The following is a 139,134-nucleotide window of genomic DNA, read 5'->3' as shown; positions in this document are numbered from 1 at the left end:
TTTTTAAATACTGTATACAATTTCCATGCTATTTATATGTAGCCTAATGACAACACAAAGATGCTAATGCTTTTAAATAGCGGTAAACAAGTGGTATGAGGGTTGGACAGGGTTAGCCATGTTAGCAGGGTGTATAATTAAAAATTGTAGCTGTGATAGAATCAGGAAGTTACATGTGTCCATATTTCTAGGTCTATATTTAGAACGCTACTACGCCACACTCCTTCTGTTCTTCTGGGAATCAGCTGGACCCAGGTGCTAAATTATTAATGTTCTTCATTCAGCAAGTTCCCCATCATCTTGCTTCTTCTCCTGATTGTTCCGGTGGGCTTACTAACCTCCTGTCATGAATGGGCTTGACTGGAACACCAGGGTATATAATAGCCCCTTGGCAACCACGTAACGATCGTCCATGTTTTGTCTTTGATCTCAGCCATGCAGACCGTCATGTTCCCATATGAAATTTCTCCATGCAGTGCACCGGGTAGATAAGGTGGGTGCATTCATGTTGCCATGGTTGTTTGACGTTTGCTAACAAAACAGTCCCAAATCTATGTGGCTGATTTCATGCACCTCTTCGGGAGACGAAGCCCAGGATCCTTTGGCCAACGGTGGTCAAGGGCTAATTACGAGCATCAAGAATGATTAAAGGTCTATAGAACATGAGCGATGAGGGAAGACTGAAAGAACTGGGCTTGTTTAGGTTAGAAAAGAGAAGACATAGAGGGGACAGGATAGCAGTTTTCGAGTACCTCAAAGAGCGTTACAAGGAGGAGGGAGAAAAATTGTTTTCCTTGGCCTCTGAAGATAGGAGAAGGAGTCATGGGCTTAAACTGCAGCAAGGGAAATTTAGGTTGGACATTAGGAAAAACTTCCTCATTGTCAGGGTGGTTAAGCACTGGAGTAAATTGCCTGGGGAGGTTGTAGAATCTCCATCGCTGGAGATATTTAAGAGCAGGTTAGACAGTCACCTGTCGGGGATGGTCTAGATGGTGCTTGGTCCTGCTGAGAGGGCAGAGGATTGGACTCAATGACTCTGGATGTCCCTTCCTGTCCTAGTGTTCTATCATGCTATGTGGCAAGTCTCTTTGGAGTGGCTTGGATGGAGGGACCGATCCTGGGTCTACTTTTCAGTTCATTTGGATGCTGACCTCACAAGCCTACAAAATGGGCTTTACTTGGGTATTGGTGTGGCCTCTTGATGGGGATAGAAGTCAGGATCCCCGAGGGTGGTTTCTGGTTCTACCTGTGATTTTCTGGGGGACCTTGGGCAAGTTGTGCTAATCGCTCAGTGCCTTGATTTCCCCATCTGTAAAATGGAAGGAAAAAATACCACCTGCCTTCTGGGAGTGCTCTGAGATGCTTGGTGAATCCCAGGATAAGAATACCAGTTCTCTACTTACAAGGCTGCTGCTTTTCTCACTGAACTTCCTAGTTCTGCAAGATATCAGTGGGGTTCCACCAGCTGCTTTAATGGGCAGAGCTTAGAGAACACAGCACCTTTCTGCTAAGGGGTGGAGAACGCCATCCTGGCTGCTGTTCTGGAGTTCCTCCATTATTCTGGCAGCCTTCCCACCACCCCACAGAATAAACCCCGGGGTGCTCCAAACCAGGTGGCTCTGCGGAAGCTCCAGACCAGCTACTTCATGGTTCTGTTGGAGCTCCATGACCAGGGACTTCCCTCACGGTAGCTGGACTGTGCAGTTTTTGAGGAGCCCTGAAAAAGAGGGGAACCGAGGCAATAGTGCTCCAGGCTGGGGAGAGCTAATGTTCCTGCCTCTGGCCCATCTTCTCCATCTCTCCCAGCGACCACAGCGGCTTTGAGCAAATCATTTAACCTCACTGCTCCATCCCTGAGAATGGGGACAACAGCACTGACCTCTCCAACAGGGGGTGCTGGGACGGGCCGTTATTAACCTTTATTCCACGCATGCTGGTAGTGGCTCAAATGGTATTTGCCTATGAGGCTCTGGAGGGGCAGAACAGGCGTATTCATAGTGGCACTGGGGGGAGCCCAGCCCAAGTCGGGGGGCGCTGGAGGTTGCTATTTCATGTCACAGTGGCTCAGTTAAGAGTTAAGCCCAGGTCTCCCGAGGGCCCATCCAGAACCTTAGCATGGTCCCATAAAGTTTGTTTCCAGCCAACAGTCCTGGCTCTCAGTGTTCTGTGCTGTTATTGAGCTGTAATTTACCAACACATCTTCTAAGAGCCCAGCAACCTCTTAGAAGTGTGGAAAACACATTAGACTAGCTGGAGAATTGGATAAAGTCGCTTCAGTCATGCTCTGCCACTGACTTGCTGGGTGACCTTGGGTGAGTCACTGCCTCTCTTTGTCTCACAGGTTCCCCAGCCATGAACTAGGGTTCAGGACGTTGACCTCCTTTGTAAAGAGCTCGGAGATCCACTGATGATAAGAGCTGGGGATTGTGATTAGAGGCTGGGACTTCCAAAGGGAAAAGTCAGGTGCCTAACTCATCTGGAAGCCAGAGCTGGGTGCCTAACTCCTTTAGGTCCCTTTGCAAGTGCCAGCTAGGGTTTTCGGTGTGGCATGTACCTTACCATGTTCCCTAATGGAGCCAAACCTTCAGAGATCCCAGCATAGGTCACAGCTGCCTTCCAGAACCCTGTTGCAACTGGGCTAATGGGTGTAACTAGATGACCTGGCTCAGTGCTAATTGCTGTGGCAGTGCAGTGAGAGCTAGCCGGAGCGGGAGACAGGATGGTAATCTTGACTTTGGGAGAGCCCCAAGGAGAGTGAGTGGAGGTGCTCTCCTGGGGATTGTGTAACGTGCTCCAGATCCAGGCTGGACCTGCGGTTCTCCTTGCCCGGCACAGGAGCTTGCTACTAAGGACTTGAGGGTTATGCAGCTTTAATGTAGATGATCTTGGAGTCATGAGCAAGGCAGCGTGTCTGAGTGTCCCAGGCCAACTCATGTAGCCCGTAACATAAACTCTCCCTGCCCAGCATCTGTGCAGCCATTCCATTCCAACGTTCGGCTCCAGCTCGGGGCGCGTGTGTTCTTTTTAATTCGTACCCCGAGGGGCCTTTGCCCTGTGCCCCCAGTGGGTTGGCCTCAGCAAGGCCGGGAAGGGGAAAGCAGAGCTGTTGGAAGCAGAAGACGAAAGCGGCCCAGAGGGGACGCGGGGATGCGATGGAAGGAGCTGCATTCAGGTCTTGTGCCCAGCGGCTTCTGAAGGCACCCGGTGCCTCTTCCGATGGCGGCTTTTCAGCCCTGCGGCCAGGGAGGGGGAATGGACTCATCACCTGCTACACGAACAGCAGGAGAGGAGATCCAGACCGTACGCCACCCTGGAGTGAGCTGATTTGTGCTGTAGTTGGACCCAGCAAGATTAAAGTGGGTCCTTAATTTCTGGAAGCCCATCAAACTCCTCCTCACTATTTTCCTTCTCTCCACCTCCCTCTTCCGACTCCATCCTTGTGCCCCCTAATGCTGACAAGTATGTACTGCAGCTGCTCCTGCAGCCTGGTCCGCCGCGGTGGCTGCGTCTGATTTTTCCATAGAGCTCCCAGGCTGGAGATCCTGCCATGTGCACAGTTCCCGGCAGGGAAACTAGAGGCTCCAAACATAATGGAGGACCAGCAGCTGTGTTGGAGTTAGGCAAAAAATACAACGAATTCACTGGCTTGTAAAATGGAGTGGGCCAAAACGGTGTTGGCCTCTGGAGGGCTCTTTCTTTCCACTGGCTTCTCTGAAATTCAGTGGCATAGCTGCAGGGAAGGAGGCATTAGCTGGCCAGCTTAGGCAGACAGGCACGCAGAATAACCTCAGATATAGCCACATGGCAATGAAAGCCCCCGAACCATGCAAAACACCCAGCCGGCTGTGACGTGCCTGGCCTGCCCGGTGCCACCTCTGCGCTGGGGGGTGCAGTGGGGCTATTCAGGAAGTGATTGGGAAAGTGGTGATGCTGGAAAAGCCGAGACTGATGCTGTATTCCCGACTCAGGCAAACCTCGCCCGGGTCACAAGACTGGGGACCTTTGTCTTCACTTGCTCTCTCTGTCTTCCCCCTCTCCAAAATAATGAAATGCAGTAAATGACATTAACGAGCCATTCTGGCCGTAGATTTCAATGCGCAGCTGTCAGCCAGCGCTCAGGTTCTCCCATGGGCGCTGTCTCGGCTGTGTGGCACACAGAGAGTGTTTTCTGTCCATGGGGAAGCGGGTGGAAGCTGCCTTAGGAACATGAAGTAGCTCCTCTCCCTCCTAGCTCTGTTCCCTCCCAGCAAGGAGACTCTACCCGTGTCTCCAGCTCCCCCAGCCCAGACATCTCTTCCTCCTCAGCTGGCATCGGTTGGCAAAGCTGCCTTAATGTGGCCCGGCTGAGGTGTGGAGCCCTGGGGAAGGGATGACCGTGCTTGTCATCCTCTGGGGAGTCGGGCTAAAGAAACGGTTCCCGCAGGAGGAAGGATTCCACCCGAGAGGTTCCGGTGCTTGGACTGGGTCTATCATTGTTGGTTCCAGTGCCGAAGGGCTGGAGGCCAGGGCCAGGGAGTTGGCACCATTCCTCTCCTCACCGTCCCTGGGAGCCTTCCTGGGTTGTTACTGATTTGGGCCACCTGCCCTTTTGTTGCTGAAGGATAACTACTTGCCTCAGAAGCAGACAGTCAGGGAGTGGTTGAGCTATTCTTCCAGATAAGCCATCTTCTGCGTGAATCGTGTGTGTCTGTCCTTTGGGTTGGGGCTTTGTCATAGAGCCTGTGTTTGGGCTGGGGCAGGCTGGGGCTTGGCCAGTGGGCTCATGGGATGAGCTGGGGTCTGCATGAGAAAGGGGACATGCACTTAAACTGTAAGCAGTTGGGGGCCGAGACCGTCTCTCTCTGTTCTGCGCCTGTACAGCACCTTGCACGGTGGGGGCCTCGATCCCTGGGACCCATAAGTGCTCCTGCAATGCAAACAGCCTCTTCTCATCGACGAGGCGAGAAAGAACAAGAGGAGCAGGGTTCTGCTTTGAAGGGAAGGCAGGAAGAGGAGGAGAAAAAGGTGAAAGAACTCCAGAGAAAGCAGGAAGGAAACAGCCTGGTGTGGAGATCTCGAAAGCTGAAGACTGGTGGAGTGGGAGAAGAAGGGAATGTTAAAATGGAAGGGGAAGAAAAGAGAGATAGGTCAGAAGAACCCCACCTGGCCTGCGGTTCAGCCGGTGAGTGTTATTTATCCCGCCGCTTTATTTTATTGAATTTCCCCAGCAGGGACCTGCTTCTCCATAAACTGGGGGAAAAAGGGCAGGCTGGTTGGGCCCAGCTGCCGCCAGGAGGGTTTACTTAGCTCTGATTGCTTCATGCACTCTCTGTGGGATGGGCTTTCAACAAACTCGCCTGCCATGAGTGGCAGGTAATTTTGGTGTGTGAAAGTTTTGAGCCCAGCTTTGGAAATAATTAAAACCAGAAGCTAAATAATCCTCATCTTACTGTAGCACCTGCCGCCTGACGATCGCAGAGTGCGTGGTGGCCACTGCTGGCTGAAACCAATGGAAGGACACCCCCGCTCCCGGATCCCGAGGGGCCTCGAATGAGGGCTGCCAGGCCAGAGCGTGTCGTTCAGCTGTAGCCCTCTACGGTAGCCTTCCACTGCAAGGCCATCTTACCTCTAGGCCCTGGGAGTTCTGCCCGACCACGGATCGCAGGACTCAGTCCCAGCGATGGGGATTTAAAGCTGTGGTTGGGGCTGGTGCACCAGCAGCTTGCCTGGAGGGAGATCCACTCTCCTTCTCATCCAGCCACCCAGAGGCAATTCCTTAGAGAATCATTCACAGCTGCCTGAAGACACCCAGAGAGGTGTGGAATCTGCAAGGGTATAAGATTTCACGTGTAGCAACTTCCTACTTTAATAGCCCATCAGGGGCCCGTACCTCCTCCCTCCTGGGGCCTCAGTAGAGTATGCGATTTGATTTATGGCCTGTGGCCGCAGCAAGGAAACCAAGGCAGCACTCGTCAGCAAAAGCAGGGAGGAGAAAGGAAGCAGCGAAGGTCTCTGCATTGAAAACAACACTAATAACGTCAGCCGCACCTTGAGGCCCCAAGCGTGGCTTCGAAAGGGGATGGGTTGGCCGAGGGATGTGAGGTCTTAGGGACCAAGGGAGCCCGACAGCCCAGGGGAGAGCTGCCTGGAGCAAGTTGTGACCGGCGGGACGGTTGCTAGGACCAGTAAAGAGATTGGTGGTGATGGGGCTGGGGAAGAGAGGGTATTGGCCGTAGCTGCGGAGCAGGGCTTTCCTCGAGCTCCTCCATCTGTTGCATTCACCTGCTGTCTGTCGTCTTCAGCCGTGAGCAGCAGGGACGGGCGCCCAGAGCAATGGAGCTGGCTTCTAGGTGCTACTGGAATGTTCTTTCAATGCACCTCCCACCCTCGCGCCGGTTAAGCCCGGCCTGAGGTTGTGAAATGATATTGCTGGAGCCGTCTTGTTTGAGTTTGATTGTGCGTGTGTGCTCGGTAGTTAATGAACGACTGTTTTTAACTGCACATGGCTGGCCTCAGGTTTATCCCTCCCGGCTGCAGGGGATGTCATGCAGTTGGACAATTATGGGTGTGACCAGCCTGTAATGTGACCTCAAAACCAGCCAGTCCAGAGGGTTTGAAGCTGGGTGTGGCTGTCCCCAGAGGGAGCACGCCAGCAATGTGCTTTGGCAGACTCACACACAGACTGAATTATCCAGAGGCAGCAGTAGGGGAGCTGGGAATGGAAATGTAGCACCAGCTGACCCAGCTTGCCAGCCCCAGGGATAGAACCTGTGAGCACAGGGTCTAAAGCCCTGCACTTGACCACATGAGCTAAAGGCCAGCTGGATCTCAGCTGAGGCTGTAGAGCAGAGACTTTACTCACCCCAGATGAGGTCTCAGTGCCTCTGGGTACTACAGAAAGGCGTATCAGACCACTGGGAAGGACCTGACTTCTGGATTAAAGGTCAAGAAAATGTGGCGAGACGAATATAATCCTGCTAAGACGCTGCCATTCGTTCCCGAGGACATTAAGGCTCGTGGCAAATCTTGTTTAAGTCTCGCAGTGCTCATTGGAGGCCTCTTGTGGTGAGCCCATGTTATGAGGTGGTGTCCTCCTGGGCATTGTGTACTGCCCCTTCACATGAGCGGAGACCCTGCCATGTTGTGTGAGATTAGCAGCTGCATGTTACACTCTGCTCTCCCCGCTTCCTGGAGGCTTTATAGCTGTTCATTCTTGGCTGCTGTCCTTAACTTGACACTGGAGTCACCTAGGCAGACAAGTACCAGAGAGGGAGCTGTGTTAGTCTGTAGCTTCGAGAACAAGAAGAAGTCCTGTGGCACCTTAGAGACTAACAGATATTTTGGAGCGTGAGCTTTCGTGGGCAAAGACCTGCTTCATCAGATGCATGAGTGGGGGGTGCATCTGATGAAGCGGGTCTTTGCCCACAAAAGCTTATGCTCCAAAATATCTGTTAGTCTATAAGGTGCCACAGGACTTCTTGTTGTCCTTTAGGCCGGCAGACACAGTGAGCTTTGGTCAGAGAGAAGAAAACCAGGTCAGATTCACCCACAGTTATGCCCGGGGAAGGGACTTGCCCAAGGTTAGACAGCCTGGCAGTGGTTGAACTGAAAATTATATCCTGAAATCTCAGCTACCTAACCCCTGGACTACGCTGCCATTCATGCTCACACACCCGGAACAATGTGGGAGTGATGCTGATAAATTCCCTTCTCCACGGCAGATCTAAGCGGCACAGCAGTCCTGTAGCACCTGCAAGACTAACAATTTTATTTATTAGGTAACGAACTTTCGTGGGTTATTAGGGTCTTTATGTGGGGTCGGCAGCATGTCCGACCTATGGGCGTCCTTGGGCACCTGCCTGGCTGGTACCACTGCTGCAGGCACCCGCAGGCTCTCGTTACCAGGCTCACAGGAGGAAAATGCCCTCTTGTATCTCTCTAATGGGTTTTCGACAGCTCCTGATTGAAGCATGCCCAATTTAGTGCTTGCCATAAGTAACTTTTTACATATCCCTGGGGAATCATTTAACTTATGAATCCTTCCTAAATCTACAATTTCAATTAAAAGTCAATGGTTTTTCTTTTTTTTTTTTTGCTCTTCCTCGGGAGATCTTCCATGAATGAAATGTACCAGCAGGCCACATCAATCCCCCTCGTTACGCTGTCGGAGGCATCAAATCCATGGCTGCATGGCCATTTGGAGCCTGATTACCTGGTTCACTAGGGCTGTCTTGGGCCACTCTGGTGGGGCAGGGCTGGCCTAAAACCAATGGCCCTGACCCTGGGAGGATCCCCTTGTGCTGGGGAACCCTCCGATGGCATAGAGGCTCTCAGGCCACTCGCCTCCCAGGCAGTGGTGCAAGGAAGGTCCTGGCTGGTCTTTGGCTGTTGGTAGCTGGGGTAGAATACAGCAGCCTTTGGGCTGCTCTAACTTACATCCAGGGAGCAGCTAGGCACTCAGGGGGTTCATTGGCAGGGAAGCAGAGCAGTGGCATGTCATCAGCTGAGCACCTTCCCAGCAGCACCTGTGCTGAGTGCTTTTGGCTGGAGACTCCAGGCCTAGCTGTCCCTGCTCCACAAGGCCAGCGTTGTGTCTCTCCAGATACTCACAGGCCTGGATGGGGAAGTGCCTGGGGTGAGCCATAAAGCCAAGGCTTTTCCCTCGCCTTGGCTGCGAAGGATCCTGTGGTGCCGTGGCCCCAGGATGGAGGTGATCAGGCCATTTTCCTGCCCAAATCCACAGAGAGGTTGAACTTCTCTCGTCCGGCAACATCTGTGGTCCAGTTCTCTGGATGCCCACTTAGCGTGGGTGTGGCCGACTTTCCTGCAGTCCCAGAAAGTTTGTTTGCAGGCACCAGCCCTGGCTCTCAGTGTTCTGTGCTGTTATTTACTTGTAATTTACCCCTAAATGTCTTTAAGAGCCCAGTAAGCAGTGGAAGTGCTGGTAATGTGCTGGACTATATTGACCTCCCATGGTCAGGCAAATTCTCTCATCCGGAACTGGTCAGGTCCTGAGGTTGCCGGACTAGAGAGGTTCAACCCGAACTTGCTCAGAACAATGTGTCTCTCTCTGAAACAGGGGTGGGCAAATACAGCCTGTGGGCTGCTTGAAGCCTGCAGACCTTTTACTCGATCTGTTGAGCTCCCAAAACAGGAGCGGAGTCAGGGATTTACCCGGCTCTGTGCACACTGTAGCTCAGCGGCTCCCGGATGCAGTGGAATGTCCCCTCCGAATAAGGACCTCCAGGATGGGTACCCAAGCCACCCGCCTCTTCCCACAGCAGATGAATAACACCCTACCAAGCCCCAACTCTGCCCTCTCGACAGCTGCAGACCACTGCCCCAAGGTGCTTTATCCATACAGTGTATTTGCTCCATCCCTTATATCTGGGGGGCAGTCTCCAGCCAGGGTAAAAGCGGGGTGCTTCCAAATCAGCTTTCCCCCTCCCATTGCTGCCACCGTAGGCCTTCTTGCTCTAACCTCCCTCTGCCCCTGTGTGCAGTGACTCACGCAGAAAGGCTGTGGGTTAGCTCCCAGAGCTAGCTGCATTGGGGTGACCAACGTCCGCCCGGCACGCCTGCAGCTGGCTTTGTGGTTTGGGGTCTGCCTCTGTAGGCAGGGCCAGGCAGCAGGCTGTCTGCCGTGGCAGATTAACCACGGGGCTATCTCCAACCCCAGGCCCAGTCACCCGCTTCCTGAATACAACGGTGCTTTGCTTGTGCCACACAGGAGCACAGAGTGGAAACTGCAGCCCAAGGTGTGTTGGAGGGCCGAATACCACACGCTTCTCTCAGGAGGAGAGCTGAGCTGAGAGCCAGGTGTGTCCCTCTGTTCTGCGGCGAGGGAAGCAGAACCCTCCTGCTTGACCTCCACTTGTCCGCGATAAGTCCAACCGGAACGTGCGGCTGGGGTGAGAACTCAACACGCCGCAGACAGCTGGGGTTAAAAATTAACAGGTTCTTGGATAAAGGCTGAGCAGATGCAGGCCACTTACAGCTCAGTCTGAGCCACCTCCTGGTCTGAGTGCCACCTGTGTAAGGCAGGGAGGGGTAACTGCGTATACAGGGGTGGAGCAGTGATCAGAGCTGGGGTCAGAGCTTTTATGAATAGTCACTATGTGTTCAGGGCAGTGGCTGGATTCATCGCTGGGTTACCCCAGGTCTGTGTTTGGGGTCAGTGGAATCACCCGCACGTGAAACCAGAGAGATGCAGCGGTGAAACCAGCCCCAGGCATCCACATTCTGATCTCTGCCACCCTGGTGTGACTCCGGAGTGACTCCATCAGCACAGTGGAGAGTGCGGCGTGACTCCAAAAACCACGTTGCTGGTTCATCACGAGTCCAGCTTTGCAAAGTGTAAGTGTTGGCTCTGATGGGGCTCCAGCAGGTTACACCTGGAGTTACTGCTGTCTTCAAATCAGAAGGTCATTTCTACAAGCATCATCCCTTTGCAGACATAGGGTAACTTCCAAGCACCTACCTTGGTTTAGCAAGAGCTGAGCACGCTGATTTCCCCACTGCCTATCCCAATGGGATTTTTTTAAAGGGAACTAACCTCTTACCTGTGTTAAACAGGTGAAGAAAACAGCCTCATGGAATCATGGTTTGCGACTCAGAAATGATGCTGTTCAGCTGCTGTGTGGGGGTTTTTTGCCTCCATGCCTAAGCGGGGACATTTTGAGGGATTTGGTCATTTCCTGGGTTTTCTTGAGAGCACGAAATGTGCATTTTCCTCTCATTCTTGGGTCTCTTGGCTTTTCTCCCCAAAGGTGGTGGAGACAGTAGCTGAACCAGTCAACGGTAAGCCAGATGCTCTAGGGGGCATGAAATGAACAGGCAATCCCTGAGGGATCTATCCATCGTTGTCCATCCCCAGCTTCTGAGAGAGGCGAGGGACACCCAGAGCACATGATTTGACCATCCTGGCTCGGCCACTGATCCTCTGTGAACTTCTCTCTTTTTGAACCCAGTTATAATTTTGGCCTCCAGGAAATCCCTTGGCCACGAATTCCACAGGTGGACTGGGGTTTTGAGGGAGTGCTTCCTTGTGTTTATTGTTCCTTCCTTGTTTATTAACAAGACCTGCCACTTGTTAATTTCATCGGGCGACACTGGTTCCTGTGTTACGTGAAGATGTCAATAACGTTTCCTTTTTCACTTTCTCCACACCAGTCATGATTTGGTAGACCCCTATCATACCCCTCTTCTTTGTCTCTTTTCCACGCTGAAAAGTCCCAATCTCATAAACTTTTCTTGGTCTTTTTAATCTTTAAACTACAGGGAAGCTGTCCCTGACCCCTAAGCATTTTTGTTGCCCTTCTCTGGACCTTTTCCAAAGCTAATTAATTATTTTTTTGAGACGGGGTGACCAGAACTGCAGGCAGTATTCAATGTTTGAGCATACTGTAGATTTGCACAGAGGCATTATGATATTTACCATCTTATCATCCATCCATTTCTTTATGGTTCCTACCATTCCGTCTTGTTTTTTCACTGCCACTGCACACTGAATGGATATTTTCAGAAAACTGTCCACAATGACTCCCAGATCTTTCTGAAGTGGTGACAGCTAATGCAGATCCCATCATTTTGTGTATGTAACTGGGATTATGTTTTCCAGTGTGCATCACATTGCATTTAACACTGACTATCGTCTGTTATTTCGTGGTCAGAAACCCAGTTTGGCGAGATCCTGTTGTTATGCTTTACAATCTGCTTTCAACTATCTTTCTCAAATAATTTTGTATCATCTGCAATTTTTGCCACCTCTTTACCCGTTTCTCTCAGTTCATTTATAAATATGTTGAACAGCAATGGTCCCAGTACAGAGTCCTGGGAAAGACCACTCCATTCTCTCCATCCTGAAAACTGACCATTTATTCCTACCTTTTCTCCCCTGTCTTTTAGCCAGTTACTGCTAAACTCATGACTGCTAATTTTCTTTGGGGAGGGACCATGTCAAAGCCTGTGTGAAAATCCAGGTACACTATATTCACTGGATCAGCCTTGTCTGTCTACTTCCTGACCCCTGAAAGAATTCTAGTAGATTGGTGAGGCGTGATTTCTCTTCACAATATCCATATTGACTGAAGTTAGCCTAAGTGGCCTGTAATTGCCAGGATGGGCTTGGGAGCCTTTCTAATACTTTGGTGTCACATTAAGTACCCTCAACTATGTCTATATTACTGGCTACGTCAGCAAAACTTACATTGTTCTGGGGGATGAATAGTCCTCTCCTCTGAGCAACATATGATACACCTGCATAAGTGCTCATGTGCCCAGCAGTGTGTTGCTGGGAGAGCTTCTCTCACTGACGTTTTTCTGCCCCTTGCTGAGGCCCTTTTTGTACATTAGTCCTGCTGCAGCATTGTACGTATAGACATAGTCCCGGTCATGCGTGGAAGCTGATTTAAGTGTTAGGTTAATACCACAGTTAGTAGTTCTATAATTTCACGTTTGAGTTCCTTCAGAACTGTTGGGTGATGCTGGCTGCTCCTGGGGACTGGTTACTGTTTAATTTATCAGTATGCTCCCAGACCACCTCTAATACTGCCTCAATCAGGGACGGTCCCTCAGATGTGTCACCTGGCAGGCAGGTGTGGGAATCTCCACCACACCTTCTGCAGTGAACAGCGAATTTCTACTTGCAACGACTTTGTTTCGTTTCTCCACAATGGCATTTTCTTCCTCGAGTGCTCCCTTCGCACCAGGCACCCAGTGGCCGCACGCTGAGGTTCCCTGAGCTACTTCTTGCTGTTAGTGTTTGTGTCTTTGCTAGTTGCTCTTCACATTCATGTTTTGACCTTCCTCATTATACTTTTACACTTGACTTGCCGGCGTTTTTGCTCCTTTCTCTTTTCCTCAACAAGATTAACTTTCAGGTTTTCTAGGGTGTTTTTTTTGGCCTCTAACTGCTTCTTTTACTTTTTTTTTAGCCATGGTGCCACTTTCCCAGTCCTCTTACTGGGGTTTCTAATTTGAGGTATGCATTTAATTTGTGCCTCTGTTATGCTGTTTTTTAAAAAGTTCCTGTGCTGCTTCCAGGCCTTGTACTTTTGGGACAGTACCATGAGATTTCCATGTAATTGGCATCATTTTTGGGCAGTCCAATCACACGATCCTGTATCCACAGGGGAGCAGTTGCCACAGGAGAGAGCACCAGATTTTGCGTGGGAGCTGATCTGGTAGGTAATCTCTGAGCATGTCTGCTAAATCATGGCCAGGGTTGTCAGGTGTCCGGTTACGGACCAGAAGGCCCAGTGAGAAAGGGATACTCACAGCTCTGAGCAGCACTGCTGACTGCATAGTTAAAAGTCCAGTTAGTGGGGCAGTAGTCTCAGGCAGGCTCCCTGCCTTCCTTGCCTCGGAGTGGCTCCTGGGAGCACCCAGCATCTTCCTCTCACTCCTAGGCAGAGACATGGCCACCAGGGCTCTGTGTGCTGCCCCCGCCCCAAGGGCCGGCTCACCAGCTCCCATTGGCTGGGAAGGATAGCCAATGGGAGTGGAGGACCTCTGGATCGGGGCATCACGCAGAGCTGCCTGGCTGCGCCTCTGCCTAGGAGCTGGGGAAGATGCTGTCTACTTCCAGGAGCCACTTGAGGAAAGCACCACCTGGAGCTTGTGTCGCTGACCACTTCCTGCATCCCAACTCCCTCCTGCAGCCATGCACCCTACCCTGCATCCACACTCTCCCCCAGAACCACACGCCCTCCCGCGCCCCAGCCACCTGCCCTGAGCCCACTCCCGGGAACCAGCGCCTGTGCGCCTCACCTCTTCCTGTACTTCACCCCCTTGTCTCTGTCCTGCCCCCAAACTCCCTCCCAGAGCCCCCATCCCCTCCTCAGTCCCAGCTCCAGAGCCAACACTCCCAGCCTGAGCCCCCCCCAGAATCCCCCCCCACACATCTGAGCCCCTTATTTCTAGCCCCACCTCAGCTCTTCATCCCCAGCCAAGGGCCCACACCCCTCCCACATCCTGTCCCCCAGTCCAGAGCTTCCTCCTGTACCCCCTAGCCCCAGGCCAGAACCACACCAGCCCCCCTGCCCAGCTTGGTGAAAGTGAGAGGGTGGGGGAGAGTCAGCAGTGGAAGAAGTGGGGAAGGAGTGAGTAGGGGCGAGGCTGCAGGGCAGTGGTGGGGCCTCAGGAAGGGCAGGGATGGGACCCTGGGAATGGCAGATCAGAGGGTCAGTCAATGGGACCTCAGCTAATGGGCAGCCTGGACATTCAGAAATTTGGCAATCCTAACCTGGGCCTTGCTTGATGTAAGAGCTGAAAGCCTTGTCCTCTCCTGGCTTGTTGAATTGTCCTGGAGGAGGCGGGAAGGTGGATGCTGGGACGTCCAGAGGGAGACAGGCCATGCGCATGAGGAGCACAGGTGAGCGGAGGGCCCAAGTGACTTCAGGCCTCACTTTGCAGCCAAAACTGGGCCGCAGGTGACTAAGGAAGGTTGAGGTTGCACATTAGGAAGAACTTCCAAACGGTCAGGCTGGTTAAGCACTGGAATAAATTGCCTGGGGAGGTTGTGGAATCTCCATCACTGGAGATACTGAAGAACAAGTTAGGTTAACATCTACCAGGGATGGTCTAGATGGTGCTTGGTCCTGTCGTGAGGGCAGGGGGCTGGACTTGACCTTGCGATGTCCCTGCCTGTCCTAGTGTTCCATGATGTCTCTCCCTGCGTCCTTTCATGGCTCTCACTTTGTGCCACCAGTTTCGCCTCTGTAAAACAGAGCTCACAGCAGCCCTTCCCTCCCTCCCTCGCAGGCTGTGTTGAGGGCACTTAGGCCCCATGCTTGTGAAAGTCGCACGGGTGCCCCAAGCAGAGATGTCTGTGACCAGTGCCATACCGCACCGGTTTAGCAGCTGGATTGTACTGCACTAGGTTGTGCTGGCAGCGGTATCCGTCCACTGTCTGTGTAACTCAATGGGCCATCTCTGCTCTAATGCATTGCTCATTCAGCTCAGGAGTTGGCTTTAACCACTGGCTTCGTGCGGGTGCGGCAAGCTGCTTACGCCTAGCTCCCAAAGCAGCCTGGGTTACCTTTTCAAGCGCAGGCGAGTGAGTTTGGAGCAGGGTTGACAAAGTGCCTGAAGATGCAGATAGGTGCACGGTGAGATTTTAAGAACGGGTCCAATCTCCCTTGTGATTTCCAAGTCTCGTCTGCAGACGGGCCTTCGGCTCCTACATCACTTAGGCCTTTGTGAAAATGTTATCCCAAACATTTCAGAATGCCTCCCAGTGGAGGGCAGTAGTGGAGTTTCAACCTGACTTTCCTCACCGCTGTTCCTGCTGGCCCAGCCACCTGCACGTTGCAGCTTCAGAGGCTACAGTTCCTAGCCTGGCAACTTATGTCATCGAGGTCGACTTTTCAAAGCACCTAGCACTGGCCTAGCTCTGCACCCGCTGAATGCAGGGGTGAAGCTCTCATTGACTTTGCTAGGAGCGGAATGAAGCCAGCCCTGTGTTCCCACAGCTCTTGGAATTAACCATTCGTGTACCAAACCCAAACAGACTACCCATATTGTTTTCATCGTCAACTCCCCTCAACCCACCCCCAACATCCACCTTCTTTTTGCAGGTTTGTCAGACCTGAGACTGAGTAAAGCTGGTCAGGACATGATTCCCCTTCCCACTAAAAAACCCCACATTCTCCCCCAACAAGCCAATGAAAACAGTTTTTCATTTTTCCTCAATGTTTTTCTTTAGAACATTTTGGGTTTTCACCCAAAAGCCAAAACCTAAACCCAGAGGTACATCTTTGTTGTTACAATTTTCAGCAACACAAAGCTAAACCATTCCTGCCAGAAATCTTCCTTTCTTTTTCTTCTCTTTTCTTTTTTTTTTTTAAAGTGGAAATTGTTTGGTTTTTAGTGGATGACTGGTTGGGGTTGGGGGGGTATTAGATTTATTTTCAGTGGAAAAATATTGTCAGAACAGTAGACGTTGTGTATAAATTTTCCATTTTGATGTAAAATCTATTAAAATTGGGTTCTGAGAAGTATTTCAACAGGGTATAACTTTCAGGCATTCACAGCAGGGATTTAATCCCTCAGAGGTGTTTTTAATAAGCCTTGCCTAAAAATGAAACATCTTATTTTGTCTTTGTTTAGCCAGAGCCTTCGAAATGTGCAATGGGCCAGGTAGACGGACGCCAACGCTCCCTGAGAATCAAGGAGAACTGGGTGCAGCATTCCCTCTGATTTTTTTTTCCATCATGGGTGGAATAAATTTTGTGATGTGCACAGACGTGCACCACAAATAGAAGCACAGCCTGCCGGCTGTAGGTGCTCTACTAATCAGCTAGTCAGCACCTGAACCTCTCCCTGGTGGCCGCCCAAGCACTCAGCTTCTAGGGAACACTGGTTGGGTGCCTTGTTTTCTAAAGTTGTACCTTTGAAAATCTCCCCTATATTTCATAGCTCCATGCAGTGTAAGGGGCAAGTGGCTTCTTTAGATCTAATCCGACTTCCTAGGGCTGATATTTTTACCCAGTCACCATATTGACCCCCGTAACTTGTGTGAAACTAATGCATGTCATCCTCAGGAGACGAAAGGCGCCCTAGGACATAAGAACATAAGAACATAAGAATGGCCATACTGGGTCAGACCAAAGGTCCATCGAGCCCAGCATCCCATCTGCCGACGGTGGCCAATGCCAGGTGCCCCAGAGAAGGAGAACAGAAGACAATGATCAAGTGATTTATCTCCTGCCATCCATCTCCTGCCCTTGTTATGAAGGCTGGGGCACCATACTTTATCCCTGGCTAATAGCCATTTATGGACCTAACCTGCAAAAATTTATCAAGCTCTTTTTTAAACCCTAATAGAGTCCTGGCCTTCACAGCCTCCTCGGGCAAGGAGTTCCACAGGTTGACTGTGCGCTGTGTGAAGAAAAATTTCCCTAGGCAGAGAAGAGCGTAAACAGAGGCACCACCAATGCCCGAGGCTGCTGCCATGGTAGGCCATTGATTAGGTGAGGTGTTCCCAGAGGAGCCCAGAAGGGGAGCCACACCCCGAGCTGCACAGGAAGGCAACAGAACTCCCAAGATTCCTCCACTGGGACTGGGGGAGAATTCCTGCCAGACAGCACATCTGGCAATTAGCCAGATCCTGAGTCTATGAGCAAGACCCACCAGCCAGGCATCTGGAAAGGATTCTCTGTACCACTTCAGATCATTAGTCCACCCCATCCAATGTCCTGTCTCCAGCTGTGGCTAATCCCTGATGCTTCAGGGGAAAACAAGCCCCGCTCCCTGCCTGCTCCCTCCCTGCCGCAGTACGTCTACCCAGGTGTGCAATGGAGCAATCGGTAGCCTGGTAGCAGTCAGGGATCAGGGCCGTGGTGCTGTAGGTGTGGGTCATGGACACGGTCTGTATAAATAATCCATTGGAATGAATAAGAAGTTATGTAGATTTCAGTGCTGTGGCTATCAAAGAAGTGAGGTGAAGAGGAGGGTGGACATAGAAATTGCTTGTCAGCCTTCCCTCTGTCAGACATGGCTCCTGTCAGGCTAGAGGGGATGCCCACCTGCATTCCATCTGTGGGCAGAATAAATTTTGTTGTTTGCACCGAGGCATATGTCATGTGCACCACCATAGAAACACAGGCTGCCAGCGGTGGGTGCTCTGCTAACCTGCTGGGTGGTACCTGAATCACTCCTGGGTGGCTGCCCAGGTTCTCAGCATACAGGGAATCCTGTTGTTCCCTCTTGAAAAGGGCCCGGGAAGTGTCGTGAACCCCATTCTAAAGCTGTTACTCACATTGAATGAAATGGGTGGATCAGAGTAGTTTGCTTGGGCTCATGGGGACCAGCTGGAGGAACATGCACTAGTCAGTGTGAGCATGTGGGCGGAACTGAGTCCTGAGGCCAAGTGGGAGATGATATCACAAGACCAGGAAATATCACCTTCTTGTTTTCCTTCATATACCTGCTGGGAGGGCTCAGGAAAAGGTTCACATCTGACCACCAGCTCCACTGACCTGAGCCCCAAATGATATCGGACATATTGATTGAGGGCACCCTGTGCTTACCGTCTGCCCTCCGATCGGCTGACACGGCATTGGGTGACTGAAAAGAGTTTTCCACTATTGCTCTCCTAGCTGGTCAATAGCTTCTGGCACCAGCACATATTGACCAGCGACAGATTTGCTGAGAGGAGGTCATAAGGCCTTTTGACCTGAAATATGAAGGAGGGTAACAGGGAACGGAGACACATTAGCTTATGTTACCCAGAGCTTTCAGGCCCCAGGCTTTGCAGGCCTCAGCAATGCAAACACAAAAGAAAATGTGCGAAGCAAAAGCGAATAACAATGAGTTATTGAGTTGAGACACCAGCTCCATGTGGTGTCATGGAGAGAAACGGGCCCTAGTCTGAGTCATTTATAAGCTGAGACCTAGTTTGATGACTGCCGCCTGGCTATCTTGTTCGGCACGTCTGAGCACAGTAGCTGCACTGGGCCAGATCTTGGTCTTCTTGAAATGGATGGAGGTTGTACCATGTAAGGCATAGATCCTGCAAGTGGAGCTGCCTGGGGGGAGTTTGCTCATTAGCAGAAACCCGTTGGAAATCAACAGGGGGCTGGGCACCGTCCCTCACAGGCTCTGGGCTTGCAGGAGATGCTTAGCAGACATGATTTTTTTTTTAAAGTGAACATGAAGGCCTGTAAGAAGTGAGGGAAAAAGCCCAACTCACGCCGGGTGCCTGGTTTAATAGCACCAGCCTGTCTTTGCAGAGCGCGTTGCAAGTGCTATATACGTGCTTCGTATTATTACATTATCCTATTATTAATTAATTATTATTTGAGACAGCTACCACTATTTGCCCTGGAGTTGTGTTACGAACACGAGGTCACGTGATGTTGTGAGCTAAACCCAAACTTTGTCAGGTGGTAAACAGTCTGAGACCAGGGAGACCAAAATACATTATTAAAGAATGTAATAACACGTCCCCCAGCCAGCACGGTGGGGTGTGTGAGGACAAAGGGCTGCATCAGGGGGTTGCAAAAAACAACCTCCCAAAGGGACCTGCAGCTTAATTATATTTTGATGGCCCATTTCTGAATGTTCGTCTTTAACGTGCTCCAGGACTGAAGCCACAGGCTCATGCTCTGAGACAATTTCTGAATGAGGTGCTGTAATCTTCACTCCTGATCAGCTACCCAAGTAATATATCTCTATCTATATCTCCAAGGTATGGAATAAAAGACAACACAGGACGAGGCCGGATTCCGTGGAGGGCTGATGTCAGCTGCTAGTAAGGACCAGAGACGGGTATGAACAATTCCAGCTTCTTGGCATGTCCCAGAAAGCTACACTCTGCGTCCAGGCAATCTCCCTGGGTGGAAAAAAGTCACAGCCCCCCACCCACCCCCCGCTGCCCTTCTCACACCCCCGTGTTAGAATAAGAATAAAAAGGCCCTTCCAAGTTCCGCAGGAGGGGCAGGAGGGGCCTGGGGGAGCATTTACATCTCTAAGGAGCCGCTGGGGAGAGCTTCATTCATTGAGAGAGGCTGCACGCTGCCGGCAGGCCAGGTGCTGGGGCTGCGCGGTGGCCCGGCGGAGGCAGCCTGGCTCGCAGTTACGCCCCACTTCACCGAGGCCCCGCAGGGGGCCGGCCGGGCGAAGTTTGGCCCCAGCCTCGGGGGCTTGTGTTTCAAGGGGCAGGGCGGGTCGTGGCGGAAGAGCCGCTCCCCGGCCTGCGGGGTCCCCCGGTGTGGTGGGGGGGGGGCGCTGAGCCCAGCAGCGAGTTAAACCAGCGCCCAGCCCGAGCGCTCGCCCCCCAAAGCGGCTGGGGAGGCGGCTCCGGGCGCCGGCGGCCGGGGAGGAGCCGCCTGCGAGCCGCATGCAAACGAGCAGGGCCGAGGGAGCGAGGCGGGGATGGCAGAGCAGGCGGCAGTGGGCAGCCGGCGAGGCGCGGCGCGGAGGCGCGGTCCGGTCCGGGTTTTGCCGGCAGCCCCCGGGCAGCGGCGGCGGCGGCGGCGGCAGCCCTGTGCGATGTGGTGCGGCTGGCGCTGGACTTCCCGGGCGAGGAGGGATGTAGAGGTGGGTTCGCGGGGACGGAGACGCTGCCTCGGAGGAGGGACCCCCCCCGGCCCCCCCGTGTGTAGCCCCTGCCCCTGGTGCGCCCCCTCCCCCCTGCGTGCGACCCTTTGATCCGGGCGCTGCAGCCTCCCCGCCCGGCTGATCTGCCCCCCCCCGCGGGAGGGGAGGGACCCGGGCCCCCCCCCCGCCTTGCAGAGAGACAGTTTTTTGGCAGGTGTGATTTTTTTTTTTGCACGCTCTGGATTTGGCTCTTTAATCCGGCCGGCGACAGCTCGCGCGCACACACGCGCACACACACACACACACGCGCGCACACACGCACTGCCCGGAGTGGTGGTGCTGCTGCTGCTGGTGGTGGTGGCGGCGGCGGCGGCGGCTGCAGCTCCCATCCCTCCTCCTCCTCTTCCTCCTCCCCCCCCGCCCCAGCCGCTGCTGCTCCGGCTCCGGATCGCTCGTCCTCCGGTAGGTGCCCGGCGGGAGTGGCCCGGCGGGCGGGCAGGCGGGCGCGCTCAATATGCAGATACATGCACGGGCGGCGGCGGCGGAGTTGGGGGAAAAGTCTCGGGAAAAAGTTTGCCCGGCGATTCCCCCTTCCGTTCAGGTGCGGAGCGGTGGCCCGTGGGAGACGGGGCGGGGGGTGGCGGTGGGGGGGGGGGGGAAGCAGAACAGCGCCCCCCCCCCCCGCCGCCGCCGGGACCGGACGGAGCGGGGCGGCGGGGGCTGGTCTCAGCTCGCTGGGTGTAGACAAAAAGAGGGGGTGGGTGGCCGGGGGAATCCTCCTCGGAAATGACCCGGGAGTTCGCCCCAGCCCGGCTGGCACCAGGGGTCCCTGGAGGAGAGGCAGAGACGCCCCCCGGAGAAGTGGGTTGTGTGTGGGCGGGGGGGGGTTATGCACCCGCTGCACTTTCCTTTTACCCCCCCTCCCCGCCCCGATCCTCCCAGGCCGGGCAAGGGTGCGGGGTGGGGCCGGCCCCCCGCAGCGCGGTGGCGAGGTGCCGGCTGCCCGCGGGGGTCCCTCCCGCCGCCCCCGGAGCCCGGTGCGCCCCAGCCGCGGGGCGGGGGCCTGGGGACGGGGCGCTCGGCAAGGAGCAAAGTTTTGTTTGCCCGATCGCACCCCCGCCCCTCCCGGCACACGGGGCCGGCCCGGTGGCCGGACGCCGCGTTCTTGAGCCGGAGCCGGAGCCCGCCCCCGCCCGAGCTCATCGCTGGGCTGTTTCCCGGGTTACAATGGTGCCCACGAGCGGCTCGGGCGAGCCGCGGCTTCCAGGCGCCCGCGAGCGCCGCTGCAGCCCGGGGGCTGCGCGCAGGTCCCAGCCCTGCTGCCGGGCAGCCCCGCCCCGCCCCGCCCCGCCCCGCCGAGCCGGGCGCTGCTGGGGGCAGCGGGGCGCTCATTTGCTGCGTTGAGCAGCGCCGGCCGAGCGGCCTCCCCTGGGCTGAGCACTTCCAGCCGCTGGGGGGTGTTCGCCTTCCCCTTCCCCTTCCCCTTCCTGCGGCTCAGCGGCCCGGCTCGGAGCCGCGCTCCGGCGTCCTCTGCATTCCCCGGGGCGCGCAGCCGGGTTAGTTCCGTCCCGCGGATTGCAGCCGCGCGGCGGAGTTAGCAAAGGCAGAGCCGCCGGCAGCCGCCTTCCCCAGCTGCAGTCGGTGCAGGGGGGCCGCGGAGCCGCCAGCGACTGTTTGCAGCCCGAGGGGTGTTTTGCGGCTGAGGCTCCGCTCCCCCTGCTGCAGCTGAGGTCCGGGCCCGGAACGGAGGCGAGGAATACAAGAGGCTTGCAATGCACAGCGTGTTATTTATCTCATAGGCAGCCAGGCGCAGGGCGGGAGCTGTAAAGCAGGGGTCTGCTTTGCCAATGATTTGCTGTAGTGTTGATTCACAAATAAGCGGCGGTGGCGCCTTCCAGCCCAAGGCATTGACTGGGTAAGGAGCTTTCCCGGGTAAGACCCACTTCCTCAGCTTTTCACAAGCGTGTGACGCTCCAGAGGAACAGGGCTACCCCGGGGTACTGTTAATTGTTACACGCCACACACAGTCTTAGCTTGCCTCATTAGGTCCTGCTGTACCCCCCGATTCCCGTCCCCTTGCGGCCAGTTGTTTGGTGTGAGTTGTTCCATGCTTTGCCCAAATGAGGGATTAAAAAGGAAGGGCTGTTAGTTCTGGGCCCTAAACATAAACAAAGCTGTCCCCATAGACGGCGGTAACAGGTCACGTGTGTGCGGAGCTCTGTGTGACCCTGATCCGGTGATCTTTGCTCCTGTGAGTAGACTCCTTGGAGCGGACGGGATGACCGGCCTGATTTCAGGACTGCTTGAGGGCGTCCAGGGTCCCCCATGTGCTCTCAGAGGTCGGCTACTGCCGGGATACTGTGATGGTTGAAGAAGCCGTGTGAGTAAGCTGCTGAATTAGAATGCAGGGCACTTTTCTGGTCACCACGCTGTGTGAAAGACACGTGTGCAAGGGTTAGGGGCTGGGTTTTGCAGCCCAGAGGAACTGGAGCGGGGAGGTTGTGGTTTTGATGCCTTTAGGAGCAGACTCTGGCTGATGTGCCGGTGTGAGTGGTTCTTTCGTAGTTCCATTGCTTGTCTTTTCCATGCTGCTTGGGCCCTTTATTCTGCCACAGGGACTTTCCCCCAACTTCACTTTCGGTCACTCCCTTTTTTTCCAAAAAAGTTCTTAAATTGCAGGAAGAAACACACAAACTTCCAGCCACAGGTGCAGCGCCTGCTCCTGCAAGGCCATCCTGAGTGTCCATGCTGGTGCCTGCAGACCGCAGAAGAGGTAGAGCTCCCTCCCCCTGATTTGCCTGTCCAAGTACGGCGTGTATTATTAATGCAGGCATTGCACCCAGGAGTGAGAATTTGGCCTGCAAGCAACTTCTGTAAGTAATTGTGTGGGGTCCAACTTAAACTCACCGTAGCCAGGAAATTCAGAGCTCAGGCTGCAACTTCATTGTTAACTCCACCCCCTGTTTATCCTTTCTGTGTGCTGGAGAATTCCCCAAATGCTGGGTGGTCTTCTATGGGGTACCTAGGCACAGGGAGGACTTTGATGGACAAAGGTCCCCGCGTGAACATGCTGGCTTTCACTTTGTGCTACTGTAACTATTTTTTTCCTCCCCTTTTTGTTTATTTGTGTGAGGTTTTTAGAGATGTTCCAGCAGTTAAATAGCTCTGCTTTAATGTGCGCTTTGAAAGAAACCTCAGCCATTGAAATTGAAGGCCAAATAGGAAGGATTGTGCCTTTAAGAGGCGTTGATTAATGGAAAAGCAGACCTGGGCTTTTCCTCTAGAGTTTCAAGTGCCCTTTAGTTAGACATCGAAAAGAGCCTGCCCCTTTGCTTCCTTTTTTCAGTCCTTTCCTAAAAGATCATGTATGGTGTCACCCGGGGAGGAAAAAACCAACCAACAGGCATTTAGACCTTGGTGAGAACTCTCAGCGCAATGTCAAAGGCAAATCTTTCGTGGGCAGGAAAACTGTATGTGTCATTCTCTGAGGCTTCTGCCCCCATTGGCGAGGCAGAGAGGGATGGGCTTTGCTCCCTGTGCTGCCGAGTGTAAATATATTGCCTGGTTTTAGTAGTGTTGGGAGCTGTTGGTAACGTTTACTGGGTTCTCCTGCCATGAGAATGAGTTCGTTTTGTCACTTACATGCATGCTGGTGTCTCTGTGTGTGCCTAGGAGTGCACTGCATTGGCCTAGACCCAGGGATCTGACTTCCAGAGCCTGGGGGGGGTGGGGGGTGTTAATCCATCCGAGCGTGATAATAAAGGTAAACTAACAAAAGAACCGCCTATAGCTTTCCGCTGACGAGGGCTGACTTCGCTCAGCATGTTTTGAAGTTCTAGTGGATGGTCTTCATCTGCACATTAAAGCTGACAAAGTAGCGTATGAGGAAATGACAGTTTAAACGCTGGGCGGATGAAATCAACATAGTAAATGTTGAGAATGATTTGAAAGTTTTTTTTTCTGATTCTATGAATGAAAGGGTGTGAATGAACTCTCTCTGGGAAGTTTTGTTTACCGCTGGCAAATACAAAGTGCACATTGCAAAAGGCAATTTATTACGCGGGCTTAGAGGGAGAGTAAAAGAAGATATTGTGTGTGCCTGCATTGGGCTAAACAGGGACATTGGAGGCACGCAGAGGTTATTGACGCGGGAGGGATGGAGATATGGCCTTGGGGCAGACGGGTTGTGTGTGATAAGTGTGTATTGGGTGTGCAAGGGCTTTGTGCAACATGAAGTATTTTGATCGGATGCACGGACACCTCAGTCACCGGTTATCCCCTCTCTGGTGGGAAAATGGAAAAGCTTTCTGTCAAGTTGAAATTGACACAGGCTTAGTGGCAGAGACTTGAGTAGCAAAGGGACTCCACTTCAGCACTGGCAGACACTGGGCGCAGTCGTGCCAGCTTACGCTGGCGCAGAGTTGGGCCGACATTGCCTATGAAATAACGCAGGGCTGTGTTACGCTCTGGGGGGGGGGGGCACCGAAGGCCGAGGCTGATACAATCTGCAGCGTGAGCCCTGCAGCCAAAAGTGCCTGTGTGACATTAGCTGGCCGAGGGCATATTTGGAGGTGCTTCTTTCCAAAAACTCTGCTTCTTCCCCCTGCCGAAAGGTGCAGCTGACCTGAGCCGTGTGAGAGGGGGATGATGGTGTCAAGGACCCCCCCAGCGCACCTCACCAAGAGCTCTGTCAGAGGACCAAACTGCCTTCTTCCCGAAGCAGGGTAAAAGTTGCCTTTGATGAAGTGTTTCCCTCCCTGCAGACCCAGTTGTGTCTCCTCCATCGGTTTGGGGAAGCAGCTCACCTGCCTGGTCAGGGACTGGGGTATGAACTGCCTCTCCCCCTCCCCTGCCAGCAGTGAGGCAGAGGGGACTCCTGGCATCTCCTGACTCGGTCTTCCCAGAGCTCTCTCTGGGCCCTGTGTTTGGACCCCATGTGCCACGCTTGGTTACTCAGCGCACTCTGGTTTTCGGGTGGTTTCCCCTTGGAGCTTTGCCAGTAGCACTTCAGGCCAGACCCTCAGCAGGTGTCAATTGGCATCGTCCCACCTCATGGAGGACGACGATCGACAGCTGAGGAGGGTCTGGCCCTTTGGCCCAGTCCGCTGGAAAAGGTTGGGAGCACAGGGCAAGGTAAATCACAAAGGAGAGGGCTGGGGCTTTTTGGGGCATGGGAGACTGATTGACTCTGAGTGGAGAGCGGGGACATCTGGGGCCCTTCGCCTCCGACGTGCAGGTTGGAAGCTGGTCCTGGGGCAGCAGTGACTGGAACCCTGGGGTGACATGAGTTGCTCACATTCTCAGCCGAGTTCTCGCCAAGCAGGAGCCTGCCTTTGCAAGCCGAGTTGGTCATTTTATTGCAAAACGCCAAACAGATCACTGGCCTGATCCTGTCCTCAGTTACACCTGTGTCGTGCCATTGCCGTCAGCAGCGTGGGTCACTCCAGAGTCACCCCACAGCAGGGCAAGTTCTGCCGATAGTTGGCTTCTTTCCCATGTGCTTTCTCCAAGGCCAAACCCTGCAGAGGAGGGCTGAGTTTGGCCATGGAGGAATGAAGGAACTAGGGATTTCCTGTGTGAAATTAAAAGCTCTGAGCCAAATTCACTGTGGGTGTAAACAGGCAGACCTGGGTGGCTTTACAGAAATGTGGTGGTTTACACCAGCCAAGGATTTGGTCTCCGCACCCTCTTTACTCCAGCCTGACTCTGCTCATTTCAGTGCAGTTCTTCCTGATTTACACCAGTGTACAGGAGAGCAGAATCGGGCCCATTGTACCTGGAAGGGCCCATCTGGAGCTTCAAAACTGGCCTGGGCGAAGCCCCTATGAGCGGTGGTGTTGGTTATGCTGCTTGGGCCTGATTCTGTTCTCATGCCAGTGCATCCAGGCTCAGGCCCGACCTCTGCCTTGGCCGCCGGGTGTTCGGGGGCAGCAGGTGGGTGTACGTGGCGGCCCCCACTCTGGCCAGGGCTCTGGCCGCCTGAAGCCATTCTTGGAGGTGTAAAAAGGCTGTAATCTAGGCACTGTCTGGATGGATGGAGGATCCCCTGCCAGCTGGGTGCCCTGTGGGCCTGAGCTGGAAAGGTAGCAGATGGTGCAGGTGTGAGTGAAACCCTGTGGGGAAGGGTGCTACGTTACTGTATCTCTGTCTGCTACTGGCTCCAGGTCCCTTCACCTGCATGCCCTGGGTTTGCAGACCCTGTGGGCGGTGCGAGTGCCATGGCGTCACCATTTACACCCATCCTGCATTTGGCCTCCTGGCTTTCCCAAGGGATGCCCACCAACATGCCCTCTATTCTTCCTTCTGTCCATGGGCGGAATAAATTTTGTTCCATGCACCGAGGCATGTGCTGCTGTGCACCACCCATAGAAATGCAGGCTGCCAGCAGGGGGCGCTCTGCTCATCAGCTGGGTGGCTGCCCAAGGGCTCAGCTTACAGGGAACACTGGTCCCTGACTTTGGGGCCAGATCCTCCAGCGAGCCATAAATCAGGCATTATTCCAGCTCACCTTCCCACCCCTGTGAAGATCTGTCCCAGCCCCATTGGAGAGATGTTTCCTCCTGAGATGGGATACTTCAGGTGCTGGGATCCATAGCGTGTGCTGGCCAAGCCTGTCAGGGCGACAGCCACTTTCAGGATGAGAAGACATGAAAGAAAACACGCCCAGCCACTAAGATGTCTGTCTTGGGGCCAGTTCCCGGCTCACCCCTCAGCAGCCTGGCCAGGTGCTGGCCCGGATCCCGCTCCATCTGGGACCCAGCAGCAGGCGCCTCCCTTGGAGCGCTGCTACCTTTGCTAGTCAAGTGATTCCCTGCTCGGAAAATTTGGGATTTCCTGCTGGAGGGATGGTGCGGCTTTCCACACTTTGTCTGGCGGCCACTCCATCGCGCGCTTTGATGGCCACGTTCAGGCTCACAATGAGATGGCTGGAGCCAGACCCCCCACCCCACTCTTTGGGAGGCTGGTTTCGCTCCCCACCCTCTCCACGGATAGTAAATTTGTTTTTGCAGACCCCGGGTACAGGACCGACCCTTGATTAAGTGTAGTAATAGTTAAACTTTCAGCTCATAGCTTAAACTCACCAGACCACGAAAAGCCTCCGTTTACTCATGCTCTGTTGCCCAACAAGAATACACCACTGACGTCCCCTTCGCCTCAACTTCAACTTCCAAGGGAGAGGGGGGCAGTTCTGGTGCTTCTCTGCACCCCCGGGGACCACGGATTGGGGGTGACCCCAACTTTTCCTGCCGGCTCCATCTCCAGCTCTTGGGAATCGAGGGGGAGATGGAATTCTCCTTTGGCCAAGGGAGGGTGTTCCGCTTCCCCCTCTCCCTAGCACTTTGAATCTTTTCTTTCCTTAATGGAAGCCCAAGTTGTAGCCGGTTGCAGCTGGGGAGAGGCTGATCTTTGCCTCTCTGCGATGAGGCCGCCTGCCTCTTGAAACCTGCCAGAGCCCCGTCCTTCCATGTGGAAGAGGATGGCCACTGGTTAAGCCCATGATCCTCTGGGGCCTTACTTGGGCTCACAATCCCATCGTGCTTGGAGCCGCGCAGAAGGAGGGACGATCCCTGCTGTGAACGGTTCACGAGCTGTGTAGGTGAGGCAAGGTGTGGGGGGCACAAGTTGTGACCTGCCAGAAGGGAGACAAATGGCCTCTTGGGTCAGCTTTCCGGCCGGTGGGAGTTGTGGTGAGTGGGGAGGGTGAGGGCTGTGGGAGCAGGCCTACGGGAGGGGTGGCGGATGAGGCTGCAGCAGAGGGGCTGGGAGGGCAGAAGTAAGGGGCAGTCGGGTAAACAGCCAATCGGCACGAAGGGGGAATAAGCAGCCCCCTGCCCCCAATCCCCGAGCCGGTATTCAGCCAGAGAGGGGAGAGCTTTGGCCCTGAGTCCGAGCTGCCTGGGGAAGGGGCAGGTTCCAGGGACGTCTGTGGCTGTGTGGGGGTGAGCATGGCCTGTGGCGGGTCTCACACTCGTGGGACGGGCGTATCCATGGGGTGCTCCAGCTGCAGGGGCTCCGGGCCGGCGGGGCTCGCTCCCTCAGTGCTGCGGCAAAAGGAAGGGGAAGGTTCTTCACCCCTCTCCTGCTCCTCTGCCCATGATGCAGGGGGCTTCCCCTCCTGCCCGCCCAGGATCGGTGTTACCTGGGTGGGACCTGGAGAGCCAGTGGCATCTTCCCTGCAGACATGGGGAGCCAGGGCAGGGTGGCCCATGCAGGAAAGAGCTGCTCTCATTGGCCTGATCAGGAGGCCATCTGGGAAGCCCATCACAGTCCCTTGTGGCCTTAGTGTCTCCAGCTTCTGAGGGGGGTCTCTCAGAGGCCCAGGACTCCAGCTCCAGAGCAGGGTCATGGAGTGATGGGGGAGCCCAGCAGTCTTGGACTGGGGAGCACATTTCATTGACTTTGAGGGGGTGGCAGAGGATGAGCTCAGGATTCATTCGTGGTGGCGTGGGGCTAAGCCTGGTTCAGTTAATGGGGTGGGGAAGCAGCCAGAATTCCCTGCTTCAGGGGGAGCGCAGACGGGCTGTGGGTGTGTCGGGTAGTGCCAGAACCGGTGGGTTGGTGGCCAGAGGAGGCGTCAATCCTGCAGGCGTGGGGTCAGGCTTTGTGTCTGCGCTTGTCCTCCTCAGCCGGGCTGGCGGGATTCACCTACCGACGGGTATGTGGTGAGGGGGCTTCCGAGCCCGCTTCCCTGCTGTGGCGCACACATCCCCGCAGTTCAAGGCTGTAACTTGTCCAAGCAGCCGAACGAAGCCCGGGGGACAGTCGGGGGCGGTGTGGCCTCCACACGGCGGTAGGTGAAACTTTGAGGGCTGGAACGTGCCCCAGGCTGTTTCTGGACCGAAACAGGCCGGATTCTGAGCGCCTGGACACCAGCTTTCCCCCATTGCCTGAAATGGAGTTACTCCTGGGCTGTGCTGGTGTAAGTCCGGTCAGAATCGGGCTTGACATGTCAAAGTGGTTCCCCCAGCCAATGTGTGCATGAGAATGAATCTGATTCCCTTGGTGGCCTGTGGCGTCCTCTCTTCTCGGTGACACTGTCTTCTCCTTTTGTCCGTCATTTGATCAGTGATCTCTCTCACGTGGCTCCCTGGCCTGTCTCTGACGCCTCCCAGGGCTCTCCTTTTGGGCTTCGCCTTCTTTGGGAAGCATAACCCCTTCGGGCTCGTGCCTATGGAGGCTTTCACGCGTTGGAAAGGGACGGTGCAAGAGAGCCCTGCACCTGTCTCATTGAGTCCATCTTCGACCTGCCCATGTGGAACATAAAACATTTTTTTCCCCCTGGTTTCCAGCCCTGCAGCTTCCCCTGGGATCTGAAAGTCACGCTGGCTTCTCCCTTTCCTGTGTAGCATCATTCAGCATCGTAAGCTGCTTCTTTTACAGGCCACATCCTGTCTGTCCTCACACCTGGGCGACCTTCGTGCCTTCAAAGGGCGGGGCCTATGCAGTGCTCTGAAAGGCACAGCTGCCAGTATGGGTATCGTTTGGCTGGCAAACTCGTTGTTGTTGGAGTCGGTGCATGAGACCGTCTATGTGTGTGTCAGTGAGAAGATTTCCGATGAGATTCGCGAGTCAACAGCCCCACGATGCCATTTGTGTAGTCACCAGATGTCCCACTGTCCTGGGAACAGGTGGAACCGGGGTGTTACTACTGATGTAGCCAGGTTGTGAGGCTCTGGGAGTTCATAATGTCCATTCCACCTCTTCCTCGGTGGATGGTGCTACTCTGGGGCATTGCATCTTCCTGTCAGAGGCCATACAAGTTAGAGCCGGAGAAGAGCCTAGCCCACTGAATCTCTATCTCGGCAAGAGTGAGCGCCAGCTCTGCTGACAGAGGATGTGGCGGGTAATAAACATCCCCAGCACCTGATGGTGAGACATGGAGCTTTCCACTTCGACATGGTGATTCAGGTCCATCTGAGGGCTTTGATTTGCTCTCCCGTGCCCGTTTTCCGGTGTGTTACTTCACTGAGCCCTGATTTACTGAACTCGGAGAACAGATCCCAGGCCTGAAAATCGTTTCTGGGCCGCCCCTGGTTAGTAGTTGAGGTTACAACTGGAAACCTAGATTTGAATTGCCAAGATACCCCTGTAGGGGCCCTGGAGACCCTGGTGATGTTATGCCACAGCCATGGATAAAGTTGTGCTCAGAGGTGTAAATTCACAGTAACTCCATTGAGTGCAATATGCTTCATCATCATCATCAATAACTGAGGGCTCAGCGCCCATTGGTGTCCGATGCCTCTCTCACTATTTCCTTCCAGCAATATGTTTGCTTCAGGTTTATGCCGGTGTCCCTGGGAGAGGAATCAGGCCCAGTGACTTTCAGACCCATTCGGGCCTTGGAGAACCTTACATGGAACCGCTGCAGCTAATGGGTTGCACACACATGCAACAGGATTGGCTGGGCCCCAGAGTGCTGAGAACTTGCTGCACCTTCCACGGGCTTTGGGCCTCCCTCGACTTCGCTTTCTTCATGTGCAGCTGTTGAAGTCCTGTCGTAGTGTGACGTTCAGATGGCCCCCTCATGCGCTACCCATGGGGGGCCCTCAGGACATGGGATCATGGCTGCCTGGAGTTGGAACGTGGGCTTGGAAATCTTGTCTGGCTTCAGCAGGTCCCATTCTAGTTCTGCATGATGTTCAGTTACTTCTTGGACTTCCCCTTTAATTTGGGGGTCTCATTCTTAGACCTTTCCACTGGTTCTCCACCCCTCTGCGCCCCACCCTCCCGGCTTTGCTTCTGCACATCCCTGGCTTTTCTGGGTCTCCTTCAGCCCTGATTGTCCATCTCATGTCTCCACTCCAGCTGCTGATACTGCCACCGGAGGTTTCGCCTTGGAGCCCTTTTTGCATTCCTCTGTTCTTGAACCTGTCAGTCACCTCCAGCACAAAAGCAGTGGGCGCCTCTGTCTTCCCCCCGCCAACGTCCGTTCGTCTTCCCTGCCAGACGGTTGCATCTCCAGCGCCCTTTTGCTAGCTGTACGCTGGGCTTTTTCCAGAGTGCGGCTGGTTCCGCTGCTCTCCTGCTGTTCTTGGGCTGACTTCCCTGCGCTACCACTCGGTGCGGGTGTGAGCTGAAATGCTTCCGTGAGGGTTTGCTCTTGGCTCTCTCTGTGTGGGCTTCTGTAATTTGTTAGTCGGCGCGGTCTTGCGTCTGTCGTTGTGCCTTGCAGGAGCGTCAGGGCTGGTTCTTGCTGCCTGGTGGCTCTGATCGTAGACGGGGGTGCTCGTGTCGTCTGTAACTCCCAGGGTGCCTTCGTTTGCGAGGGTTTCTGAGTTGTAAGGCATCGGCGGTCACTGGTGCAAATAAGGGACCATATGTAATGGTGCAGATCAGTGCAGCTCTTATGTCCGCTGAGGCACTGGCCCCGTATATTCAAACTTAGGACTGTATTGGACACGTTGCTGCACCCGGCTGCTGCATTTCTGCCCCTGGCTCATATGGAGCAGCTGGGTCCTCTTGGCTCACCTCCCGAGCTAGGTCAGCTCCTGGAGGAGAGCTCTGCAAGGCAAGTCCACGCTGGTGCTGCCGGAGGTGGTGCTGAGCTTGCAGGGTCGTGCGGGGAGGATGGCTACCCCGGTGCTGCCTTTTGAGTTGAAACTGAAACCCGAGGGCCTGATCCTGAAGGCCGTTAATAGGCTGGTGGTGCTGCTGGAGTTGCAGGAGGGGCCATGAGGTCACTTGACCTCCCTTCCTGGACCCCCGGGACTTGTGTTTGGCTGGAGGAGCCACCGCTTGCCTGGCGGGTTGAGTGAGGGCTTGTCTAGGCCGCTGGCGCTCTGGTGGCAGTGCCGTGCCCATGTGGCTAGCCCGACAGAGCCGCCGGCAGAGACGCCAGTGATGCTGACGAGAGGAATCGGTTTAGTTCCGTGGTGGCCAACCGGTTCTGAAGCAGGAGCCGCTTGGGAACTAGCCACGTTGTTCTGAAAATATGTGCCTTGTTCAAGCCAGTTAGCCTCACTCAGCCAGCCACACATGGCCAAGGGCTAGTGGGGGACGTGCCGGGTTTGGTTAACCTCCCTCCCCCGCTGACATCAGCTGCTCCAGATAAAAGACTCTCTGGTGTAGCTGGGTCTGCTGTAGGGCTTTGCCAGGTAGCGCGGGGTGATTTTTTCACACACCTAGTGACTTACGCCCGTTCCCTATGGCAGCCAACTCTGTCGCATGGAAAAAGCGGCAGAGCCTGGCTGCTCGCCAGCGCTCCCTCGAACTGTTTCCATCTGGGGCTGAATAAATTTTGTTCTGTGCGCCAAGGCAGGTGTGGTTGCGCACCACCATTGAAGTGCACTGCTGGCACTAAGCGGCTCTGCTAATCAGCTGGGCAGCATCTGAATCTCTACTGGGCGGCAGCCCGAGCACTCGGTTCAGAGAGAACCTGGCTGCTAACCCCCGGCCTGCTGGGGAGCCGGTTGGGGTTTCCCAGGTGAGAGCCAGAAGCAGGCGGTACCCGCAGTTCTCACCACAGCCAGCAGAGGTGGACGGTTCACATGGCGCTTTGCAGCTCTGGCTCCATCTCCCTGCAGTGGGAGGCTCCTCCCTTGCTCTCTGAGCCAGCCATGGTGGCATTCAGTGCCCATCTTCCGCCCTACCGGTGTCATGCAGGCTGCTATGAGCCCTTGTGGGGAATGATGCAGCTAGAGGAGGGAACTGGATTTTCTACTGGGATCACACCTGAAGCCCTGGTCTGCATATCTCTGAAAGCTCTTAGAACACATCTTTGATCCCCCAAGTAACAAACCCACCTTTGCAGGGTGAGCAAAACCTTTGCAGGAGCTGAATACGAAAGGGTCCAGGCAGGTGCTACTAACTGGGCAGAGTTAAGGTTGTTTGGTCATCCTTGCCCATTTCATTTCCCCCCGACTTTGGGTGGGCTGAGTTCCTTGCAATTTTTTTGTTGTTCTGAGAATGAATACATTTACAGACTCCGTATGCGCCAGCTCTCCAGCGACGCAGTCAGATTTGATGGACAGCGTGGTAGCCTGCATAGCTGAGTCGTGCTAGAGACAGAAGGGGGAAATGTGGTTTTAAAAAGTTGATAGGTGTATCAAACTTATATTTGGGGGTGGAGGGGATGACAGCTACTGGCAGGTCAGCATCTGCTGCCACTCGTCAGCACCCTAGCTCCGGGAGGAGGCGAGCTCTGTACAGAAGATAGAAATCCCCCGGAGCCTTTGGTTCCCCCCTAGATTTTAAAGCTCTTTGCAAGCCCTGCAGCAGCCACAGCATGGCTGACTCGTCCCTGGTCACACAGTGAGCTGACAGCAAGGGGGCTGTAGCCCCACTGATTTTCAGGCTGTCCTCTGCTTGATTTCAAAGGGGGCTGTGGTTAAAAGCTGCCCTGTGGTGGCCCAGAGCCAGGAGGAAGTCCAGCCCCAGCCAGTGGGCCATGCCACCTCCCCAGCACCCAGCAAGCGCCATCCTCAGCCGGTGGGCTTCAGTGTCCTCTGTTGACCTAGGTGACAATTGGCTGGTTTGAGGGAGATGAGGACAGGGTGGCCAAGGGCCCTGTTTTGACAGGGACATCCGGTTGCAAAGGGAACCCAGCAGTGTCCAGTCAGATCTAGGGACCAGGCACCCAGTGTCCAGTTGCTGTGGGTGGCGGGAGAGGTCAAGTCGTCATCCGCGCCAGCCCCTCTGTAGCTGGGGCGCCTCCTAGCTGGGGATGGGGGGATGGGGGGGCGGGGGGAGAGGCAGGGCTGGGAGGTTTGCCACTGTGCTGCAGTGCTGGGGTTTGAACTCTTACCAGGTTGGCTGCTCTAGTTGAAGCTCTGCCCCCCTGGCCGGTCGGTGCATTTCCCCGGGGGAGGCCTGTCCCACACTCAGCCCTCAGGGGACACGGAACCGCTGGGCAGCTCAGGGCAGCGGGAAGCAAATCCCACCATCTGTGCTGTCTCCTCCCGCCGGAGGGCTGCCGTCCCCTTCTTCCGCTCACCGGGCACGGCACGGCACAGCATGGCACGGCACGGCGCAGGCCAGGGCAGCTCCTGCGCAGCCTGCCCACAGCACTCCTCCTCCACGCAGGGCAGGGGAAAGCTCTGCGTGTTCGCCGCTGGCACCTGAATTTAGGTCCACCCCCGTGTGGCTCTTACCAGCCCTTGGCTCTTCGTTCCTGGAGACCTCTGACCCAGGCTGTGAATGGCTGGAGGCTGCTGACTCTGGGTGGCAGTTGAGGTGGTTGCCCTCTGCTTTACCTTCTTCGTCTTGCTAATCTGGGGACCAGGAGGTATGCAAAGGATTCCAAACATGGGCTCATTGTCCGGCTCTTTACCAAGCGCAAGAAGAATTTTCTGGGACCATTATTCAATAAGGCTATTTATACTCCCGGCTGTGTGTGCACGCCGCAGTGTAGGATAAGATCACATGCTGGGTTTGCTTTTCAAAGCAGGGGTGCAGCTTCAGCCGTTGGGCCTGTTGCATGCAGAATTTGCTTGCACAACTCCTGGGTTATTTGTGTGCCCAGTTGCAGGAAATGCCTGTGCAAATCACCCACAGAGCATGCTTCATCTTTAACAGCCGGGCCCATTCTCTCCGTGCGTGTGCGCTAGATGCAGCCTTGAACTCTGCGTTGAGCTCAGGACTTCATTGCTCAAAGGCCACGGTCTGCACAGGGTTTGGGCACGTCCACGAGGGAGATAGCTGACGCAGAGAGCTTTTCCCCTGCACCCTGCAACCAGCCTTCCCTGTAAGCTGAGCACTTGGGCGGGCGCCCAACGGAGATTCAGCTGCTGCCCAGCTGATTTGCAGGGTGTCCCCAGCTGCCAGCAGGTGTTTCTGTAGGTGGAGTATTCTGCCCCTAGATGGAAAAAATTAGAGGGAGCCCTGCTTGTGATCCTGACTCCCAACATAGACGCCACTGGTGGGGCTGGACCTTGTAGCTGGGGGGCAGGAAAGGGTGCGAACGCCACATCCCCTTCTGAGTTGGCCCAATGATGGCACTCCCTTGTGGTCTCCAGAGGCACTGTGCCTGCTTCAGCATAGCCCTGAGCTGCCCCACCTCCCCCGCCAGGGGTCCGGGCCCCACATCTCCATCCAACCCCCCAGGATGTGCCTTTAGCTGGGGACCTGCCCCGGGGAGGCGCGACTTGCAAAGTGCTGCCTTTATCCTAGGCAGTTTGCACATTGCAGCAGGGCCATGGGTTTGCTGTGCATCCCTTGCTCGAGGGCATAAGTCTCTTGTGATGTGGGCATCAGAGGAGAAATCCGAGACCTTATTCCAGACAGGATCCTCCGGTGAGGGCTCAGAAACAGTCCCGGCCCCAAAGAGGCATTGTCACCACAGGCCCTGGTCAATTGCAGCATGAAATTCTCTGCTCGCTTGGGTTCCTCTCTGGCTTCCCCAAAGATGATTGCCTGCCCTGACTCTGCTATCACCACCCCCTCACTGCACTGTACTTCCTCTGGGCCCCTCCTCCCCAGGCAATTAGTGCTCACAAGGAAACCGAGTCTTTGATTTCCAAGCCGGCCCTTTAGCTCACCCTCCATCCCATAGTTACCGACCTTGTCGATGACTCTCTTGTGCGATGTGCTATCACAAAGCTTTCCGATGTCCATGGCTTCCTTCATCAGTGCTCTCTGTCGCGGCTTGGAAAACTTCACTCCCGTCCGTGAGATGTCCTTGCTCTTTTATGAAACTGCTAATTAAATTACCACTCCTCCACGGGGCACTTTCTGGTGCTGATCGGGGAAAGATGTGGGGGATAGTGCACGTGCGCGGGCGTGGCGAAGATTGTGGACACTGCAGCAGGAAATCCAGGTGGGGGACTGATTTGGTAGAGGTACAGTGTATCTTGCAAAATAAAGGACCACTGCTGGCTGCTCAGAGCCTTGTTAGAGCCCTGGTGGAGAACAAGGTGCTGGCTGGGCAACATGCCACAGGCAGGGGGTGGCTGCCAGGGAGAGGGTACCAGGGATGACTCCAGGCACGGCAGAGCAGAGGGGTAAGGAAGGGGCAGAGGGAAGTGAGGTCAGTTCTCGGTACAAAGGGGGGTGTTTGGCTCCGGGGGAAGTGAGTGGCACTGCTGTCATTGACTTAGGAGAGGCCAGGTATGTGCTTGAACACTGCTGGCTGGGGTGCTGCCCCTCCAGATTTACACCGCCAGAGCCGACTGCAGGATCCCCACACCTGGGAGATGAGGCAGGGCCGGGTCGCTGGGCTGAGCCACATCCCTACAAGGCGAAGGGACCCGCAAGGGCTCGGGGCCTGACGCTGCCTGTAGCTAATCACTGCCTGTGTTGCGGGGGGTGCTGCTCCTGGCCCGTGAGGCTGAGGTACTGAGGTGGGGTGTGGGGGCTGGCTGCCAGCCCCCCAGCTCACGTCATTGGCCAGCACCCTTGGCCGCCCCCCTTGGGGAGCTCTGCGCCACCTCCCAAGCTGCGAGGCTGTTCCGAGCGGGTGCGGGGGAGAACAGGCTGCTGCCTGGCCTGGTTTTCCACAGGCTGGCGTGCCAGCTCCGGGCGCCCGGGGCGCTGGCTGGGCGTCCGCGCCCCCCTTTGACACTGGTCTCTGCTCCGGCGGTGGATAAAACCGAGTGCTCCCGGAGCCTCCCGCATCCCCCTCCGCCGGCTCGCTGCTCGCCAGGGGCTGGGGCTTGGGGGAGATCCGTGCTCATTTCTCCGCTCTCGCCCCCTGAGCGTCCTGCCTGCTTTCCTTGCTCCCCTCCTGCCTGGCTGGGCCCGGAGGAGCCCCGGAGCCCCAGAGGGAGCAGGGGGTTAGCGTGAGCATTGTTGCCCGCTGCCACCATTTTGTTTGGCTGGGGGAGCGCTGTGGCAGTGAGGCGTGTAGCGTTAGCGCCTTAATGAATCCGGACAGCTTGCAAATTCCAGCCTGCCGTGCCGGCCAGCGGGTCCGTCGAAGCGCGAGCTGTCTCGCCTGGCATGGCGGCTCGGATCCTTGCAGGGATGCTGACAGAATGATTTAGTTTGCATAGTCTAGAAAAGAAGGCAGGCCGGGGAAGTCCCTGCAGCTCTGTGCAACAGGCTGGAGGGCTGGGAGGGACACTGGAGTGAGCAGAATGCTCCAGACTGGACGGTTGCTTTTTGGGGTGCACAGGGCTGTGGCGGAGGTCTAGAGGGGTGGTTAGCAAGGACAGAATGGTAGGGGGCTAATTCCCAGACCACGTCCCCTGTGGCATCAGCAATGTGGACGGACGGGCTGCAATGCTGGGAGATCTCTGAAGGAAGGAGGCCAGGCCAGCCGTGCACCCGCGAGGTGTACGACTGGGCCCTTCTTAGTGTCCTAGAGCTCAAGGCCACCAGGTCAGACAGTTGGAGCTCCTGGCTACCAGCAACGCGGTGGAGGGGACTGATGAAGTGAGATAAACCCAGACAGGACTGGCAAGGGACCCGGACCCATGCCACAGAGGAGAAGGTGGAAGCCTCCAGGGTCCCCATGTGCAGCAATCAGTCAGACCTGGATTTGGGAGGAAGCAGCTGAGAGAGGGAGAGGGAGAGAGGCCACTTGTAGCCTGGCCCATCCTACCTAGTGCTGCATCTTCAGCTGTGTTGCTTGAGAGGAAGGAGACCAGAAAAGCCCCACCATGGGGGAAGGAAACCTTTCCTGACCCCTGCAGCCGGCTGAAGCCCTGAAGCACGAGTTTTAAGCACATCAGACCCCCACCCGCACCCCCATACAATCCCAGTCAGACATTTATCCAACTCTCTTTTAAAGACAATTAAGTTGTTTGTCACCATAAGGCCAGAACCTCGCTCCACTGGTGGTTGGACATTTTCCCGTTTCCAGTCTGACATTGATCACGGCCAGTTTATACCACTTCTGCTTGTGCCGCCCTTGTCTGTCCATAACTCTTTTTAGCCCTTCGTGCATTTTCTAGAGCAGTCAGAGCCTCGCAGCCCTTGTTTTGTGAGAGGAAACCAGCCACGCTCTTAAGACAGGTGCTCCACTCCCCTGATCACTCCCAGAGATCTTCTCTGCACCTGCACCCATCTGAGTTCACCTTGTCTGACCATGAGTGCCCAGCACTGCACTCCAAAGGTCTCCTCTCCAGTGCCCTGTGCTATGGCATTCATGCTTCCCTAGCCCTGCTGAGAGTGCCTTGCCCTGTGGGACAGTGAAATAGTGCCATTTTACAGATGGGAAAACTGAGTCATGGAAAGTCGTGTGCCCAGAGGCATCACTGTGAGTGGCTGCATTGGGAGCAGCACTTCAATGCTAGATGCTCCCTTCTCGGGAACCTTCCTGGCTGCGCTGGTCGGAGTTAGAAGTGGGCACCAATGGCATGTCAGTGAGAGGGCTGGAGGCCCTTCCTCTTTGAAGGATGCTGCTGTGGGAGAGAGACCAGCACATCCACAGGCCCCAGGGCAGGAGGAGGCCTATGCATAGACCGTAGGATGGGGGAGCGTGGGGAGGGGAGCGCACCGACCCTAGGATGGGGCTGGGAGAGACGTGTACAAGCATCCCAGCCCTGAGATGTGCTACGGGGCAGGGATATGGACTGGGGGCTGCTCCTGAGCCCAGGGCAGGTGGAGGGTCCGAGGCCCCCCACAGCAGCCCGGGCTCTCTGGGTGGGGCTCTTACCGCAGCTGGCTCTGGCTGCTGGGTCGTCTGGGGCAGGACTGTGGGGGGTGGAGAGGAGGAGCAGGGGGCGGGGCTCCCGCAGGTGTCCCCCCTTTGAAAACCGGAGCCAACTGCCCACCGTGTGAGGGGGCCCGATCCTGGAGGGTGCTCAGAGCCCACGTGCCGGATTGGGCCCCGCGGGTGAATTTAGCAGGGCGGGGGAGGAAAGAGCAGGTCTAGCTCAGTGGCAGGGTGCTCCTGGGAGGCAGGAGACCCCTGGGTTGAGTCTCTCAGCCGATGGCAGCCTGGGGAGAAGGGTTTGAGCTGGGGGCTCTGTGCTGAGGGCTGGGGGCTCTGGGCTGTTTGGAGGTGAGTCGCTGAAGCTGTTGTGTGCTGGGTGCATAATTAAAGCCTCATCAGAGACGGGGGTGCGGGTGGAGGGGGAGCCAAGGAGCTGAAGGAGAGCGCGGGAGTGCAGGCGGAGTGTGGGGGAACTGTGCTGAGCCCAAGGAACGGGGGCGCGGGCAGGTGCAGCGCCGGGCGGTTTGAAAGCGGACCAGGCGTCGCCGCGGCGAACGCAGCCCAGGGAGCCGCTATGCGTTGCTGGGGGCCTGGCGGGGGTTCGGCCCCGGGGCTGCTGGCTGTAGCACGCCCTGCATTTTTCCGAGCGCTCAGAGGAGCAGCAGAAACGCAGCCGTGTGCTAATTCGCCCAAGTGCCCGTTAAGAAGCAAATGATTTATTGGCCTCTTCCGTGAAACGCTGGAGCCTCATGGCTGGGCTTCAGGGCGGGAAATACGGCTGTTCCTCCCTCCCTCACGCCCAGGTCCCCAGGTATTCTCCAGCTCCACTCGTGCAGCATGGAGATCGTTGTTCCTTTCAGCCAGCTCCTTTAATAAGCGCTCTTTAGCCATCTGGATGTTTCACCGTGAAAATGAAGCCAGCGACGCCAACACCTCTGCCTTTGCGCAGAGGTTGGATGTGTTCCGGGGACTTATTCTTCTGCTCCGGCTGAACATTTCAGGGCCGATGCTGTGGGGTGCAGAGCCCTATTGCCTCCGCCTGTCCTCTGTGGGAATTGAGGGCTCAGGCTTCCTTCCAGCTCCAGCCCCGGGCAGGATGGGGCCTTTTTGTTTGTGAAGGAGTTGGGGGATTAGGGAAAAGATGAGCAAACAGGACCTCAGGTAAAGATTAAGACACAGTAGCAAAGTTTTTCACGCTGCTGCCCTGGGAAGATTAAATCGGGCTGAACTGGCACAGCCGGGCTCACCACGTGGTGGGGGCTGTGGGAGGAGCAGGACGGAGGACAGAGGGAGGTGGGCTGAGGGTCACGGACGGAGGCAAAGCAAGGAGCGAGATGGATTTGGGGCCAGCTGGGCCCTGTGCACCAGGCAGTGGCTGCGTCTGATCCTGGCCTCCCCACGCAGCCATGCCCGAGCTGCCGTAATGCTCCCGGGAGGCGTGGAAAACGTCAGCTGGGCATTCTGGGAATGTCCCCAGGCCAGAGGCCAAGTAGCAGGCAGTAACCGGAGCAGGCCTGAATCTCAATGGTCCCTGCCAGGCCGAGGCCACTGCTTTCAGACACGTCTGATGCATGGCCAGGGGAGCTGTCTGGGAGGGGTCCTGCTACTGCACCGGCCTGTGGCCCCAGCCTCGCGAGGGCAAGCGGGGCAGTGCCAGAGTTCCCTGGAAGCTGAGCCCTGGGGTGGCCACTCAGGGGAGGTTCAGGGCCTGCCCAGCTGGTTAGCAGATTGCCCCCAGCTGGGTTTTGTGCAGCTATGGGTGGTGCACATTCGCATGTGCCTCTGTGCACATAAAATTATTCTGCACATGGATGGAAAAAGATTAACGGGACCATTGGTGGGTGCTCAGATTGGAACCCAGCCAGGAGAACCTAGGAGCTGGGACTGCTGATTTGATGGGTGGCACAGTTCCTGCTGGGTCTGCACCAAACCATGCCCCTGGCTTCTTGTGCGGTGTGGCTGCTGCCCTGCTGGGCATGCCATGTTTCTGGCAGGACCTACAGCTCTGACCCTGACGGCCTGTGCTCCTAAAAGCCCCCTGGGTCCCCGTTCTAAGCAGAGAGGCGTTAGCTGTCGTCCTGGCCCAATTCCAAGCTAGAGCGTCCGAGGGTGCTTGTCTCTGTGCTCCTGTCCGTTTCAGTTGGATTCGGGATCCTACACCTTTTCCCCAACTGGGGCAATAGTTTTGCTGTTGGCTGTTGAAGAGAGTGGCCATGTTCCACCCCAGAGATGGCAACATTTCCATTCTGGGTCACTAGTTTGGAGGCCCAGTTACAGACCAGACTCAGAACGTCTTGGGCTCTGCGGCGCTACTCCCGACCTGCTCTGACTGACTCTAATGGAACATCTGCCTTTGTCTTCAGCAAGAGCAGATCTGAGCGGTTACACTTGTCACTTCCAGGGGCATCTTCCGCCCACGCTGGGCCTGCCGCCTGCCCTGCCAGTCCGTGGGGTCCCATTTTCCTGTTTCCAAAGAGGCTTTTCTTTTTCCCCTCTTGCTGAGAAAAAGACCCGCACAAACAGCAAAGGGAGCCAGCCGATCGCGCGACTGTACTGGGGCGAGAGTGTGGCCGGGGACGGGGGGAAGAACCAGCCCCAAAGTGGTGTCAAGTGCACAAAACAAACGGGCAGTGGGGTTTTAAAATGGAAGCCGTTCAGCTGCTGTCTCTTCACCAGCACCAGCACTGAAGCCTTAGTAATTGCGACTGGCCTAATCCGCCAAATCACTGGCGCTCAGCTGTAAGTCCAGGGCCCAGCAGCTAATCTGAAAGGACGTTTAACTCAGCAGAGAATGCTGGAAAACACTCGGAGGAAATGCGCGCACTGGGCAACGCAGACGCAAACCCTGCTGCTCCTGCGGGGGGACGGACCCCGCAATGTAATATTTGGTCTTTTCCATTTTGAGCTCCTCTGATCCTCTACCCACAAACCCAGCCCAAGATTCCCCACGGAGCAGAGATCTTGACGGATTAGCGGGGGACCTGAAATTTCAGCTGCGCTTTGAATATTCATCAGCTCAAACCTCTGCGCCTTTCCGGCTGGATCTCTGCTCCTGGGCTGCCCTGGGGTCCTCCTCCCCCCAGCGTCGACGTGCAAGTCGCGATTCAGGGACGGCGGTGTGCGCTGAAACGAACTGAGCGAGTTCTCCTCGGCACGGCGCGGCGATGCAAACATCTTAGCGCTCGTTTATTATTGAAAGGCTGCAGCCGTGTTGCAGGAGCTGCTGGGAAAGGGAAGAGACGGGCTCCAGGAGAGGCCTCTGGGGAAAGTTTGGCACTGCCCGGCGTAGCCAGGGCAGCACTGTGAGGCAGGGGGGCCTGATCTGCTGGATTCGCTCCCTTGGCTTGCCCAGGGCTTTGGCATGGCTGTGGTTGGATGGGGCAGGACCCGTTCACCCCTGGGAAGCAGTGAGGTGACATTACAAGAGCTGCCAGGATCGTGGCACAAAGACGGATGCTCTCCTAGGCCTGACTCCTCTCCCGTTCCGGTGTGGATCAAGAGGAATGCCTACCCCAGTGCGCGGAGAAGCCAGGTCAGGCTTGTCTGTATTTGCAAGGCCGCACAAAGTGAGGGCATAGCAGGTTCATGTAGCAGTCTGAGGAGCAGTGGCCTCTGTAAGCTGAGCACTTGGGCAGCCGCCCAGGAGAGATTCAGGATTCAGCGGAGCACCCACAGCTGGCAGCAGGTGGTGCCCACCCGCACAGGCCTTGGCACGCATAACAAAATTTATTCTGCTGTTGGATGGAAAAAATTAGTGGGAGCTCTGCTTAGGACTCCTGGTAGGGCAGCAGCCTGAGGGCTAGACCCTGTGTTGGTGGAAATCAGCAGTGAATTTACATCAGCCTGGGAGCTGGGCTCAGCGTGGAAGAGGAGATGAGGGGAGCCACGCAGGGTGGGGTAATACTACATAGTGGTGTGGGCAGCGGGTCGGCAGCTCCCTGGGAAGCCAGTGACATGGAAGAAGTGGGGTTTGTGCTGCAGTGTAAAAGGCCTGTGCAGAGGCCAAGCCAGGGCCGGCTGCCCCTCAGTTCTTCCCCTGGCGGTAGTAACCCCAGGGAAGCAGTGGACTGGCTCCAGGCGCGCAGCAGTGCAAGTGGGAAGAGATGCAGAGAAGTGGGTGGGGGTCTTGCAATATTTGCACTCCAGAACTCCCGCCCCCCACGCTGAACCCTGGGCTAGTGACGATGGGGAGCCCCCCAGCTGCGCCAGCCCCCCGCTGGAGCAGGAAGTACACCCCAGCAGCTGTGCAGTCCCAGTCTGTGCGCCGGCCTGGGTGGAAATCGGGAGGGCCTTGACACCGGATCCGATCGTGACAGATTATCTCGGGGACTGGCGTGCGTGGAGTAGGGGTGGAACCCGGCATGGGCTGGGCCTGTCCTTGCGGGGAGCAAGGAGGATTTCTCCCCAAAGTGGGCAGCTGGAGGAGAACTCAGTAGTTTCACCATTCTGGATAAATCCGAGGGCTGTGTGTGAGATCAGTGAATCGGCAAGAGGGGAGACTTAGAAGCGGGCGGGATGGGGCGGGGAAGATGCCAGAGCCCAGCTGGCTCGAGCCGGGGAGATAGAGTCTTCTCTGTGTCTGGAATAGGATGGGCTCAGGCTTTCTGAAAGGAAAGCTGACCGGTTCCTTGGGACAGAGCCCAGCCAGTGGAGGTCGGAGCCACCACGAAGAGGTGGCAGTGACGAGAGAGGGGATCTCAGGGTGACAGGTACCAGAGGGGTGGCCATGTCAGTCTGTATCTTCAGAAACAAGAAGTCCTGAGGCACCTCATAGACGATGAGAAATTTTGGAGCATGAGCTTTCGTGGGCAAAGTCCCACTTCAGCAGATGCATCTGGTGGAGCAGGTCTTTGCCCCCGAAAGCTCATGCTCCAACATTTCTGTTCTTCTATAAGGTGCCACAGGACTTCTTGTTGATCTCAGGGTGGTTTACTGCAGTAACCTCTTCCCTCCTCCTTCTCCTCCCTTGTGGGGGTCCAGCAGGGGCCAGAGCCCCACGCTCGCTGCCGGCCGGTCTGATGGGACCCAGCTGAACAGTGAGCACTGCAGCCGGTGTTAAGGGCTGGCGGTCCCTTGCTTGCATTCCTGTTGGGGCAGAGACTCGGCTTCCCTCTCAGGAGAACAGCACTCGCCTCTCCATGCGAGACCATCCCCCCCTGCGGAGCGGGGGCGTCAGGCTCGGGGGGAAGGCGGCTGCAGGCCCAGTCTGCAGTTCAGCCACTTCTGTGGAGACTGGAAGTGGGGTGGGGTGGGGCGGGGAGGAGGCCTGGAGGCGGTGCCCAAGGCTTGGGTGGGCTTTCAAGGTAAGGTCTGAGGAGCAGGACCTGCTGGGTCCAGGGATTCAGCGGGTTAGTGCCTTTCCCGGTCAGACTGCTGCTTCTAGCCCAGCTCCCATCCGTGATGAGCAAGAGACGTTGTCCGCTGGAGAGGGTGCCGTGTATGAGACGTGGGACCAGGAGCTCACGACCTCAAAGTGGCACCAGCGGGCTCCCTTCTAGGCCCCCTCAGCGGAGAAGCCAATAACTGAGCGGGCGAAGGAGGGTGAGGCGCGTCGGGATTGGAGGTGTTCGCGGTGGCAGAGAAGGGGCCTGTGGCGAGGATGTAGGGACAGGGGAGGGGTCCGGAGAGCTGGGGGCTTGGGTGGAGGAGAGGGAGGCCAGCGTGGAGAGGCAGGGGAGTCATCGGTAGCAGTGGGAGAAGAAATCTAGCGGGAAGCTGCTGAAGATGCTGGGGCCCGGACCCAGAGCGCTTGGGAGCGTGGGGTGAGCTGGCAGCTCGGGACCGGCGGGCGCAACGGGGAGCACAACGGGGAGCAGGTGGGGCTGGAGCAGACGCAGCCGTCCTGGCTGTCCAGGAGAGCCAATCCCGGGAGTTCCCTGTTCTCCTGGTTCTGGCTCTAGACGATTCCCACTGCGCCAGGCCCGGCCGCGCGTTCCACGATTGGTCAGTAACGCCGCCAAAGCCTCCGGATTGGCTAATCGCTCGGCTGGGTGAATAAGGAGACCGCGCCATGTTTTAAAACCACCGGCCACAAAGAGCTGCAGGACGCCCCGGAGGGAGCGACTCGTGAGCTCCGTCTGCACGCCGCTGCCGTCAGGCGGGCGCACCTGAGCACAGAGGGGAGCCCTCTGTCTGTTTCACACTGGGCTCGGCAGAGAAGCAGGGCCCGGTCTCCCCCAGTGCAGCAGCTGGGGGCTGCAGCTAGAATGAGGTGTCCGTTGCTCACAGGGAGGCTAATTAACCATTGTTGGATGTGTTTCCAACAGCTCTGCTCAGGGATTACCGCAGGACAGGTCTCCAGCCTGGATGACCACAATCCTCCCTTTTGGCCTGGGGTTCGAAGAACCTGTGGGAGCAGAGCAGGTCACAGAGTAGCCAGGAAGCCTGGCCTGGTCCCTGGGGAAGGAGAGCGTCAGGAGGAAAGGAGATACATACCTCTTAGGACTGGAAGGGACCTTGGGAGGTCATCTAGGCCAGTCCCCTGCCCTCTTGGCAGGGCCAAGCACCATCCCTGCCATCTATTTGCCCCAATCCCTAACTGGCCTCCTCAAGGATTGAGCTCACAACCCTGGGTTTTAGCAGGCCAATGCTCAAACCACTGAGCTCTCGGCCAGTGAGGGCCATGCTGAAGGCCCGTGGCCACGGTGTGTTGCGAGTGACACCCGGGACGTCTCAGCCGACGGCTGGCTGCTGCTCTGACAAGTCGTCTCATCGGGAAGGCTGGGCTTCCTCGCAGTGTTCACGTTACAGCTGATCTGGCAATCAGAAGACATTAGCTTTCACATGGGGCCCGCGGAGACTGTCGCGCTGGACAAAACCCGCCGTTGCTGACTCGGGGTAGGGCCCTTTTTGCAGAGTTGTGCTGCCCGGCAGGACTCGTGCCTGCATGGGGCTGTGTGAGGGAGCGATGGAGCAAAGTTTGTGTAATGGGCTGATTCGCATTTCCCCCCCGCACGCCCCCCGAAGAGACATCACACCGACCGGCAGCTAAATGCCAGTGTGCCGCTCTGCCCAGACGCTGGTGAGCTCACCGGTGGCATCCTGCTCCTGTCGGGCTCCCCTCGCAAACCCCGTCGGCCTGGCAGGGAACGTACATCCCAAGGGCTGAAAATCTCTCCCGCAGCGGCTGGGGGGCCATAGAGGCGGTTCTCAGCATGAGCAAACGCTTCCAATGTGTGCACCTGCCTGGTGCTGCTCGTGCAAATAAGTGACATGCTTGCACTTGCACTGTGCAGTCGTGGGATGCGCTGGAGCATGGCCAGTAGGGCGAGGCCGGCTGGATCACTCCTTCACAGGGTTCCTTTGCTTCCCCATAACTCACCCCGCCTTCCTTGCTGGGGTGTGCGGACGGGTGTGGCTCAGCGAACGGCAGAGCGGCGTGGTTTCGCGGCGAGCGCGCAGCAGCGCGAGCCTGGAATGGTCCCACCCTAGTATTAGGCACGTGACGTCACCCCCCCACCTCAGTTTCCCCATTGCTGAGTTGGGGGCTAAAAAATTACTGCCCGTTGCCTGGGGGCTGTGTGAGAACAAAGGCGTTTCTGGCTGTACGGCACTTGGCAACGGAACAGAACTAGTGCCAGAGGCTGGAGATGGGGCTTAGACCTGATCTGTAGCAATGATGGTCTTATTCCTCTCAGGAAGGCTTCTCTGGTGTGCTTCTACAGGACGCTCAAGGGAGACCTTTTTTCCCTGCCCAGTCATCTCCCCTCTGAGCTGCGTTGTTCCTTCTTCAAGGCCTTCTGCAGTTGGCACGTTCTCTGCAGGTCTTGAGGAGCAGGATAACCCAGGCCTGTGACCCGGTTAGGCCCCGTGTGGGGTTCGTGCATGCCATCGCAGACACCTGCGGGACGCACAACTGGGGTGCGTTTCCAAGAGGCGCCTCCTGGGATCCGGGCTGGGTCCGACTCCGGTTAATACTTTTAACACGGAGACCTGATTTGTGTAACACGTGGGTGTGAATGTCCGTTGCCTTGCACGCTGGGCTGGCCTTTACACCACCGCAAAATCATTGTGGTTGCTTCCAGATGATGCCACCGTGCTGGGTGCTCCCACCTCACCAGAGGCGGTCCCTGTGCCGGGGACTTTTCAGTCCAAATAGACCAGACAGACCAAGGGTGGAGGGGCAGCAGGTCAGAGCCCAGGTCTCCTGATGCCTACCCCGGTGCCTTACCCCTGGGCCATCCCGCCACGCTTCGCTTATGAGCACTTTGCACTGGAAGAACAGATGACCCGGGTGCTACGCGGGTAAGACCCAGGCCCTGTGGTTTGTGTGCGAGGGCCTGGCTGGATTTGTAACCACCGTGACCATGAGCCTCACTTGGAGAAGGAATCTCGTGCTAACGCAATGTTTCTTTCCCAATCAGCCACTTGTGCAGCCCAGTGCAGGGAGCCAAGCTGCTGGCCCCTTGGGAATCCGCGTGCTTAGGAAAACAGGCGCATTGGGGCAGCGTGGTGCAGTGGTTAGTGCGGTACGGTTGGGAAGCCGGCATTCGGGAGGCTTCTCCCTGAACCGCTGCTGGCCCCTCCCAAGATTTCATCCTCCCTGCCCCTCCCAGGAAGACCCTGACCTGTGCCGTGTACTGCACAGCAGGGCAGGGAGACTCAGCTCGTGCGGCTGGTTCTGGGGAGGAGGTTACAGCAGTGTGTGGTTCTCAGTTTCACAGGCACAGGAGGGTCTGGGGGCCCGAGTTCTTCCCCCGGCAAGGCAGGTCCTGGGGGGGTTCCCTTAGGTCAGCACCAGCGCAAAGCTGCAGCTTTAGTGGCGGTTGGTGACGAAACAGCTTGGAGTTGCTTTGGGTCTGGGATGGGCGCATGGCCCCTGTGCTGCGGCATTTCGGCTGCCGGCCCTGCAGAGGAGGGCGGTGCGGGTGTGGCTCCGCGTAGCTGCCTCGAGAGCTGAACGAAGGCTTGGACATGTTCCTGCTGGCGCGGGGATTGCTCGTTCGGTAGGGGGCCCAACTCGGCTGGACGGAGCCCTTGAAATAGAGACCGGGAAGGGCTCGGCACAATACCAGCAGCACCTTTTAGCTGGGGGTTTCTGTAATGCCGCCCCCTGCAGGTGGTGCGGAATTGCCCCGCAGGGGGCTTTTTGCTGCGGTCGGGAGTCAGGCCCTGTGTGCTGTGCTGCCAGCTGTGGGGCCCTGGGTCCTTGGCCTCTGGGTCAGGTCTCCCTGTGCTTCAGGGTCTCACTACTTCAGGTATTTTCAAGTGACCAGTCAAGGAAAGGAAACAGACGTGTGGGCCCTTCTATTGGCTGCTTACCATGTCCAGCAGGGGCCTGGGACCCCTGGAAGGACTCAGGGACCCAGTGAGTGGCCCTCCTGGCTGTTGCTGGCGAGCGCCTTCTCCTCGAGAAGCAGCTCGAGAGCTTTCTCTGCACTCCTACGATGGAGCTGAGCTGCACCGAGAGCTTTTCTCCCAGCTGCGTGCTCGGCCTCTGAGTCAAACAGACGTCCCGGAAAAGAAACAGAAAGAGATCACTGGTGTGTCTGAGAACCCCTGTGCTGTTCAGTGGGTCGGTTTCCACCGCCTTCATCTACATTGGGGAGCTCTCCAGTGGTCCGTAAAGAGCTCAGGTGAGAGGACACAAAGGAGCCGGGTTGCCAGGGCAGGCGGCAGCGTTTAGGAAGAAAACATTCTTTCAGCCTTTCTGGGGATGAAAAGTCTGAGCCTGTTTTCTGTGCTTTGCTGGTCACCTTTAACCCCCTAAATCCCACAGGCCAAATCTGCGCTCGGGACCATCTGTCACGCCGCCTCTCATGACAGGCTCTGGGAGCGGAGCAGCTGAAGCTGCCTCCTGCCCCAGGGGATACGTGAAAGAGGCCACAGGCAGGGTCTTTTCTGGCCACCGGGCCGTTCTCGCCCTCCGCGTCCATTGTATTAAACCTTCCTCTTCCTTCCGGGCGAGCCTGATCTTTCCCATGCCGAGGTTCATTCTGGGGGCCCCACTGCTTCTGCCTTTGTTGTTTGTCCAGAGTGCATGGCCCAGGGGAGGACGGGAGGTTTGCTGGTGCCGTTCCAACAACATCACAACGCCGCCCCCTCTTAGTGTAACTCGGTTGAGTGAAGGCAGGCCAGGTGCAAAGTTTCTGCCTATGGCTCCTCCCCTCAGCAGAGTCCAGGCAGGGGTGGTCAGTAGGACGTGCTTCACTCCAGATCCCCGCCTGGCCCGCCCTGGCCTGGAGGGAGCAGCACTGGGGTAATTCCTGCTCTGGGGCTTGCATGGTCATTGTCTGAGACAAACAGTGAGGAGGGCAAATGGGGGCCACAGTTTTTGGGAGTGTTGTCCTTGTCCAGCGGAATCCAGACATTTACCCACCAGCCTGACTTCTCAAGGGCCCGAGTCAGCCCTGAGGCCAAGCAATGCTCCTGCTAACTTTTTCCATCCACGGGTGGAATAAATTTTGTTCTCTGCACCCAGGCATGTGCGGATATGCACCACCCATAGTAACACACGCTGCCGGCGGTGGGTGCTTTGCCAATCAGCTGGCCAGCACCTAAATCTCACCTGCGTCGCTGCCCACACGCTCCGCCTACAGGGAACCCCGACGGCAGTCAGTCAGCACCGACACAGGACACAGTCACCACCAGTTGTGGGCCGGCCTGTGTGAAACTCTGCTGTTTGTAAAGCACACCAGCTGCTAGGCTTTATCACGTGGTAGGGTCTTGGCTGGGTCGCTCCCTCTGTGCAGCAGAGCTTGCGGGATGTTGACCGATGGGTGTGTACGGGTGAATGTAATAATCACCAAAATCAACAAGCAACGTCTTTGCCCACGAAAGCTCATGCTCCAAAATAGCTGTTAGTCTCCGAGGTGCCACAGGACTTCTCGCGGGTGTTTGCGAGTACAGGCTAACACGGCTGCTCCGCTGGTAATAATCACCGCTGAGGCTGGTGGCCGCAAACATTAAGGGATTCGCAGCAGCCCATGATCGTGTGCAGAGTGCTGCAAAGTTTTCAAAAGCAACTGGTGGTTTTAGGTGCCTCAGTTTCGGGGTGCCCCACCTGAGGCCACCTAAGGGAGCTAATTCCCAGCCCTGGCTCTCAGCGTGTCAAGTCCATTGAAGCTCTCTGAGGTAGAGTGCGTAAAAAGGGAGGAGTCCAGAGTCATTGAATCTCTTGACCACTGCATTTGGGCTGTGCAGGTGGGATTCAGTCCGGCCAGAATTTTTCCAACATAAACCAACTGGGCAAACCTTGGAGGTGCTGCTGAATGGGTAGAGCTGGGAGCTGGGACTTACCAGTTCTGTTCTCAGCTCTGCTTCTGATTCATGGCTGGATCGTGGGCCAAGTCACCATGTCACTCCTTGCCTCAGTTTCTCTGTCTGCAAAATGGGAACAATAACAGCTGCCTCTGGGAGGCCTGCGAGTTTGATGTGATAAAACACCGAGCCGCTTGGGTGAGAGGTGCTGTGAACACCCCACGTGTTCAGAAGGGGATTTTTTTTGTCTGTGCCTCTGCATGAAATTCACGATTGCAGCTGACCCAACTTGGACTGTGTTTGGAGATGCTGAGGCCAGAGGCTGCATAATATAGGCCATCTACAGCTCCGAGGGGGAGATGCTGGTATTATTGGCTAGGCATGGCCCCATTTGTTTTCATTGTGGATTCCCTGAATGGCAGCCAGCGAGGATTAGTGACGTTATCCAGGGCCCTTGTTCCCAGCGCTGTTGCCTGCACTTGTTTGTTCGTACCACACATTTGAGGAGCCTTGATTTAGCTTGCCAGGTCTTCGGGCAGGGCCGGGCTCTCACTGGGAGCGTGTGTAACGCGGGTCCTGTCTCGGGACTCTGGGTGTTACTAACGCACAGACTGGAAATAACGAGCCCAGGTTACTGAGAGCACCTGAGGCTGCGTCTGTTCCAGCCACTCTTCGCTGGAGGTATCTTACTGTTTGGGATGGAGCATCCTGGGAGTTTGCCATCCATATGAAGGGGAGAGTCGTTGATTCAATGTTACCTCCTAGCCACTGCCCCGACCACACCTCCTGGGCTATTCCTGCCAGGGAGCGCTGCTGCTTGTCTGCACTTACCAGTAGGATGCTCCAGGGATCGAGCTCTCGGGTTGATTTAGCGGGTCTAATAGGGACATGCTAAATCAACTGCTGATCACGCTCCCGTTGACCTGGTATTCCATGGGTTTGCAAGGAGTAAGGGACGTAATGGGAAAGTTTCTTCCATTGACTCCCCGACCTTGCCGTCAGTCAGACTGTGTTACCTCGACCTCTGCTACACTATTCCCCAAGCTGGACTTGCGTAACTTTGTATGACTTTGTCCCCCTAGTGGAGACCTGGCCGTAGATCGCTGCTCCGCTTCACCCCAGAGCTGGTTGCATGTCTGTGCTGGGGCGGAGGGAATCTGAAATTGCTCCCAGTGGGAGGAGTTGCATGACAGTAGAATATTATGGGTGGTGTAAATCAAGGAGATTCCATCAGCTGGGGAGTTGGTCCCGTCTATTGGTTTTCAGTCCGCGACAGCTTGAATCATTTGGCCAGTGGTGGAAATGCCTCGCTCCAGCTGCGTCTCCGTTCTACTTGGCCACATATGTCGGGAAGAAGACAGCTCTTGCCCGTCTCCTGCTCAAGGTAGTGGTACATGTGTCCCAGAGGGCCAGGCTGCGGGGCCAGGCCCCAGGCAGGGGCTTTCACCTAGTGAGCAGCTGCTTCGGAAGGAGGGTAATTTTCCAGCCACTGATCTCCTGCATTAGAGGCTCCCCCGCTGCTCTTTGTTCCTCTAGCTCGTGGCGTGGGGAAAGGGCCCAGGGAGCCTGTTAGCCCTATGCCCCAATGGGAGGAGACTGTTTCCCCTGCCCGTTCAGGAAGCCGTGGTTATATGCACAGCCAGACCCCTCTTTGGCGAGGCACTGGCTTGAGTTGGGCCCTGCCCAGGCCGCCTCGCCCAGACGCATGAGCCTTGACGTTACATCCGGCCACCTGACCTGCTTGTCCTTTCATCCTACAGGGCAGCAGCTGAGGCTGTCGGTGGTGTCGATAAGGGAGGGCGGTGGAGTTGCCCTCCTCCCCCCCGGTGTCTATCAGGAACTTTCCCCTTCCCCGGAACCCGGCCAGCTGACAGGTGCAGACCAACAGCTGCGTGTTGGTAGGCAGGCCTGGAGTCACCCCACTGCTAGCCCATCTGCAGCGTGCTCAGTGTGCCGGAGCTGGCCTGCGGCTGGCCCGGCCTTGGAGCGGGGTACAGATTGTCTCTCGCCTGGGCGATGCAGAGCCGGAGTGGGCCAGCTGCCGAGCCGGCCCCTGGGTTGCTTTGCTCTGCTCTCCAGGCCAGCAGAGCTGGTTGCTCGCCCCCGATACGCCCACTGGAGTGAGCGTCGGTCTGGCGTTGTTGGTCTGAGCTGGAAGGAGGCTGATCCAAGCAGGTGCTGACCCTTCAAGGGCAGCCTTGTCCTGGGTAGCTAGGATCCAGCTCCACCAATTGGCTTCCTTCAAACCCTGGGTGCCCAGCTCTGCCATGGCCTTGTGCGAGCTTTTCCTCGAGCGTGCGGAGCCGAGAGGCTGCTACCGGTGGTTAAGAGGCAGGTGGCACTGCCGGGACCAGTGTTCCCTGTAAGCTGAGAGCTTGGGCGTCCGTCCAGGAGAGATGCGGATGACACCCGGCTCATTAGAGCTCCCCCAGCCACCCACACCCAGCAGCTTGTGTTTCTATTGGTGGTGCGCGGCCGCACCTGCCCCGTGCACATAACAAAATTTAATCTGCCCACAGATGGAAAAACTTAGCGGGACCAAATGAAGGGCCTGATCTGCCACTTCCTTTACGCTGGCATTCACCCAGCGTTACTCCACTGCTTCCAGGAGAGCCACTGCTGATTTGCACTCCTCCAAGCAGGGACTCTGGCCCCGTGCATTTGGAAACAGTTCCTGCCCAGGTTTAAAACCAAGAGAGGTGCTTTTCCCCACTTGACACTGATGGTTCCTAGTCAGTGTCCCCACGAGGCACCATGGGCCTGGGGGAAGGTGGGAGAGAGGGCCTGGCAAGGTGGGTGGGTCTAATGGAAAGGGGGCGGGGCTTGGGCAGTCAGCCCTGCCCTCCCTGCTCCCCTGCCACGCTCCCTATGAGCTGCCCTGGGTGGCACACGGCACTCGATGGTATTCCAAAGGGGCTGGGAGCTTTGCTCTTGGAAATTCAGGGCAGGTTTCTAGTCCTGCATTTCACTGAGCGGCGTAAACAGGTCAGCACGCCGCCCTGCTCTGGGTTACAAGCAAAGCTGTCGGACTGCTAAAAAGGAGAGCCCCTTCCTATAACGGGGTTTGAAACATGTTTGGCAAATCTCTGCATCACTGTTCAGAAATCAAGAGCCAGGCCCCGCGAAGTCAAGACACTGCAAGAATAAAACGTGTTGAGTTCTTGTTATCGGACCTTCGGGAGTCTCCTGTTCAAGCTTTTCCCTGCAACAGCAAACTTGGTTTGTGAAAGGGAAGCTGTGATTTGGCTGTAACCCCCTGACTCCAGGAGCAGGGACTTTAACGAGACTCGGGTAGTGAGTGCCACATTCTGCCTTCAGTCCCACCTGTGCACTCTGGGGCCACTCCCCGGAAAGCAATGCCGACGCACGAGTGTTCCTGGAGATCAGGCCACAGAGGCCTCTCCAAGCCTGGTGGATGCCCCGGGCTATCGGGGGTTGAGGAGGGGACATGGGCCCCCCAAGCAGTGGTGCTGTGCCTGCACACCAGCTTTGCGCTCTCGGCCAGAGCAGCCCACAGTAGCCCGGCCTTTCAATGGGCTGAGTTGAGGGTTGATCCTGCTTCAATTTCCTGACCTCCTAAGGTCCCCTCCAGCCCTAGAGGTCTGTGATTCTATGGCTGGGCCAGACAGCCACAGGGAGCTCTGTGTGCAGGGCTTGGGCACATCACTTTGCTGCTTGTGTTTCACTCAGGGCCTAGGCTCCCTGACCATGTCCCTGCAGGACCTGCCTGGACCTGTTAGATGATACAGCAGATTTTTTCTCCACTGCTCTTGCCAAGTGTTGGCTCCAAGTGCCAGCCAGGGTAATCAGCATGTTCACAGGATCAGTCCCCATCTGCTCTCAACCTGGTCCTGATCCTGCCTTGCGGCCCCTGCACCTGCATCATTCTCAGTGCAGGATTGGTGCCGTCACAAGAAACTCCAGCCCTGAGTCCTTCTGCCCCTGCTGCATTGCCCCTGTCAGCTGTCCTATTTCCCTGCCTGGGCAGAGGCATTGTACAGGGGGATGGACAGATGCTTCCAAGCCGTGTGCTGCCATATCCCAATTCTCCAGCCCCACTCACAGGGTGAATCATTTATGAGGCAAAAATGAAACCAATTAAGGACAAACTTTGAAGCATCTTCTTGAAGGGCCCGGTGGCAGCAGTGGAATTAAAGAGATCCTGACAAGTTGTTCTGGTCCGGATTTTGACCTGCTATAAATATCTGTCTGTCGATTTGATCAGAAGTGTGCCCTGGATTCTAATAACAAAGACAATCAGCTGCTCTGTTGCCCAGAGAAAAACTCCATGTAAATTTGGGTTTTAGAGGAGAGGGAAAACTGAGGTTCTGACCACAAACAGTCAAACAAACAGACAAACAAACAAAAACCAACAACCACATTTAGCCCCATTCTGGCCAAATTCCAGTATTTGTAAATTATCTTTCGCCTTCTTAAATTCCACCTGCAACTTCAAGTGTACGCAGTATTCTTTAACAGCCCACAAAAACAAATGCTCAACATTTGAGAACTTTATATAAACAACTGCAGTGTTCCGCACCAGAGCTAGCTGCTTTTTGGTGCAAGGTGAAGCATAACTAGCTGGCTAAAGTGCTTTGGGAGGCACCAGGCTGCTTGTGCTACGTAAGAACATAAGGAGGGCCACGCTGGTCAGATCACTGGCCACCTAGCCCAGTGTCCTGTCTTCTGACAGTGGCCAATGCCAGGTGACCCAGCCGGAGTGAACAGAACAGGGAATATACTGATCCAGCCCCTGATACCCACTCCCAGCTTCTGACAATTAGTGACTATGGACTTCCAAAGCAGGCAGCGGCATTATATCTACTGTCTTATTATCTGTCCCCTTCCTCATGGTTCCTAACGTTCTGCGGCTGCACGTTGAGTGGATGTTTTCGTAGAACTAGCCACAATGACTCCCAAGGTCCCGCTCTCGAACGGTAGGAGCCAACTGAGACCCCATCATTTTGTGTGTGTATTTGGGATCATGTTTTCCAGTGTGGATTTATTTCCATTTGTCACCATTGAATTTTGTTGCCCGGTGGCCCACTTTTGGGAGAGCTCTTTTGTAACTCTTCACTGTCTGCGTTGGACTTAACTATCTCGAGTAATTTTGTATTGTCTGTAGATTTTGCTGCCTCACTGTTTATTCCCTTTTCCAGATCATTTATGAATGTGTCGCGTAGGACTGGTTCCAGTGCAGACCCGTAGGGATCACCACAATTTCCTCTTCCCATTCTGCAAGCTGAGCTGTTATTTGTGCCCTTTGTTTTCTGTCTTTTTACCTGATCCAAGAGAGGGCCTTCTCTTTTACCACATAACCAATCTCCCCTCTAATCTTTTCCATCCCTGAGCTGACTTATTTTATCCCTGTGTGGAATAAATTTTGTTACGTGCACCAAGGCATGTACAGATGTGCACCACCAGGAGAAGCACAAACATAACTGCAGGTACTGTGCTAATCAGCTGGGCGGCATTGGAATCACTCCTGAGCAGCTGCACAAGCGCTCAGTTTATGGGGAACGCTGCCCATGACCGCTTACTTTTCTCAAGAGCCTTTGGTGATAGACTTTTCAAAGGATTAGTGAATACCAAGTACCTGGTATTCACTGGATCCCCCTTGTCCACATGATTACTGACCCCTTGAAGAATTCTAATAGACTGGTAAGGTGTGATTTCCTTTCACATAAACTGAGTTGACTCTGTGTCTGACAATGCTGTTCTTTACTATGTTTTTAGCCCATTACTTGGTATTGACGTGACATTTGCCTGTAATTGTCAGGATTGCCCATGGAGCCTTTTGTAAAAGTTGGCATCACATTAGTCGGCCATCTGGTACAGAGGCTGATTAAAAGGACAGGTTACTTACCCCAGTTTGGCAATTTCACGTCTGAGTTCCTTTAGAACTGGTGGGTGAATACCATCTGGTCCAGGTGACTTATTACGGTTTAATGTATGAATTAGTTTCAAATGACAGCTCATCTGGGATGGTTCCTCAGATCTGTCACCTCACAAGAATGGCTAAGGTCTAGGAATCCCCCGTACATCATCTGTAGAGGAGACCTGCACAAAATATTCATCTAGCAATGGCCTTCACTTTCTTACATGCACCTTTAGCAGCTCCGCTGTCCAGCAGCCCCCCCGACTGCCTGGCAGGCTTTCTGCTTCTCATGAACTTACAATTTTTTTTTGTATTAGTTTTTGAGTCTTTTGCTTATTGGTCTTCAATTTTTTCTTGTTTTTGGCTGCCTACTTATATTTGACTTATCCGAGTTTATGCTTGTTTCTGTTGTCCTCAGTAGGATTTGACTTCCTGTTTTTAAAGGGTGCCTTTCTGCCTCTCGCCTCTGTTTTTACATTGCTGGTTCGCCACAGAGGCACATTTTTGGTCCTCTTTCAAGGTTTTCAAACGTGGGTAGATATTTAATTCGAGCCTCTGCTGTGGTGGTTTAGGAAAGTTTCCATGCAGCTTGCCTGCATTTCACTTTTGTGATGATACCTGTTTCATTTCCGTTTAACTGCTTTGTGCATGGTTCATCTTTCTGAGACTTCTGTGGGTTTGTTTGGTTTTTTGGTATAGTCGCTCGCCCCTCCTCCCTGCCCCTGGCTGTTAAATGTAATTATGTTTGGCTCAGTGCTAGCATTCTCTCAATTGTTTTCCATCCACGTGTGGAATAAATGTTATGTGCACCAAGGCTTGTGCAGACGTGCACCCCCAGTTCCAGCTCTGGGTGCTCTGCCAATGAGCTGGGTTGCACGTCCCTCTCTCCTGGGCGGCCGCCCCAGTGCTCGGCTTACAGGGAGCCCTGGTCACGATTACTGAGAATCAGACATCACTAATAGATATAACCATGGTTTTGACTGGACTCGCCGAACAGCCTCCTGGCTGGCCCACTTCCCACTAGCATTGCTGCTTCTGGAGCTGTGAAGTATGTTGTGTCCGGAGATGTATCAGCGAGAGAGCCGCGTTAGTCTGTACCTTCAAAACAACAAGAAGTCCTGTGGCACCTTAGAGGCTAACAGATATTTTGGAGCATAAGCTCTCGTGGGCAAAGACCCGCTTCATCAGATGCATGAGTGGGGGGCGGGGTTCAGAGGAGGATTTAAAGAGGGGGGTCGCAGTAAAGGGGAGGGCCAGAGCTGACAAGGTCTATTCTGTCGGGCTGGAAATGGCCCATCATCCACAGTTAATGCGCAGAAGTGAATATCAAGAGAGGAGAAAACACAAGTCAGTGCTGTCGGCGGGGGCGGGGGCGGGGGGGGATGTGGCCCATTGGCAGATGCTAACGTGGAGGTGTGACCATCAAGAGCGGAGAAACTGCTTTTGTAAGGGGCCAGCCGCTCCCAGTCTCTGTTCAGTCCTTGGCTGATGGAGTCAAATTTGCAAATGAATTGCAGCTCAGACGTTTCTCTTTCTGTTCTATTTTTGAATTTTTTGTTGTTGTGGGACTGCTGCTTTTAAATCTGTTACTGAGTGTCCAGGGAGATTGAAGTGTTCTCCTCCAGGTTTGTGTATGTCCTGAGACGCTCTTAGGGTCTCCCGTAGTATCGCGTTGGGGGACTGCAGATCTCTCTGGGTGGCGTTGGGACGGTGCCGGGTACCCTTTGCTCGGCCCTGGGCAGGTTACCTGGGTGCTCACAGCCAACCCCTCTAGAAGGGCGGGAGTCTTCTACTGCTGGATCTGCTCTTGGTGGTCTCCGCAGAAGGACCTCTCTGCCTAGCGTAGCATCTGTGGAACAGCTGTGCTCCTGGGCTGGGGCAGAACCAAGGGCCATGGTTCTGCATTGGGCACAGGGGACAGGATTTGCTCAGTAGTGTTTGAGAGGCAGCAGCTTGATTTTAGACAGCAGGGCCCAGTTCTCCTGGAGCAGTGGGGGCCCATTAGTGCAGAGAAGGTGCTCTCGGTAGAGACTGGTCAGAGTGAGAGGAGAAGGTGACCCACCGAGCCCAGCCCCATTGTCACCCTCTGCACACCCCAGAGGCTGCTGGGGATATGAAAGCAGCACAGGAAGAAAAGTTGGGGGAAGCTGTGAACCGAAGACCTGGGGTCCAGCTTCTCAGTTACCCCATGGCACCTCCTTGCCTTCAGCTGCCTCGGGCTTGTTTAGCTGCAAGGGGAATTCAGGTCTTGGCAGCCCGGCTTGGAGGAGATTTCGAAATGCATTAAAATGCTTCTGCTGAAGTTTTGCCCCTGGAAAGTCAGTGCTGCAGTGGTTCGTTCACGCCTGGAACTCACACGCAGCTTAATGATTTTAAAATGAGATTCTCAGGGCACCTGCCCCTCCCATAAGAAATTCTGATTTGGGTTAGAGACAGCCGCTGAGCGACGGCTCTGAGGGTTCAGGGTCCAGCCCTACATGCTGCTTTCCCTAATGCTTCCTCAGTCCCACCTGTGATGCCCAGCGTCCCTCGACCCTACCTTGGGCATCCTTGTCCAGCTGGTACTTACGTGCTGTCGGCCGCAGGGACAAGCCAATGGGGATAGCTCAGAGAGGGGTTTAGTCCTGTTGTAAAATGCCCACTTGAACTTGCTCTGCATCCACACCAAGCCCCCTTCAGCTGTGACTAATGCACAATCTCAAAAGGCAAGGCCTTGCCTGGCAACGTTCCCGCCACGCCTCCCCTCCCTGCAGCGCTTGGGACGGCACAGGAGACTTCCCCTGCCTCTTGGTTGGGTCTTTCGTCCGTGGATCTGGCTGGGTGTTTGAGCGGGGTGTTTATTTCAGCTGCCGCCTCTTGGGAGCGGTGATTGCCCCTGTCCGGAAGGAGACTGCAGCTCTGCAGTACTGTAACCCCCGTGGGCGCAGACGTGCCACGTTGATTTCCCTGGCTCGACATTTAATGATTGTTTTTAGGGCTATAATTTCAGGGTCAATTAAACTCTCCTCGGTATTATTTCTTAGACGCGCTGGGAAGCACCCGTCATACGTAGGTGTCATGTTTTCTAGCCCTGACTCTGGGCTGTCTTCTGTCTGTCTTCCTCTGTCGCCTCTCTGAGTGCAGGCGTGTCAGCCAGGCCAAGACGTTCCTGCTAGGAAACCCGCAATTGGAGAGTGGCTTTGCTTCTAGGCCAGCGCTCACCCTGAATATAGATCTGAGCGTGCTGCAGTCGTTCAGGGAGCCGCTCAGCAATGGTCTGTTCTTCTCTCCAGGGTGTCAGAAACGCCGCATTTGGCAAGGTCAGCTGCAGCGTCTGGACTTCACCATCTTTCCACAAACAGCCTCGAATGTGGGAAATGGGCCAGGCTTGTGTTTCTCTGTTGCTTGTTGCTATTTTCAAGGACTCATGACCGGCAGGGTCCCTCCTCCTGGTATTGTGCTACTCCCAAGTTTAGTCCGCAGACCCATCTCTCTTCCCAGTTATTGTTCAAATCGTGCAGCGCATTGGAAAGTAGCATGGTTGGAAAAGCTGGTCCTTCATACGGCAGCTGTTGGGAGCCTCCTGTTCTTTGCCTGGATAAATATCCCCCTTTGGGGCAGCGGTGTGCTGAAACGGTGGGTTTCTGTTTTAGTGTCAAATCGCTAAGGTTACATGTGGGTTGCTGGTCCACAACTCCTCGTCTCAATCGGCTAGGTGAAACGCCCTGCCTGGAGCTGAGAATTAAACCCAAGGGTTGTGCTGATCTGTCCGGAGCCAGGAGGAAAACCCAGGAGTCTCCCTGCTGACTACACTGCTAGAGCAGACTCTCCATTGCCAAGAATTCTGACTTCCAGTGCTGCCCCCACTCCCCGCTCTAACCACTAGACATCACTTTCTTCCTTGGGCACTGGTGCAGCACGCTTCGTGAACTCTGGCACTAATGTTTTCTGTGGAATGCGAAGGGGCGTGCTGGGGAAATTCTGCCCGAAGACTGGCTCTTCTGGGGGTGCAATAGGAGGGTACAAGAGCTTTCCTCTCGGCCTGTGAGAAAACAACTGCCTCAGCATAGTCACCAGCCTCCCCTTTGCTTGTGTGTCCTGTTGTGATCTGCTGCGCGCGTAGCAGCTGCTCGTCTCTAATATCCCAGCTGAATGGCGTAACCCCTCCTTCGGCACCTGGTCTAGTGCGGTGGAGGAGCCTGACAATACAGTGAATGCAGGGGAGCTGATTCTCTCCTTTACGTTGGTGTAAACATTCCATTGACTTAGCAGATGTGCTTCTGATTTACACCAACAGGTGCATGAGACAAATCGGCTCTGCCCTGGCCTGATTCTCCTGCCTGGCGTAAACCAGGCCCCCTCCCTCAGCGACACTGACTCAGACAATCTGTCCACTAAACCTGTTAGTTTATCCTCTTTTATCCCACTCTGATATTATCATCTCCTGCCTAAGCTTTTGCTTGGGCCCCAAATGATTTCCAGTGTTGGAATGCTTTGAACCGGCTCTGGGATGGTTAGAGTTTCACCCTTGCTCTGTTCATCTGCTCTGAGCTGGGTGCGTTGTCGGTCTCGCAATGGCCCTAAATAAAAGGCAAGGAATAAAACAGTGGGTTGGTTTTATTTTTGTTCTTTTTTTAGCATCCTCCAACCTGATGCGAATCCTGGCTGGAGCACAGAATCCCAGGTGGTGGGTGCTGGGCCGAGACAAACCTCCCAACTGGGATGTGTTTTGAGGTTTGTCCCTCGCTGCGTGAAAACAGCTAAGCCAGGGCTGATTTGTGCAAAGGTCGGAATTGATGTCCTCTTTTTATCTTCCCGTGTGTTCCAGGCAAAAAATCCAAGGGTACCACTAATCCCTTGTAGTAGCTGAGGTGAAAACCACTCTGGTAATCCACTGAGAATGACCAGCATTTGGACGATGACATTGGCAGAGCGCTGGTGCTTGGGTTGGAGGAATGGCTGGTTTTTGCAAGGGGCTAGGTATGCAGCCGATCTGACCAGCCAGTGCGTCTTCTTGTGAAAACCCTGATTTGGCCCCCTTTAAAAGAAGAAAGTTCATTTTAAGCACAGTCGAAGGTGATGGTTTCTTTGGCGCTGTTATGATCCGCCATGTACAATAAATCCCTTTTAGTTTGCGGATTACCGACCTGCTAGACCGTAACGGCACTGTCAGGCCCGCCTGTGTTGTGTGGGTCTTTATTTTATTTTCTCAGAAATTTCTGAAGGACGTTTTTCTCGTGCTCTGTGTGTGTGTGTGTGTGTGTGTGTACAGCTGCTGATATGGATATTTCAGTAGCTCAGCTGCTTTCTCGTTTTTTGTCCTTGTTCCCCCTCTGAAAATACCCAAAGGCACGAGCCTCTGTTAGGAAGTCAGAGCCTGAAAATGTCTCCGTTTAAAATAATTAGCCAGGTGTTGAATCACCGGACTCCTAATTTTTAAAATTTGCTAGGAATGAAAAAGCACGGCCATTTAAAATACATGTGGGAAGTTTAGGGGGTCTTTTATAAATGCAGTGGTCGCTGCTTTCCTGCCAGGCAAAGCCCGGGTAAGTCTGGAGAGAGGGGGATTTAGCCCAGCTGCTACAACTGTATGCAGTGTTCTGCCAGAACACATTGTTATGGTTGAGTTACAAACCCCTGAAAAACAGGATTTCTAAAGAAAGAGCTGATACAACTCCCCACCGCGGCCACGCAAGCCATCCCGCCGCCGCATTATTTTCTGCTGGCGAGTGACACGCTGACAGTTCCAGCGCACCCACCCTCCTCCCCGCCCAGTTCCCATCAGAGGGGTGGGTTTCGGAGTTCAGCGCAAGCCCATCCTTAAAGGGGACCTGACTCTCCTGCTTCACTAGAGGAGCGAAAGCTGGTCAGTTAATCAGTGGCTTCCGATGCCTTGTGTCCCAAACTCAGACCTTCCCCTACCCGCTGCGGCCATGGCCTGCCTTCCTAGAGAGCAGGTGAGCTTTGCAGCCTGACCTGAAAGCCACCGAGTCCCAGCTGCACGTCCCAGAGCTGAACGAGCCCTCTGCTCCTGGCAGCTGCCATGGTCTCGGCGAAGGAGGCATCTGTTCCAGCTAGCCAGGGCCGATGCCAGGTAGGGCTTTAGAGAGAAAACCATCTCACTCTGTGCCAACGAATGTGTCCCACTGGGTTCAGAAGCCCTGCACCATTCCTCGTAGACACGAGTGGTAGTTAAAAGGCATCTGAAAGACCTTATATTTGCTGAGACCTGAGTTCTGGTCTTCAGGTTTCCCTTCCTGGACCCTGTGCTGGTGGAGAGGCCTTGCCAGAGCGAGGAGCTGCTGCCTGATGCTATCTATTTCTTTTCTCTTAAACCCTTGTGCTCCATGGGCAGCATAGGTCTTCTACAAGTCTCCTCCACTTCACTCTGTCTTGGGACAAAACTTCCCAGGAGCACCCCATTTGTTGTCCTTCAATCTCAGCAGGTCTCCACACTGTCCAAGGTCTTCCTCCTTTGTGTTTTCCTTGCAGGTTCCACGTGAGAGCCTGACAGACTAGGCTGGACAATGGTTTTCTGAGAGTGTGGCCTGGCCATCCCCACTTTTTCCCTTGATTTGGATGTCAAGTGGTTCTTGTCCTGCTCTGTTCCCAAGCTCCTTGTTTGTGGCCAAGTCTTGCCATTGGATGTGAAGGATGTACCTCCGGCATCTGTTTATGAACGTCCATAGCTTGTGATCTGAAGACTTGTTAGTCCACTGGGTTTCACATCCATACAGGAGCTAACTTGTCATACTTGTGTTGAAGAGCCGCAGTTTCGTATTCTCAGATCTTTAAAATTTGCTAGAAATGAAGAAGAACGGTTATTTGTGATCACAGAATCACAGGGCTGGAAGGGACCTCAGGAGGTCATCTAGTCCAGCCCCCTGCTTCAAGCAGGATCAACCCCCATTAAGTCATCCCAGCCAGGACCTTGTCCAGCTGGGACTTAAAAACCTCCAGGGATGGAGAATCCACCACCTCTGTAGGCAACACATTCCACTGCTTCACCACCCTCCTGGTGAAGTAGTTTTTCCTAATATCTAACCTAAACCTCTCCCTCTTCAACTTCAGACCGTTGCTCCTTGTTCTGCCGTCTGACACCATTTAGGTGAACAGTCTTGAATGCAGCCGTTGCTTTCCCTGTTCTGGCATTAATATCATTGTCTGTTCCTCCATCTCTGCCCATAATACTCCCCGGGCAGGTGAACGGCTCCACATCTTCCAGGTCATCCCATCTTGCCTGACGCAAGGTGCAAAATGGACCCAGCAGCTGTACTGGTGTGATCCCTCCGTGACCCAAGCAGGGAGTCCCAGTTCAGGCCCCTGGGACGTTCCAGTGGGGAATAGAAACCTGATGATGGAGCTGGGTGGTTTATTTGATGCTGCTTTGTTTGTGACCTGGCATGTCCTGCTTCTCCAAACCCCAAAGGAGCCATTTCTGAGCTTGCAGGCCCAAGCTTGGTTCAGCCCATACTCCCAACCCAGCTCTGTCTAAGCTTCCCCAGGCTGTCACTGTGCTGGCAGGCTGCTGTGTTGCCATCAAGCTGTGCCCTGACGATGCCTGGTCCTGTCTTCTGCACCCACAGCGACAACCCTCTCTAACTTCCCCAGACAGGGCTCAGCAAGGCCCCTTCACTCCTCCAGCCAAGATGCCTGTGTGTCTCCACAGTGCCTCTTGTCTGAGGTGGGAGCTTGTGCTGATCTCCTGCGGAGAGGTATGGGAACCGAAGGGCCCTTCCCACCCAGTCGCAAGGAGGTTACTGGTGCAGGTGCTGGTACCTCTCAGCAAACCCCTGGGCAGACCTGGCGCCTGCCTGGCCAGGGTGGGTTTGAAGGTGAGCTGGGTGCACGTTCATGGTGTGCTTGTTGCTGTTGTGCCTGTGATCGCTGGGTGCTCTCCAGACCCATGAGACTGATCAGACCCGGTCCCCCCCCACAAGTTCAGTCTAAGGGCGGATGGACAGACAGAGAGAAGCCAGGGTTGGGGCGCGGCAGAAGGGGCCACGTGTACACGCCAACAAGAGGCTCTGGAGGCGGCTTGGGCAGAGGTGGGGCAGGGGAGGGACTCAGGTGAGGCGGAGGCACCTTTGGGGTGGGCGTGAGCAGGAGGGGGAGGGCCTTCTCCACCCTCTGCCAGCATCCCAGGGGCCTGCACGTCAGGTGGCATTGTTCTGAGCCGTCCTTCCACGAGGAGCTGCTTCCGGCTCAGGCTGAGGAGTTGAAGCCGAGTATGGGGCATGCAAGAGGAGGTCTGGTCTGCCAGGCTTGCCACCTGCTGGCTCCTTCCTTACTGTCCGGGGGTGGCGGGGCTGAGGCAGCCGCAAACTCTCCGGCCATGGCCCCTTGACAAAGGAGGACATGGGGGCGTCCTTCCTCTCTGTTCATTATCTCTCTCCTTCCACTCTTTCCTCTCCCCGACTCGGTTCCTTTTCTCCGCCTGCGGCTTTTCTCTCCCTTTCCTGTGCTAGCCCAGCGCTGGGCTGGGTGGCCACACCCTCCCCATGCTGGCCTGTCTCTCACTGGCCTCGGTCACAAAGCAGCGGCCTGAAGTGGCTGGCGGGGAGGGAGCGGGGCAGGACTGGTGGGCCCAGGAATGGGGCCAGTGATGGTTCAGTCCTACCTCGGGTGAGGAGGGATCTGACTCCGGTTCCGGTCAAGGGGAGCTGGCGGCTCCCTCCCTCCCCGCCTCCCTCGGCGGATGGGTTATTGGGAACTCACTCTGCGGGGCTGCAGCTCCTAGGATGGAGTGAGGCATTGCGGCAAGGCGGTGCTGGCGCTTCTACTCCGACAGGATGGCACTTCTTCTCCCCCAGGCCCTGAGCAACCCGAGCAGCCGGCCGGAAATGCAGAATGCGGGCACGTTTCGCTCCTGTGCGTCTGCCGCCCACGAGTTCTCCTTCCTTCGTGCTCTGTGCTGCATCCGCTAAGCCCGGCTCTGCGGCAGGCCTAGGAGATTAAAGAGTCCCGGCTGGCCAAGTCCTGTGTCCCACCCATGTCTCCATCGCTGGCTTCCGCCGAAGCAGCTCCAGGGGGATTCCGGTGGAGGACTTGCCACCGTGGTCAGGCAGTGCAGGAAGTGCTTGCACCTGTCTCCCGCTGCAGATGAATGCGTCCGGCGCAGCCTTGTCTGCAATGCTCTGCATTCCAGCCGGGCCGGGCTGCCCATTGCTCTGCCGACGAGCTCACCCCGTCATGGCCTGCTGGGTAGTTGTGCCCCCCATTTGCCTGTGTGGCGACTGCTCCCTGGTCAAGGAGGAAGAGGGACGTGGGAGAAGGGGAAATAACCAGCATTTCATCTAGAAAGGGAGCCCAGCGCCAGGCTGAGCATGGCAGGGCCTTTGTATGTCGAATGCCGGGGGGCTTGGTAGGCATGGCTGGGGGAGGGCTGCAGCGGGTCCACCTGGGCTTAATTAAACCACTACTATTTTGGGTGTGGACAAGGCCTACGGGTTTATGTCTCCACAGGAGAGTCATCCCCGCTTTACCGCAGATTGCGTATTGGAACCAAGTCCGTTAAACTGGTGCAAACCTCTAGCTGGAAGCTTGTGTTTCAGAATACGCCAGCTTTGTTTCAGTTAATTAGGGATCAGGTTCAGAGGAACGGAAGTGAGCAGCTCTTCAACCCAAGCCAGAGTGTCCACACGGGCTCTGCGCTGGTTCAGCTACACCGGCTTAAAAACCCTACTGGTTTAGTTAAACCAGCGCAGACCTCTGTATGCTCTTACTTGCGTAGGAGTGGCTTATTTCCATTTAGCTTAAACCTGTTCTGAAGTAACCTGAAGCTAAATGGCCGTAAGCCACTGTTAAGCCAAAGTTCAGAGGGAGTTTGGGCTAGTTTAGTGACGCTGGTTTAATTAAACCAGTTTAAATTCATAGCTAAAGTTAAACTGCTGCAATTCTCCAAGCAGATGAGCCCTGAGAACCCCTCCTGGGTCGTTCCCCCATGTTAGTTGGGTTTACTACGACTCCTCGTACAAGAATGGTGATTTCTGTGACAGTGGCTCAGGGAGTTCCAGTGTGCTGTACGTTCACAGAGAACAAAGCAGACCCCGCCCTGTAGAGCTCACACTCTAAGCAGAGAAGACAGGCATACAGTGGGAGGAAAGGCAAGCTGGTTATCCCCATTTTACAGATGGGAAGCTGAGGCATAGAGAGGCTAAGGACACATCTACTCAGGGGCTGCAGTTTAATTTCCAACTTGGGTAGCTTGAGGCAGCACACTAAAACTAGAAGTGTACCACAGTGGTGTGACAGATGAGCTGTGCTGAGTACGATCCCATGTAAGCCCTAGCTCCTCCCATCACTCACACTGCATGGCTTCCCATCTGCTTTTAGCAGGCTAACTGGATCAGAACTAGCCCAGGTAGGGCTGCCCCTTTTGGTTCTGGTGTGGACATACAAGTCTTATCTCTGTGAATGTGGGGGAGTCCTGCCATTGCTAGATTTCACCCTAAGGCTTCGTCCACGTGATGCACGAGGCATGTGAGTCCCACCTCATTTAGATGTTCTGGCACTATCACCACAGTCTGGCTACCCCACCTGTGTCTCCATGGGGTCTAGGAAGGTCTGTATTCGAGGACGCTAGCCCACTTCCGCACTCAGGCAACCGCAGGCCAGCCCAGCTGACAGCTAGTTTGAGGACGTCTGCTCTAGCTGACCATCACATCTTTTGCTCTGAGGGCAGACGTAGCCTGACGCCTGGTCAGTGTCGCATGGTGAGGTTGAGATAAGCTGTCTTGCTCCCACCTTGCTGGGGAAGTGTCTGTGCTAAAATTAGTCTCCCATCAATGTACGTGCTTCTGTGCTGAATTATAACATCATCTCTCCAAGTGGTACAGAGTCGTGGAGGATGTAATTAGGTCAACGCAGGACCTACGCCGCATTACTTACATCGGCTATCCCTGGCTTGCTGGAGCTGCTCCACACAGACCACGCTGTCAGTACCAATGCTCCTGGCCAGGATGCAAGCAAGTTGATGTAATTTACTCATGTCCTCCTGGCCCACATGTGCAGCTCAGAGTCACACGGGAGGTCTTCAGCAGAGCCAGGAGTTGAACCGGACTCTTCTGAGTGGTTGGTTAGGGCTGTAACTGCAAGTCCTTTCTACCCAATGAGCTGATGAGGTTTGTGTGCCAGTGACTTTCATAGCTTGGCTTCTTGGCCGGGAAAACCACTGATTAAAAGAGGACGAAACAAGTGTGGAACCAAAGGAGAAAACTATGTTTGTGTTTTTCACAGTTCTTCTGTAATTTAAGACCCTTACGATGCTCATAAGCAGTTTTTTTAAAAGCGTGTTGGTTCGTCTTTAAGGTTGTACAAATCAGGGACTGGAAGGGAATGCGGATTGATGTGTAGATACATTCAGATGGTGCTGTGTGCGAGGGCTGATCTTGGGGGCTGCATCTAATCAGGGCTTGGGTAGGTCGCTGGGCCAGTTAACTCTCTAGGAGGGAGGCAGGAGGGGGTGCACTCTGACTGCATTGTCCTCCTGTCCTTGCCCCATCAGTGAAACAGGCAGCTCTGGACTTTACGGTCAGCCAGTGCAGTGTCCTCTGGAAATCAGCCGGATCAGAGGCATGCCGGTTTATTTTAAGCGCTGTCTTTGGTCTTGGCCGCTGCTGCAAGGACATTAAGGGAGGCCGCGTGTTGCGTTGCAGGTAGGGGGATCTGTGATGAAGGGATGGGCTGGCCCAACTTGCCACGTTGAGCAAGTCAAGCAGAGGAATTAGTGCTGTAGCATGGGCTGGCAAAGGCATCCAAGTAGGAGTCCTGGTGATGTAGGCATCCTACGCTAAGAGTGCTGTGCTCGTGTTCTTGGCTCAGTCATGGAACTGGAGTGTCTTCCACGTTCTAGAGCTGATATCAATGTCATCTGAAATTCTAGCACAGCGGCTTGTGGGCCAAATCCTCTCGTCAGCTCCACACTTGATGTGAGTGGAGCTTCCTTAGCTATCAGGAGGAGAGATCACCTCTGTCCTTCGTCATCACATCTGCTTATTTGACTGACAAATGGTCCAAATGACTGCATTCTTCTTGTATCTGAAACTAAAACTCCCGTTGACTTCAGAGGTGGGCCCAAGCTAAGTTTGTACTGCTCTCAAGCCCAGTAGAACTGGTGAAGCTATGATAGAGCCAGGTGGATTTTCTTCTGCCTTGGGCAGTATCAGGCAAATCAGGAGGTAATTTCTGGTAGAAGTGAGAAGAATGCAACCAGATATGCAGATCCCAGGTGGACTCGGTCAGTCAGGAGAACGATTGTATGACTTTTTGATAGGGCACAAAACAATAAAATATTAGCAAAACATTTCAAGGTGGTTTGCATTTTGTAGGCATGGAAAACAACTAATTTTCCCACAAGTATTTTGCAAAATGTTCAGCAAGGAAAACATTGTCAAAATGATCATAATTATCCTTACCGTACCAAAAATGCACCCATAAAAAGTCACAAAAACATCCTGAAAATTTTCCAAAAAGTCAACAGCTCTTCATGGCATTTTTTTTCAGAAGGCCATTTGCTGCCCCCTCCCCCAACATTTTTTTGCTGCCCAAATTTTAACTGTCTTTCCCTTTGAGTGGTGGAATTTAGTCTCCTCAGCTCCTACCAGAATTGGGGCTCACCATTGTCCTTTGAAACCTGTTCTCAGATGCAGAACAGACCAGCACTCTGGAGGGAGTTGACAGGTAGCAGATGCCATCTTCCTTGGTGAGTCGCTCGTTGCTCATTTTAGTTGGTCACCTCCTGCCCCGCTGCATCCATGCGTGGGGATATGCCTACCTCCGGCAGGCTGGGGAACAAAAGAATTGTCAGTCAAGGCTCGGTGCGGAACTTCCTACCTTACCGTTTCCTTCTCCTTAGTCTTTGTTTCTTCCTCTTGGAAAACTGTGGAGTCCATGACTTAGCTCTTCCTGGTTTTCCTCCCTCCTTCCCCCAGTTAAAGGAGATAAAAAGGAAAGGAAGGATGTAAGTGTGATGAACTGGACAATTCAGAACTCCCGGAGTGGACCCCAGTTGCGTTCTGAGTATACACTTAGGGCCAGGAAGATCTTGCTGCTGCTTTCCCAGTGGTGGTCTCCACTCATGGAGTCTGTTCCAACACTTCCCAGCTCTCTCAAAATCCAGGCTTGAAAGAGGTGTGTCCATTTCCTTCTGGACCCCTTCAGAGCAATGCTGTGCCCCCTGCTTTGCAGTAGAAAGGGCATTGGGAATCTCTCTTTCCAGGGGTTTCCAGGTGCTTTTTCCAAGCCAGCCTTGTCAGCAGGATGCTCTGCCTGGGCCCTGGGCCCATTCGTCTGGGAATATCTTTTCTCCCCCCATGGACCTTGCAACCCCGTCCCCGTCTTTGGTAGGTGGTGGATGTCTGATTAGGGACATGGTGGGCCTCTCTCCTGTGTGCAGCCCCAATCACTGCCCTGAGCAAACTAGAGCTGTTATCGCCTGTGTTTTGGCGAGGCCGTGCTTGGAGTTACCTCTTTTCCTTGGGCCTCTCTCCGCAATTCCTGGCTGTGAAATAGCTCTAAGCTAATCTGGGGGACCTGCTTGTACCACGGTAGTTTTGAGATGTGCAGGGAGGTTCTAGCCTTGGGGCCAGGGGAGGGCATCCATTATAGGATTTTTCTGTAGGACACATCTTTCTGCCCGGTCCCCTTGTTTGTTCCCAAGCAGCAGGTTTGGTTGGTAGGTGCCTGAATTCTCACAGCAGATGCCCCATGAGATGTAAGCAGATGGTTCAGGCTGAGCTTTCCAGAGGATGTCCTTGTCTCTCCTCCTCCTCCCTCTCTCAGCTGGTGCACGATGGGGGGTTCCTGCCCATGGAGGCAAGGTCAGATAGATGTGGATGCCAGGTGCCAAGGCAGACCTCTGCTCCCTAAAGGGTTGCCGTGGTAGTTTCTCGTGCCCTCCCTTAGTCATTACTTGACCACGTTGGCTATACACATTTCATTTTCGAATCTTCGCCTATAAATCAGTCCCTCACTCCTCCAGTCCCCTCTGGTGCTTTTCTCTGAATTACCTGCAGCTTCCTGGTACTGCATCACCCAGACCTGAACGCAGGCTCCCGGATGAGTCATAACGAGCTGGATTGTTCCCTGTCTCCTCTTCGCTGTGTGAGATGAGGGCTGTGCAGCCCCACGTTGAGCGACCTCTCCTCTGGTTTGGTTGCTGCCATGTCTCACTGCGTGCTCTAGCAGGCTGTTCCCTTGGGAGCAAGGTGGGATCGTTCCCTAGAGTATATTCCTGGGCGCTTTTTTCCAGGGTGCTCTCATGTTGCATCACAGTGCCTAGTGAGCTAGTCGAATTACATCTCTGTCTAGAAGTGTGTGAGGTGAACTCCTCACAGGCGTGACTGGGCCTGGCAGGAAGGTCAGGAAATAGGAAGCCAGCTTCCAAGGCCAAACTCTTCTGAAGAGGTGGAGAGAATGTTTTCTCAAGACCTGGCATCATGGGATCTACGCGCTTGTCTTTCAAGGTGAGTGGATGGGTGGTTTCTACGCCATCTGCTTGCCCAGAATGGGGACAAGGCTTGAAGTGGAGGTGGATTTCCTTACTCTTGTGGGTTAATCTTCCTTCTATTTCCCAACTGGATGACAAATAAGAAGGGCAACAGTAGCTGGACCTGCCTTGAATAGCAGTTTTTTCATTACCAGATGCAGAGTTTAGAGCCTCAAGGGACCATTAAGTCTTCTACAAATTGAACCTCTCTGATCCGGAACACTTTCGTCCAGCAACATCCATAATCCGGCGTGATGTCAGTTAGCTGGATGACCACTTAATGTGGGTGTGAGCAAGTTTCCTGTGGTCCCATAAAGTTTGTTTACGGCCACCACTCCTGGCGCTCAGTGTTCTGTGCTGTTGTTTAGCTGTAATGTACCCTGAATGTCTTCTAAGAGCCCTCTTCTCAGGATGGCTTCCCTTCCTCTGATGCTCGTAATTATCTCAGGCAAGACACTTAACATCCCCCCTTCTCCTCAGCCCCCTCCTTCAGCCCTAAGTGCTTGATTTGTCAGTTTTTATTGCAACTTTTTGGAGTGCTGTACTTACAGATGTCAGTCTGTACTAGAAATGCTATTGATCTGAAGAAGTGGGTCTGTCCCACAAAAGCTCATCACCAAATTAAATCTTTTTGTTAGTCTTTAAAGTGCTACATTTCTGCTGTCTTGCAGAAAGCAGTGGAAGGGTCAGTAATGCTGCTAGACAATTGACCTCCTGTGGTCCCTCAGATTCTCTGGTCTGGCACCCGTCAGGTCCCGCAGGTGCCAGATTAGAGAGGTTCAGCCAGTAGTCTGGCTTCCTGCATGCCACGGGCCCTGAACTTTCACCCAGGGACCCTTGTATTGAGCTGAATACCTTGTGTTTAGCTAAACCGTACCTTCTGGAAAGGCAGCCAGTCTGGATCTGACGACATCAGAAGAGGAAGAATTCACCCCTCCCCCGGTAGTTTGTTCCAGTGGTTAATCAGAGTCAGCGCTTGTGCTTTATTTTTAGTTTGAATTTGTCTGGCTTCATCTTCTAGCCATTAGTTCGTCCCCTGCCAGGCTAAAGAGCCCTTTAGTGCCCAGTATTTTCTCTCCGTGAAGATACTTGTGCACTCTCATCTGGTCAGCTCTCCATCTTCTCTTTGATAACTTGGGAAGATTGGGCCTTTTCAGTCTAGCATTTTCTCCAGCCTTCAGATAATTTCTGTGGGGCTTTCCTGCAGCCCTCTCCAATTTTCAACCTCCTTTGCAGAATGTGGGCACCTTAGCTGTGTGCATTGTTCTAGCTGCAGTGGCAGCAGCGCCGTAAACAGAAGTCCAGTCACCTCCTGACTCCTGCTGTGTTCAGTCTGCCCAGGATTGCGTGAGCTAGTTTTGCCACAGCGTGGCACGGAGAGCTCTTATGGCGTTTGCTTGTCCACTCTGACCCCTAAATGGTCTCAGTCCTTGCTTTTCAGGATCCCCCGGTCCCCCTTTCTGTAGCTGTGACGGAGATGCAGAACTGCATTTGGCTGTATTAAAATTCACTTTGTTTCCGTGGGCTCCACTTCCCGTGTGTTCCATGTTGTTCTGAATAGCTGAGTCTCTCCTCGTCACCGCTTTGCTTTCTGCAAGTCTCCATGTTGTGCGTCACTTGTCAGCCATGGTTTTATATTTACTGCCCAGTTCCGTAGCAGTAAATCTAAAACTAGAACCAAACTCTGCAGAGCCCCACTAGAAACACCGCCGTTTCCCGAGGATTCCCCGTTGAGGACTACTCTTTCAGATGTGTCACTTAATCAGAGCTGAACTCATCTAACCTATGCTTTATTGATATTACGCAATGCTAATTGTTCAGTCCGAATGTCAGGCGGCACAACATCAAATGCCGCACAAACCCTGCAACTCACTTTTCTTTGGCACACGAAGAATGAAATCAGGTTTGTTTGACGAGACCCATGTCCCATAACCCGTGTTGGCAGACATTAATTATACACCTGTCTGTCAGTTCTCTCTTAATTGAATCCTGAGGCAGCTTGGCCGCTATTTTGTCTTGGTTCGAGATCTCCCTGGCCTATTGGTAAGCGAGCGGTGGTGTTGTAGAGGGGAGGGTGGAGAAGGAGAAGAACGTTCTCGTTAGAGGGATGTGTTTCATGACCTAGAAGAACTGATCGATGCCTGGTATGTGAATTTGGGAATGCACCGAGTCTCATTCAGCACTTCAGGGAGAGTTGTAAGTTCATATCTGACCGCAGAGCGTCCCCTCATGTGGCTAGTCTTTAGATGAATGTGGATAACCAGCACCACCGTGACCCTGAGACCACTGGCTGAAAGTGCCCCGCCTGTGTAAGTAAAGGGAATAACTGCCTGTTAGTAGCGTCTAGAGTTGTACACGCTAAGGAGGAGTAGTTCTGTGCCTCTGCCCAGATCCTAGCCGACAGCACAATTTCCCATTCCCGGCATCACAATAGGTTGCTGTTGAAACTGATGTCATGGTTGTGATGTCTCCTCTCTCTCTCTGCATCATCTCCGTGGTTTGTACCTGCTGGGACATGGCGGTTGGTGTTCCCTCACTGTGAACGTCTGGGGACGGGGTGTTCTTGGGGGAGAGTTCTCCTGTCCCCTCTCATTCTCTCACAGCCAGAATTTGTTGACTCTCAGGCCAGGATGTAGAGACTCACTTCTTCCTCAGCCTTCTCCCTGAGCTTCTGGTTGACCCGTTACCTTCATCAGATGGTGATGAGGGCCTTCTGAGCACTTAAACCTGTGATTCCCATTGGTACTAGAGTGGGGCTGAGAATTCTAGCTGAGCCTGGCGCTCCGTGGGGCTATGTGCTGTAGACACAACAGCCGAGAGACCACACCTGCCCCCCAAAGGCTCTGTCGTCTAAATAGACAAGGGGAGAACTCCAAGGTGACGTGACTCACTCTAAATCGTACAGGTGGCCAGTGGTAATAGACTCCAGGGCAGCTGAATGCTAGGCAAATGCCCAATTTGCTGGCTAGCGTTGCCTTTCTAGTCAGCTGTGTCTTGTATTCTTAGTAGCAGCGTATTATCGTTTAGACAGGGCTGTAGGTTTGCACAACACCGTATGTTCCTTGATGAGACCCTGTCCCAAGGATCCAAACGGTGAGAGAACACTAGACAGGAGGCAGGGCGGTGGGTCAGGACAAGTGCACGGGCACTGTGGACGTGGAGAGCGAGGCAGGAGAGATCACGTGGAGAGATGAGTTTGAAGGCCGAAGTTCTTTCTCGGAGCGCAGTCGGGTTGTTGTATTGTTTCAGTATCGTCCCATGCGGCTGGGCTCCGAAACCCACAACTGGTCTCCCTGTGCTTACTTCTCAGTAAGCTAGTAGGGCATTCGGACTCCAGGAGTACGCCGTGTGTGGCAGAGATCCTTCATTCATGCAGATGTCCTGAAGCAAGGAGAGAAAAGACCTGGTGGAGCCCGGAGCAAATAGTCTTCATGTTCTTTTTATTAGTTCCCACACAACTTTTTTTCATACGCTTTGTCACTGCAGTGATTTTGAGTTGCTTTAGGGGCTGGAGATCCAGGGCAAGTCATGTTTCCAGGTGCTTGTTTCTAAGGCAGGAACTCAGGAATGTACCTAACTAGGAATTACATTGATTGCAATGGGACTAATTGTGCTTAAAGTCAGGTATGTGCGTAAGTGCGATTCTGAATCTGGGTCTTAGTTTTTAATTCCTACAGCTTCCGTTGACCTCAGTAGGCTCCACTCTGGCACCCGGACGATGGAACTGTGGAAACAGCCAGTCTGGTAGATAAGAGACTGAATGGCCAAATGAGTCGGGCTTACAGCTGTTGGACCAGGGGTTTTGCTTCAGTCATGGTGACCTGCTGCTGCAGGACTTGGCTTGTGTTTATTCCCTGTTTAAATCTGTGTCCTGCTGGCAGGCAGGCAGGCAGCATGGTATGCCCTTGGAGCTCAGATGTCTGAATCAGGCATTGGGGGGCCATATGGATGTCGTGTATGGCCGTGTGTCCCATGGAAGGAGGGCCTTCTGGTTGTCTGGCTCATCTGCATTGGGTCTGAGGGGTGTCTGGGAGCGCCTCAGCATTTTCCTTTGGCCTAGGGATGGCGTTTAGACAGGCCCTAACGGTCTGTTTTCCTGTGGGGGTGTGTATATGATATCCCGCTGGCTGGCAGCAGGAGGTTGGCCATTTTCTAGAGGCTGCTCCCCAGGCAGAACTTGAGGATCAGAACAGCTGGGTTTTATTTGTGTGTGGGATGATGAGAATGAGCTGTTGTTCCCACAAACCCCAGCTCTGTCACCTTCAGGAGTGTTAGACGTGCGAGGCGTCATGGGTTTGGTGTTCGACCAGGGCTCTGCCATGGTCACGACTCAGATCTGAGCATGTCCCCGCCGAGAGCCTCATTCCCTGCAGCCTGGCCGAACTCGGCTGCGCGTTTGATTTAGGTTTCTTGGGGGGTGTTGAATTCTTTCTCCAGCTGCAGACGGCGTGGACCTTCGTGGAAATGACCGATCGGCGAGGTGCTGGCTCTGCATTGCTGATGGCATGGAGGGCTTTTTCTGTGTGCTGTGCTCGCAGGCGGTGTTTTGTTTTGGGCTGGGTGTGTTCCTGGCACGAGAAGTGATGGATGCTCTCTTTCGTTTCCAGTGGCAGCATTTCAGATTCCTTGCTCCAGGGCAGAAGCTGCGTGAACTCTGATTCTGGAACAGCTCTGGAACCTTGGCAACTAAAGGCCACCGGGCTGCTCAGATGACAAGTGGCGGGACGTGCAGGGAAAGCTCAGGAGAACAGCTTCGTGTCGCCTGCCTGCTCTCGCTCGCGGGAAGCGGGGCAGCCGGGCTGACAGCCCACCGAGCGTGGAGGGAGAGTTTCATTGTCTGAGTCTTTTGCAGACACAATGCGCATTGGGCTCGCTGCTCTTCTGTGCAGCAAGAGCCAGGTTGCTGGGTTGATGGGGAGCGTGGGGGGTCTCCAAGACCCGGTTTCCAGGGCTCGTATCAAGAGCGAAATGCTTCAGTTGAGCCCAAGGTGGCTGATTTGTCATTTTCCTTTGTGAGTCCTTCAGAGACCCTCTGAGAGCCCCCCCTCCCTTCCAGTGCAAAGGCTCCCACATTACACCAGGCTGTAAAGGGCAGGCCAGGCTTTCTCCAGAGCCCTTCCCAGGGACTGCTGAGCTGGCCAGGGGCGGTGAGGCTGAGCAAGGCAAAGTGCCTCACCCACGCTACCTGCTTCTAGCCCACCTCAGCCTGGAGACAAAGAACCGAACCCTGTCACACTCGAGCCCCTGGAAGGGCAAGGTGTGACCTGCTGGCGGAGCCCTCGCCTCCCTCAGGCTGCTGCTTCTCTCGGGGGGGTGAAGCAGGAGACTTGGGCTTGGCCGAGCCAGCTCGCTAGCTGGCTCTGTTGGCTGGTGTCCTTCCTGGGGCAGAGTCCCAGCCCCACGGGCTCACTCAGTGGGACGTGCGCAGGGGGTTCAGGCCTTGGGTCAAAGGTGGGATGTGCAGGCGTGGTGGTCAGAGAACGGTCTTTATGTCCCAGCCCTGTCTGGATCAGGTTTGCAGAGGTCCCCTGGCAAAGAGGCGGCACCCACTGCCTCCAGGGACTGCTTTTGAGTGTTCCCTGTTCTCTCCTGAAGAACCAAGCCCAAATAAACACAGTATGGGCCAAAACTCACAGCCGCGGGCTAGTGCAGCCATTCATAAGCCACACCGATAGCCCCAGTGAGGCAGGGGGTGACCTGCACCCTCCTGAGAGAAGGTAGGGCTACCCAGCCTATCGCTGGACATCTGTCGGTAGCCCCCATCGTGGAACCCCTCCAGGCTGTCATCACGCGGCTGCTGCTCGTCCGAATGATTCCTTCCACAGGGGCTGGTTCAGCCTGGGGTGGGTCCGGCCCCTGGAGCGCCAGTTGGCTGCTTTTGGTGTTGTGGTGGTCAGAGACGGGATTGGCACGTGAGGATAAGTCTCAAAGGGGTAGCGGAGTTAGCCGGTGCCTTCAAAAAGGAGGAGTCGTCCTGTGGCCCCTCCAAGACAAACAGTTATTTGGGCCTAGGCTTTCGTGGGCAGGACCCGCTGACAAAGCGGGGTTTTGCCCATGAAAGTTCATGCCCAAATAAACCCGTTTGTGTCCAAGGTGCCGCAGAACTGACTGAGATCATCTTGCGCCCACTGCTGCCCACCTGGTTCTGTTGAGATGTCTTCTGTAATTCTAGTGGGTTGAGCACTAAAGGGCATTATCACTGGTGTGCGGCTAGAATAGCTGTTCCCATGGCAGCTTGCCAGCCCCCTTTAGCCCCTTCTCCTGCCAGCAGCAGGGGCAGCCGTTTGGCCTTCATCGTCGTCGTACGGCTTCGGTTCTGGCTCCCAAGATCTCGTCGTTTGATAGCTCCTTCCGAGCTTATTAGATCTGGGTAATAAGGCTTCTGCCCTGCCCACACGCCTCTGATCCTAACCTAGCATCATCAGGCAGGTCGCAGTAGACATCCGATCCTAAACATGAATCTCTGGACTCCGCCAGCCTTTTCCTTCCTCGCATGCTCTTTGCTTTCTGCGCGGGCGGTTTGGCCAGCCTGTTTGATGAGCCATCGCACGGGCTTGGCCCAAGGTGCTTGAACTAATATTTCAGAGAATTGCAGAAATGAGCCTTTTGTGAATTGTCGGCCGCTCTCCGGTACTAACTCATCCGGAAGCCTGTGGTGAGCAAACTGATTTACAATGGGGTATTACGTTGTGAAGAAAATTGAGCGCTAGTCTGCTAATAAGAGGTAATCTTTCCTATTACAGAGAGACAGCCCCTGCTTCTGTGAGCATGGATCGACTGGGACCTTGTGTGTTGTTTATCTCAAAATATTTCCAGACTGACGCATCTGCGGCAACCTTTTTTTTTTTTTATCTTCCAAAGGCTTCTCTCTGGCCAATCAATCTTGCTGCAAACCGGTTATCAGTGATTCCCCCCAGCCCTCCTACTCCCCGCAAAAATTTGGCTTTAATAAGTCCATCGGTGAGCTGTTCAGAGTCCCATGTCCTAGCTTAAACACCCAGGTGTGTAATGCCACCATCAGGTTCTCACCTCCCAGCTGCTTTCTTGGAACAAAAATGGGCCTTCCCCAGTGAACTTGCTCATAGATCCCAGTGTATTAAACTGGGCTGAATGTCTTTCTGCACCAGACTGATGTCCTGTTTGGAATGGCATGTCCTGTCGATAGCCTCCGGGCCTGCCACAGATAGCAGCTGGGAGGGTCTGGCCCTCTCCGTTTTCTCTGCAGTACTTTTGGCTTATAGGAAAGTTTGAAAGCTCAGCTAGGATCTCCTTCAGCCTCTGCCATTTCCCCTCCTTTGTTCTCTCTTTGCTAGAAGCGCACAAGGTTCTCCGATGCTGGCTGTCAGAGGAAAAGGGAGGGCTAGGAAGGGGCTGCTTATTCTTTTCCTGGTCCCATCGCATGGCTTGGATGATGGTTCCCAAAGGCGATAGCTGGGTTGCCTGGTGGAGGTCGGTATCAGCTCAGCCCTGTGGCTGACTGTGCTAGGTCTCAGTCCATTTTCCCATGGACCGGTGTCCAAATTTTGCGTAAGTCACCACAGAACTGTAGACCTGAAGGCCATTAGACTGTCTAGTCTGATCTGTGGATCATTGGCAACCGTCTCTGCGGTGTGACCGAGGGCCGGGGGCTGGGGAGGGGCAGACTGTAGGACGCAGCTGCTCGAGAAGGGGCCCATCAGGGCAGGGGCGAGATGGGTAGAGGAGGCGCTTGGGTGGGAGAAGATGCTGCCATTGCTGCTTTTGTCCTGACTGATCTTTCACTGCCAGTCCAGCCACCCCAGCTACCACCAAATTCCCATGCAAAATATTTGAATGAGAGGAGGCGGCGGGGCGGGGCGGGGGAATGGCTGTCCTTGTTTGAGTGCAGCGTGCTGGGTTTATTTGCCCATCCCCGAGTTACAGGCGTTCTTTTTACAACAGCCTGCAAGAGCCCCCTCCCCGAGCAAAGGCAAACATTAGGAAGGCAGATCTAGAGAAGTGGTTATTCCCCTCTATTTGGCACTGGTGAGGCCACATCTGGAATATTGTGACCAGTTCTGGGCCCCCCCAGTATAAAAAGGATGTGAATGTGCTGGAGCAGGCTCAGCGGAGGACAACAAAAATGATTAAGGGGCTGGAGCACAAGGCCCATGAGGAGACGCTGAGGGATTTGGGCTTGTTTAGTTTGCAGAAGAGAAGACTGAGGGGTGATTTAATAGCAGCCTTCAACTTCCTGAAGGGGAGCGCTAAAGAGGAGGGTGAGAAACTGCTCTCAGTGGTGTCAGATGGCAGAACAAGGAGCAATGGTCTGAAGTTACAGAGGGAAAGGAGTAGGCTGGATATTAGGAAAAACTACTTCCCCAGGAGGGTGGTGAAGCACTGGAATGCGTTGGCTGTAGAGGTGGTGGACTCTCCATCTCTAGAGGTTTTTAAGTCCCGGCTTCCCAAGGTCCTGGCTGGGATGACTCAGTGGGGGTTGATCCTGCTTTGGCCAGGGGGCTGGACTAGACCTCCTGAGGTCCCTTCCAGCCCTCGGATTCTATGATTCTAAGGCAGTGCCCTCCAGCACGGGTGGGAGAGAAATGAAATGCCACCCACCCCTGAAAGCCAGGCCCTGGTGCTTGAATGGCAGATGCTGCCGCTTATTGTCTGTGAAACCAGCCTGTACACACAGACCTGTTCAATCCTATTTGGAAGGAGGAGGGTGCCTGAGAAAACCCAAGCTGTTGCCTCCCCGAGTCCCAATCCGGTAGGTTTTAGTTACAGTCGCTTTAGGGTCTGGGCAGCAAGCACAGCAGTTCTGGCAGCCGTGGCCGCGGGGATGCAGATAAGTCACCCAATGACAGCATCAGGAGCTGTGAGCCTGCCAGGCTGCTGGCACCTGCGGGCTTGCAGGCTGCACGCAGGTGGTGGGCAGCATCTTGATTCGCTTGGCGGAAGGGGCACGACCTGCCCTCCCCTCCACTTCATGGCCCATGGCCCTGCAGGGAGGGTAGGAGACAAGCAGTTAGTGGCTGCAGGGCAAGCGGAGCCTTTGCATATTCAGATGGGCATGTTGAGTTATCTTATCTCCGTAAGCAGCCGGGACCTGGACATTCCACGCGGCCATGGAGATAAGTGTATTTCCAACAGGCGCTTGGGTCATCTGACATTTGCACATGTCCTTATTTCCATAGCGACCGCCCATAAAATAAACAGGCAGCAACTTTCAGTGCCGGGTGGTGGGACACAGGGGGTCCCTGGGGTTGCCGCGGCAACTGGCAGTTGCTCCAGAGCCAGGTCCCCCAGGGCTGCATCCGGCATGGCATGGCACTGGGGCTCTGCTGCCCTTGTGGTCCATCTGCTCAGCTCCCGTCTGGGCAGTCCCGGTTCTGGGTGAGGTGCCGGCCATATAAGACCCCAATGGAAGAAGGTTGGGATTGCTTGGCCTGTGGATGTTTTCTCCAAGGAGGTTGGCAGCCTCTGGGCAGGGCGCATGTTTGTGGCTGTTGGTGGTAGGGTTTGGTTTCATCCCTAGATGGTAGCATTGATGGTTGTGCCTTCCTGTGCTTTTCACGCAAAGCCCTGAACCCCTCCGCCCCCATGAAAGCTTGAGTGAGTTTTGCCGTTGGCTCGTGTGGGACCTACATGATGTATGGGAAATGTCTTTTCTTGGGTTTGTTATTAGCAGATAAACCTCTGGGTTGGAAAGCACAACGGAGTATTTACTGGCCTCTGAGTAACGCCTGGATTCACAGATACAGCAGCAGAGGTGATACGATAAATCCATGTGTCACGGATAATAGACATGGTTACCAGATATTCCCCCTCCCCCACCCATCCATTCTGGGGGAGCCTAGGCCCTTGGCTTGCTCACTTTCTCATTCCCACATGCCTACCCCCCGCTACTCACCCAGCCTGTGCTTTTAGCTGAGTGGCTATTGATTTTCCTTGCTGCTGTGGATGCCGTCCATGTCTGCGTTACGTCCTGACTCCACTGTGGCAGTGCTGTTTACTCTGGGCAACTCCTGGAGCCTGCTCGGACACTTCAGGTGGAGAACGCTGGAGAGCTTCTTGGTGGAGAAGGGCCTGGGAGGAGGTTGCTGCTGCTGGTCAGGCGCCAGGATGGCCTCCCATCTGCTCCCAGATGCAGTTCAACACGTGGCATCTGATTTCCCAAGCCTTTCAGCACTCAGGACCTGGCTTCCTGAGAGACCACATGTGTCCCTGGACACTGTGGTAGAGGCTGTGCTGAAGCCCTCAGAAGAGCATTCTGTCTGTAAAACTCCCTCCCCTGGGAGGTCTGTCAGACCTTAGCCTGGTTAGCCTTCAGAGGCATGGTACACAGCTCATCTATTTTACCACAACCTAGTCCAGTGAAATCAAGCGTCTGTGGTCTCCTTCTTTACCTGAAACATGCACAATGATTTGTTTTATCTTAACCAGTGAGCTGCCAAGTTTCAAGGCAACGGACGTTGTGTGATAGAATAAGAAACAATAAACCACTGCTAATGTAATCACTTCACATGGGAGAATCATCACTGTCTCTTGCGATAGGTCACTCTGCACGTAACTGCTCTTTAAGAAGACCAGCCCATGGACTCTGGGCATGAGTAATAGGAGCTCCAGGGACCCAAGGGTAGGAGACCCTCTTGAACGGTGATGAAATTCTTGTCCAGCTAATGGCAGTGATGATTTGCCAGAAATCTACAATGTGCTAGTGGTAGCACAGAGATCAACAGAGCCCACCCTGAAGGCTTTACGGCAAAGGAGGCAGCTTACAGTCTAGAAGCCAATTCACTATGCTGCTGGCAAACCTGAAGATTGAAAACCATCAGAAGAAATTATATCCTTGGCTCGACTTGTGGGAATTGTTAACGTTACCTTTATGTGTTAAATGGACACAAGGTCTGTCTTGAAATTCCAAATGTTCATCCGCCCATTTGGCTGAGACGGAGCCAGGATGGTCACAAAAAATGGACCAACAGGGAGAGGGAACCAGCATTGATTGCCTGGCTCAGAATGGTTAGACGTACTTTATCATTGCTATCTTTGCAATTCGGAATGCTCCTGTAGAGCATAGAGGATGCTGGCGAAATGCACACACCATTCAGGGCTTTCCTCAACAGTGTGCATGAAGAGACGTTTTGCTGTCATACCTTTAGAATTGGCAGTTGCATGCTTCTCTGGATCTGTCTTGCTTCCAGATTGGGGTTGGAGGGAGAGGGATGGAACTGGCCAGGACAAGGGGCAAACCTGTTGGGGAGCAATCAATGTCTTTCCCTGCTTGGAATCCTATGTTGAGATGTAATCCAGTTAAATCAAAGAATAAGAAACAGTCTCAGGAGTTCTACAAAATCCAGGTCCCTCTTGGTCTTCAGGTCAGCGCAGTAACAGACCCAGAAGAGTTGGGTTCGTGCAGTTTGCTGCATTCCTCAGAAATTCTCCTCACTGAGACCGATGGGTATTTGCAAGTAGAGGTCAGAGCTAAGTTTTGTTTCGCCTTCTTCGCCTGGCAAAGTGGGAGAGGAGCATTGTGGGTCCAGCTTTTATTTTTCCCATGTGAGTTGGATGGTGGAGCTGAGCCGTGATCTGCAAAGCTGCGAACAGCCACTTTGAAACTTCCTCGCCAAGAGCCAGTCTTCCCTTGGGCGTGAAAGTGCAGCTTCCTTTGAAGCAGACATGGGTGGCACACTGGGGTAATGGGGTACACTGGTGACGAGATTTTGCTTACAGCCTTTATGACGGGTTCAGCCCCTTCTTTTGAGGCCTTGACTTAACAGCGCTGTCTTCGAACTGATTCGCCCTTTCGTAGGCGAGCGGGTCTGGGAAGTGAATTTCCAGTTTAGGTTACAAACTGAACATCCCAGCACCTCCCTTAGCTTTGCGGTATAGTGGGCGTGTGTTCCTAAGCCTTTTGGATATATCCTTTCAACAGCAATGCCGTCTCTGAGCTGGATAAAACCCGTTCAGGCTGAAATGTGCTCTCCTGTTATCTTGTGCTGGGCCCGTATGCTGCAGCATGTCTCCTTGAGGAAGGCACATTTATACTCACAGCACAGGGTCTCCATAGGCTTTTGGATTCACCTGAACAGCTCATCCCTCCAGTGCAAAGCCCTCAGTGGACTAGGGCTTCATGAATGCAGGGACCATGTCTGTGCAACACACCAAGATTCCTGCAGGTGCATGGGGACATCACAGTGGACGGAGGACAGTGTGATTGTCATGGGTGGGAGATTGGCAAAAATTTCTAAGGGTCCTTCTTGGCAGTAGAGCTACCTACACCCTTTGCAAAGGCTTGTTTCCACCCAATGGAAGAAGCTAAAATCACCTACCTGACCTGCACAATTTTCCCTTCCCTCATATGAACCCCCTGCGTGTCCCACAGGAATGCACCTAGCCAGTGCAAGGACAAGAAACCAGATCGTCCTAGGAGAGCAGTGATTCTTAGAATTGCTGTATTTTATGCCCTAGGCCCTAGCACATTACAGATGCTTTGCTGGGAAGATAGGTAGATAAACTGTGGCAGATTGCTGTGCTTTCAGAAGTGATGGACAGACAGAAATCCTGCAGCGTACACAATTATGGATGTTTAGTTCCTCATTTTGGAGACTGAAAAGGTATCTGTTTTCCTTTGGCGTTCTGCTCATTCCCGTAAAGTATCAAACAATGCAAAGGCACAGAGCAGCCGCTAATCGGTGCACAATGGGCCCCAGTTTCTCTGAAAGCATCTAAAAAGCAGAACTTTTATATTCTTTTTTTCTCCCTCTTGATCATTGGGAGCCTCTCAGTGTCAACTGCTTTTGGGAGGCTTTTATTGCAGGGCTGAGAGAACAGAGGCTGCGGGAGGAGACTGGGTTATTTAAAATTAAAGGGAAGTGGAAATTATTTAAAAGACAAGAGTTTTTACAGCTGAAAAAGTCTTGTTACTTCCCAGTTTTGCTGGGCCCCGGACAGTGAAATAACACACAGGGGCAATGGAAATTACAACGTGTCACCTTTACGTGTTTTGCAAAGAGCTCGGCATTCTCCGTCCTGCTCTTACGAATAAACGATTTCTACAATCAGCAAGATCTCAGCCTCTCATTTGACATCTTGACTTTTGTTCTGAGGCTTTTTGGGGGGGAGAGAGAGGAGACAAGCAGGGTGCGTTAGGGCTGTGTTGTGCCTAGTTATTTTCTGTACTGATGCACCAGACAGTTTGGGAATCTTAGATCAAAAAACATGAATCACTGTGGTTTGAGCTAAAGGAATGGTAACCGACTCATTGAACTTACATAAGATGGGCTTTAGTGGGTCAGACCAGATGTCTGTCTAGTCCCATATCCCGTCCTCCAGCAGTGCCCAAAGCCAAGCATCCCAGAACAGATAAACTTTCAACAGTTCAGATATTGGCATAGCAAGGACACTTATTCAGTTTGCAAATTATACCAAGCTGGGAGGGGCTGCAGCTGCTTTGGAGGGTAGAGTCAGAATTCAAAATGATCTGGACAAACTAGAGAAATGGTTTGAGGTAAGTAGAATGAAGTTTAACCAGGACAAATGCAAAGTACTCCACTTAGGAAGGAAAAGTGAGCTTCGTATGTACAGAATAGGAAGTGACTGTCTAGGATGGAGTACTGCAGAAAAGGGTCTAGGGGTCATGGTAGACCACAAGCTAATTGTAAGTCAGTAGTGTGACGCTGTTGCAAAAAAAGCCAACATGATTCTGGGCTGCATTAACAGGAGTGTTCTGAGCAAGACACAAGAAGTCATTCTTCCGCTCTACTCTGCGCTGATTAGGCCTCAGTTGGAGTATTGTGTCCAGTTCTGGGCACTGCATTTCAAGAAAGATGTGGAGAAATTGGAGAAGGTCCAGAGAAGAGCAACAAGAATGATTAAATATTTAGAGCGGTGAGGGAAGACTGAAAGAACTGGACTTGTTTAGTTTAGAAAAGAGAAGACAGAGGGGACATGATAGTGGTTTACAAGGATCTAAAAGCATGTTACAAGGAAGAGGGAGAAAAATTGTTCTTCTTGGCCTCTGAGATTAGGACAAGGAGCAATGGGCTTAAACTGCGGCAAGGGAGGTTTAGGTTGGACATTAGGAAAAACTTCCTCACTGTCAGGGTGGTTAAGCACTGGAAAAAATTGCCTTGGGAGGTTGTGCAATCTCCATCGCTGGAGATATGTAAGAGCAGGTTAGATAGACATCTATCGAGGACGGTCTAGATGGTGCTTGGTTCTGCTGGGAGGGCAGGGGACTGGATCTGATGACCTCTTGAGGTGCCTTCCAGTTCTAGGCTTCTATGAGTCTGTGATTCTTAGTGATCAATCTTTTACGTGGCTCAGCGAGTAGAGGGGGAGAAGGAAGCCCACTGTGCTAACACAGGTTCCATCCCAACCAAAAAATCCAAGGCAGCAATTCCATAACTAGACGGGGCAGGGAGGAGCAGCACTGGTTTGGATTTTGCGTGTACTTCATGGTGTTTAAGGGCCGGGGCCTTGACCTAGCAATCAGGCTTCCTGAGCTCTCCTGCAAGCCCTGGTACTGTGGAAGTAAGTAATCTCCCAGCTCTCTGCCGCATTCACCCTGCAGATAGACTGGTACTTGCTCCTCTTTGTAACATGCTTTGAGATCTGCAGCTCCTAACTGCTGCCGGAAGGGTTCTGTTCAGAGTCGGTCTGCGGCGGATATGCCACAGGGAGCTGTCTTCAAAGAATGCTGAAGCTCGGCTTTGGTGCCGGGACAGGGGCGTAATGACTGGTATCTGGGGCGAGATCCAGGAGGATTCTCTTTGCTAAGGATGCCTTGTCCTACCTGTGCGGCTTTCTCTAAAGAGCTGCAGCAGGCCGGTGCCTCCAGGCCACTGCCCAGAGTGGGGCTGAACGCATCAGACAGGCCCTGTGACGGGAAACGCACAGGAGGTACTGGCAGCTTTCCTCCTGGCTCCTGCCGTCTGGACCACTGGGCTGTCAACGGGCTCCTGATTACCGCTTGGACCCTCGGCTTCCGTCCCGCATTTCCAACTCCGCCCCTCATCTCAGGCTTCAGTGCTTGAACACGGCCTCTGGCTACAAATGCTGCCTTTGCCTCCCAGGCCTTGGCTCTGTCCCTGCTCCGGTCCTGGTACTGGGGCCCTGACCCGAGTCCTGGACTCCGGTTTCTGCTCTTGTGCTCTCACTCTGGTTTTGACCCTGGACCTAGGTTCCTAGAAGCCAGCCCCAGCCCTGACCACTCGGCCTGACTTCCCCAGGCCCTTTCAGGACGCTGGAAAAGGAGAGCGCTCTGGGATGGAAGCGCTGTGATGTGGGGTGTTCCAGCAGTGCCTGCCTTGGCCTTGGCCTGTAGAGTCAAGCGTGTGCCCGGACAAAGGGCCCTGGAAGGTGACAGCGCTCCTTTCGATCCTGGAGATCTGGGTGAGGCAGGTGGCGTGAGCGCCCTTGTGCAGATCCCGGCAGCGCAGGCAGGGTCAGCGTCTAACCCGTCACGTGGGAGGCCTGTGGGAAAGTCGGGACGAGACCACAGGTCAGCCACGTGCCCTGCCTCCTGCGATGGGGAGCAAGCCACGGCCTAGGTGACACTGACGGCTGACTTCCCTCAGCCCTGCCCCTTCCGGGGACTGGGAGCTGCACCCCCACCTTGCCCTGGGGCCGGTGGTGGCCGTCGGCCCTGCTGGCCTTCACCTCAGGGCAGGCTGAAGCCGCACAGTCGAGGCAGCTCCGTGGTGGGTTTCCAGCGCCCGGAGCTTGTGAGCGCTGGGTTCAGAGTGCCGGCCTGGCCCGCTGTTATGAGGCATTCCAGTCTGGGGTGCTTGGAGCCTGGGCTGGCCTGGACCAGCCTGACCCCTGAGTAAGCAAGAGGGGACTGGCCACACAGCGGGCGGCCTCAGCCGTGGTGAGCCACTGCAAGATTCCCATTGACTGCACGGCTGCTGCCCCTCCAGGATTTCCTCTCCAGAAGCCAGCTTGTCTGTGGGCTGGATGTGAGCTGGCGCCGAGCAGCTGCGCCTTGCCCTCTGCGCCCCCCTCTCTCCGAGCACCTTCCCGCCTTCTCCAAGGAAAGTCTTCCCTGGAGTCCCGAGCTGCATTGCCAGAAGAATGCGCCTCCGGAGCCACCTCCATCCCGAGCACAAACCCCTCGACTCTACTTCTCTGCTGGAGCTGAGCCAGGTGAGAACGTGCCAGAAAAGGGAGCAGATCTGTGGCACCTCCCATGCCACCTGGCCCTGGTCGTCTTCTTCCTGGCTCTGAAGAGGTTGGCCATGTACTGGGAGCCAGGGACATGACCATGGAGCAACGTCCTCCCGTGTGCTTTGCAGCTAGCCTGGGCATGGTGGGGAGCGTAGGGTCACCCCCAAGCAGCAGGGGACGGTGCCCGTCCTTCATGCCTCACGACTGAGGTGGCTCCTCCTGCTTCTGCAGGGTCCCTGCTTCGCAGCAGAGGCTGGGGAGACTCCTGGATCCCAGCAGGGAGCAGCAGCTGAGGCTGGACGGTGCAATGCTGGGGTTGTCTGCACGGGAGCAGGGCGGAAGGCGTGCGGTGGGATGGCTGAGAAGAAGACACTGGCTGGAATCCCACCGCGTGCGGCGGGGGGCTGGGACGGGTGCGTGCGCTGTGCTGAGACGCACTGCCAAGGAGGGGAGCAGGCTGGAGATGTCCCTTGGCGCCCGGCACTGGGGATCCCACCCACTTTTAGGGACACAGCAACTGAGAGCTCATGAAGCAGCTTCTCCCACTGCCTGCTAGAGCCACAGCAGCCGTTCCGGGCACCTGGCAGAGCCCTGGCACGACCCCAGCCCACTGATCTGCGGAGGAACTCGTTACAGCCGCGTTACCAGGGCATGGACAGAAGGACAGAAGGCAGGGGCGGGGCAGGGGCGGGTTAAGAAGGGACAAAGGGCAGCAGGATGGTGGGGCGGGTATTAAAGAGAGTCGTGTGGGGGCAGCATCTGGGGTTCGGAGGCTAGTGGCATGGTAAAGCGCAGGAGATTGCAGGGGGTGATGGTGGGGGCATCAGAGCAGTCGTGGGGCAGTGGGTGGGGGTACTGCAGCAGTCGTGGGTGGGGGTACTGCAGCATTCATGGGGGTGGGGAGCCTTGGAGCAGTCGGCAGGTGGGGGCATTGGAGAAGTCGGGGGTGGCGGGCGTGGGGCGTCGGAGCAGTTGGGGGGCGGCAGGCGGGGGCGTCACAGCAGTCTGGGGGTGGGGTCGTCGCAGCAGTCGGGGATGGTGGGCGGGGGGCTTTGCAGCAGTTGGGGGGTGGCGGGTGGGGGCGTCGCAGCAGTCGGGGGGCGGCGGGCGGGGGCATCGCATCAGTCGGGGATGGCAGGCGGGGGGCGTCGCAGCAGTCGAGGGGGCGTCTCAGCAGGCGGGGGGCGGCGGGCGGGGGCGGCGCAGCAGTCGAGGGGGCGGGGGGCGGCGGGCGGGGGCGGCGCAGCAGTCGAGGGGGCGTCGCAGCAGTCGGGGGGCAGCGGGCGGGGGCGTCGCAGCAGATCTGGGCAATGGCGGACAAGGGCGCTCGGAGCAGTTGCGGGTTGGGGGCTTTGGAGCCCTGCAGGAGCTGAGCTGGGCTTGGCTGGCCAAACGCGCTGTGAGGCTTGTGGCTGAGCTGGTGGGGAGGGAGAGGCGCTGCAGAGCGGCTCGCTGGGGAGCCTGCAGGACCTGGCCGAGCGCCGTCCGTGGCACAGAGCCCCAGCTGCGGCTGCCCAGGCTGTGGTTCCTGTGGTGACATTTCCTGGCTCCTTCGGGGCTGGGACCGTGAACTCACAGCTCCTGCTCTGTCCCTGCGGGTGCCCAGGGCGCGGCTGTGCTGTGCTGTGCCTGGGGGAAGATGGGCAGCCACAGCGCCCCCAGGAAGTGCTCCCTGTTCAGCCTGCAGAGCCGCCTCGCATGGGTGCAGGGCTCCAGGAAGGGGGGCTCAGCTCACATCGCCTGGCCTCAAACTCACTCACCTTTGCCTTCCCTGGGCTTCCTTCCTTCAGCCTGCTGCTCGCTGCTGGCCCTGGGCCTGGCCCCAGGCTCTGGGCTTGCCAGCAGCGCGCCCAAAGGTCTCAATAACTTACCAGACATTTAACCCCTTGCTGCAGGTACACGACACCGTGGCGAGGTTGACACCGAACTGTGTTTCCTGATCAGCCACGCTTCATGTTCATGACGTGCATGTTGGGTGGCTGTAGGGGTGCCTGGGGCTGTGTGTGCTGGGTGGTGGTGGTGGCTGTAGGGGTGCCCGGGGCTGTGTGTGCTGGGTGGCGGTGGTGGTTGTAGAGTAGCCTGGGGCTGTGTGTGCTGGGTGGTGGTGGTGGTTGTAGAGTAGCGTGGGGCTGTGTGTGCTGGGTGGTGGTGGTGGCTGTAGAGTAGCCTGGGGCTGTGTGTGCTGGGTGGCGGTGGTGGCTGTAGGGGTGCCCGGGGCTGTGTGTGCTGGGTGGCGGTGGTGGTTGTAGAGTAGCCTGGGGCTGTGTGTGCTGGGTGGCGGTGGTGGTTGTAGAGTAGCCTGGGGCTGTGTGTGCTGGGTGGTGGTGGTGGCTGTAGGGGTGCCCGGGGCTGTGTGTGCTGGGTGGTGGTGACTGTAATGTAGCATGGGGCTGTGTGTGCTGGGTGGTGGTGGTGGCTGTAATGTAGCACGGGGCTGTGTGTGCTGGGTGGTGGTGACTGTAATGTAGCATGGGGCTGTGTGTGCTGGGTGGCGGTGGTGGCTGTAGGAGTGCCCGGGGCTGTGTGTGCTGGGTGGCGGTGGTGGCTGTAATGTAGCATGGGGCTGTGTGTGCTGGGTGGTGGTGGTGGCTGTAATGTAGCTCGGGGCTGTGTGTGCTGGGTGGCGGTGGTGGCTGTAGGGGTGCCCGGGGCTGTGTGTGCTGGGTGGCGGTGGTGGTTGTAGGGGTGCCTGGGGCTGTGTGTGCTGGGTGGTGGTGGTTGTAGGGTTGCCTGGGGCTGTGTGTGCTGGGTGGTGGTGGCTGTAGGGGTGACCGGGGCTGTGTGTGCTGGGTGGCGGTGGTGGCTGTAATGTAGCATGGGGCTGTGTGTGCTGGGTGGTGGTGGTGGCTGTAATGTAGCACGGGGCTGTGTGTGCTGGGTGGTGGTGGTGGCCGTAGGGGTGCCCGGGGCTGTGTGTGCTGGGTGGCGGTGGTGGCTGTAATGTAGCATGGGGCTGTGTGTGCTGGGTGGTGGTGGTGGCTGTAATGTAGCACGGGGCTGTGTGTGCTGGGTGGCAGTGGTGGCTGTAGGGGTGCCTGGGGCTGTGTGTGCTGGGTGGTGGTGGTGGCTGTAATGTAGCACGGGGCTGTGTGTGCTGGGTGGCCGTGGTGGCTGTAGGGGTGCCCAGGGCTGTGTGTGCTGGGTGGCGGTGGTGGCTGTAATGTAGCACGGGGCTGTGTGTGCTGGGTGGCGGTGGTGGTTGTAGGGGTGCCTGGGGCTGTGTGTGCTGGGTGGTGGTGGTTGTAGGGTTGCCTGGGGCTGTGCGTGCTGGGTGGTGGTGGTGGCTGTAGGGGTGACCGGGGCTGTGTGTGCTGGGTGGCGGTGGTGGCTGTAATGTAGCATGGGGCTGTGTGTGCTGGGTGGTGGTGGTGGCTGTAATGTAGCACGGGGCTGTGTGTGCTGGGTGGTGGTGGTGGCTGTAGGGGTGCCCGGGGCTGTGTGTGCTGGGTGGTGGTGGTGGCTGTAATGTAGCACGGGGCTGTGTGTGCTGGGTGGCTGTGGTGGTTGTAGGGGTGCCTGGGGCTGTGTGTGCTGGGTGGCGGTGGTGGCTGTAATGTAGCACGGGGCTGTGTGTGCTGGGTGGTGGTGGTTTTAGGGTTGCCTGGGGCTGTGTGTGCTGGCTGGTGGTGGTGGCTGTAGGGGTGCCCGGGGCTGTGTGTGCTGGGTGGTGGTGGCTGTAATGTAGCATGGGGCTGTGTGCACTGGGTGGTGGTGGTGGCTGTAGGGTTGCCTGGGGCTGTGTGTGCTGGCTGGTGGTGGCTGTAATGTAGCATGGGGCTGTGTGTGCTGAGTGGTGGTGGTGGCTGTAGGGTTGCCCGGGGCTGTGTGTGCTGGGTGGTGGTGGTGGCTGTAGGGTTGCCCGGGGCTGTGTGTGCTGGGTGGTGGTGGTGGTTGTAGGGGTGCCTGGGGCTGTGTGTGCTGGGTGGCGGTGGTGGCTGTAATGTAGCACGGGGCTGTGTGTGCTGGGTGGCGGTGGTGGTTGTAGGGGTGCCTGGGGCTGTGTGTGCTGGGTGGCGGTGGTGGCTGTAATGTAGCACGGGGCTGTGTGTGCTGGGTGGTGGTGGCTGTAATGTAGCATGGGGCTGTGTGCGCTGGGTGGTGGTGGTGGCTGTAGGGTTGCCTGGGGCTGTGTGTGCTGGCTGGTGGTGGCTGTAATGTAGCATGGGGCTGTGTGTGCTGGGTGGTGGTGGTGGCTGTAGGGGTGCCTGGGGCTGTGTGTGCTGGGTGGTGGTGGTGGCTGTAGGGTTGCCCGGGGCTGTGTGTGCTGGGTGGTGGTGGTGGCTGTAGGGGTGCCTGGGGCTGTGTGTGCTGGGTGGTGGTGGTGGCTGTAATGTAGCACGGGGCTGTGTGTGCTGGGTGGCGGTGGTGGTTGTAGGGGTGCCTGGGGATGTGTGTGCTGGGTGGCGGTGGTGGCTGTAATGTAGCACGGGGCTGTGTGTGCTGGGTGGTGGTGGCTGTAATGTAGCATGGGGCTGTGTGCGCTGGGTGGTGGTGGTGGCTGTAGGGTTGCCTGGGGCTGTGTGTGCTGGCTGGTGGTGGCTGTAATGTAGCATGGGGCTGTGTGTGCTGGGTGGTGGTGGTGGCTGTAGGGGTGCCTGGGGCTGTGTGTGCTGGGTGGTGGTGGTGGCTGTAGGGTTGCCCGGGGCTGTGTGTGCTGGGTGGTGGTGGTGGCTGTAGGAGTGCCCGGGGCTGTGTGTGCTGGGTGGTGGTGGCTGTAATGTAGCAAGGGGCTGTGTGTGCTGGCTGGTGGTGGCTGTAGGGTTGCCTGGGGCTGTGTGTGCTGGCTGGTGGTGGCTGTAGGGGTGCCCGGGGCTGTGTGTGCTGGGTGGTGGTGGCTGTAATGTAGCATGGGGCTGTGTGCACTGGGTGGTGGTGGTGGCTGTAGGGGTGCCCGGGGCTGTGTGTGCTGGCTGGTGGTGGCTGTATGGTTGCCTGGGGCTGTGTGTGCTGGCTGGTGGTGGCTGTAATGTAGCATGGGGCTGTGTGTGCTGGGTGGTGGTGGTGGCTGTAGGGGTGCCTCGGGCTGTGTGTGCTGGGTGGTGGTGGTGGCTGTAGGGTTGCCCGGGGCTGTGTGTGCTGGGTGGTGGTGGCTGTAATGTAGCAAGGGGCTGTGTGTGCTGGCTGGTGGTGGCTGTAGGGTTGCCTGGGGCTGTGTGTGCTGGCTGGTGGTGGCTGTAGGGGTGCCCGGGGCTGTGTGTGCTGGGTGGCAGTGGTGGCTGTAATGTAGTGTGGGGCTGTGTGTTCTGGGTGGCGGTGGTGGTTGTAGGGGTGCCTGGGGCTGTGTGTGCTGGGTGGTGGTGGTTGTAGGGTTGCCTGGGGCTGTGCGTGCTGGGTGGTGGTGGTGGCTGTAGGGGTGACCGGGGCTGTGTGTGCTGGGTGGCGGTGGTGGCTGTAATGTAGCATGGGGCTGTGTGTGCTGGGTGGTGGTGGTGGCTGTAATGTAGCACGGGGCTGTGTGTGCTGGGTGGCCGTGGTGGCTGTAGGGGTGCCTGGGGCTGTGTGTGCTGGGTGGTGGTGGTGGCTGTAATGTAGCACGGGGCTGTGTGTGCTGGGTGGCTGTGGTGGTTGTAGGGGTGCCTGGGGCTGTGTGTGCTGGGTGGCGGTGGTGGCTGTAATGTAGCACGGGGCTGTGTGTGCTGGGTGGTGGTGGTTGTAGGGTTGCCTGGGGCTGTGTGTGCTGGCTGGTGGTGGTGGCTGTAGGGGTGCCCGGGGCTGTGTGTGCTGGGTGGTGGTGGCTGTAATGTAGCATGGGGCTGTGTGCACTGGGTGGTGGTGGTGGCTGTAGGGTTGCCTGGGGCTGTGTGTGCTGGCTGGTGGTGGCTGTAATGTAGCATGGGGCTGTGTGTGCTGGGTGGTGGTGGTGGCTGTAGGGGTGCCTGGGGCTGTGTGTGCTGGGTGGTGGTGGTTGTAGGGTTGCCTGGGGCTGTGTGTGCTGGCTGGTGGTGGTGGCTGTAGGGGTGCCCGGGGCTGTGTGTGCTGCGTGGTGGTGGCTGTAATGTAGCATGGGGCTGTGTGTGCTGGGTGGTGGTGGTGGCTGTAGGGGTGCCTGGGGCTGTGTGTGCTGGCTGGTGGTGGCTGTAGGGGTGCCCGGGGCTGTGTGTGCTGGGTGGTGGTGGCTGTAATGTAGCAAGGGGCTGTGTGTGCTGGCTGGTGGTGGCTGTAGGGGTGCCTGGGGCTGTGTGTGCTGGCTGGTGGTGGCTGTAGGGGTGCCCGGGGCTGTGTGTGCTGGGTGGCGGTGTTGGCTGTAATGTAGCGTGGGGCTGTGTGTGCTGGGTGGCGGTGGTGGCTGTAATGTAGCGTGGGGCTGTGTGTGCTGGGTGGCGGTGGCTGTAATGTAGCAAGGGGCTGTGTGTGCTGGCTGGTGGTGGCTGTAGGGGTGCCCGGGGCTGTGTGTGCTGTGTGGTGGTGGCTGTAATGTAGCGTGGGGCTGTGTGTGCTGGGTGGCGGTGGCTGTAGGGTTGCCTGGGGCTGTGTGTGCTGGCTGGTGGTGGCTGTAGGGGTGACCGGGGCTGTGTGTGCTGGGTGGTGGTGGCTGTAATGTAGCAAGGGGCTGTGTGTGCTGGCTGGTGGTGGCTGTAGGGTTGCCTGGGGCTGTGTGTGCTGGCTGGTGGTGGCTGTAGGGGTGCCCGGGGCTGTGCGTGCTGGGTGGCGGTGGTGGCTGTAATGTAGCGTGGGGCTGTGTGTGCTGGGTGGCCGTGGTGGCTGTAGGGGTGCCTGGGGCTGTGTGTGCTGGGTGGTGGCTGTAATGTAGCAAGGGGCTGTGTGTGCTGGCTGGTGGTGGCTGTAGGGTTGCCTCGGGCTGTGTGTGCTGGCTGGTGGTGGCTGTAGGGGTGCCCGGGGCTGTGTGTGCTGGGTGGTGGTGGTGGCTGTAATGTAGCACGGGGCTGTGTGTGCTGGGTGGCCGTGGTGGCTGTAGGGGTGCCTGGGGCTGTGTGTGCTGGGTGGTGGTGGTGGCTGTAATGTAGCACGGGGCTGTGTGTGCTGGGTGGCTGTGGTGGTTGTAGGGGTGCCTGGGGCTGTGTGTGCTGGCTGGTGGTGGCTGTAGGGGTGCCCGGGGCTGTGTGTGCTGGATGGTGGTGGCTGTAATGTAGCAAGGGGCTGTGTGTGCTGGCTGGTGGTGGCTGTAGGGGTGCCTGGGGCTGTGTGTGCTGGCTGGTGGTGGCTGTAGGAGTGCCCGGGGCTGTGTGTGCTGGGTGGCGGTGGTGGCTGTAATGTAGCGTGGGGCTGTGTGTGCTGGGTGGCGGTGGCTGTAATGTAGCAAGGGGCTGTGTGTGCTGGCTGGTGGTGGCTGTAGGGGTGCCCGGGGCTGTGTGTGCTGGGTGGTGTTGGCTGTAATGTAGCGTGGGGCTGTGTGTGCTGGGTGGCGGTGGCTGTAGGGGTGCCTGGGGCTGTGTGTGCTGGGTGGTGGTGGCTTTAGGGTTGCCCGGGGCTGTGTGTGTTGGGTGGTGGTGGCTGTAATGTAGCAAGGGGCTGTGTGTGCTGGCTGGTGGTGGCTGTAGGGTTGCCTGGGGCTGTGTGTGCTGGCTGGTGGTGGCTGTAGGGGTGCCCGGGGCTGTGTGTGCTGGGTGGTGGTGGTGGCTGTAGGGGTGCCCGGGGCTGTGTGTGCTGGCTGGTGGTGGCTGTAATGTAGCGTGGGGCTGTGTGTGCTGGCTGGTGGTGGCTGTAGGGGTGCCCGGGGCTGTGTGTGCTGGGTGGCGGTGGTGGCTGTAATGTAGCGTGGGGCTGTGTGTGCTGGGTGGCGGTGGTGGCTGTAATGTAGCGCGGGGCTGTGTGTGCTGGGTGGCGGTGGCTGTAATGTAGCAAGGGGCTGTGTGTGCTGGGTGGCGGTGGCTGTAGGGGTGCCTGGGGCTGTGTGTGCTGGGTGGTGGTGGCTGTAGGGGTGACCGGGGCTGTGTGTGCTGGGTGGCGGTGGTGGCTGTAATGTAGCGTGGGGCTGTGTGTGCTGGGTGGCGGTGGTGGCTGTAGGGGTGCCTGGGGCTGTGTGTGCTGGGTGGCGGTGGCTGTAGGGGTGCCTGGGGCTGTGTGTGCTGGGTGGCGGTGGTGGCTGTAGGGGTGCCTGGGGCTGTGTGTGCTGGCTGGTGGTGGCTGTAGGAGTGCCCGGGGCTGTGTGTGCTGGGTGGCGGTGGTGGCTGTAATGTAGCGTGGGGCTGTGTGTGCTGGGTGGCGGTGGTGGCTGTAGGGGTGCCCGGGGCTGTTTGTGCTGGCTGGTGGTGGCTGTAGGGGTGCCCGGGGCTGTGTGTGCTGGGTGGTGGTGGTGGCTGTAATGTAGCGTGGGGCTGTGTGTGCTGGGTGGCGGTGGCTGTAGGGTAGCTGGGTGACATGGACTGGCTTGTTTTGAAGTTCCCGGCCAGGTCTGCTGCGCCCCAGCCTGGCTCTGACGGGGTTGTTTCCGACGCGTCCCTGGGATCTGCCCTCGGCCGTCGCTGTTGCTGGGGATTGTGCGCTTTGGCCGGCTGGGTGGTGGGGACGTTTGCCGTGGCAGGGCACTCTCTGGTGTCAGAGGGGAGCAGAGAGGACGGGGAGCAGGGACTGGAACAACAGCACCGAAACCTTTGGGCTAACCCAGGGTCCTCAGCAGCTGCCTCTGCCTGCCCTTTGCGAAAGGCTCCTAGGCTAATCGGGCCCACCTGGGGCCCCCTGGCCTCGGCGTGCAGGCCCCTGTATGACTGGGTACGTCCCATGGCACTTCATGCTCTGGCTGAAGCGAAGCACCTTCTGCCAGAAGCCCAGCTGCCCCCGGTGCCCTGGTGGGACTTGTGGGGCTGGCGGCCGGCGGTGCATGTCCCCGTCGGGGCAGATTCTTTGTTCGCGCAGGTCCGTCGTTGCGAAGGGAGCAGTAGTGTCGTTAACGCCCCCAGCGAGGGGGCGCCGGGGTGTGCGAGAGGCTGCGGTCGCCAGCAAAGGGCAGTGAGCACAGGAGACCCACCGATGAGCTCGGGGGGTTGCCAGGCCTCAGCAAGGGGGGCAGAGCACTGAGGCACACAGGCCCTGGGGCACCTGGCATTGGCCACCGTCGGCAGATGGGATGCTGGGCTTGATGGACCTTTGGTCTGACCCAGTATGGCCATTCTTATGTTCTTATGACTAGTAGAAAGTAGCTGTGTGGCTGATGCTACATTAATCATTCTGTGTAGCTCAAGTATTGTTTTATACTATGGCTGCTTTCACTTGAGCGAGGCTAATTTGAGTTAAAATTTGAGTTAACGCCCCACCGCCACCCTGGCCTGGGCCTCGCTGATCCCAGCACCTGTGGGGAATCCAGGGAGCTCCACCCTCCTGGTTCTCTGTTGCGTTATCGGGGCTACCGGCTGGAAAACAAGGGGTAGGCTGGACAGCCCTCAGCCCCTCCTGCAGCCCACGGTCCCTCTCCTGCCTGGTGTCCGAGCCCTGCCCCACAAGTGCGCCTTCACCCCTCCCCAGCTCTCCTCCCTCTGGCCAGGGCCCCCATTGGTGCTGTGCTTCAGCTGGCCAGAGGAGCCATGGCTGAGGCCCCTTCGCCTGCCAGGCATGCTCCTCAGTTTGGCTGCCGGCTTTCTCCTCCTGTGGTCGGCCAGCCAGCCAGCGCCTCCGAGGCTGCTGCTGCTTCCCATCACGTTGCGCCCAGCCACCATTGATTTTACTCTGCTCTTTGTTTTCCTCCCTCTCTACCTCGCCTCCGAGTAGCCTGCCTGACTGTCTGTGTGTCCGTCCTTCCCTCCCCTCCCCTTCCCATTCTGGAATAGTCGCTGCCGGGAGAGGGTTGGGTTGGGTTTGTTTTTGAGCCCTCGGCACTTCGCTCCCCAGGAAGAAGGGAGGGCGCGGATTGCCGGTGGCGTAGCTGTTCCTGGAGAGCCCCTCCCACCCCCGGGGCTGGTTTTGGGGCTGCGGGAGCAGAGGGGCCAGGGCATCGGCCGTGTGGGAGATGCAGCCACGTGGGAGAACGAGGTGGGGGAGCTGTAATCATGAAGGCTGTGGGCAACAGGGTCATCGTCACCGACGACCTCAGGGGAAGTCAGCTCATGGAAAGGCCTCCGAGATAGAGGCGTCTAGTCCTACTCGGCTCTGGCAGCTGCAGCACCGTGGAGCTGGCCAGGACGAGCCTGGATGCTCTGGTCAGGGACGATAACATCTGCCCCGGCACAGAGCACAGGGAGGAGCTCAGTGACGGACGAGAAATGCCTCCCAGCCTGCCCTGATGCCCTGCAGCTGGCCTGTGCATCCTCTCCCCTCCCACTGTGTTCGGTGGGCAAGAGGGACTTTTTGTGCTTGCTCCCGTGTGGGACTTGTTCTTGCTCTTGCCTGTAGGCAGCCAGCTCTCCTTCCCCTGGGGTTTCCTTGGTCTCGATCGCTGCGGGGCCTTGTGTCGTCTGAGCCCAGCAAGAAAGCAGCTAGCAAAGGCGTTGCCTAACAGGCACAGGTGCATTACCCATCACCCGAGAGCAGGACGGGTCAGCTGAAACCAGCTTGGGAGATAGGAACGGGCCCTCTCTGATCTCACAACCGCTCAGAGGCCGGTAAGACCCCCTCCAAATTAGCCATCCTTCCTAAAACCATTTCTGATGAGCACCTACCGCAGTCCCCTACCTTCACGCTTTGTAAGGACCATGCCTCATCCAGAGGCGCTCTGGTACTGTCCTGGGACTGTCCTCAGGGTTACACTAGTGAAACTCCAGGAGCTTGCATGGCGTTACTTCTCATTCACACCAGCATTACTGAGATGAGAACAATACCTCACTGCTGTTAGCCGTAGCCAGAAGTTTTCAACCTGTGGCGCAGGGCCCAGGGAGGGGGCGGTGGTTCTGCAGACTGTGTCTAAGGCTTCCGAAGGGCACAGCCCCTCCACTGAATGTGTTTTAGGGGCCTGCAAATGGAAAAAAAAAAAGGTTGAAAACTACAGTTATAGCCTGTGGGCCATTCCCAGTGCCCCCGAGAGAGGCTCTGCCATTGTCAACAGCTGACCTGTGGGTAGCTGGGCAGAGACACACCAGCCGGATAAGCATAGGAGCAGTTTGGGTGCGGGGCGGGGGAGTGGTTTTGAAGGTGTTGACATGATTTGGTAATGAGTTTTAGTCAATATTGATCAGCTGTGAGCTGTATTCAGTGACCTAGAGATGCAAGGTTCCATATCCCATAATCAGCTCTTCCCCACGGGCATCGAGTTCATTCTCTGAATGTGTAATGTGCCCCCCTGATTGGCCTGAACCGCAGAGAACGCGCGCTCGCTAGTTTCACACGGGCGTGTGCCCTTTCCGTGATGAATGGTGCGACCCTGACGCTGGCTAGCAAACACAACACCGAGGCACAACTCAGAGGAAGTGTCAGGAACACCGAAAGGTGCCCCAGCAAAGTTGTTTGCAACTTAAGCTTCTGGAGATTGCAAATGAGCCGGGTATGTGAGCAGAGCAGGAAAACCAGGCCTGACTCGGGGCTCTGCCACTGTCCATGCAGGCAGCAGGTCTGTGGCTCCCGAAACGTGGACGCAAGAAAGACATCTTGGGCTTTCCTTTTCCTGTAAGCCGGCTGAGAGCCTGCAGCCCCAAACTGAGCTTAGGGACAAGTTTGTGTAACCAAAGGTCCCAGCTGCGCAGAGTTATTAAGACTCCTGTCCCGATGTTAGCCTCGAGTCCGAGCCAACTTGCAAGCTGGCTAATTACATTCCAGCTCCAGGTCCCAGTGCAGATGGGGGGCGCTCACATCTGGGGCTGAACTGTTGCGCAGGGTTGCAACACCTGCGGTTTTCCACCCCAGAGGTGGCTGCCTATGCAGAAGAAGCTGCTTAATTGGAGCAGCCTGCTGGACAGCCTGTTATCCCAATTATGGAGCTGTCCTAATTATCCAATGCCATCCCGCGTCTATGCTCAGCAGGGGGTGTAGCCACCAAGCTTCTAAGAGCTTGGAAGCGCCTAAGCTCTAGGCCTGTTCCTGGGGAGCTCAGGAGCCCAGCAGGGACTGGGTGTGCTGGGGGAGTGATCCCTTTCATATTCAGTCCGAGCATCTGCCTCCCAAATCATCAGCTGTGCTACCAGCCAGCCCTGCTCCCTGGGAGGAGGTCAGCTCCCTCCGCTGGAGCAGTCCTGACTGCCCATGTCAGAACTGGCACCTGCAGGTCGAACTGCTGTAATCCGGCACTCTTGGGACCTGACCGGTGCTGGCTGAGCGAATTTGCCGGCCGATGGATGGTCAGTATTGGCCAGCCCTTTCCCAACACTTGACCTGCTCGCTGGGCTCTTCGAAGACATTTAAGGTAAATGAGAACTAAATACCAGCACAGCACACTGCGAGCCAGGGCTGGTGGCTGCAAACAAACTCCATGGGACTGCAGGAAACTTGGCCGCACCCATGACAAGTGGTCGTCCGGCCAAGTAGAATCCTGCCGGCTTACGGATGCTGCTGGAGAGAGTTCCGGCTCAGAGCGTTTCGACCTGTGCTGTGTGCAGACGCATCCCGAATTGCACACAGCTTGTAGCAACTGAATGTGCTGAGCCAAGGGAGGTCCGTCGCAGGTCTTGGATGCTCCCAAGCAGGGCGAGTTGTGAAGCAGAGTCAGGGGAACGGGGCAGAGAGGCTGGCCTGGGTTCTGTGGCAACCTCCAGTAGCCCAGGGGCCAGGGGAAAGCCTTGGGGCTAGGGCTGATCTGTACACCTGCAAATCAGCAGAGATGGGCTTTGGACCTGCAAGTATCCACCCCCGGGCTTGCCGAGTGGGGTGTCATCTTTGCATGGTGGGGCTGCATGTAGCCCTTGGCAGGGAGTCACCGAGGCTGCGGGCGGGAGCAGCTCCATTAGAGAGGTGCCTCTTCTGGCCTGTGCTGGATGTTTCTGTCCCCGGCCCTCCCGCCATCTCTCTCTCTCTCTCTCTCTCTCTCTGTCTCTGTGTGTGAGAGAGAGAGAGAGAGAGAGACCACTGGCTCCCACTAGCCCTATTGCACAGATGCCTGGGTGAATGGGAGGTTGTAACTCAGGCGCACTGAAGAGAGGGAGGAGGGAGCCGTATCCTGTACCCAGCTGACCTGGGATGTCTCCCTCTCCTCCAGCGTGGGGTCTGCAGAGGCTGCCACAGTGCCCAGCCCCTGCTGGTCTCCCTGCCTGTGCAGCACAACCTCCCCGTTCGGCTGCATTCAAGGTCTGCCTCAGCCCTTCGCCGGCTCAGCTGATTGGGGCCCTGATAATGTCGAGCCGGGGTGAGAGTTGCAGACTGGGTGTTAGCCGCTGGACACATAGGTGTGCAAAACAAGTGCGACTGCCACACCAAGGGGGTGGGGGAGGGAGGGGCAGCAGGAAAATCAGTGGCAGGAGGGTGTGAGATAAGGAGGCTGCCTGGCTTTATCTCACATCCTCTTGCTAGATGGTTTTCCTGCTTGGCTCCCCCGCCGGCCCCTGGCATGCCGGTTGCAGGCGTTTTTGAACATAAAGGTGTGACGAAACACACACTCACACACCCCACCGCGGAGGGCTGCTGGAAAGGGGCTTGCTCAGGCCCTGGCGGTGGCGGTTCCAGCTTTGCACGCGGCTTCGGTGACAGATGGGTGTATGATGCCCTATTTCATCCCTTTCACCTGCTCTCGCTGCCCTTTAGGATGCTGCTGACTTTGGCCTTGCGATTTCCAGGGGGGCTACACCCTTTCAGCTGGGTTGGCCCCATCGTTGCTGCAGCAGTGCTAATATCCCACCTCTGAGCCATGTTTCAAGCCCCCCTCTTTCCACCTAGCCAGGATCCTCCTCCCATTTACCAGCATGGGTCAAGAGGGCTGCCTGCAACGCCCCGACCCCTCTCCGTGACCTCCAGGTGGACAGGCGCTGCAGGAGGGCAATGCTGTGAGAGGGGCCCTCTTCCCTCTCCTCCATTAGAGGCTCCCGGCCCCTCTGTCTCTGCCAGGAGGAGATACAGCTTTTGCAGTAGAGCTGGTCCTGCGCTGCCTGTGCGGCTGTCTGCTGGCAGAGACGTCCTGCAAGGTGGGATGGCTGGGAGAGCCTGTGTTGTAGCAGGCCTGGGGAGAGAGCTGGACGCTGGCTGGGGCAGGCCGTGCAGTCGGCTTGAGTAAGAGGCTCACTGCAGAACACCTAGGAGCGAGGGAGGAATGCCGGGTGGACGAGCGGCGGGCACCGTGCCCAGGAGATAACGCAGCTGTCGCTCTTGGCATGGGCAGCGATCGCGGGTTGTTGACTTAAGGCAGAGGCGACGTTACAACAGGAGGCCAAAGGAGCTGGGCTAGGGGGGTCTCGCCCAGGCTTGGAGTGGGCAGAAGCCTTGTCAGAGCAGCTTGTTGTGCCCCGGGGACCCCCCAGAGGCGGGGGACAAGCGGGTCCCGCGAGGCTGGTGTGGGTAAAGTGCTGGCGGTGGGTGGCCCAGTGGTCGAGACCCCTGAGAAGGGCTGGGGCCAACCTCCCACTCAGGCCGCAGTGGCTTTGTGGCCCCGAAGCCTGTTGGCCGGCCACAGGCATTTCCCAGCTCACGCCAACTCCTCTGGCTGCGCGTGGGTGACCGTGGCAGTACGGAACCTGCCTGCTGCCCGGGGGGGCCTGGCCCATATTTGCTCCCTGTAGAACGGGTCCGGGGTCTGAGCAGCTCCTCCTGCTCCCCTGCGGCCAGGCACCCGGCAGGCCAGGCCTTGGACTCGCGCCTGCTGCAGTACTGCAGTGCCGGGCGCGGCCCGGGGACCATCCCTCAGGAAATGTCTCTCAGCGGGGAGGGGAGCGGCACCAGAGCCTGCTGGCACGGCCTGGGGGGATGCAGCTGGTGGCTGCGGGGCGAGGCCGACAGGCGAGGTCAGAGCGAGGCCCCATGCGGCCACAGGAAGCCTCTCCCCTGGGCCAGGCTGTCTCCAAACCCGTTCGCTGGAGGGCTGACAGCACAGCCCAGGCCCAGCCTCAGCCGTGCAGGACGGAGAGGGAAGTTACGCGGCGCTTGTCCGTCTCCCTGGGCGGCGCTCAGGCAGGGACGGAGGGCGTGACAGGTGGCAGGCTGGATGCACCGACTGACCCGCTGTGCCGCCGCCCTAGCTGGGTGAGAGGATGGAAGACGCAGCCACGTAAACGGGGAAAACCAGTACGGTTGCTGGGGCCTTTTTCTCTTCTCACGCCACCTGTAGCCTAGGACAACGCTGCTGGGCCTGGCCCTGGCTCTGAGCCAGCATCCTCCAGCCCAGCATGCCGAGAAATCTTTGTGCTGGGCGTGTGGCTAGGCAAAGGGGTGCTTGGGCAAGATGTCCTGGTGTCCAGCTGAGGCTCAGTGCTGTGGATGGCTGCTGGGGGTGCGGGAGGGTACCAGAGTCCAGGGTGTCTAGGGCCCGGGCCATCGGCCCCAGGATCGGGGCAGCACAAAGGTGACGTGAAGCTGCCTTGTGTCGTCAACCTGTGCGGAACACAGCTCAGCCGGAGCAGAGGATCAGGGGCCCTGGCTTTGGTGGGGTTCCTCCTCATTTTCCCCCAGGGGAGAGGGGAACCCAATCATTGGAAGGTGAGCAGTGCCAGGCCCTGAGAGGCCAGGCTGTTCCTTTGAGAGCCACCATGGGGATCCTTTAACTGATGGAGCAGAATAACTGATCCTAGGCCAGGTCCGTGCCCCGTCGGTTCGCTCCTTGCAGGGAGCTGGAGAGCGGCTTTGGAAGACACAGTCGCTTGGGGCACTACTAATTGTCCATTGTTTTCTACTTCCAGAGCCGAATGTTTTGTACCAGAGCTGCAGACCCTGCCCCTGCACTGAGGTTGCCCTGAAGACCCCAGCGGCAGCGTCGGAAAGATCTCCTCCTTGGTTATAATTATTTCAATTTTGGTGGTTGGTTGGTTGCTTTGGTTAGTTGCCGCCGTGAGTGGGGCTTGGCTTTTTGGTTTGGTTCTGGTTCTTTTCACACCATGTCTAATCCTGGGGCCCCTCACGATGCTGGTAACAAGCCCAGTGCGATGGACAGAAAGAACCAGGAGGACTCACAGCCCCCCGTCAGCTCCGAACGGAGGAACAAAAGCGGGATCATAAGCGAACCTTTGAACAAAAGTCTTAAGAAGTCGCGCCCGCTCTCCCATTACTCTACCTTCAGCAGTAGCAGTTTGGTAAGCGAACACTCGGAGAAAGGCGCCTCCTTAGCTAATGGCAACGAAGCAGCAACTGCGGATAAAAGTCACTCTACCTCAAAGCACAAAAACATCTCTAATATGCTGAGCAAATCAGACCGGGCATCGGAAATCTCAGCAGAGGGACAGCTCAGCCTACAGCAGTTTGCTCAGTCCACAGAGATGCTCAAAAGAGCGGTACAGGAGCACATTCCTTTACCGACCGACCACGGGACTGGTCTCTCTGATATGGAGGCGGTGGCAGCTGCAGAGACAATGAGCAACCCAGCTGATTTTCCTTACCTGGGGGCGTTTCCCATAAACCCCGGCCTTTTCATTATGACCCCCGCTGGCGTGTTTCTGGCAGAGAGCGCGCTCCATATGGCCGGCTTGGCCGAGTACCCGATGCAGAATGAATTGGCATCTGCCATCAATTCGGGGAAGAAGAAACGGAAAAGATGCGGGATGTGCCCTCCGTGCCGACGGCGGATAAACTGCGAGCAGTGCAGCAGTTGTAGGAATCGCAAAACTGGCCACCAGATTTGCAAATTTCGCAAATGCGAGGAACTCAAAAAGAAGCCGTCTGCAGCGCTGGAGGTAACTGGCCGTCGCCCGACGTCCTAACCTTCCTTGTGGGCTTCTCTCCTTTGGATGTTGGTAGAGATGATAAATTCTGGGGGCTTTTTCCTTCCTTGTAACAATCCTTGCCTTTAGCTTCACCCCCAAATTGGCAGCAATCCCCCTGCCACCCCATGCTGGTCGACTGTACGTAGCAGGAAAGTCACCTTGCCACGATAATCACAACTCTCTGTAGATTTGTAGCCTTTCTCTTGACTCCCACAGGAGCTGTTGAGCGGTGATACCCCCTTGCTTGTATCGCATGGGGCACGTCTCCCAGTCGCACCTGCCAGCTCGCTAGCCATTGCTTCGCACACTTCCTGAGTCAGTAAGCCAGTCAAGGGAATGAGGGCGTGCCCCCAAACCTGCTGAAGTCGGGGGTGATCGTTCCAGGGAAAGCAACGGGGTTTTGGATCGGGAACTAAATTCTTGGCTTTTCAGGTTCTCGAGCAGGGGCAGTTAATAATTCATGCCGAGGGGCTACTCCATGAACTTTGGCCCGAGTTGCGGGCTAGTTCGAGCCTTGGGCAGAAGGGTTGGTGCTGGGGGCTACAGAGAGAGGCGAAGCGAGCATGAGTGTGAAAGAGAAACACTTTGGGTGTGAGAGACAGACATTGTGGCCCAGATTGTGCACTGCAGGGTGTATGTGATGGTCTGTGCGGCACAGCCTGGGGGTGTGTGACGGTGACACAGGGTGCTGCGCTGGCTGCTGCTGGGTAAGTTTCAGCGAGAAGCTGCCCTCTGGCTCTTGGAGGGAAACCTGTCCTGCTCTGTCGTCTCCCCCAGCCCCTCGCTGCACTCCTGAGTGAGTCACTGACCGGCCATGCCTCACCCTGGAGCAGCTCCCTCTCCCTGACGCCTGCTCTGAAGAGGTGGGGTCCTGGGGCAGGGGAACCCCCTGACGTCAGCACTACCCTCCCTCGGCACAGCCAGCTCGACTGCAGACCGACCGAGGTGGGGGAGGGCCAGCTGACCACCTGCTGCAGGCTGTAAGCGTGCACGCTCTGCTCAACGGCTGGCCAGGCCGGAGAGAAATGCTTGATGGGCAGATCCGGCTCCCGGAGTTGACATTGCCCATCCCTGGTCTATTGGCTTCCCCCGTGTCTGGTTGCAGAGTGTCTCCTGGGAGTTGCTGGGAGCCAGGGTGCTGTGCTCCGTTCCGGATTGGGTCCTTGGTCTTTGCTCGGGCAAAGGCTCGTTGAGCCGAGCGGGAGTTTTGTCTGAGTGAGGGTCAGCGTTGAGTGCTGGAAAAAAGCTGCCCCCCACATGTCCCGCTGGGGACTGCGGATGGAGCGGGGTTCTTACCCCGGAGCCCCTCTGTGCGGCAGAGTGGATCGAGTTCTCAGATGTGTCCGACATTGCACCAGCGCTTTCTGGCTCAAAGTGAGAACCCAGTTGTTCCCAGGCAACCTCAGCTGAAATGATGTGAAAAAGTAGGTCTGAGTTAGGCACATGCAGTCCTCAGGGCACGTTTCAGACATGAGATGGCAACAAACCACCTGCTTTATGGTTAACACCAATGTGTAGTCACCTATTCACCACTCTAGGCATCCCTTAATAAACGAAAAGGTGGGACCTGGGCTTGAGCACGTCCCTTGTGTTGGCATTTTGTATCATTGGATGCTCTCCCCATGGACCTGTCTCTGTATTTTGGCTTTTTAAAATAGATTCTACCCTTGGGTGACCGGGGCTTGTGATGTGCCACTGAAGAGGGGCAGTTCACCTGCTGCTCAGCTTCTTGCTGGAATTTGAAATCCTAGAAGATCTGTCACATGGACGCCCTCGGCTGATCAGAGATGTTTTCTGATTTCCGCGAGCTAGTTTTGTGCAGGGATTGGGGCAGTGCTTTACAAAGCCCTGGCAGGAGAGCGATGTAGGTAGCAACAAAAACAAGCTCTTGCATATCCAGGATGCAACCTTGACCTGGAAGAGTTATGTGGACATGAGGGAACTGATTCTTCCTGCCGTTTCTTGAGCAGAAATGGCTGAAACCTGCGTGCATTGTGCTGCAGACTAGAGGCTGGGTTGAGACTGCAGAATAAAGTCCTTTGTATGTTCCCTGTCATCCAAAGTTGAGTTTTGGTAGTTAGGCCACTGTTCCAGCTGCGTGCCTTCCTCCTCCTCCTGCTGCTGCCGAAGTTTGCTCCTGTGAAGCCGAGGAAGGTTAAAAACATCTTTGCTGCAGCTGAAGTGGCACGACGTACCAGCTGCATGAATATTACGCAAACTCTGATGTCTTCCAAGAGAGAGCTTGCGTTTTCCTAGCAACATACTAAGTTTTCAATTAGCATCAGCCCTGAATGAATAGTGAAGGGGGGAAAAATCTATTTGGGTGGCGGGGGCTGGGGTGCTGGAGTCTTTCAAAAACCGCTGTATTGCTAAATTATATTCTTGTTCTCATTTGCTGAGTCGGTGATCTGGAAAAAGAGGGGCGGGGGGAAAGTTAATCTCTTCTGAAGAGGCCTAAAGCAGGTCAATTGATTCCCCTGCTCTCATTCGGCCGAAAAGGGGTTTTTACAGCAATATGAGTTCTGTGGAAGTTAAATAGCACGGGCAGCTGGGAACGCTGGCCTGGTGATTTGTTTCCTGTTCCAGGGCTGAGTGGAAAATTGGAGTCACTGGAATTGGGCATTAAATTTACTGTTTGGGGCATGTGAGTGGATAGGCTGTTTTCCTTCCCAAGGGAAGGCGGGACGACGTTTAGGAGAGAAGTAGGGCAGGTGACTCAGTGGGAATTCCAGGAATGGCCTGATCCTTGGCTCTCATGTTCCAAGTGAGATTCTATCCTTTGGAGAACTAAGGACCATGCGGCCCCCAGAACAGGGAGAGCACTCAAACGCTGCACATTTATGGCCACTCTTCCCAGGACATCACCCCAGAAATGCATTCTCAGGTGTGCGTGTAGGTGAGGACAAGCTGAAAGCCTACGTGCCACCTGCCAGTATGAGATGGCCATCTTGCACTCTTTAAGGCAACCCAATGCCTCCCCCACTCCCTGGACGCTGGTGGAGCTGAGGGTGGTGGACGGGATGGAACACAACCTCTCCTGACCCTCATCCTTCATCTCTTTCCTGATGCAAATTCTCCTCTCAGACTTTGTCATCTCCATAATGCCAGACGACTTTGGGAAGTCTCCCATGTTTCAACACGATCTCTTGGTGACTAAACGTTCACCGGCGCCACCCATCGCCCTTGGCCAAAGTCCTGCACCAAGCTCCTGCACCACCGTTGTGTCCTGCTCGCTGTCTTGGCTCATGAGCCCTCTCCCCAGAGGTGGTAGCAAGCGCTTTGGGTGCAGAGGCATTGCTGGGGTTGTGAACCGTGTTGGTCCCTGGTTTTGTGAGATGACCTTAACGTGGAGGGGTGGCCTGCTGTGTGAGTGAAGTGGTGGGGTCTGGGCTAGTCCTGCCCAACAAAGACCTGCAGGGCCAGACCCAGGGAAAGGCCTGACGTGTCCCTTACTCCTGGCCACCGTGGGTGGGATGGAGCCATCCCTAGAGCAGGTGGGAAGGGGTTTGGGGAAGGAGGAGGGAAAGACAGAGAATAAGGTCCTAGAGAGCCCCCAGATCCTAACGCCAGGCCTGGCTGTCTGCTGCTCTGCATAACCCCAGCCATGCCCTGACTCTGGGCTGCTGAGCACAAGGCCTGGGTTTGATCCCAGGGACCAGGAGCGATGGAGTTGCTGAGCTCCTCACGAGTGCAACAGCTTCAAGCCACTCAGCAGCAACCCCTGTGCCTGAGGTGGGGATGGCATTGAGAGGCTCCAGGCCCTCTAGCTCCCTTGGTTAAGGAAGGCTGTGGTGAGGTGAGGCCCTGGGGGTTGAGGCAGGAGGGAGAGAGAAGCTTCTCCAGGAGAACTCCCTCCGGCAGCCGGCAAGAGGGGCACAGCTGGGGATGCATGTCCACCTCCAATAAAAGAGTCACTTCCGGCCTCTACAGTGGCATAAAATAAGCCCCCCTCAGCATCACCGTCGTTCTCCCTGTGCAGGGCAGGCCGCCCAAGGGCCGGGGAGCTGCTAGCGTCCCAGAAAAGCCCTCCCCTCCCTGACCGTTCAGTGCCACGCTGCCGTCACCAGCCACGTTGGGACTGCCCTGCCCAGCCTCTGCAGAGCGTTGCTGCTCTCGCAGGTCGCATCCTGGCACGGACAGGGCCACAGTCAGCAGGTGCTGGGCTCCTGTGACCCCATGGGAGTGTCAGAACGTAGCTAAGAATGGCCACGCTGGGTCAGACCAGTGGCCCATCTGGCCCAGCATCGTCCGCGCCAGGTGCTTTAGCGGGAATGAATGAAGGGCCTTGCGCAAAAGGTGTTTCCCCCAGAAATCCTGGCTGGGGTGCAGGCCTCACCTTGCTCCCGAGGGACAGCACTTCCTCCTGGTGTTGCAGACCTGCTGCGCCCCTAGCACAAAAGCACCAGTTCCCTGGTGCTCCAGGGTCTCCTTCAGCGACTCGACTGCAAACTGCGGAGGAGTCGGGAACCCCAGCGTGTGCCCTGTCGCCCACTGAGCCCCCAGGTGCATTTGCCCAGAAAAATGGCATCTGTGCGATGGGCAGGAGGGACTGGCTTATCGGCTGCTGGAAGCACCCAGCAGCCTATTGTGGGCCCCCCAGCGCGGTTTCTGTTGTAGGCAGGCCAGCGGGTGTGTGCCCAGGACTAGCCGTGGATGGATCACGCTATCCAACCTGCAGACAGGCTCAGCTGACCCGGTGACAGCATCCGCATGTGTCAGCCGGCTTGGCCTGAGCGCAGCTCCCCGCGTGATCCAGCCGTGTTTGCATTGGATTGTGGGGCAATCTGGGCAGCTGTCTCATAAGGCTTCAGCTGGTAGGGCCAGAGCAGAGGCTGAAGAGGGACTTTGGGATCCACAGGGCAACTTGTGAGCTCACTGACCGCTTGTGAGCACAGGGGAGGAACCGCTCTGGAGCCCAGGTAGCCCCAGCTGTTGTACAAGCACCCTTCTTGTGAGCCGGCTGAGAACGCAGCACAGCCCGTGGCCAGGCGTCGTGCCGGCACACCCCAGCACAAGTTGTCTCACGGCCGGGGGGCCAAACTCGCTGATCCACTGCCATTCCGGGATGGCCCTCGTTGCTTCTGTATTTCCTGGCGTCAGCTGGCATCAGGCCCCCGCTCGGCCTCCGGCTTTGGCGGGTGGCATTTCGGCCCTGCATTGGGCAGCCACTGCAGCGTTTGCATGGGGCTGGCGCAAGAGAAGAGAGGCCCCCTCCAGAGTGGGGTGGGTTGTGTCTAGGACCTCCAGCCGCATGCAGATCGCCCTTCCCAAGCTGGCAAAGGGGAGGCAAACTCAGAGGTGACGCAGCGACCCAGCCTGACTTCGCCCCACCCACAGGCACGCCCAGGCCCTCACACCCGGCGCATGCCTGTTCCGTGCACCCCAGAAATGAGCCGCACAAAAATAGCCGATGCACTGAGGCCCCTATGAACATGCAGCCCTGAGTGCCTGCAGCTCCCCTGCCGAGACGGGGTGGCCTCAGCTGACGTATGGCGTTCCCCGGCGTGCTGCTGGCGTACGCTGTCTCCCGTCGATGCTAGTACCTGGAAAGTCCGGGGATGCAAAGGCCGCTGGTGTTTTTCTCCCTGCTGGGCTGCTACAAGTGCACCCTGCTCCTCCGGCAGGCGTTGCTGGAGGCAGGGACGCGTGCACAGACAGGCGCCCGATTGAGAGCTTATGGCAACATCGGAATTGCTCTGCTCGATAAGCTTAGTGGTCCATCTAATCCAATATGCAGTCCCTGGCAAAAGTCCCCATCTGTTGCTTCTGAGGCAGGGGATAAGCCCCAACTGCTGCCCCGGGGCAGCCCACCCTGCCTCGCTCGCTTGGGGGCTGCTGGGGGACGTGCCGATGTACATCAGTAGCTGTAGCCAGCTTGGCTCTGCAGGAATGCAAGGAGAGGGGTTTAACTGGTACATTTGGCCCTGTATTACATCTCCACCAGCCCAGAATCCAGGCCTAGTCCCGCCCTGCCTGCCGGGTGTCTCACGTCCTAGCAAGCTTATCTGGTGTTGGTGTTTCCGGTCTTTCTGCTGTTATAGGAGGCAGTCCCCGGCATCGCTTCCTGCTGCTGGTGAGTGGATCTCCTGCAGAATCCAGGCTGGAGGGGCCGTCAGCCCAGGTGCACGCTCCTCTGTCTCGCTGGGGTGGCCTGGGAAAAGCTGTCCTCATTCAGTTCCCTGCCCGGAGGCTGACTCCCTGATGGTCTCTTCTTTAAAGGGTGCACCTCCGAAATGGGTCTCCTACGATGTCTGTTATTTCTCTCCCCATGTGTTGTGGTGCGATGGGGCCTCAGGGGTCAAGCTGGGGCTGAACTTGGAAGCAAAACCCGTGGCTGAGCAGGAGGTAGTGTCCAACGTGGTTCCTGGAGCGTTGCTTAGAGCAGGCATTCTGAGACAGTGTAACCCCGAGGCCTTGGCTGTTGGTGGCCGTTTAAAGATCCCCTGGTGCTTTCTTCAAGATCTGGGATGTGGGGAGGGGTTGCCCCCAGGGTCCCAGGCTGAATAATTAACTCCCACCCACTCACATGCCTTTTGCAGTTTAGGATAGGACTGGCCATGCTAGGTCAGGCCAACGGTCTAGCTAGTCCAGCCTCCTGTCTTCCAACATTGGCCAGTGCCAGGGGCTCCCTGGGGAAGGAACAGAAGAGGCCATCTTCAAGTGATCCATTCCCTTCTGGCCATCAGAGGGCTGCTCATAGCAGGGGGTTCCTTGCCAGACTGTCTTGGCCGATAGCCACCAATGGACCTCTCCTCCTGAATGTATCTAATTCTGTTTAATCCCAGTTATAGTTGTGGCCTTCCCAGCGCCCCCTGGCGAGGAGTTCCACAAGTTGGCTGTGCGACGACATTCCCGTCAAACCCCACCCTCTGCGTTGGCCTGGAGTCCTGGAGGCTGTCTGTGTTTCGCGGACCACTGCCTCAGTGCAAGGGGCTGCGGTGTAAAGCCCCTGCGGTGTTTGCCCTTTAAAGTGATCAGGTTTAATAAAGCCGGGTGGTTCAGAGGTCCCTGACTGGCAGCAGACATGGTTCTAATCTTGCCTCTGTCACTTCCATTGGGCCAGTCCCAGCTTCCTGTGTGGCACTGTCTCTCTAGCTGTAACGGGATGAGGGTGCGTGTGAGCCCTTTGGTACAGCGTGGTACCACTGAACGGCAAACGCTCGGGATTCCCGTCTGTATCTGGTGCGTGAGCTGTGAGTCGACCAGCAGGTCGTCTGACAGGTGCCCGGCCGGGCCCAAGCGCACTGCTCCTTTCTGCCATCTTCAGCTCTGTCCCTCGCTTTCTAATTTGCTGATTTCCCAAAGGGCTCCAGCCTCGCTGACTCTTGAATGGCCTGAAACGGAGGGGAGGTTTGAGGCAGACTCAGCAGTCAGCGTGAGGCTAGAGTGGCTTTGTAAAGGCGAGTTACCTTGCCAGGCCAGCTGTGCTGGGGAGGCCGGACGGCCTTTTCTGTAGCTGGCTCAGTGGAAGCTGGACATTGTGATCTACATCAGACACGGGGGAAGCAGGAGCTTGTTTCATTGTGTCTGGAACAGTACGTGGCAGGCTGGAACAATCGCAGAGCTGCTTTTCCAGATGCCCTTTCAGGAGCAAGGGTTCAGTGGAGCGCCTTCCCGCCTCCCGGTCGGCCGAGGGAAACCCTTCTCAGATGAACCCGGGTGGGGGGAGGAGAGCTCCCTTTCCCTGGCGGGCACGCTTCCTTTTTTCACATTAAAAACTGCCGTTGGGCGCTGGGTCAGGGAGTTCTCAGGCGCAGCGAGTTTGTTGGGTCTCAGCTTGGTGTCTTGCAGTTCTTTTGTCCTTCTCACGACCCTAACCTTCTGGCTTTGCCCGGCGGGAAACGAGGGACGGGGTGCTACCTGCACCCTGAAAGCCAGGTAATAACCCAGCTGCCTCTGGCTGAAAATACGCCTCCCTTTCTGTCCCTGCAGATGGGTAGGTAGCTGGGCAAAGCTGCCGGGGGTCGTCTGCACAGTGAAATGCCATTCGTTTGAAACGAGGGTGCTGATCGGTAGATGTCACCTGAATCTCCTGTTGTAAGGAACTGCAGCAGAGAGGCTGGGGTTGGGGCTGAGCTGCGCACGGTTTTTTGCTGCAGTCGCTAGCCTAGCTGATGGTTGTGAATTCCCTGGGCGCGCGACAGAGCAGACTTACGCCAACCGTTTCTGTTCCTGCCTTTGAAATGCGCCCTATGTTTTTAAAAGGGCCTATAGGCCGAGTCCACATGGGCATTTTCTTGCAGCAGAGAATGGCCATAGCTGACCGCAGCATGACTGGGGGCGCAGACAGGACTGGGGCTGAACTGGCTCAGAGCAGGACCGGCAGTGCCAGCTGCATTTCCCTAGGGGGAGGAGATTAAGACAAACTTTGCCCAGGACAAAGACCAGAAGGGCCCTGGGCCGCTCGCTCGCTGGGTACCAATGTGCAAACCAGGGTCCGGTTCTGAGCTGTGCTTCCCGAGCTTTCTCGGTGGATCCAGCCCTGACGGCTGCGCTTCCTGCTTCATCTCACTCAAGCACACCTCTGCCCGTGGGCGTTCGCCTGAGCAAGGCTGGGTCCTCTGCCTGGCGGGCCAAATTTCCAATACTGACATGCACCTTTCAGCCTTAGTCAGGATAATACAGGCACAACTGGTTTTTCAAAGTAGCTGAGCAGGGTTTCCTCTAATTTTTCCCATCGGGGGGTGGAATAAATTTTGTTATGTGCACCGAGGCTTGGGGGAAGTGCACCCCCGGTAGAAACACGTGCTGCTGGCTGGGCACTCTGCTGATCAGCTGGGCAGCACCTGAATCCCTCCTGGGCAGCTTCCCAAGTGCTCAGCTTACAGGGAACACTGGTTTCGATAGCATTTTGATGGGTACTCAGCACCTCTGGGAAGCAGGTTGTGGCTCATCACTGGGATTTAAGAAGCTTGACATTGGGCAGCTGGCTGTGAAAGTTTTGGCTCAGGATTTGGCCCGCTGGTTGTCGGGGGCGCTGAGCCCCTTCTGGACCGTGCCTGGTGAGATACAGTGGGCAAAGGCAGACAGTGTGTTGCAGCCAACCAATGTGGTGGGAGCGACTTCCCTGGCGAGCGCAGCGCGGTCTGCATGCTGTCACAGAGTGACACACGGGCCCCTTGGCAGTTGCTGGCTCCCTTTGTGCCCTAATCAGCAGGCAGACAATGGGACGGTTGAGGGCGAAGTGGCCAGCTTGGAACAGGAGGAATTGTGCATTGTTTCCAAAGCCTTGCAAGGGGGGAGCGAGGGGGCCGAGCCCCAAAATTAACCGATTCCCTCCCGGCTGGCGTTACAAAGCTGCTGTTTGTTTTCCCAGCCCGGGCAGATCTTCCTCTTCTGTGGGGACTTTCCTGTCTCCTTCTTTTTTCCCCTTCCCAAAGGCCGCGACGCCCAAAAGGCGCAAGCGTCCCCAGCAGGACAAGTCGGGAAGTAGAGTAAGAGAGCCCCAAAGACAATGGAAAGTGAGTGCGGGGCACGTCCCAGCGGGGAGGGCCGCACACACCAAACACACTGCATGTTGTCATGCCTGGCTTGGACTTAGCTGCCTTTAATCACCTTACCAGGTGGTTGGGTTTGCATTACTGTCGACTGAGACCTCTTTGACAAGGTCCCTGGCATAAACCTGGTGTTCCCTGGAGACCCCTTCCCTGCCCGACAACCTGGCTGCAGGGCCAGATTTTGCAAACCCTCCTCGTTCGGGCTGCACATTGGGCTGGGATTTTATCCTTGAGGAATAACGGGGCTGGTTTCATACAGTCCGAGACCTCAGGAGGTCACTGAGACCAGGCCCCTGCCCAAAACAGGACCAACCCCGACTAAAGTATCCCAGCCAGGGCTTTGTCCAGCCAGGACTTAAAAACCTCTAGGGATGGAGATTCCACCACCTCTCTCGGCAACTCATTCCAGTGCTTCCCCACCCTCCTGGGGAAATAGTTTTTCCTTATGCCCAACCTAGACCTTCTGCACTGTAACTTGAGACCATTGCTCCTTGTTTCCTGAGGCAAGGTTTCCAGGACCAGCCCAAGAACGACAGCAGGATTGTGTGCTGAGCCAGAGGTATTCTGCAGCAGCTGGGCTTCTCGCGTGCTCCTGACTCTTAACGTATCCCTGTTTTCTTCTCTCTCTCTTTCCAGAAGGTGATGCTTCCGACAGGAGCTGCATTCCGATGGTTTCAGTAGGAATGAGAATTCCAAAGCTCTGTCATCCAAGTGCAATGTCACTGCTTGCTTGTGTTGTCTCAGGCAAGGAATTTTTTGGCTGAAAATGAATGGATGCACCTGTCTCTCTTTAGAACCAAAAATATTTTCTCGCAGATTTCATTCCTGTTTTTATATATATATATTTTCGCGTTTGTTTTAACATCTCCAAGTCCTAGTAAAACATTTAACTGCTTTTCAAATAATAATAATAATAATAATAATAATAATAATAAAATCCCCGGATCTGTAAAGTACCAAGACTTACTAGACAGAGTATGGACAATCAGTTTCTTTCTGTGTTTTGGTGTTGATGTTGTTTATGTGTGGAAGATAAAGTTCTTGTGTAGAGAATGTAAATTTGCAGTAACCTTTGAAAATCTAGTTACTAATAAGCACTACTGTAATTTAGCACAGTTGTTTAATTACACCCTCATTTTAGACTTTTTATTTGATTATTTCCCATCATAAAATAGAGTGGCTAGTTTCTAGAATGCGTCAACTTCATGTTTATAAATGAGAATATGTTGAAAACGATGTAGTTTCCCTTTTCCTAACCATTCACGGATGTAAGTTTAACCAGCAAGAAGTTTGGTATTAAAGGTGAAAGGAAAATTGCTGCAAAATGGGAAGTCTTGGAAAAAAAATCCTTGTTAGTTTATTAATATAGAACAAGAAGTGCTGCATACAGGGACCACAAGACCCTGACTGCAATGGTTTACTTATAGAAATCATTTTTATAAAGTTACTGAAGTTCTAAGAAAAATAAAAATGTATTGCAGGACCTGTGCTGAAGCAGTTATGAAAACTAGTATTTCTCTTACGTTCAAATCCCAGGCTCTGCAGCTCTCTCTACATCAGTAAATTGAAATGCTGTTTGTAATGTTTTAGCAGTCCAGGCTGTTTTGTGAATAAAATGAATGCATGTTTTGTGTCATGATTTACATCTTGGGTTTTTTCTGTCCATTTCTGTTGCACGCAGTTGTAAAAACAAAACAAAACAAAAAAAAAATCCCTTTTAAATATGTCGCTCCTTGTGTCATGGCATTTTCCTAAGTTTGCCTCTCTTGGCGTTCAGGGTTTGGAGTGTATTTTTGAGTTTTGTGTTTGGTTTTTGTTTTTTATCAGCAGATTAAAAAATAAATGAGTGAATTGTACATGTTTGCCAGTGCAAATGGAGCAATCAATCATTTTTTCCCTAAGGTTGCATATGTTACATCTTTAACCGGTTAGCTGATTTGCACATGTTCTGTAAAACACCTACTGTGTTAAATCAGGGTTTGTTACAGTATCCTTAGGAATCTAAACTAAACCGTGCTAGGCTTGGTGACTAGGATTTTCATTACAGGGAGCACACGGACGGCCACGCTACAGAATCCCTGGAAACTGACATAGGGTTGGTGGTGGTGGTGGTGAGTTTGCTGGGGAACTGCCAGCTTGTGCTTGGTGATGGAATGGAGGATGCAGTCCTTTGTGTAAATTGAGGCCGGATATGACAGGCAATGGTGGGGGTTCCTTGCGGAAGCATTTTGTGTTTGCCTTGGTAACCGGTGGCTGCCATCGCCGTAAGGTGGGTCACCACCAAGTGTCTTTGACAGTCCCATCTTCACGGACATGTGTAATAAGCGAATGAGGCAGCTCTGAAAGAGGAATCGAACGAAATAAACGGTGCCCCATCCTCATGCTTTCTCATCTTCTCCATTGACCCATCTTACCCCACCTGGCTCCAAAGCGCCCCCGTCACCCCCCGCAAGGAACAGGACTGGAATGCTGTTTCTTGGGTCCGTTCTCCCACATCTCCAGCTTTGGCCTGTGGGCTGGGGACCTGACCCAGCTCCCGGGGAGCTCGGCGGGAACGCTGTTGGTGGCTCCCTGGGAGTGGGACCTGGCTTTACCTGGCCAGAGCAATATTGTGCCGGTATCTGTCTCGTCCTTCCTCGCAGAGCTCTCTCCTGGCTGCGGGGCCCAGATGATCCCAGCTATTTACTGCAGGGACAGTTCTGACCCAGGGCACCCCTGGGTGCACAGGCTTTTCCAATGGCAGGAAACACAACAGGGTTATGCTGCTGAGCGTGGTCACTTGCTCAGTCTCCCTGTATTTAACCCTACAGGTCCTGTGGTTCACAGCTGGCTCCCGTACGGGGAATACCTGACCAGCAAGACCCGCCAGGTGTTTGAGCCTACCGGGTGTGCCGTTTGTTTTTGTAAACCAATACCATTCCCATGCCGCGGAGCACTGTATTCCGACTGGGTCTGTCTAGACAATATAAACTGGGGGCTTTGCCACAGCAGCTCCTTTACTAAGTGTAGGTGGCTGAATGTTCAATAAAGCAAATTTACTCTGTGCCCGCGAGTGGGTGAGTCTGATTTGGGGAGAATTAACCAGCGGGCGCGGCTGGCAGCCAGGGTCATCCCCCAGATCGCAGGGAGGGTGGCCACGCAGGGAGCTACAGGCAGCCACGGAGCAGCATCCCCGGGTTAATGGAGCTCGGACTCAGGCTTAGCAGTGTTCGGTGTAAGCTGTGCCTGTGTGAGAGAGATTCCAGCGCCGAGCAGCAGAGCGCCCAATGGTGCGCATTCACCACGCCTCCGTGCGCAGAAAAAATATTCCGCACATGGAGGGAAGCGATGAGCAGGACCGTTGCGTAACAGGTTTCGCTTTAAAACAAACAGCTGGGTAAGTTGCTGCGCGAGCTGAGCATGTTGCTGCCGGAGGAGCCCCCATGTCCCAGCCTCACGGTGTAAGGAGAGGCTGAGAGCTCACAGGGGTTGGAAGCCGTGTTCCCTGTTAGCTGGGCACTTGGGCGGCTGCTCAGGAGAGAGTCCAGTGCCGCCCGGCTGATTAGCAGAGCGCCCACAGCTAGGTCTGTGTGTTTCCATGGGTGGTGCCCATTCCTTGGTGCACATAAAATTTATTCCGCCTGGGTGGGGAAGATTAGTGGGCTGTTGGTTGGAAGTAGGCAAAATGCCCCCCCGAATGTCTCCGTGCTCAGGGTGGTAGCGGTGAGTCCTGGGTTGGGAGGTGTGCGTGTGGGGGCAGGGGAGGTCGCCTTCCACTTACACAGCAAATAGCAGCCACTGCTGCATACCTGGCCCCAGGGGCTTCTCGGCAGTGACTTTGCCTGTCTGGTCAATTGCAAGCAGGTACGTTACACCCTGCGCCCCGGCTCTGTCCTGCTGTCCTTCAGCCACGTGTATCCAGCTGCTCCTGCTCCAGGTGCGGCAGTCTGGCTAGCGTCACTGTGATGCCGTTCCTCTCCCAGCTGGGCTCAGGAGCAGCCTGGCAAGGTCCCAGCCGGAGCTGAGTCTGCCCCCGCCTGAGGCGTGAAGCACAGGGCCGCCCGCGAGCGGCGTGCGGAAGAGACGTTCGTGGGCGCTGCCTTGGCGGCAAACCAGGCGACCGGCGCAGGCCGAAGGGCTTTGCGGAGGGGCCTGCCAGCGTGCAGCCTCCTTAGCGAATGAGCAGTGTGGCCTGCCTGGTCCTGGCCGGGCTTCCCCCCCTCGTGCGCTGCAGGGCTGGCCTGGGCCTTTGGGCAGCCAGTGCTCCGGCGCATGCTTGCTGCAGTTCTGGGTGCATGCGTCACCACCAGCGCCGCCCAGCGATGGGGGCGGGGAGGGGTTGCAGCTGCAGCAAGCCACGGTCGGCTCCTGGGCCAGAGGGCGGAAGCGCTGTGGCGTGTAGGACAGGAATCCGGCTGTGTGGGGCTGGCAGCCGGGGGGCGGGGGGGCCTGACAGGGCTATTACAGCAGTGTCAGCTCCGGGTGACAAGCCTGGCGTGGCTACGGGTGACAGCCCAGCTCAGCTCAGGCCGCTTGTACTATGTGCTGTACAGCCCCATGGCAAGAGCCAAGCCCTGGCCTGCAGAACGGCCAGGCAGACCAGCCCGGGCAGGGCTGGCCCTGATGGGGCGTGGGGCCGGAACGCGCCCGAGGTAAAACAGTGTGTCAGTGGGTGAGCCGGTCCCCTCCCCAGCCCGGGCACTGCGTGGCCTACGGCACTGCCTCCCTGTGTTACTGGTTGCTTCCCGGAGTGCGCAGCACCCTGCGCTCGCTGCGCTAGCCACACTGCCAGCTCGTGGGAGGAGCTGAGGGACGCAACCCTGCTTCGCAGGCGAGGGGCAAACGAGGGGGCAGCCACAGACCCAGGCTCCCAGCCCTGGCTCTCACCACTAGTGCCCGCTGTCTTGGTGCACCACAGGGAGGTGACCCAGAAACGCTAGTTTCAGGCAGTCCGAGGAGAAGGTTTGGGGGCAATGCTGGGAGGGGCGGCGGTGGCAGCAGGAAAGGCAGCCAGTATCGGCTCAGCAGTGAGGGGGGTCACCAAGACCCCTGGGGCAGGGGCTGAGGCGGTTAGTCTAATCGTCACAAAGAGTGAGCCCTTCCAAGCAGCACGGCCCAGAGCCGCCACGGGCTTTAGGTGCCTAAGTCACCTGGGCTTGCAAGGGACACCTAAATTCCTTTGGAGCACTGGGGCAAAATGCCCGGCTGGGAGAAGGGCTTTCAGGGCGCCCTTGTCGCTGGGTGACCCCGAAGTCAGCCCTGGGTGAAGCAAGCCCAGGGCAAAGCCCCCAGCCTCAATGGTGACCTACATTGGTCGCTGCAGCCTGCAGGGGGATGGGATAGGCCGGGGGTGGCGGGGGGGGCTCCGCTGCGTGCAGTGAGCACAGTGTGACTGCAGTAACCGGGTAACGCTGGATCTGCGTGGATGTCCCTGGCATCAGTGGGCCCACTGCAGCGTCCCCTTCAGCCCCAGCGGAGCTAGCAGGAAAGGGGCCCCCACTGCAGCGAGCCCCCGGCTCCGGGGGCAGCATCTGCGGGATTTGCGCTGCCGAGAGGGTTCCAGGCCTCGCTCCCTTCCCCGCCCCTCGCCAGGCAGCTGGCACCGGCCCGGCTCTGCAGATGGCGCGGCAGCCGTGGACAGAACTGGCTACCTTACAGGTGTTTGATGGAGCTGCTCGTGCGCCAGCTGGGGCGGGGGCTCACCCCGCAGGCGGGCGAGCGAGCAGTCCATGCCCACTGGCATTCATTATAATGATCAGCCTCGTCCCTGATGCACGTGGGGCTGGAGCCAGGGCTACGCTCACGCTTTCTAGCCTGGCATCTCGTGCTTCTTTCCCTCCTGCTCCCGGCATCGGAGGCCCAGGGGAAGCCATTGGCTTGGCTGCAGCTCGGCGGGCGCAGGTGGCGGTACCAGCTGCATGCTCGTTCGCTCTCGCTGGCGCCAGCACCGCCCCCGCCGCAGCGAGTAAGCCGGGCAGCAGGGCCCGCGGCGTGGCCTGCTTGGCATCGCGGCTGCTGGGCACGGCCCACGGCAGCAGGAGCCTTGCCCAGGCAGGCTGCAGGGAGCGGGGCCCGGCCAGAGCATGGCCCTGGCATGCTTCCAGCCACCGGATGCAGCAGAGCAGCAGCTGACCCAGGTAAGGCCACAGCTGTGATGTGGCAGGTGAGTGCGCCCCCCCCCCCCGCCCCCGCTTCCCTGGCCCCTGCAGCCTGCAATGGATGAATCGGTCAGGGGTGCCCCAGGCTGGCGCCGCCCCCTGCCCCCAGCTCACGGGTTACACGGCAGCCAGGCCAGCCTGCACCGCAGACCCGAAGCACCATAGGGAGACTGGAGCACCTCACAGGACTGGCCCCCCCGGCGTCCAGCCCCAGGCCACAGCCCACCCACAGGGCCAGCCCAAGGCCTTCTATCACCCTTACCTGGGGCCTTATATGGGGAGAGGCTGAAAAGCTTGGGACTTTTCAGTTTAGAGAAGAGGAGGCTGAGGGGGGACATGATAGAGGGACATGAAATTATGACAGGTGTGGAGAGGGTGAATAAGGAGAAGTTAGTTACTTGTGCTCATGATACAAGGACTAGAGGACACCAAATGAAATGAATGGGGAGCAGGTTTAAAACTAAGAAAAGGAAGTTCTTCACTCAGCGCATAGTTAACCTGTGGAACTCCTTGCCAGAGGAGACTGTGAAGGCTGGGACTGTAACAGAATTTAAGAAAGAGCTAGATAAATTCATGGAGGTTAGGTCCATAAAAAGCTATTAGCCAAGGGTAGGAATGGTGTCCCTGGCCTCTGATTGTCAGAGGCGGGAGATGGGTGGTAGGAGACAAATCACTTAATTGTGTCTTTGGTCCACCCCCTCTGGGGTACCTGGCACTGGCCACTGTTGGCAGACAGGCTACTGGGCTGGATGGACCTTTGGTCTGACCCAGTCTGATGTAACCCTGCTGCCCGGCCCCAGCCACTCTCCCCAGCTCCCCCACACTCCCACTGCTGCTGTTGCTGTTTTGCCCCAGACATGGGCCATGCCCACTACGGGCTGCACCACCCCCTTTGTCGGCAAAAGCTGCGTATGTCCCTTGGCAGGAGCAAGTGCACAAGTTTGTGTGGCTGGCAGGCTGGGGCTTAGCAACGGGCCCAACTGGCACCCTCCCTTTGGCCCTTGTCCACAGCGTGTGGCTGGCTGGGAGAAATCTAGGGGACGGGGGTGCCAGAACGACCGGGGACATGAATAGGCAGCAGGTTTCAAACAAACAAAGGGCAGGATGTCTCTGCTCCGCACACAGCCAACCTGGGGAACTCCCCATCAGAGGAGTCTGTGAACACCAGGACTTCAACAGGGTTCAAAAAAGAACTAGCTACATTCATGGAGGACAGGTCCACCGACGGCTATAAGCCAGGCGGGGTAGGAACGGTGTCCTTAGCCTCTGTTTGCCAGATGCTGAGAATGGGCGACAGCAGATGGATCCCTTGTTCTGTTCGTTCCCGTTGGGGAGGCAGGACACGGGGCTGGATGGCCCTTTGGGCTGACCTGGTCTGGCTGTTCTTATGTAAGATGGTTACTGGGCCAGTGCCCCAGTGGGAGGTGGCTAGTCAGAGGGACCGCTGCCAGGGCTCTGCGGCAGCTCTCGGGGCCAGCCTGGCTGCTGGCTGCCTGACAACAACCCAGGTGGAGGGAGAACCTGGGGAAGAGGCAGATAAAGGGGCAAGGGGAGCCCCGGGCAGGCTGACGAGAGGGTGTTTGTTGGGGGCTAACGGGGCTGGCTGTGAGAAGGAGGATGGGTTGAGGGTGGGGGCTGGGTACAAGCCGAAGCCTGAGGCTTGGGGGATGGGATGGGATGGGCAGCGAGGGGCCTGGGGAGAGCAATGAAGGGAGCTGGGTGAGGTAGGGGTGGGAAGGCTTCGGACCCTTGGAAGATGGCGGGAGGCCCAGTGAGCGGGCGGGAGGAAGGGCAGTAAATTGACAGGGCAATGAATCGGACACGGCCCGAAAGGCAGAAAGGGTCACCCAGGCCGCCTGGAAGACAGGGCACCCGGAATGAGCAGAACTGCTGGGGCAGGAGCTCAGCGGTGAACTGGCTGGTGTCCAGGAGCTGCAGCCGCTAGAAAGGAGCTTGCAAGAACCGGAACTGGAGCAGGCAGGTGCATCAGCAGGAGCCGAGGTCGGTGCTAAGGGCTGCCCGACTCAGACAGGCGTGCGAGGGCTGGCCAGCATCCACTCCTGCCGGGCAGGAGAGCAAAGCACTCAGCTGCGAGACACCTCGGACATCTCCAGCCTTCAGAAGATCCCCAGGGCTCCCTCTGGCCTGGGTGCTGTTCACATGCAGTGTATCTTCCCACGAACTCGCTTTCACCCCCTTCCTGCAGCGTCTGGGCCCTGCAAGGCCATGGGCCCAGCTGTGGGGGAGAGGTGTTGTCTTTAAGAGTTTTTCTCCCCCGTTGCGTCGTCGGCTGGCTGATGGTGGCATTGAGCTGGGCAGGAGAATCTCTGGGTGCTGCAGTGATGTCAGGGGCTAGTTCCGCCAGGACGCTACCACCAGAGGGACACAGAGCTTCACCCACGTGGGCCAGGTTGCAGTGCAGTTTGGTACATCTGAGGATCATAAGAAGGGCCAGACTGGGGCAGACCAAAGGTCCATCTTGCTCTGTGTCCTGTCTTTCAACAGTGGCCAATGCCCGATACCCCAGAGGAATGAACAGAACAGGGAACCATCGCGTGATCCAGTCCCTGTTGCCCATTCCCAGCTTCTGTGCCAGGCACACCCATGCTGGCTCAGAGCCATTGAGGGCCCCAACCTCCATGAACGTATCTAGTTCTGTTCTGAACCCTGTTAAAGTTCTGCTCTTCGCAACCTCCTCTGGCGAGGAGTTCCTCAGGTTAACTGGGAGTTGTGTGAGTAAATACTTCCTTTTGTTGGCTTGAAACTTGCTACCTGTTAATTTCATTTGGTGACTGGCTCACTCCTGTGTTCTTGTGTCACTCATCTGTGCTGAGGTAGTACAAGCTGGTCCAGGCTGAGAGACCTAGTATTAGCTGGCCTGAGACCAGGTCTGATTTAATGAGCATTCACACCTTCAGCCGGCTTTGTGTCAGTAGAGAGGCGGCTCAGCCCCGAAAGGCACCCTTGGGAGCAAGGAGGAGACATCATGTCTTAGGGGTATTGTGGGGAGCTTGCACTGCAGCCCATCCCCCCACCCCAACATGCCAGTCCTAGGAGTGACTAGAGGGGGTCTGCCTCCAGCAGTGGTTAATCTGGCATCTTTTCAGCAGCATCATATTCACGCATATGTGCTCTAAATGGAGGAGTGTGGAGCCACCTCAGGTGAAATTAGGTGTTGGCCCAAAGCTGCCTGAGCTAGAGCAGGTCAAGAGATTGCTCCCAAGAGGGCCAGCTAATGAGAAAGCCATGAAGAATGATGTGAAAAAGTTATCGAGGAAAAATGAGAGCCTTATTGGGAAAAGTGAGGGGATGTTGGGGATTGCCAGTAGCAGCTGGCATGATTTCCACCCTAGCGTGTTAAGGGACTTTACTTCATTCGACAACCTCCTTGATGAAGAAATAAAAAAGCATTCTTGTAGCACTTTAAGACTAACAAAATAATTTATTAGTTAATACATTTTGTTAAAGTGCTACAGGACTGCTTTTTACTTTTGTGAAGACACAGACTAACCCGACTACTGCTCTGTGACTATCCTTGATGATGACTTTTGAAAAAAATCAGGGCAGCTAGTGCATTTATGGAGAAGGGGGAAAATGTGCTACTGAGCTTCACAAAGGGCAAAGACCTGTGATCCTGGCAATTACTATCCAATAAATCTAGTCTTGGCCCTTCTTAAAATAATGGAAAACATACCAGCATGCAAGCTGTATGCAAACGGAGGGTAAAGGACCCATGAGCCATCAGCAGCAAGGACGTATAAAGACTAAATACTGCCCGACAAATGCATTTTAAAAAGCATAAACAACGGCTGATGGCCGGGGCATGCAGGAGAGGTGCTATATCTTGATTTCTGTAAAATATTTGTCTTGTGTCCACTTGCCAAATTAATTGACAGGGGAATGAGATGAGATTGCACATGGATCATCAACTGGCTGAGGGCTGGAGGAGAAAGAACAGGTAATGCTACAACTGCAGTAAGTCAGTTAAACCAACTCGCTGTCTGGTGGCTTGCTGCAAGGGTTAACCTGAGGTCCGGGGTGTTGGGTGCTGGGTCCCTTTCTCTTTTTCTTTATTTCCTTCTCCCTCCCCCCCACATGTGCCCCCATCCGTCTATCATCCCGCAGGCGCCCGCCGATCTCTAGCTGTGGTTTTCCTTGGTGCTTGTCACCCTCCTGATGAATGGCTCTTCCTGGTTTTTTCTCTCCTTTCTTACCCGCCTCCTCCGCTTTCTCCCTCCTGTCTGCTCCCCCCTCCTGTTCTCACTGCCCTTCTCCCGCAGCCCAGACTGCGGGCTCCCCCCCAGGCTGGCTCACTCACTCCTGCGGCTGTTTCAGGCTCTGAGCTGCTACCGACCATGGCTGACTCCCCACTCCCAGACGGGCGCTTTGACGCAATTAGCAGCCTGACCTCGTTTTAACCTCGACGCCCCTTCCCTGGGCGAAACAAAGCGATGTGGGGAACGTGGGCAGGATGCAGGAAGCGCTGAACAAAATGTGCTTCATCGGAGGCGGATGGTGCTCGAGGCCTGCGCCCCCCCCCCCGCCCCCCGTTGGCTTCGGTGCTGCAGGATGTGACCTGGGGGTGTTCCAGCCGCTCACAAGCTCCAGCCTGGCTGGGCTTTGTCCTTGCACAGGTTGTTTTAGACCACCCCCCACCATGTCCTTTCCAGGGGCCATGGCCAGGCCCAGCCTCGCTGGGCAAGGGATGGTTCAGGTGTTTGGTAGCTGTTGCTCTGTTAATATTCAACAGGGAAGTTAAGGGAGCCGGCTGCCTGTTCTGCAACAGCTGCTGTATGGCAGCTGCCTCTGCCCGCCACACTGGTTGGCACTGGCTGGCTCAGGGCACCAGCTTCAAAAGGACACGCCGCGGCAGAGCTGGCCCACCGAGGGCCAGGACGGGGAGGCCTTCCCGACTGAAGGCTGGAGACGGCCCCGCCCGACCCACCGGAGCGAGCGGTTGGAAACCAGGAAATCTGATCTCGGTTTGAGATTTGTTTTCGTGCCGGGGTGAAATCTCACGGGCAGAGAGAGAGAGAGAGAGAGCAGGCTGGGCCCACCTCTGCACCAGCAGCAGACCGGCAGCGAGGGCACCACGGTGGGACAGCAGAGACCTTCTGCAGCGCTGAGCCAGCGTCTCTGGCCAAATCCCTATTTAATTATTTATCTGCAAAGTGGGACAGCTCTTAAAGGCCAGGCTGAGCCTGCAGCCCAGGGGTTAGGACAGGGGTGATAAGATATGGCCTGTGGGATGAACCTTTGTACTGGGGTGGCGGGGGCGGGGGGAGATTTGTGCACTGTCCCTGACCCACCCCCAGCAAAACCTCTGAGCTCGTGTTGGCTGGGAAGCCGGTGATGGGCGCTGAGAACGTTTGCTGGGGGGCGGCATGGACGGACGGTGGAGCACAGTTTCTCAGCTTGCGTTGGCTGAAAACCGGCCAAGCGGCGGTGAGAGGTTTTGCTGCAGGTGGGGGTAGTGTGCAAAAGTCTCCCCCTTTGCGGCTCAGCAGGCCCAGGCTGGGGCTGCTGGCAGGCAGGGACGCGTGCTGCAGAACGCTGCTGGCTGGGAGCTGCTGAGGTTGGCGCCTCCTGGGCGGAGCCTGCCTCTGGCACCCCATCCTCCTGCACTCCAGATCCCCTCCAGACCCAGCACCCCCTCCTGGGCCCCTCCCCCAGGGCATAATCCTCTCCTGCATGCATACCTGCCCCCCCCACCCCAGGCCCCGCACTGCAGCCCCTGCCCCAGGTCACAGCTCCCTCCGCCTCAGCCCCCGCCCTGCACCCAGCGGGGCCGGCAGCCCTTGGGGGCCAGGTGTGGGGGGCCCTGCTCTGTGCCCCCCGGCAAGGGCAGAGACTCAGCAGGAAGGGGCGGGGCCCTCCCCACCCAGCTCTCAGAGATGGGCCACGTGGCACTTCAAAGGGGCCCAGGGCTCTGGCTGCAGTAGCTGGCTGCGGGGCTCCAGGCCCCTTTGAAACACCAGGCCCTGGCGCCACTGCCCCCTTCACCCCCCCATTGGCAGGGCTGCCTGCACCCCACTCCCCTACCCTGGGCTCCCTTCTGCACCCAGCGTCCGCTCCTGCACCTGCTCCGCCGCAAAGCACCTCCCCAAACCTTGGCGCAGCCCCCCCATGAATACTACTGCCCACCCCGGGCTAGGACATGGTGTGGGGACTCTGGAGCGGGGCTGGGGGTCTCCCGTGTGCTCGGACACTCGCTAGCCCCAGGCGCTTGGCTCTCCCGGCCTGGACGGCGGCACGTTTGGCTGCCCCTGCCACAGTTCTCCAAAAAGGTGGGGTTTGGTGGCGCGGCATTTTCTGACGGAAACACGGGCTGTGGGGCAGATCCCAGCAGGCAGTCACTGTCGCCGCGGCGACCCCAGAGGGGATAATGGGAGCATCTCCCGGCCTTGTCTGCATCACGCGGTCAGCGCTTATGGGAAATGCAGCTCCCGCCGGCGTAAGGCGCCCACCCACCAATGCCAAGCTGCCGTGCCGGGTAGCGCTGCGGGCACCGCCGTTAGGACGGCCGTGTAACAGCGCACTGTGCTCTCAAACAATCCCTCTGGCGCCTCGCTTGGCGGCTTCTTCCCGGCCGCAAGCTCCAGCTACAGGCGGGTGAGGCTGCCGCTTGCCACGCCAGGCCGGTGAGCATGTTTATCTAGCCAGTGCAGGCCCTGTGGCAGGGCACTGTGGCAATGTGGGCTTCCCGGTGAGCTAAGCCCATGCTAGTTCCCCACGGTCCTGGTTGGATTTGTACAGCTCATGCTGCAAGGAGCGGACGTCGACACCAGCTGTGATCCCACCCTGGGACTGCTGTACAGACTTATCCTCTATGTCAGGGAGCTCTTCCTGGCTTCTACTTTCAGCCCTTTCTTGGCTTTTTCACCTCTCCTTGCCCCTGTTAAATATCCCAGCCCACCTTTTACATCTTCCAGCAGGAACCTAGAGACAGTCAGCGAGTAGCCCCCTTTGTCTCTCGTGGCTGTGAAGGAGGGAGGCTCTGTGGGTGCCCCGGCACCGAGAAATGTAGTGACAAAAGCCCCCCAGACTGAAGAGGAGAGTGATGGGGGTGACGTCTCTGCCTGTGCCAGCACCAGTATAAGGCACAAGCCAGAGCAGGGCGTGTGGCTTCTGCATGTCAGGGCTCAGCTCTGATGGCAGTGTACCTAGCGTCCTCGCCTGAAGGCCTTCAGTTGGGCCCCGGAGGTCTTTCTAAAAGAAACGTGCAGCCCAACAAGCAGTTGGAGAGTGAGGAGGGCTCTCTGGCCATAGTCAGGTAGGCGATCAGCCGAGAGCTTCAAAAACAGCAAGAAGTCCCGGGGCACCTCATAGACTAACATATTTTGGAGCATCGGCTTTCGTGAGCAAAGACCTGCTTCATCAGGTACCTCAGAAGCGGGTCTTTGCCCCCAAAACTTATGCTCCAAAATATCTGTTAGTCTATAAAGTGCCACAGGACTTCTCGTTGTTCTCAGACTAACTCGGCCACCCCTCTGATACTTGCCAGCCTGGAGCTTGGGCCCTGGATGTGAGCTGAGCTTTCTGCTTTGGAAAAAACCCAGAGCCTGCAAAGGAAAGCCGCTCAGTGTGGCCCAGAAGTAATCTGATGCCTGAGCTTGCAAGCAGCCTGAACCAATTGTCCGAGGGTGAGAATGCCCAGGGACTATTCATCTCAAGGTGGTGTTAACGTCAAAGCCCAGCTATGCCTCCGTCAGCGGTAGCGCTGCTCACCCCTTTGGGCTGACGAACTTACGCACGAAGTACTGCGAAACTCTGCTCCGGTCGGCGTCTCGTGTCTGGTATCACAAGTACATCAGAAGGGCCCCACAATTTGTTTGGTTTCAGTTGGACTCTGCTGTGGATACGGCAAAGCCATCCCATGCAATGCGGCCCTATTCCTGGGTGCTTCACGCTTGTTCTGAAGAGCCCCTCTGTTGTCAGCTGGCACCACGTGCAGACATTTGTAAAGCCTTTGCCAGGAAGCACTCTCTGAACCCCTGCTAGCAAGGCCAGGTACACCCTCAGACACTGCAAAACCATCTCCTCTGGGAGCGTTCACACAGGGATGCTGCAGGCTGGGTACAAGAAAGCAGTTGTGTTTACAAGGGAGCACAAGTCCCTTCCCCTTCCCCACAGGCAGCCCCGGGACCTGGGGGCGTATCACAGGGACCATTTCTGTGGGATGCCCTGGTGGACGTATTGGTGGTCCATTGTGGGTGCCCTGTAAGCCCCCTCCTTGGGCTGGCTGGAGCTGGGGACCTTTGGAACTCAGCGCTCGGGTGAGGAGCCCAGCCCACAATGCCACGGAGATGCTCCCCGTGGCGTTTCAAACAGCCGGCTGCGCAAACACCTTGTGGATTCTCTGATTTGAGCAGCACTGATGAGTCGCCTCCATGCCTAGCGTGGGCCTGCAATCACCGAGCCAGAGACAATGCCCGCGAGACAACCCGGAGGCTCGTAACGAACACCTCGGGCGGCTCGGGAGAAGGTAGTGGAGCTATTCCTCCCCTCTTGTCTTCCACCACCCAGCCCCGGTGCCCCATCTTCCCACCCAGCGTCTCTGTGCTCAGCGTTGCTGGGCTGTGAGCGGCTGCCGATGGGGGTGATGGGACTCTCACGTTCCTTGTACGCAGAGAATTAGCCAGGACAGCAAAGGGTGTTGCGTGTCACTCCTGGAAGGAGAAAGGGGCATCGGAATACACACCGGGAGCGAGCGGCCTGTGGGCCCCTGTGTTACAAGGCTGCTGCTCGCTCAGCCCGAACGGCCAGCGAGGGGCTCGTCAGAAAAAGCCCAGCGCCGACTTCTGCCTCCCAAGACAACCAGGCTGAGAGAAAACAAACCTGACAGCCGGGCCCCACACCTGACTCCACCGCCCGGGCAGCGCTGAGCCAACCTTTCCGCCTGCTGGGACTGGTGCTGCGTTCGCTGCTGATCAGCAGCCCAGCAGATTGGGTCATTTTCCCTCCCCAAAGCCTGGCCGCCTCCGAGCTATTGGCCAGGGCCTGCTTCTTCCCAGCCGTCGCTCTCCTGAAAGTTTCCACAAATCCCAGTTCGAGCGGGAATCGCAGGCCTCATTGCTTCTGCTTCACTGCTGCGTCAGGGCTGGTTCCAGCACTGCAGCAAGCTGCTTGCGGGCCAGAGCAGGCAGGCTTTGTGCAAAATAGATCGGCCGGCGACAGCAGAAGGAAGCCACTAAATCCCCAACGCTGTGGGGAAAAGGCCAAGGCCCTGGCGCTGTGTGAGCAGGCAGGACGGAGCGTCACAGTGTGGAACGTGCTACGCTGGGATTTGTGTCGGGAGTTGTGTCCCTAGCTCCACCAGGGAGCCGGCACCACCACCGGGTTACTTTCCAGGCTGGAACCAGGGCCGCCTCCTGTTGAGCCACACGCTGGAGCTGTCATGAATCACACGCTTGTTTTTTCTGTAACGGTTGCAAGGGGCTGTAAGGTTCGTGGCAGAGAGCGATAACAGCGCTGGCTCCAGCCAGGCGTTCTGGGGGCGGGAGGCACCCAGTCCTGGCCGCCCGCGCTGTCTCTCCTGTGCTTCATGCTTCCGTCTGACCTGCAGCAATCTCTGCTCGCCCAGTCACAGGCTCCTGCAGGCAGCTTGGCAGATGCCCCTCAGTCCTGCCCTGAGAGTCTCCTGAGCACAGCCTGGCAGTCAGGCCTCAGCACGTGGCCATTCAGTGAGACGCTGATGAGGGGCTGGGGGAGACCCCCCCCAGCTCAGTTGTTTGCCAGCGGCACCGACGGCTGTAGAGTGGACTGGCAAGTGCTCCCCGCCCACTCCCTGCAGCGGGAGCCTCGTCGGCAGCGATGGACGCTTTACAGCTGAGCAAATACCGCAGGGCAGACCCTGTGAAGAGCCATTCCTGCCTCCCAACGGAGCTTCAGTCTCTGGCCTCCCTGGCTCGGGCCCAGCGTGCAGACTGCAGCCTAAAGCCCTGGCATGCAGCAGAGCGTTTTCAGGGCTGGTCCCAGCCTGCTAGATGAGCATCCCCAGAAACAAAGGTCCCCCCATGCACTGCAGGCGGCACGGCTCCAACTTGGCTTCTCGGAGGCAGCAGGGCGGGCCTTTTAAGCCATCAAAAAGCCCCCCACACCAATGCCCTTTGAAGGCAAATCTCCCGAGGAGAGCGCAAACACGCCCCAGCTAGCAGGTGGCCGTCACCGCACTTCCCGTCAGGTACAGGACAGCTGGAAGGTGCTCAGGGCTGCAGAGGCGGAGGATAGAACAGAACAGGAAAAAGAGAACTGGTTTCAACTGCGCTCCCAGCTCCTTCCCCTCCGGGAACATCCCGGCCAGTGACCGGGGACAGGGATGTTCTTTGCACGGGTGGCAGAGTGTTCGGAGAGTCCCGATTTCAGATCCGCATTCCGCCGAGTCTAAGTGTTCCCCTCCTCCAAGCACGGACCGAAACCGGCACCGCGTGACTCCTGCGCCCCATCCAAAGGGCGGGAAGGGTGCCCTGTGAGAGCACATGCTACTGGCAGATGAGTTTCTAGACTAAGAAAACCCAGCAGGACCTACGTGGCCAATAGCAGAGGTAAAATACAAGGCACGTCCCCCGTTCAATCCACAGCCGCTTTACTTTCTTTACTGCTGGTTCCCACTGTAGTGCTGCCTCCTTGCACAAGTGTCTCGTAACACCTGGGGGTTTCCTGACACTCACGGCTTTTAATTACAAAAGCCATAAGCCTCCACCCCTCCCGGAAACAAAGACCGGCCTGCAGGTGTGGACGCAGGAGGCTAGTGAAATGAGTCCCCCATTTCTTATTGTAAAGTTTCCTGATTATTAAACCACCCTCCTGATTTCTGTAACGCTCAGCGTTGCTAACGTTGTCACTCGATCTGCACTTCGCTCTCTGGCTTCTGGGGTCTCTGGCCTACGTTATCTAGGAGGTTGCAGTAAATGAGCCTTTTGGTCTTGGAATCTAGGGATGACTTCACCAGAACAACGCAGAAGCCTCCTGTGAGTTTCCTCCCGGCAAGCCCCCTCGCCAGTTGATTTCCTCGCAGGTGTGACGCCAGCTCCTGCACCCCTCTGCTGAGGGCAGACTGAGGAGTGGAGCATGTTGTGGGAAAGTGTTGGGTGAAATGCAAAGCACTCCGAAATCCACAGCAAGTTCACTTTACCCCATAGCCAGAAGGCTCAGGTTAGAGCAGCCTGGAGGCTGCTCTGAATTGCTATGGGAGTGGAGCCATGGCACAGAATCAAAGGGTGCTAATGATGCTCCAGCCAGCCCTAAGGGGTGTGAATTGCAGAGCATACCAAGTGGCTGCACCCCTGTTCATATTGACAAAACACTGGTTGATCTGTGGCAGCCGTGGCGGTTAGCACTCTACAGCAGTGTGCTCTGCACTCCAGGCTGGGGCTCTGTGGCGACAAGCCAGCTGTCTGCCCGGACCACCCTTCTTGTTCTCTCGAGAGCCAGCGGCTGCAGCGTCTCACTGCTGGACTCCCTGCCCAAGCGCATTTTGTCTGCCTCTCGCGGTGGCTGGCAGACTGGGTTCTACTTTCCCCAGCATCCTCCTTCACTGCGCATTGTCCCCCAGAGGCCCCTCCGCTGCACGGTTCCTCGCCCTGCTTCTTCCATGCTCGCCAATCCCGCAGGCCTCCAGGGCACAACGCTCCCCCGGTTCGGCTTTCAGGGGATTAGCTCCACTTGCGCAGATGTGCCGAGCCTTCTCTTCTGCGGTTGGCATCATCTTCTGAGCTTCGCGCTGCCTAAGCAAGTCAGTGTTCACCTACCATGCCGGAGCCAGGTGGCGTGGCCTCCCCCAGCCCTGAGCTGGGTTCGGCTTCTGTCCCCTGGGTCAAGCAGGGTGCCTGGAAGGGTGTTCAATATCCGCTTCCCTCAGAGACCTGGGAGCAGGAGCTCAGCTCCACGCGCTTCCGTCATGATTCACTGTTGTTTTCCAGCCTCAGGAACTCTGCTGCATGGCCCTGGGACAGGCAGACACTCTGTCGTAGTTCCACCTGTGCCCTGGGCTGGGGCTCGGGAGCCTGCAGCTCCAGAGCCGCATGTGGCTCTTTAAGGAGCCATTTGCGGCTTCGGATGCTGCCGCTGCCTCTGGCGGCTGCCTGCCCTGCCGCGGCTGAAATAATGCAGCTAAATTGAATGCGTTTAATGGCTGCCAGGGCAGCAGGAGAGATCCCGCCATTAAACCCGTTCAGTTTAGTTGCATTATTTCAGCAGAGGCAGGGCAGGGAGCCACCCACGTTGCAGGTGGGAGAAGCGCTAACCCCTCAGCAGAGCTGGGGAGGGGCGGCTGAGTCTGCCCCTGCTGGAGCCCCCCCACCCACGGAGGAGGAGGAAGGAGGCAGTGGCCAGTACGTGGGGCACCTGCAGTTCAAGGTGTACGAGCTCTTCCACAAGAAGGGGGAGGAGCTGCCCTGTGTGCAGCCGGAGGAGCTCGTCGGGTGCAATGGGTTAATCCTGGGGCTGGCAAGGGGGAGTCTGGGGCTGAGATGGGTCCAGCCTGGAGATTGGGGGTGAGTTTGAGGGCCAAGCTGGGGCAGGCTACAGCCTGGGAACGCGTGTGTGTATGTGGAGGGTTGACGGGAACATTGCTCCTTCCTGCATAAGAGCCTCTCCCCAGGCACAGCCTTTTCCTTGGCCTCATTTGCTCTCCACCCCAGGGCTGAAAGTAACAAACCAAATCCCAGATTAGTGCCCCGACGAGCTCCCAGCCTGGACAGTCAAAGGGAGCAGCATCAGCCCATTTTACAGAGGAGAAACTGAGAGATGGGAGGTTTGCCCGGGCTCCCATGTGAGCTCTCTCCACACAGGCCGCTGGCGAGAGCCTCTATCTGATGGACGTGGCCTTGCGGGGCTGATGTGACCATGCCCAGTATGGCCATGTGGCTCTGAACCCCCATCCCCGGTCTCAAAGCCAGAGCTCCAGCCCGAGCCACGCTGGCTGCACAGTTATTTTAGTGCCAGCAAGTGCCTGAGTCTGCGAGCCTCGGCTCCAGGCCTTGCCGCCGGCGGCCACCACTCACTGGGGAGCCCTTCCTTCGGCTGCTCTGCAGGAGAGGCAGCTTGCAGCTAACTCTCTGGGGTCCCAACCCAGAGCTGGACCCACTAGCCCAGCCTTCCTGGCTGGAAGATGCTATTATTATTGTAATGACTTTACCCTGGCAGCTGGCAGCGAGGCGCAAATGCGGAGCTGATACAAAGGAAAGCAAATTACGAGGTTAGCTGGCTCCCCTTGTGATACAGCCCTGTGCCTTGGCAGCAGGTCACAGGCCAGGCAGTGCCCGCCCCCGGCATGAGACCGGTCGGGGGGCTGAGTGCTTTGTCAACCCATCAGCCAGCGGCTCGTAGACTCTAATAGCCGCTTTCCTCCACCACGCCTCCCCCTTGCTGTGCCAGAGACGAGTATTCAGGTCAATATGCGGATGTTCCCTGGGCCCGTGCACCAGAGCGACACGACAAAGCAAGCGAGGACGAGCAGACGTGGTGTGCACCACGCGAGGGGTATTAATGAGCTGTGACGCTGCCTCTCTCACTTAGAGTCATGGGGCCGGGGGCTTGGCCCTGTTAACACCACGCCAGGGACCTGCCAAAAAGAGGAGCTGGCGGAGCTGCTTGGCCCATAAGGGGGATGGAATGCATGTGCGAAGGGTTGACCCTGCTTTGGGCAAGGGGCTGGCCCAATGACCTGCCACGTGGTCAGCTTTCCTTCGAGGCAGGGCCCGGGAGCGGATCCTGGGCCGGTTCAGCGAGGGGAAGATTACAGCGTGACGCGTGGGTAGGCTCGCGCCAGCCAAGCCCCACAGCTCTTTGCTGCAGAACACAAGTCAGGAGCAGAGACGAGCCGGCAGCTCGGTCGGCGGAGTCCCACTAACACGCGCCAGCCCCATGGACACCCACCCACAGGCTCTGCCCCTCTTAAGCACCACCCCCACTTCCAAATAGCTGGAAGCTCTTCCCCTTCCATTTGTGCTCCAACAGCCTCTCTGCCTTGGCAGACCCTGGGAGCCTGATCCGGCAGTGGGAGGAGGCAGCACCCCCACAGCAGCTCCAGCCCCAGCCAGCGGAGCAGCGGGCAGCGCGGTGGAGAAGCAGCCCAGGGAGAGGCGCGAACAGGCCGGAGAGGAACCTGTGTGGTGGCCCATTTCGGTCCTCTTCTGTCCAGGTGTGTCCACTGTGGGCGGGGCTTAGGCGGCTGTGTTCCATGGGCTGAGGCCAGCCCTCTCTGCTGCCTCACGGCTCAGACAACACCACGCCCTAGGGCTGGCTGCACAGGTTTCCGCGCGGTGCCCCTCCCTGCCCACGCCAGAGCCAGGCCAAACCAGTGCTTCCAGAGGGGTCTGGGCTGCACTAGCCCATTAGTTTTACTGCCGGAAGCATCTTCAGAGTCAGGGATGAGGCCCAAGCTGAACGTCTGCCTCTTAATTGGCACTGCGGGTCTGTGATAGCGTGATGCTCCACTTCCTGGTCCTCCCTGAGCGGACAATTATACCTCGTCTTTCGCAGCAGGTCCGTGCAAATTCACCACGAGGCATTTTCACGACACGGCTGTGCTCTCGTGCAGGGATTCCAAGCTGCTCCTCCTCCAAAGCCATTCCCTCCGGCTCAGGACCGGAGACCTTCTCTTGACTTGGTGCCTCAAACACCAGCGCCAGCGTATCAGCTTTGTCCTCTGCTTGCGGGGTGCGCAGGTCCTAACCACCATATGCTTCAGTGTTTTGGACACCCTGGCCAGGCTGACCCCCATGGCGATGTTGCGGTCGCAGTGGTGGGCGTGAAAGCCCTCGGGGAGCAGCATGGAGTCTGTGCTCTGCAGGCGGATGCCGTCTGAGACCAGGTCCCAGCAATCATGTCCTTGCGTGCTTCCAGCACTAAGCCCTGCACCAGCTGTGTGTCAAACATCCTGTCACTGGGTGCAAGCAGCACAATACAAACCCGCCCTGCTCCACCCAGGCCCCCCAGACGACCTTCGCTGCACACCAAGGGCCACTCTCATACCGCCCCACTGCAAAAGCGCATGTGGGTGAGCAACAGGGCAGCAGGATCAAGCCACAATGACATATCTCCAGGCTTCCTAGGGCACAGAAGGGACTTGGTGGCCGGCACCGAGGGGCCGACCTCCTGAGGCTATTGTGAGGGTTAATTCACGTCTATAACTCAAACCCTGCTGGGACCGACCAGGGAGGGAAGCTGCTGTTGGGGGTGCCCCTGGGAAGGTGTGGAGGGAGAGACAGAGGTTCTGGGGGAGGAAATGAGGTCCTGGGGGGAAGGGAAATGCACTCCTGGGGGAAGCTTTCAGGAAGGGAAGAGAGGCGGAAGCGAAGGTGGAAGCAGAGAAGAGAAGGAGCGTGGGCAAGAGAGGCCGAGATGAAGGAAGGGAGGGTAAAGGGATGAAAACAGGCCGCCTGGAAAAGCAAAAGGATGGAGCAAAGCCCCAGCCGTGGAAAAGGGCGGCAAAGGCGGGAGGACGAGGACCCAGGACAAAGGGTACTGTGGAGAAAACGCCGCACGCCTGAGACGGGGAGAGCACCGAGGCCAGACACACACACGCAGCGTCGTACCATTTCTGAACGGGGCGATCACAGAGCCATTGAATCAACCATGCAGCCCCTGGGCGTGTGCTCACTCTGCAGTTCAAACCAGGCTGCTGTGAGCTGCTGGAAGCCAGCGGAGACGCGGTGTGAGTGAAACGCCGGTAACGCCCCCTTGAATCCGCGTGGGAATGTCCACGAAGCTTATTGAGCCCTTCAACTTCTGTGGTTGAAAAGTGCTGTTAGTGACAAGGGCCACAACAAGGCCCTTGACTGGGGAACAGGCGTCCAGGCGAGCTGGGGGGCCTTTCATAGACGGTGCAGGAAGAAACCAGCCCAATGTGCAGACAGGGGGGCTAACATGGCAGGCGCCCAGTGTGGTTCACCAGCGAAAGCTTCGTCGAGCTTCAACCAAAAAAGGAAGTTTCCAAGAAGTGGAAACTTGGACAGCTGACTAGAGAGGAGCGTAAAAACGCTGCTCGGACGTGCTGGGTGCAATCAGGAAGGCCAAGGCACAGCTGGAGCTAGCAAGGAATGGCTCCTCCGAGGCTTTTGTCCAAGGTTTTTAAGTCCCGGCTTGACAACATCGTGGCTGGGATGACTCAGTGGGGGTTGATCCTGCTTGAAGCAGGGGGCTGGACTAGACCTCCTGAGGTCCCCTCCAGCCCTGGGATTCTATGATTCTATGAATATGAAGGGTAACCAGAAGGATTTCTACAGGTGTGTTAGCAACAAAGAAGAGGGCAGGGCAGGTGCGGGACCCCTACTGAATGGTGGAGGCAGCCGAGTGATACATAAGGTGGAAAAAGCTGAAATTCTCAATCCTTTTTTTAACCTCGCTATTCACGGACAAAATTGGTGCCCAGACGGCTGCCTGGGCAGCACAGTGTGGGGAGGAGGTGGGCAGCCCTCGGGGGGAAAGAACAGGGTAAGGACTGTATAAAAAAGCTGGATGTGCAGAAGTTCATGGGCTGGATCTAATGCATCTGAGGGGAGTTGGGTGATGTAATTGCCGAGCCATTGGTCATTATCTTTGCAAACTCCTGGCAATCGTAGGAGGTCCTGGATGACTGGAAAAAAGGCAAATGCAGTGTCCATCTCTGTAAAAGGGAGGAAGGAGATTCCAGGGAACTACAGACCCATCAGCCTCACCTCAGTCCCTGGAAATCCATGGAGCAGGTCCTTAAAGAATCAATTTTGAAGCACCTGGAGGAGATAAAGGTCATAAGGATAATCAACATGGGTTCACCAAGGGCAGGTCCTGCCTGACCAACCTGGTTGCCTTCTATGATGAGGTGACTGGCTCTGTGGATATTCTATACCTTGACTTTAGCAAAGCTTTTGATAGGGTCTCCCAGTGTATTCTTGCCAGCAAATTAAAGAAGCCTGGGTTGGCTAAATGGACAGGAAGTTGGCTAGTTTGTTGGGCTCAACAGACAGTAATCAATGGCTCAAAGTTTGGTCGTCAGCAGTTATTAAGCAGAGATCCCCAGGGTTTGGTCCTGAGGCTGGTTTTGTTCAACCTCTTCCCTAGTGACCTGGATGATGGGATGGATTACACTCTCAGCAAGTTTGCGGATAACATGACGTCAGGGGAGACAGAGATATGCCATAGTGTAGAGACAGGATCCAGAGTGATCTAGACAAATCAGAGGGTTGGGCCAAAAGTCATCAGGCGAGGTTCAAAGGACAAGTGAAGAATCCCATGCCTTGTTGAAGGCTGAGGACAAACAGGCTAAGCAGTAGTTCTGCAGAAAAGGACCTGGGAATTACGAACGGCTATGGCTGGGACAGCTCTGTACACACCTCCCCCAGGCCACAGGAACATGCTGGCAGTGGTGAAGAACTAGCAGCCAGAAGCCATGCTAAACTCCCAACCCTGCACTACCATTGGTAGCTCTGGGTTGCCAAGAGGAGGTTAAATCACCCAGGGGCAGTAGTGGGGCCAGGGTTTGCATGGGGGTGAGGGGGAAGTGTGTGGATCGGCAGGCGGAGCCAGGAGACATATGTGGGGGGGGATATGTGGAGCCCACCTTCCACGGAGCCCTGCCACAGAAGGGTGTTTGCTGGCCCACTGGGAGGATTTGAGGACTGGCCCTCGGTAAATTGAGTCTGAGATCCTGATCTATCTGAAGGAAGTTTCCAGAGAGGACAGAGCCAGCCTGTTCTCTGTGGTGGCAGATGACAGAACAAGGAACAATGGTCTCAAGGTGCAGTGTGGGAGGCCGAGGTTGGATCTTAGGAAAAACTCTTTCACTTAGAGGGTGGCGAGCCCTGGAATGGGTTTTCTAGGGAGGGGGTGGAATCTCCATCATTCACGCTTTTCAAGGCCAAGCTTGACAAGGCCTGGGCTGGGACGATTTAGTCGGGGCTGGTCCTGCTTTGAGCAGGGATTGGGTTAGATGACCTCCCGAGGTCTCTTCCAACCCACATCCTCCATGATTCCATGCCGGTGAGATCTCTGGAGCACGGGCTGTCTCTGTGCATCAGCACTGCGCCCTCTTTCCTCCTGGGTCGGGTTTACTGAACCTTTGAGTGTGTTTCCTGCTCTTCTCTGGCTTTTGTCGTTTGTCCACATCTTCCCCCGGAAGGGACAGCATGCCCCAGGTGACGCCAGAGGCAGCTAGCGTGGGCATTCCAGGGGGGCATCGGCCACATGTCCTTGTCCTTCCCTGCCCCTGCCCAGACCCCGCCCCCTCCCCACCGCTACTCTGCCCCTCCCCTTGCTCCGCCCCCACCCGCCTCTTCCTGCAGCAGCGCCGCGCCCCTTCCAAGGAGCGTGGGAGCAGCCTCCCCCGGCCCCGGAGTGGCACGGCCCAAGAGCAGCATGAACTAGGAAGCTGACGCTGGTCTCAGGCTGCACTGCAGAGGGGAAGAGGCAGGACTGCCCCTGCACCCCCCAAAAGCGGCCCAGTGCTGATGGTGAGTGCAGGGGGTGGGTGGCCCACACCGGGGGTGTAGGTGACCCCCTCAGCAGCCTCCACGTGCCACCTGTCTGAGGCCCCACCAGTGCTGGGCAGAGTGGAAGAGTTACTCCAGAGATTCCGCCCCCCGGTAATAGACCTCAGAATGAGGTTAGCCTGTGTCGGACGAGGCTCTTACGCCTTTTGTGTGGGATTATTACAATAGCATCCAGAGGCCCCCAGCCAAGGTCAAGGCCTCACTGGTCCAGCCACGGTTGCAGATCCCCAGTGAGAGATCCACAGAGCTCCCCATCTCAATGGGCAGGACAGCGTGTTGAGCAGCCCCAGTGAAGAGATGCATCCGATTACCGATGCCAGCCGACAGCACCGCCCTCGTTGGCAAGTCCGGTTTGCCGAGCGCTGGCTGCAGAGGCTCCCCGGAGGGCGGTGTGCGTCACTGGTCTCTGCAGCATGGAGTGGATTGCAAGCAGCCGCGGGACGGGACAGGACGATGCTCCGTGTGGTAGGGCGTCTCGGTTGGTTGATGGGCTCTAGGAAACTTTACTCAACAAAGGACCATGCGCACACACACCCACCGGGCTGTTCCAGGGCTCTGCAGCTCTGGTGGGGGAGAGGCTTGAGGTGATGCACCTTGGGAAGGCATGTGCGGAGCTTTCATTGCTGGGGTCAGCATTCATGCTAGGAAACGTGTGGCTGGTGGTTTAGGGAACCCTCCTCTTCGATCTCACTCTTGTCAACAACTCTGGAGGAATCTCTGGGTTCCAAACGGAGGTCCCAGAAGAGACGGAGGCGATCAAACCCGGAGTCCGTGCAGGGCAGCCGACAAATCGTCCGTTTGTTCCAAATTTTGCCAAGTACACGAAGCATTCAGCAGCTCTGTCCCCCAGCCATCTCAGTGGAATGCAGCCCTCTGCCGGCGGTGCTGGAAGAGACAGGAGGCAAGTACGGGGTGCACCGGGGAAGCTGTTTTGAGAGGAATGGACTTGGGTTATTGGACCTTTATCAGCTTGAGGTAGAGGAGAGGGATCTAAGCAGAACTGTGTCCACAGCTCTGTGAGCCAGGATCAAAAGGATAACAGCTGTGAGCTGTCCCGCTGCCAGCTGTGAGCCACAGAGGTCAGGCAGGGAGCTGCCTCAGCCATACAGTCATATCGGCCAAACTGGGGCCTTGAGGTAGTTCTTGTCAGGGCAAAGGGATCAGATGAGGGTCTCATCCCTTGCAAGGCCATGGAAGAACTTCCAGGGATTTTCGTAGGCCATGTGTGGTTCCCCCTGCCCCAGACAAGGCACTTACTCATCTGTCCTGTTGCACATTCCCCTAATTTCTGAGAAGCAGCATGGTCTGTCCATCAGAGCCCTGGGCTGGGACTCAGGAGGTGCAAGGTTTAGTCCTGTCACAGCTCAGCTGTGGGACCTTGTCCCAGTCACTTCACCTTGGTTTTTCCTGTCTAGACTGTGAGCTCTTTGGGAACAGAGACTGTTTCTCTGTGTTTGTCCAGGGCCTAGCACAGTAGCTCCCTGGACTCCACCGGGCCTTCTGTACTATAAATAATCACAAGTCACGCTAGGGGCCGTTTTAAAAAGCCTCCCTCCGTTCATTTTAAGCCATATGCACCAAGTGAAGGTCAGCTGGACACAGGGGAGGTAAAGAGTGCGATCGGGCAGGTTTGTGCAATGATTGGCATGTGTTTGTAAAGCAACCCCAGCTCAAACAGGCCTTGGGCCCTGTCAAGGAGGCCGATACCTGCTTCCTTGCAGCTCATCACACTGAAGGGATGCGTCTGGTCGAATACAGCCGGGATGTAGGCCGGCCAAAAACAAGCGGAGGATAATGGGCAGAGAATTTTAAAAAGCCTAAACAAAAGGGCTATTAAATATAAACAGCCCCCTTGTAATGTTTGCACTGAGCAAGGGCGAAAGGACAGCAAAGTGAAACTGACTAGAAACAAAAGCGATACTGACTAGTTTGTTTTCCCCCTCCTAAGCAGTGAACCAGACAGGAAAGGTAGGGGTCTGATAGGGAACCATCCCATTTACAGCAGCTGAGGAGCGAGCCCTAGGTTAAAAAGTCTCCCCAGTGTAATAATAAAGAGTGGCCTGTTTTATTTATAAAGCAGGTAAGGAGTTTTGTGATTTTGAGCCTGAGAGCGTCTCTGAAATTTTGTCCGCTGCCCAGATACCCC

The 139,134-nt window shown here is 56.3% G+C and overlaps 1 protein-coding gene and 1 long non-coding RNA gene across 5 annotated transcripts in view; both read left to right on the top strand.

The window, feature by feature from the left end:
* Positions 1–6,404, top strand: part of LOC142021103 (uncharacterized) — an 8,324-nt gene extending 1,920 nt beyond the window's left edge. The window contains exons 2-4 of the long non-coding RNA XR_012647595.1: positions 434–493; positions 4,861–5,161; positions 5,435–6,404. This is a non-coding gene — a long non-coding RNA (uncharacterized LOC142021103). The remainder of the gene's footprint in view (positions 1–433; positions 494–4,860; positions 5,162–5,434) is intronic.
* Positions 6,405–19,171: 12,767 nt separating this feature from the next.
* On the top strand, positions 19,172–114,276 carry CXXC5 (CXXC finger protein 5). 4 transcript variants are annotated; one of them, XM_075009562.1, is made up of 4 exons: positions 20,253–20,484; positions 22,282–22,402; positions 101,868–102,854; positions 113,018–114,276. In XM_075009562.1, exons 3-4 carry the CDS (start codon positions 102,063–102,065, stop codon positions 113,060–113,062), a joined length of 837 nt encoding a protein of 278 aa, XP_074865663.1. In that variant the 5' UTR covers positions 20,253–20,484; positions 22,282–22,402; positions 101,868–102,062; the 3' UTR covers positions 113,063–114,276. The 4 variants fall into 4 exon arrangements, with proteins under 4 accessions (XP_074865662.1, XP_074865660.1, XP_074865663.1 ...); XM_075009561.1 differs by lacking the exons at positions 20,253–20,484; positions 22,282–22,402 and adding an exon at positions 19,172–19,251; XM_075009559.1 differs by lacking the exons at positions 20,253–20,484; positions 22,282–22,402 and adding an exon at positions 19,781–20,022.
* Positions 114,277–139,134: the final 24,858 nt, after the last annotated feature.

The sequence above is a fragment of the Carettochelys insculpta genome, chromosome 15 (genome assembly GCF_033958435.1).
Source record: "Carettochelys insculpta isolate YL-2023 chromosome 15, ASM3395843v1, whole genome shotgun sequence".
NCBI classification, from domain to species: Eukaryota; Metazoa; Chordata; order Testudines; family Carettochelyidae; genus Carettochelys; species Carettochelys insculpta.
Note: the sequence above shows the minus strand (reverse complement) of the source record. Positions and strands in the feature narration are given on the sequence as shown.

Bases quoted from the DNA above. Each gene is read 5' to 3' on its own strand.
- CXXC5 (XM_075009561.1), top strand. From the start codon at position 102,063: ATGTCTAATCCTGGGGCCCCTCACGATGCTGGTAACAAGCCCAGTGCG. The intron at 102,855-113,017 runs GTAACTGGCCGT...CTCTCTTTCCAG, and splicing joins AGCCGTCTGCAGCGCTGGAG to AAGGTGATGCTTCCGACAGG.